A 131,691-nucleotide genomic window follows, 5' to 3' on the forward strand; every position below is an offset into this window, starting at 1 on the left:
ATGTGCATTCATCATTATATAAGATCTTAGCAATGAGTTTGCTGGAGCTCGAGTGTTGAAATAAAACATAAAATTAATGCAATACTTCCTGGTCAGCCAATCTGGGAATTTGTGTGGACCCGTGTAGTTCTGACGGTGTATAGTTCGTGCATACATGGTTTGCATTTCGTTTTACGACACAGAGAAACTGAAAGGAGGGGGGGGGGGGGTATCGGATAACTCTTTGCAGTTTCTCTTTGTGTCGTAAATCAAAATTTTAATAAATAATTCTAAAAGATGTCACAATAGCAGTGTACTATTTGGACGACTCAATTTTAAATGATTCGAAACACACAATATCTAGAAGAAAAAATATATATGGTGATTGAGTATCTAAGAGCCTCAGGCCGCCAAGAGGCATGGTCGACAACAGCATCATTTACTCTTTTTGACTTGTCTGAAAACTTTCAAGATCAAATCAGCATTTGTTTTAATTCATCATCATTCAGCTGCACTCTAAAATAATCTGATAAAAAGAAAAGATTTGAAATACACCCCGATTCTAATTGTATGAACTATTTTGTTTGATCCGACATTCCAAGTCCCACAGTGTACAACTTAACATGGCTAAATGTTTGCACCTTTTTTTTCTTTGGGAATTATTAAATAATAGCGTTTTGCTAATTTAAAAATTATTAACAACGGAAGTTGTTTCCCATGCATCCCGGGGAGGCTCTGGAATACAAAGTACATACTCTATATATAAATATAAGGATTGTGTCAATGAAATACGTAAAAAAATATCTAAGTATGAAGCAGATGTGAAGATTTCTATAGTGGCTGATTTACACAATGTAGTCTGAATTGAAATATTTCAAGTGATAATCAGTAATAAACATGATTTTGATTTTGATTCAAACTATGCACGAAATGAGAAAGTAATTAAAATATAAAGTTGGCAGTGATTGAAAAGCTATAAATTTGACATAGACAGAATTGCACACACTATCATTACCAGGAGCGTATCTTGCTATACACTTCCGATATATTTGGAAATATGACAGCTGTTCTTTTTTTCCTCACTGTATTCGAGAGAAAAAAATCCTTATATACTTTACCTGATCAGGATATAGGGCTCACGGCGGGTGTGACCGGTCAACAGGGGGTGCTTTCTCCTCCTAGGCACCTGATCCCACCTCTGGTCTTTCCAGGGGTCCGTGTTTGCCCAACTATCTATTTTGTATTGCTTGTAGGAGTTATGAGATTGATCACTCTTCGTTATCTTCACCTTACATGGTACAAAGTGAAGATAATGGACACTCATCAATCTCATCAATCTCTTAACTCCTACAAGGAGTACAAAAAATGTTGGGCAAACATGGACCCCTGAATATGCCAAAGTTGGGGTCAGGTACCTACGCATGATACGTATCCCTGTTGATCGGTCAGATCCGCCATGAGCCCTCTGTCTGGATCAGGCAAACGGAAACGGAGTTATTAGAAATCAGGAGCAGTGTGCCAACAATGGTCTTACAATCGTTATTATTATAACGACCATATAGGTTTCGAAATGCTGACTTTAGGTGATACTGTTGAAACCCCCATAGCACTACAAATGAAAGAATCTAAGATCTTATTCAGAGATTGTGTGACTATTTACCAAAGAAGTGATGCTGCTTTTCTACTCGGTTTTGGTTACCGATATCGTCTTCATTATCTTGGTATCTCCATCCCTCCAGCCACCCTGAGGGACATCCGGACTTTGGCTTGACTAAAGTATATGTTCCCTTTGGCCATTTCACTGGAAACAATGTATAATCATATATTTGTCATTCATGCAAGGTGAAGATAACGAACAGTGATCAATCTCATAACTCTTATGAGCACTACAAAGTAGATAGTTGGGCAAACACGGACCACTGGACACACCAGATGTGGGGTCAGGTGCCTAGGAGGAGTAAGCACCCCCCTATTGACCGGTCACACTCGCCGTGAGCCCTATATCCTGATCAGGTAAACGGAGTTATCCGCAGTCAAAATCAGTGTGCCAAGAACGGCTCAACAATCGCTATGAAACACGTCAGACAGCATTTGACCCATTGAGAGGTTATATTACAAATATTACAAATTGTATCAGAGAAAATGTGATATCACATGCTTACCTAGCTTTAGAAAATATACGATATCACATCAGTTACGCGCCAAACGTTTAACATTTCAAATTGAGAATCATGGGTTATTTGCATATGACCTTAAAACGGAGATTCTGTGTTGGAATTAGGATGGATCAACATGTGATTAACATGAAAAGATCTTCTTCTATCAAATAAGTAATATTGAAAGGATTAGACACATTATTGACGAAACAAACTGCAACACACTAATTCATACTCTGGTGACATCAAGATTCGACTCTGCCAATGGATTGCTACTTTGCTTACCAAACAGGACCACAAACAAACTCCAACGTGTACAGAACACAGCAGCAAGGATAATAACTCGTACTAAAAAAACATGATCATATTACACCTGTACTATATAACCTGCACTGACTCCCGGTTCAGTACCGCATAAAATACAAAGTGCTTGTACACACATACAAAGCAGTCCACAAAATCGGACCAACCTACAATAGTGAGATTACTGCCCCGTATTCCCTCCAAGAAATTGGCGTTCGGGAAATGGGATGCTTCTAAATGTTTCCCAAATACGAACACAGACACATGGAAACAGGTTTTTGACTACTCCGCGCCAAAATTGTGGAATGTCTAACCACTTGGATGACGCCAAGCTAAATCTCTGGATATTTTTTGAGCGACACCTAAAGACTCACTTTTTAAAATATTGCTTTAATATCTAGCAAAAAGATCATTCTGGATCATTTACAATACTGTTTCAAGGAGGACTCTCGGTGCATTACAATCATCTGCATGCACTTTTTTTGTAGAACATTATTGCTTTTACTTTGAATTATATGCATTTTATGTAAAAGCGCTTTCGGGATTTTTCGTTGATTAGGACGCTATATAAGCCTCAGTATTGTTCTTTATTGTTGGGGAGCACTGCTACGACCCCGAGTGCTCGGAATATGTCTAAATTCGTGATACTTCACCTACAACCATTGATGCCTCAATATGAGTGAAATATTATTGACGGGATGTAGAAAACAAACAGCTAATATAGGCGATTAAATAAATCACAAACCCATGTGCATGATTATATCATGCTGTATATACTGTTCATGATTATACCATGCTGTATATATTGTTCATGATTATACCATGTTGTATATACTGTTCATGATTATACCATGCTGTATATACTGTTCATGATTATACCATGCTGTATATACTGTACATGATTATACCATGCGGTATATACTGTTCATGATTATACCATGCTGTATATATTGCACTTAATCATACCATGTTGAATATAATTTACCTGATTATACTATGCTCTATATACTGTTTATGATTATACCGTGTTGTATATACTGTTCATGATTATACCATGCTGTATATACTGTTCATGATTATACCATGCTGTATATACTGTACATGATTACAACATGCTGTATATACTTTACATGATTATACTATGCTCTATATACTGATTATGATTATACCATGTTGTATATAATGTTGATGAGTATACCATGCTGTATATACTGTCCATGATTATACCATGCTGTATATACTGTACATGATTATACCATAATGTATATACGGTTCATGATTATACCATGCTGTATATGCTGTTTATGATTCTACAATGCTGTATAAAATGTTCATGATTATACCATACTGTATATAATGTTAATGAGTATATCATGCTGTATATACTGTCCATGATTATACGATGCTGTATATACTGTACATGATTATATCATGATGCATATACTGTCCATGAGTATACCATGCTGTATATACTGTACATGATTATACCATTATGTATATACTGTTCATGATTATACCATGTTGTATATACTGTAGATGGTTATACCATGCTGTATATACTGTTCATGATTATGCCATGCTGTATATATTGTAGATGATTATACCATGCTGTAAATACTGTTCATTATTATATCATGCTGTATATTCTGTACATGATTATACCATGCTGTATATAATGTTCATGATTATACCATGCTGTATATATTGTTCATGATTATACCATGCTGTATATACTGCACATGATTATATCATGCTATATATACTGTACATGATTATACCATTCTGTATATACTGTAGATGATTGTAATGCTGTATATACTGTCCATGATTATACCATGCTGTATATACTGCACATGATTATACCATACTGTATATACTGCACATTATTATACCATGTTGTATATACTGTTCATGATTATACCATGCTGTATATAATGTTGATGAGTATATCATGCTGTATATACTGTCCATGATTATACGATGCTGTATATACTGTACATGATTATATCATGATGCATATACTGTCCATGAGTATACCATGCTGTATATACTGTACATGATTATACCATTATGTATATACTGTTCATGATTATACCATGTTGTATATACTGTAGATGATTATACCATGCTGTATATACTGTTCATGATTATGCCATGCTGTATATATTGTAGATGATTATACCATGCTGTAAATACTGTTCATTATTATATCATGCTGTATATTCTGTACATGATTATACCATGCTGTATATAATGGTCATGATTATACCATGCTGTATATATTGTTCATGATTATACCATGCTGTATATACTGCACATGATTATATCATGCTATATATACTGTACATGATTATACCATTCTGTATATACTGTAGATGATTGTAATGCTGTATATACTGTCCATGATTATACCATGCTGTATATACTGCACATGATTATACCATACTGTATATACTGCACATGATTATACCATGTTGTATATACTGTTCATGATTATACCATGCTGTATATAATGTTGATGAGTATACCATGATGCATATACTGTCCATGATTGTACCAAGATGTATATACTGCACATGATTATACCATGTTGTATATACTGTTCATGATTATACCATGCTGTATATACTCTTCATGATTCTACCATGCTGTATATAATGTTCATGATTGTACCATTCTGTATATACTTTACATGATTATACCATGATGTATATACTGTTCATGGTTATAAGATGTTGTGTATAATGTTCATGACTATACCATGATGTACATACTGTAAATGGTTATACCATATTGAATATACTCTACATGATTATTCCATGCTGTATATAATGTTCATGATTATACCATGCTGTGTATACTGTAGATGATTATACCATGCTGTATATACTGTTCATGATTATACCATGCTGTATATACTGTTCATGATTATACCATGTTGCATATACTGTTCATGATTATACCATACTGTATATACTGTTCATGATTATACCATGCTGTATATACTGTACATGATTATACCATGCTGTATATAATGTTCATGATTATACCATGCTGTATATATTGTTCATGATTATACCATGCTGTATATAATGTTCATGATTATATCATGCTGTATATACTGTACATGATTATACCATGCTGTATATAATGTTCATGATTATACCATGCTGTATATATTGTTCATGATTATACCATGCTGTATATACTGCACATGATTATATCATGCTATATATACTGTACATGATTATACCATTCTGTATATACTGCACATGGTTATATCATGCTATATATACTGTACATGATTATACCATTCTGTATATACTGTAGATGATTGTAATGCTGTATATACTGTCCATGATTATACCATGCTGTATATACTGCACATGATTATACCATGCTGTATATACTGCACATGATTATACCATGTTGTATATACTGTTCATGATTATACCATGCTGTATATAATGTTGATGAGTATACCATGCTGTATATACTGTCCATGATTGTACCAAGATGTATATACTGCACATGATTATACCATGTTGTATATACTGTTCATGATTATACCATGCTGTATATAATGTTGATGAGTATACCATGCTGTATATACTGTCCATGATTGTACCAAGATGTATATACTGCACATGATTATACCATGTTGTATATACTGTTCATGATTATACCATGCTGTATATACTCTTCATGATTCTACCATGCTGTATATAATGTTCATGATTGTACCATTCTGTATATACTTTACATGATTATACCATGATGTATATACTGTTCATGGTTATAAGATGTTGTATATAATGTTCATGCCTACACCATGATGTACATACTGTAGATGGTTATACCATATTGAATATACTCTACATGATTATTCCATGCTGTATATAATGTTCATGATTATACCATGCTGTGTATACTGTAGATGGTTATACCATGCTGTATATACTGTTCATGATTATACCATGCTGTATATACTGTTCATGATTATACCATGTTGCATATACTGTTCATGATTGTACCATGCTGTATATACTGTCCATGATTATATCATGTTGTATATACTGTACATGATTATACCATGCTGTATATACTGTTCATGATTATATCATGCTGTATATACTGTACATGATTATAGAATGCTGTATATACTGTTCATGATTATACCATACTGTATATACTATACATGATTATAGATCAATCTGAAAGCATGAGTTATCTTTCCTTGATCCGAAACATAGTGCGCTTGCGTAACAGTAGGTAAAGACTTCCGGGTAGTATATTCGAGAAGCGTCATTATCAACAGTGCAGAAGGCCACAAATATATTGCTGTATAATTTTGCAGTAATCACGTCAACAAATATGGTAACGTTAATAAAAAATCTCAATGCATAGGTTTACTTCATACACGTGAAAATAACTAAATTTGCATGTAAAAATAATAAAAAATTAATGTTGTAACTAGAGGAGGACACCCCCCCCCCCTTCCGCCTCCCCGGTAGGATGTTTTATCGTTAAAATGATGTAATTCCCTAAGATAGGCCTGTCCCAAGACGCAGTTAGATTATTTTAACTAACCTCCACCCCCCCCCCCCCATTTCTCAGAATTTCATGTGGTTTATAACTAAAATTAGTATATATCATGTATTGGACACATTTCCTCAGGATCTTTAGCCCGTGTTTTAATACAGTTAGATTTATAATTAAATATCAGAAGTTCAATATCAATGTAGTACATTCAGCGATGAAAGTTCCGCCACGATGTACGTCTAGGGATTCTGGAAATGTCCATCTCCTTCGATAGGTGAGTAAAATTCAACCCAGCCTGTAGGCCTACTTGTAAATGAAACAGAGGCCACAGACAGATTTCCAGCTGTCTGCCCACACATTTTATACAGTTTAAATACAAGTATAACTATAAAGGAATTTGTCGTTACAAACCATCTTTAAACTGACATTTAGACATGCAATGCTTTGAAAATAAGATAACGTATAACTGAACGCCCTGAATTTATAGTCGGCAAGAGTATGTACCTGCAAATACAGCCATTTTGAGTAAAATATTCGGAGTTTTACTCAAATTATTTTGTAAATTTGTGGCAAGAGGGGGTGTCTAAAACTGTCATTGCAATTTCTGTTATATATAATCAAGTAGATTTCAAGGGGGCCAAAACGAATGAAAAAAGGGGAAATAAAGAGACGTCAAAAGCATTACATTGGGGGGTGGATTTGCCTTTCCCCCAGAGAGTACATTTGATTTGAGAATATACCCCCTCCCCCAGGGGATCACACAGGTCTACGAAAAAATAATTTGTATCAGTCTAGCAATATTGAACAAAATTAATAAAAAAAAAAGTATTATTTAGTTACCTATTTTACTGCATTTTAAATACATCAGTTGATATTGACAATATTAGCTTCATGATGCAGTGTATAAAATGATTTGCACGTCCAGGTACTTGGGAGAAAGTTACCCAATGATTGCAATCTGGTTTATTTTTGAAAGAGCCGATTGGTGGTGGTGGAATCATTTTAGCCCTGATAAAATAATGAAAGCGTTGATTTCCTAATTTAATTGATTTTTTTTTTAAAAGAGGGGGGGGGGCATGTTATGCAAGATCTTTGCACCACAGGCACTCGAAGTTTTTAATATCTATAATAAAGAAAATTGCCTACAAAATAATTATATCAGTCGTTATTGGAAATATATGTAAACAATTAAATGAATGTCTGGGTGATTTTCAATTTAATTTTTAAAATTCCCTGAAAATCACACCCGACTCGATCAAGAAATTCCTGTTTGTTTCCATTAACATTTTCTTACTCTCTCGTACAAATGATTTCAACTGTTCTCGATTTTGAACAGCGCCCATACTAATATAACTTTACATAATATATGCGCAGTCTGACTGTGTTACTACCTGTAAGTTGTCATATTCACACTAAATGTAAGAATACAAAGAGAGATAACTCACGTTTTCGGAAAGGCCTATACCATGCTGTATATATTGTACATGATTATACTATGCTGTAGATACTGTTCATGATTGTAGCCAGGTGTTAGATCTTGGATCCACCCACTTGTTGTTCGGGTTGTTTTATGTCCTTTGTGTTAGAAAGAATATATGGGAGAGAGAGAGAGAGAGAGAGAGAGAGAGAGAGAGAGAGAGAGAGAGAGAGAGAGAGTGTGTGTGTGTGTGTGTGTGTGTGTGAGTTGTGTTCACATGTCTACTAAAAAACATTTTTACCTGTCCACCGTCAAGGTTGCAGCACGTGACTTATGAAGCAATAATAATGTGTAGGGTTATGCAGACGGGAAAGATTTATCTATTATATATTAATAGTTCAGAGTTTAATGTATACATTATAAAAAAGAAATCTTTCCAAGCATAAAGTTAATTTGGTGATATCTAGAGTTAGTGAACTGCATGAAAAGTATGAATGTTAAGTATTTTGTACGAATGTTGTAGATTTTTTCCATAGAATATAATATTTGAAAACCCAAGAATATTGTTCTGATCTATCGACGGGCTACAATGGCGCCCACGTTTCTCCAAACTTTATTTGCGTTCAGGATATTGGCAAGTTGCCGTAGGTGAAGAAGACAAACCGAAAACAGCATTTTCTGTTAGAAATTGGGGATGTAGTTCTTGTAAGAACAGTTTGTTTTAAAGAAAAACATAAGCTTGCAGACAAGTGGGAAATTTTCCTTTGCCTTTTAATTGTATTACAACTAATCTTAATTCTTATTTAGTTTCCAAACAGGTCAAACCAACAAAAAAAAAAAAAAACCAAAAAAAAAAAAACAACACAAAAACCCAGAATCCAGCTACTATTTCTTCAGATGATTCATCCCAAAGTTCTTCGGAATCTTCAGATGAGAGTGACAGAGGAGTGTACATAATTCCTCAGCGTCGTCCTCTATCCTCTCTACATCAATATTCTCCACATCATTCTACCATACCGTCTTCTTTCTCAAGATCTTCGATTTCAGTGATTTCACCCAGATGTAGTACTCCGCCACTCAGAAAAACCACTAGAGTTTGTAGACCTCCAGAGCGATATGGAGAGTGGCAGTACGTACAGGATGTGAACCAGAAATATGTTTACTTACAGACACTGGTATAAGTGCATCAGAGATGCATGAGTTAAGACACCTGTTTACTTTGTTCTGTGTCAGTGTGTTTGTGCATATAGATTTTTTTTAAAGAACTGTTGTATTTTTATTGTCCATATACATCTGTATGTTATTAATACAAGTACATGTATATATATTAGGATGACAACTAGGAGTTTGTTCATCATCAGTGTCACCACTGATGCATGAGGGTATTTTTCTTGTCACTTGACCCATACCCTGATATCCCTCTCAAGTAAGATGATGTCAGGAGCCATTTTCTCCTGGCAAGGGGAATATTTAGCCAGGTGTTGGATCTTGGATCCACCTACTTGTTGTTCGGGTTGTTTATGTCCTTTGCGTTAGAGTGTATGAGAGAGAGAGAGAGAGAGAGAGAGAGAGAGAGAGAGAGAGAGAGAGAGAGTTGTGTTCACATGCCTACTAAAAACATTTTTACCTGTCCACCCCATACCTACGCACACCGTCAAGGTTGAAGCACGTAATCTAGGAAGCAATCATATTGTATAGGGTTATGCAGACTGGTAATATTTATCTATTATTATATTAATAGTTCAGGGTTTAATGCTATACATTTTATATAAGAAATCATTCCAAGCATGAAGTTAATTTGGTGATATTTAGAGTTAGTGAACTGCATGTAAAGTATGGATGTTAAATATTTTGTACGAATGTTGTAGGTTTTTTCCATAGAATATAATATTTGAAAACCCAAGAATATTGTCCTAATATATCAACAGGTTACATGATTATACCATGCTGTATATACTGTTCATGATTATATCATGCTGTATATACTGTACATGATTATAACATGATGTATATACTGTTCATGATTATATCATTCTGTATATACTGTTCATGATTATACCATGCTGTATATACTGTACATGATTATACCATGCTGTATATACTGTACATGATTATACCATGCTGTATATACTGTTCATGATTATATCATGCTGTATATACTGTTCATGATTATACCATGCTGTATATACTGTACATGATTATACCATGCTGTATATATTGTACATGATTATAACATGCTGTATATACTGTTCATGATTATACCATGCTGTATATACTGTTCATGATTATACCATGCTGTATATACTGTACATGATAATACCATGCTGTATATACTGTTCATGATTACATCATGCTGTATATACTGTACATGATTATACAATGCTGTATATACTGTTCGAGGGGAACCTAAGTGTTGAATTCTGTCCTCTTTCTCTCAAGATAATGTGCCCTTCTCTACATGTTACCTCTGGCAGCATCAATCATTCTAGAAATGGAACACCCTGCTACCTATTTACATCACTTGTTTACATCATTAAAATGATTTTTATAATGCATACAGCATGTGGAGTAGTAAACACGGTCACTTGTGTCATTAGACGTGGGCTAAGGTAGGGAGAGTATGATGCTACACCCGTTATCAGCCCCATATCTTAATCAGGTAAATGGAGTAAAATGTAGTCAAAATAGAAATGTAAAGGATGATCAAACGATAACAAATGCAGTGTGAAAAACATAGAAACAACATGTTTTATTTGCGAATAAGATCGTTGTAATGACCATATAATTTGCGGAACGCTTACCTAATTAAAAAAAGAATTAACATTCACAAAAGCTGCTACTGAGAATTATTCTTTAGCAATTCCGAGAAGATGAATGGTAAGTTAACAAGTCATTTACGTAATTCATAGATTCATTATCACATCGTCAGAGAGAAATGATGAAAAAGTGAAGATAACGAACAGTGGTCAATCTCATGACTCCAATAAGGAATCACATAATAAAAAATCCCCAATAATGAAATATTTGTTAAAGTCAATAATTTCCGGTTTTTGACAAAAATAAAAATAGCATACCTGCATAGATGACAGAAACAAAGCTGAGGATGGAAATCGTGTTTCTAACCGTGAAGCCGCCCATCTTCTGATAATGACCAACCTTGATCATGAAAATACTAGAATTTTCTGTGCGAATTCCTTTAAGTCAACAAATTCCCTACCTACGGATACAAATATATATAATACACAATATACTTAATTTGAAGTACAGGTTTATATATACACCATATGTCAATTTTTGGCATGCTTTAAGATTCATAACTATAACTGCTAAAGCTGTTGTATACATTTCAACGAGATTTGTACATTGCATTTCGATTGAAGTAAAGGACCAAAACGTATTTTTACGAGAATTTAGTGTTCATCAGATATTTATTGTTCGGAGCATTTGGATTTTTTTGGGTTGGTATTTCGTTCTTTGAAGATAACAGATATGAACAGTGATCAATGTTCTTGTTTCTATAAAGAATAAAAACATCAGAGAAGGGCAAACACGAAGTCCTTGACACACTGCATGTATTGTTTCTCATTAGAAAAATAAAAATATTGAAAATCTATAGACGAAAGGTGAACATACATGAAGACAGGGTACTATATTATCTACCAAGTGAATAATTAGTTTTAGAATTGTTCAAAAATAAATTACTATTAAAACTCCAATGCGATATCATATCGCATTATATGATACATGGCATTTTAGTTTATTTACCTGCTGGATATACGATTGCTATGAACGTACCTACACATCTCAAGCGCATGCATGTGTAGGTACGTTCATAGCAATCGTATATCCAGCAGGTAAATAATCTTATGTTGTAAAGTTTAGCAGTATGTATCCATGACCTCAATAACATCCTATATACAGCATCCGTGAGGGGTATGTGTACATTCATTTCAAAATTAAGGATTATCTCCCTTATGCATAGCTCTTATCCTTGGACGAATTTGGCTCCACTTGTTTGGCACGCTGGTTTTGGCTATATTTAGATCTAAAACTTCATAGTTATTTCGGATTTCAAACATTTCGGTTGAGCATCGCTGAAGAGACATTATTTGTCGAAATGCGCATCTGGTGCATCAAAATTGGTACCGTATAAGTTTTACATGTAATTGAATTGCATGCAATCAAATATAAGTGCACTTGTGTGAGCATGTGGGAAAGTACATTTTAGAAAACCAATGAGTAGAGAATCTCAGAATCTATCTGTGACGAATTTAGACGTCAAAAACGCAATTGACGCGCATTCATGTACACGGGAATTCAATTCAGGAATTATTGTTGACACAAATCAATAGTCATTCAGAACATAAACTTAGAGCAACAATTTCAATTCATTTGCGTCTTTGATTGGAATGTTATGACCATTTTAGTACCCGAGAAATGGAAGAAAAGAAAAAACATTGGCATTCACGCACACAGGGTAACAGCTTACCATCATTTATAAGCACACGTTTAGCACACATGTATGCACGTTCTGGTTGGTATTGTCTTTACACGTGTGATTGGGAATATCAAAATAAACTTATAACAACATGCAGGATTCAAAACAATGTGACGGAAAAAAAGTTATGGTCATTCAAAGAAAGACAGTACACGTGCGTGCACAGGCACATTTGCATTCTTCTTATATTGTTCTAAAGATACATGTGTATTAATGATGTGGATATAGTTTAGTCCCCTTACCTCCTTGAGAGTAATATACATTTTTTTTATCATCCAATGAATTTGTAGCTCACGTACATGTACATGTGTATTGTGCAAAATTGTGATTTTGACCATGCTAACCACTTCATGGTCTTAGGTAGTTCCTACGATATAAATAGCAAACACTCTCATTGAAAAATTCAGAAAGTTAGAATCCGAAGTTATTACACCGAAAATCCAATAAACGGCGGTTGAGACCGGTCGCCAGGAGATGCTTACTCGTCCTGGGTACCTGCTCCCACCCCTGGTATATCCAGGGGCCCGTGTTTGCCCAACTCTCTATTTTGTATTGTTTATAGGAGTTGTGAGATTGATCACTGTTCTTTATTGTCACTCTCCATGCATTTCTAGACAAAATGACATTCGCTTTAAACATCTACGTATGAATGCAGTCATCCATATTGATCCCTTAAAGAGGTTCGCCCCTTACATTTGGAGTAATGCCATTTTTTGGAACTGTATTTTCATTTTCTACTTTGAAGGAGAATAAGAAACTGAGAAGAAAAACTGGGGTCGCAATGCTTGTTGTTGAGCTACAGTGTCCTATACATGACCTTTTTGCACTTAAAATTTGTTCAATTAAACTTGATTTGTCTGTTGGTGTTAACGAAATATAAGCAACAGAAATCAATCATTGCATAAAATAGATACATATTCGTGTCTTCTAACAATACAGATAAAAAGTTTAATACAAGTAATGGAAATAAATAATGACCTTTTTGCACTTGAGATACGACCAACGAGATGATATTAAATTTGAGAGTTTAAAAAAGATATATTTGGAGTAATGTCAATTTCTAAAATTTCACATACTTTTCAAGGTTTTGTCTTAAAATTAAAAACGAAACTAAATAAAGTAGGGGTTGGAAACCTAATTTTCTAGTTATTAACGAAAATATTGAATTTTTATACCAAATGTCGCGTAAATTATTTTAACTTTTATTTAAGAATCAGTATTGTATTTCGAAAAATATATCAGCCAAATTAATAATTTACAACATTTGATCTAGTTCCAAGTCTCGACTACTTGTATCATAAATAATAAAACTGAAACACACCTATAGGATTATAAAAAATAGAAGATAATTATACTAGATGAACCAGGAACTGTAATATCATGTAGATTTAGAACTTTTTGATTAATCTATCATTCCACCATAAAATGTAGTCCCTGTCAAACCTTTTCAAAATTTGAATTAACACATTTTTTTTAACTGGATAGGGTTCAGTAATAGATGTGTAATATGTTTGCACCAATAGGATCAGTATTGAACCAGTAAATGCTTAGTTGTAGCATCCTGCGCATTTGTGATCAAAAGTCCAGGATCTAATTACTTCCTTAAACAGTTTCTGAGAACACTTGGGGACAAAAAAATCACAAAAAGAAAGAAAAATAAATAATGATAACTAGGCACGATCTCATTGCAAGCAACAAATGGGTCTACCGTTCGATTATGAAATGTTTTGCACATCATTCCTTATGAATCATTAGTTACGTAGCGGACATCAGCGGCTGCAGACCGATGAAACACTTTTGCGCCGGTAATGCTTTTAAATTATTTCCAGTGTTTAGATGATGAAATGAATTGTCATCTCCTGGCTCCGAACTGATCCCTTAAAACTTTGCAAATGGATTTTCACATTTCGCAGAATTCAGCATTGCAAAACATTAAACAACTTTGCTTCAGTAAAGTTTTACAAATTAGTTCGTTTTTTTTTTTTTTTTTAGATATCTAGAAAATATGTTTGATTCATCTAAGTCACTTATTCAAGGAACGTTTTGCTTCCTTTTTAAGGGGCTGTCCTCTAAAACTTGATATCGCCGTATATTCCTAATTATTTACAACATTTGTTGTTATCTTCGTGGTCTTTGGTGATCAGGTCTTCCAACAGTCTGTTGGAATTCCCATGGACACGAATGGTGTTCATTTGTTAGATGACCTGCTAATATATTCATACGAAGCAGAATTTATTCAGAGACTTCTACGTGGGAAGAAAAGGGTATCTAGCAGTGGCTTTCATTTCGACATTTCGATACATCGACGATGTATTATCTATTAACAGTAATGGCTTTCATTCATATGTCTATTCGATATATCCCAGTGAACTCTAAATGAAAGACAACATTGAGTCGTCTACTGCTACTTCATGCTTAGATATTTTATTGAAAGTAGATATTAAGGGCCAATTAAAAACCCAGCTTTATGACAAACGGGATGATTTCAGCTTTTCCATCGTCAACGTTCCTTATTTACGTAACAATATCCCATTATCACCTGCATATGACGTATATATCTCTCAACTATTTATATTATATATATATATATATATATATATATATATATATATATATATATGATATTCAAAATCGGAATATCTCCTGAATTCCTGAAAGCGAAAAGTTAGACAAAATTTGATGATGATGTATTGTTTCGAGTTACATTCTGTCTAATTTATTTTATATAACTTTTTACAAACTATTTCTGTTTCACAGATAGAAAGAATCATTTGATATATTATTTCCTAAATAAACCCCTCATCACGTACTTTCTGAAAATTGTGCTGATGCAAAAATGTGAAATTGCATAATCCTTGAACATATGACAAAAATCGATCAATGCATATCCTAATCGCGCGAAAACAATGTAAGAAAAAATATATTAAAAGGTAGTAGAAGAATCGTTGAATGATACTTCTAAAATGCCCATTGTATGTTGTTGAATCTTTTTTTAAACGAGCGATTATTTTTTTTAAATTATTTTACCAATAGGTGATTTTAATTTAAATATCAATTTATATACCAGTAGAAAAGCGGTAAATATATACAAAAATATTTTGCAACACGCTGCTTGAAAAAACAAACAGATTTGTAATACCACCAGCAATCCAGACAACAATCCAGACATTGAAATAAGACAAATACTGTATTTATGCACAAAAGGGTCTGTACTACAATATTCAGTCTTGATTTATTTCTTCAGAAAAAGATATTTTGCATTTCCTTTATTAAGCCGAAAGATCAAACTCCATGTTTAGCACGCACATATCTATAACTGTAATAATGTAGCCTTCTCCGATTTTTTTTATCTTAACTTTTTTTCCAGAGATGTCTGCAAAAGAATACATTTTTCAAAATGTAGCTCGAGTTATTTCCCTCTGAATACAGGAGGCGCACCACACGATGAACTCCAATGATTGCGTCGTTAAAAGGAATAGATAAAGAATTTACTATTCCTGATTGTAATTAAGTGCTGGTTAAGGCTTTTTTGTTGAAATTAAATATCAATACTGATAAATGATATGACTTTTATTATATTCATTTGCTCCGTATGTGATTTTTCACAGTCCTCGGCATCTTTAGATCAGCCTAAAGGGGCATGGACACGATTTGAGCTGAAGATTTTCAAATTTTATTTATTTATTTTTTTCATTTTTATTATCTGCAATACTTAACTAAAGTATGTCTAATGGTCAACCAAAATTTGAATACCAGTTGTTGAGCTAGGAGGGATATACAGCACTCGCAATTCTTTGTTAGGCAAACAAGACTCGAGCCATTTTTTTTTTACATACATGTATGTATTGCTTAATAGAAAAGAGCATGTATCAACAAGAGGCCCATGGGTTAAATTGCTTACCTTAGTCACCTTGACTCATATTTAAAGATTTTCCATATATATTCGCATGTAAAACTTTGATCCCTATTGTGGCACCAACCTACTCCCGGGGGGGGGGGGGGGGGGCATGATTTTTATAAACTTGAATCTGCACAATGTCAGGAAGCTTTTCATGTAAATATAAACTTTTCTTGCCCAGTGATTTTTCAAAAGAAAAATTGATCCCCTACTGTCGCCTCATCTTAACCCCGGGTATCATGATTTTTACAAACCTGAATCTGCATTATGTCAGGAAGCTTCCGTGCAAATGTAAACTTCGTTGGCCCATTGGTTCTTAGAGAGAGATTTTAAAGATTTTTTTTTTCTATTTATTAGTTATGTAAAACATTCATCCCCTATTATGACCCCATCCTAGCCCCAGGGGTCATGAGTTTAACAAAATGAATCCGTTTTATGTCAGGAAGCTTTTATGTAAATCTTAGCTTTTCTGGCAAAGTGGTTCTTGAGAAGAAGATTTTTAAATGACCCCACCCTATTTCTGCATTTTTAAGATTATATCCCCTTTAAAGGAGCCCTGATCCTTCATTTGAGCAAACTTGAAAGCCCTTTACTAAAGGACGCTTATGGCCAAGTTTTTTCAAGATTCCACCCATATATTTGTATGTAAAATTTCACCCCCTATTGTCGCTTCATCTTACTGGCAGGGGCAAAGATTTTATCAAACTTGAATGTGTTCTATGTCAGGAAGCGTTCATGTAAATTTCAACTTCCCTGACCCAGTAGTTTTTGAGAGGAAGATTTTAAAAGATTATCCTTATATATTTATATGTAAAACATTGATCTCCTATTGTAGTCCGATCCTACCCTTGGGGACCATGCTTTTAACAAACTTGAATCTGCACTATGTCAGGAAGCTTCCAAGAAGATTTCAGATTTTCTGGCTTAGTGGTTCTTGAGAGAAGATTTAAAAAAAAAAGATTTTCCCTTTATATTTGTATGTAAAACTTTGATCTCCTATTGTGGCCCCATCCTACCCCTGGGGGGCCATGATTTTAACGACTTTAATCTGAACTATCTCGGGAAGCTTTCATGTAAATGTATTTTTTTCTGGCCAAGTGATATTTCAAAAGAAGATTTTTAATGAGTTTCCCTATATATTTGCATGCAAAACTTCCATCCCATAATATGGCCCCATCGTAACCCGGGGAACCTTGATTTTTACAAACTTGAATTTGCACTATTCCTGAAAGCTTTCATATAAATTTTAGCCCAGTGGTTCTTGAGAAAAAGATTTTTAAATGACCCAAGCCATTTTTGCATTTTTACGATTCTATCCCCTTTAAAAGAGCCGTGATCCTTCATTTGAACAAACTTGAAAGTCCTTTACTAAAGGACGCTTATGGTCAAGTTTGGTTATTATTGACCCAGTGTTTCTGGATAATAAGTCGAAAATGTACAAAGTTTACAGACAGAAAGACAGTCGGACAGGCGGACAGACGAACGAACAGACGACGGACAACAGGCGATCAGAAAAGCCCACCTGAGCTTTCAGTTCAGGCGAGCTAAAAAAAATGAGATGTGCCAAACATGAGAAACTATTTAATTGTATTCAGAATTACCTTGCAAATTGAAAGAAAATGCTTTAAATAAAACGTTTCCTAATGAAATTTGAAGATAACGAACAGTAATCAATCGCATAACTCCTATAAGCAATACAAAATGGAGAGTTGAAAAAGCACGGATCCTTAGATACACCAGAGGCGGGATCAGATTCCTAGGAGGAGTGTTGAGTTCCTATATGTCCGCCTGCACAATATGTCCGCCCAATGTTTGAACAAACTGTCCTTATATGTCTGCCTGCACTAAATGACCGCCCAATTTTTTGTCCAAACTGTCACTATATGTCCGCCTGCACAATATGTCCGCCTACATTTGTAACGAACGTTCACTATATGTCCGCCCATATTTTTCTTCATAAAACAAACGTTCAAACGAGTGAAATCTTTATCAATTTGTATTTTACATTTAAATGTTCTTTCTGTATATATGAATAAGCAATACTGCAAAAATGTAATAACAATTTTAAGATGAATAACGGAAGTTGGGAGGTCAAATATCAAAGTAAACTAAAAGAAACCGTCTTTTGTTCTGCTTGAGGTGTCACGGACAGGTGCCAGGTATGGTGTGTAGACTACCCAGTGCAGGTATACCGGAAACATGTCAAAAGATGTACTACTTTGAGGATGCCGCTCCGTACTCTTCTGTAATCTCACATCCTCCCTGTTATGTATTGATTGATTGATGTTTTCCTTCACACTCAACAATTTTACAGTTATCTGGTGGCGCCCAGTTTTTATTGGTGGAAGAGACAACCCAGATACAATGTACCTGGGAAGAGACCACCGACCTTCCGAAATTAAACCGGGAAACTTGTTATGTAATTTAATCATAAATCGGCATTTGCAGCATTTCGACAAATGGACATCAACTGGGAAAATTCATATTTAGAAAATGCAGTTATGCACATGTATTCATTTTATGAATAGAAATTTGTTTTCTGTCCTTTGTACTTGTACTGACGCCATGAGGCCCCCAAAAGGGATACCTACATGATTTGTTAAAAATTATTTCGGAAAACCAACATTTATGTAAATATGATGCCTCACTGAAACTTGATATATTTTCAAAACAAAACATTTATTAGGGAATATGCATTCGTACGTGCAGTTAGAATAAACATTAATACTTGAGATAGAATTGCCTGGTGGAGGTGGGGTTTCGCGATGGTGTATGTTGTTGAATGGGGGAAGGGGCTGTTATATACATTGACTTACCGAACAGGATCATATCTGTGTGATATTATGTGGACAAATGTGTACGTCCTGGGAAGTATGTTTTGTTTTTGAATTTCTCTCGTGGTTCAAATAATGTGTTGTCAAAACTTCTGATTTTTTTAAAGATTAATTTTTACACCACGAATTGCCATTAATTGTACGCGATACAATAATCTCTATCAAAGTTACGTACTTAATGAATATCCATAACCTTGAGATCACCTGATATCAAGAGCATGAATAAAGTTGTTAGAATTTCTCCATATGCCATGCAGATTGTCTACAGTTCCTTTATCTTTTAACCGTCTCCAAAACGAGAACGAGTGTCGTGTTTCTTGGTGTTTTAATTCAGCTATGACATGTTTCTCTGTCAATGTCAACTGTTTCCGTTTTGGAGGCAATCTCAATTATGAACTATGAATAGCATAACATACGACTTGAAATTCCCGCTAACCAAGATCGATGAACCCGTTCGTCATTACTTTCGTTTTGTGATAAAATCGGGATTTTCTTTATCATATCCATCATATTATGCCCAGTTTCAGTACCTCGATGTATGGTTAGGACCTTCATTGATTATCTGAAACAGACCAATCTAATCAATATCATTGCATACAGATTTTCATTATAGCATGACACTTTATGGGCAGAATAATATTTAGACCTATATAGACTTCAGGAAAGTACGAATGTGTCGGTTAAATCCTAGAATCAGAAACGTAATCACTGAAGAATAATTATATCATAAATTATTTCTGCTAAAACGAATACTATAATTCCGTATAGAAATTAAATAAATCTGTAGAGTTTCACGGAAATTGGAATATGATGCGGAAAATTGTATAATGGTACTTCTAGAAAACTGACATTGCATGAACTATATTAGTATCAAAATGTTATTTTAGTATATCTCAACTTGAAATGGGTATAAATCATAACCTCAAGTATATGAGAAGATAGATCATTTCGTGTAGACGCCATCAACAGGCTGCAATACTATTAATTATATTATATCCCCGTGTCAAATGTTTCCTTTCTATTTTTGATATGGATAAATTCTTTTCATCTTCGGTGTTTATACATAGTACTTGTATAATGGGTCGTTATTGTACAAAATCGAAATCAAATTAGTTATTATGCCCTATGCAATTTACATCAGAGATATTATCAATATATTCGGGTTTTGTGTGAAGCATGATCACAGGATGTTGCATGTATGATATTTATTCATGTAAATATTTTTGACAAGAAGCCTTACAAATAATTTCATGAATGTCTATGTATACATAATGGTGTAGATTAAGGAAATAGCTCCTGGGTCTCTAAACACAATTCCGCAGGATGCTACAACTAAGTATGAATTTACTGGTTCACTACTGATTCCACTGGTGCAAACATAGTATACATATATCATTTAATTTTACATGTTGCACGCTTTTTCATTGGTTGACAGATTATTGGAATATCGTATCCAACAAAAAAAAATAAATGACGGAAACTACTTTCTCTTGGAATGTTGGAGATTCCTCTGGATGCTTTGTATCTATATACCGGGTATATCTATGTATATGGTGTCGGTGGCCTAGTGGTTAGGCCGTCAGACTCTCGACCGAAAGGTCGTGGGTTCGAGTCCTGGCCGCGGCAGGGCTGACGTTGTGTCCTTGGGAAAGGCACTTAACATGAATTTCCTCACTCCAACTAAGTGTAAAAGGGGTACCTGGCTATAGACCGTGAAAGATATTGTTAGAATGTTAGTGCTCTAGCGCTTGTAATGGCAGCTTGCACTATATGCTTCCTAGGAGGCTGAGAAAGTTCTAGATTGATATAAAGTCTGCCGGGGTAATAATGTACAATGATTATTGTATAGTGCTTTGAGCAGAATACGCTGGAAAAGGCGCTATATAAAACCAATCATTATTATTATAGATTAGGGGATCCTGAAAAGAAAAACTTAAATATTCTAACGATCTATATAAATGTATTAAACAAAAAACAAAACAAAAAAAACAACCAAATATCAAATATAAATAATGATTAATTATGCAAATTGAAATAAACATGGTTATTTGAGGACACCCCCAGTATAACAACACATGTCTCCTTCTGTAATTCCGGGTTGAGAGTTAAATGTATTCAAACGGGGATGACAATAGTTCAGTTTGCACCTTGCGACAACTTTCTTCATGTCACGAACCCAAATACCAGATACAGCGCACACTGCCTCAGTGATACTGCAATATCGCAGCCCTTATCGACTATGGTTTCGAACTCCGACATGATATGTTTATGAGTGGGCCCCAACACGAGGCTTCCGTACGATGTTACAACATATGTGACACCTTATAAATTCACTGATAAAACTCGTAAAAACCCTAAGTAACACTCAATTGTCCACCTGGAAGCCGTGACAACCTTAAGAGAATCATACCTGGCACCTCACATCATTATTATGCACGTGTCCCAGGGTTTCCGTTAGTACCGATATCGAACTTTGCACTTAATTCCAGTTCCCCTCAACAACATGTCAGCAATTTTCTCTCAACAGGACATATCTCTAACTCATCCTTTCAACACTACATTCTTCAGTCCTAAAGAAACCCGTTTGCTCAACAGTAAACAACAGTTCGTGGAAGTCGCCATTACGCTTAGTGAATTTGGTTGTTGTTGGTTTTTTGTTGTGAAGTTGTGTATTCACAAAGACTACGCCCATCTCGAAATGACATAGAAGGCTTAAAATACGTTCACCTTTGAAAATATGTAAAATAGACACCGTTAGAATAATTTGTATGAATGCAACATTTGCAACTCTATAAGTCTATACCAATCTGTATAACAAACCTGATATATATGTCCTAATGAATGCTGGTGCTTGAAGTTTGGCTGTTAAATGCACTATGTGACCCAAAGGTACCGGTGGTTTTAATTGTAAGTTAAACAAATACAACGTATCTGAAATAGTTAAAACTTTCAGCCGCTGCTTTATATGTTTGCCATGAATTTTCTGTCATTGAAGCTGTCAAGATCCTTTTCGTCCCAAATGAAACGTGAAGATAAAGAAAAGGGATCAATCTCATAACTCTTATAAGCAATGCCAAATAGATAGTTTGGCAAACACGGACTCTTGGACACACCAGAGGTGGGATCAGGTGCCTAAGAGGAGTAAACATCCCTTGTGGACCGGTCATGCGCCAAAGTGCGATGATCTGACACGCCAATTCAAAGTGCAATGGTGTGACACGCCGAAATACATTGGTTTGTAAACGACACAGTGATTTGGTACAGACCATCGCACTTTGGCGTGACCATCGAACTTTGGAGCGACCATTACACTTTAGAGTCTTACATATATATAATATTGATATATATCCGACCATACAAGGAAAGTTGATTAAAAATCGTTGTATAGGGAAATGATTGTTGAATTATGCATGAGTGTTATGAGATTAATTTCTATATCAATGAACATGTGACCCATGATCAAATTGTTTAAATATAGAAGGCAAAACTAATCAGAGCTGTAACTCAGAGGTATAACTCAATGCAATGACATGGGTATCTGGATCGCGGTGTTTGTTTGTACACTATTACCATTGACTGTGGCAGACAAATCAACCTGGTAAGTCCTATCTCTCTTGTTTTCTTTATCTCCTGAATTTTACATTACTTGAAATAGTTTTTTTTTTATCTCCTTGATAGTTCGAAAGACAACTGCAAGGTATGGGATACAAGAATGGTGAAATGCGTAGGTAAGTCTAACAATACTGCTTATATAATTCCGATTGCATTATTTTGCTATTCTTGGACAATGCAAGGACATTTGACTTTGTATTAAATTTATATGAAGAAGTTTACATGAAAACAATATTTATGTTATCAAATATATCGATCTCTTCTACTTAGAGTGCGATGAAGGTTTTCAAGGTGAATGCTGCCAGCGTCCGTGTAGATACCCTAACTATGGAGATCGATGTCAATCGTGGTGTAACTGTGAAATAACAAGCTGTAGTTCTGTGACTGGGTGTGACGGTATGTAACTAATAGTTTTAGATGTAATCGAGCGTTTATTTACTATTGCAAATTGATAACTTATTTCAAGCACATCGATATTAACATATCTGGAATTGATAGTTGTTTTAAAGTCATTTATGTTCCTCCAGATATGTATCTATTTCTTTTAGATGGGTCCCCAACGGTTTCCGCAGGTTTTCCAAACGCTCCAAAGATTCCGTTGTCTGCGTTTGCAATCTATACGACTTCAACAGGTACATAAATTGCAATATTGTATGCTAGAAATGTTAGTGGATTATGGATATTGTAAAAATGCTAAATATGTCTAATGATCATAGTCTACATTATAATATCAATATTTGGGAGCTTGTCCACCTGGGTACATTGGGTCTGACTGTAGATTACCTTGTCGGTATCCCAGTCATGGTGTCAACTGCATGCTACAGTGTGGTTGTAGGGAAGACTACAAAATTAAGTGGGAAATTTTAGGAAAAACATCATCATACTCAAACATTTCAAAAAAGTGCAACCTTTGTATTCTAGAGAAATTCTTTATAATATGTCATCCCGAAAAATCTTCATTGAATAAACGTTCAGAACTTGTCAGCACTTGCCGTCATTCCCATAAATTTCTATTTACTCAGTCCTGTGTGTAATCATGCTTAGCAACTATCCAGTATGTTTCTGTGTAACATATTCTCAGCCACGCGGATGTGTTTCGTTAGATGTCATTTTTCTCCCGACGAGTGAGGGGAAACCATCCCCTTACGAAACAGCCTGTAGAGAAATAAATGTTCTGTGATTGAACTCCATCTGATCATCAATTTATGTAGCTCCGTGAGACCACGTCGAGCACTCTTGAAGATTATATCGGAGATTTATCCCACTATATATATATATCAATATATATATATATATATTTATTTTTTTTCAAGGTAATATATATTTCAAGGTCAGACAAATTAAAGCCGCATTCTAGAAATTCTGATATCGCAACATAAAGAGCTATGCGAATCCGAACTTATGTTGATTTATAATAATGTTTTACCATAGTTTAGAGGTCTTAAGATGATATATTAATAAAATACTAGTCTTCAAGGTCAATACATGTCTTTTCCTTATTATCACCCCCCTTTTTTATTTTAATAAAAGCCGCAAGGTCGAGACTAGAATATGAAAGGGAGAGAGAGAGAAAGAGCTATATAAATTCATAATTATAATGATTTCTTATGATGTTCTAACATAATTGGGAAGTATTGAAGGTCAAACAATAATCGCAATTTTGGGAATCCTCGTTATGGCTAAATAAAGGAACTCAAGGTTAAATAAAGGAACTCAAGGTCAGAGCCTTGAAACCGGGGAAACGAATTGTATTTATATTAATCATACAAAATAAGATATCTTACCGGGTGAATTTTGGCGATAAGGCTATGGAAACTGATTTTAACTAAGGATTTATCCTGGATTCATGCGCGTGAAATCATTCAAATTATTCATTCCACCTGGACGGAATGATTGCAAACGGTGCATCTAGGATTTTTCTGTGCTCTTTCTCTCTGCATCGGTCCATATTGGGTTATGATCAATAACAACCACTTGCATGTCTTGCCAAATGTGACCTTCTTTGTTGAAATGTTCCCCTACGGGTTCGGTCACGCGTTTGGTTGATCGGTTGTTGTTGGTCCTAAGTCTGATGTTTGTAGTTTCCCCAACATATTGTTGTCCACATTGTTTACAATTGATGAGGTATATGCAGTTGTTGGTTTTACAGGAGAGTTGACCCAATATTTTATACGTTTTGCCTGTAGTGAAGCCTTGGAACGTTTCTGAATTATGGCTAAATTTGCATATATATACATGTAACGTCGCTATGTTACTAGATGTAAAGCTTCTGAAGATTTGAAATGAAAGCGCTAAAGCTTTACTAAACGTCTTCGTGTTTCATTTTTATTATATATATATATATATATATATATATATATATATATGCTTTTTTCAAAGCTGGATCGCCAAGACTAACAACAATTGTTCTAAATACAACTTCTACACACATTATGTCGTCGATCAACCGAACCACCAAAGGTAATGTTTACGAATTGAAACCCTTGCTGAATATATGATACACTGTCTTGAAAACACAATAATAATTCACCAACATCTGATTTTATATAGAATGCTCACTAGGATACACAGGGAACAACTGTGAGATTCGATGTCGATATCCGAGTTATGGAGTCAGTTGTCAATTGGAATGTAATTGTACGGAAGGGAATTGCCATTTCCAAACTGGATGCATTGGTATTCAATGACATTTAATGATTTTATTATGTAGTATTATCTTATCTTTATACCATAGGAGTTTATATAATTTGAATTGATTCGACAATGCTAGCGAATTATCTCTTATTAACTTGTAAAACTTCAACATTTATTGCGGCATGCTTTTCACTCGCTTTCCTGCTAGAATATACTCGTAATTAGATTATATGAAATCTTTCAAAACACATGGGCATTATCATCATAAAACTGGATATACTTACCATTATCACAAATGTCATCGATGAAAGGTTAATAAATATAATGTATATTTGGAACATGTTTTAAAATAAGTTTTATTTAAGCTTATTCATGAATGGATAATTTCAACACTGAACGAATTTTGCTGTTCGTTATCTTCATCTTTCACATTCATTACCGAAATGCAGAAATAAAAATGTTTTTGGAAATTCAGAAGGGGGCGAAGTGTAATGTCATTATATCGAAACAACAATGACGCTAATCTAAAATATATTTCCAAACAGTAATCACTTTACACGTTACATGTATACCAATAGAAACATCTGAACACCCGATCTAAGAATTATTCCTGTTAGAGAAATATGTTCGCGAGTAACTACCGGAGTTGAACATTTTGTTAGTAAGTAGAAAGAACCCGATAGAAGCTAGTTGATTGGTACTGGCTACTAAATTCGCTGTGTAAACAAACGGAATCATTTAATGGTTTGGGTTTTGGTTCGCATGGGACTTCGGTTAGTGTTGGAATGTATGTTTGGGTGAAGTTTAATGGGCAAATATGTTACGAAATTTTTATTTAAAGTTTTGTGGCAAAGGTGCAAGAATGCAGGGATATAAGGTCTTAACTGTTGCCATATGTTTTGCATAGTAACCTGAGGATTTTTTATAAGGGGATCTGTAGATATGTGATCTGTTTGCCCTCTGTTCGGTTTCAATATTTTCCTATGGCGTTACAGATGTAAATCTGCAGCCAGACGCAAGCTGCAAAATTGGTTTCTCAACAAAGAAAGGTTGATTTAGATTTTTTTTTTCAAAGTGACATGCTTACCGGCATGGGTTTTCAATGTTATAATTATATATCAATATATTATACTTACATTAAGTAACCCTTCCAGTCAATAGCAAATGTGCAACTTTGTGTGCTACAATGTATGGTCATTGGACCTGAGAAAACGCATATGCATGTCAAAACAAATTACCGAAAATGTTTTTTTTTCTTTGTACACAGTAAACTGAATCAAAATCAACGTAGTTTAAACAATACCAGGATAGTTGTTACATAAAATGAGACATTGTTATCATAATTTACTGGTTCTACTTTACCCAGATACCAAGACTGCTCAGGATGAAGAGAAACCATTATGTAAGTATACACAAAGTGGAAGAACCATGAGAAGGGAGTCACTTGAATATGGTGTTGCTGTTCTTGGTTCCCTGGCTGTAATCCAGTTTTCAGCTTATTTCTATTTACGTTGTTTATACAGACCTGTTTTTTATGAAATCAACCACCTGTGATAATGTATTTTCTAACTTCATCACCAGACTGCAATGTTGCTTAGCAGTGTAATCTATTTGTACTGTGTTTCTTCGTCTGATTTGTTACGTATGTGTTAGTTTAATCTAGACATGTTGGCAATATGCACAATTAAACTCTTTTAAGAAACAGTTACTGTTCAAGGTCGTAACGGTAAAGCATAAATCAGCATCGATTTGAAGACCTTTCTTTTTAGAATTTCCCAAATTGTCACGACACCGTTAACAAACCCTGAATATAATCGCTTACTTAAGGTCGGCAATGGGCTGTCATTACACGTTATTGAAGGGAATTGTATTTCTCCTAAAGCCAATATGAATATACCCGAAATTGGAGAAATTCATGAATTTTGATTTAACTAAAATTCCCTCACCAGATATGTATTTCATGACCCGCCAAAATAAGATCGAATGTCCCAATCTTCTAATCAACGAACAAAGCATCATGTTCTATAATTATAACAGTTTCATTACAACAATGCTAAATTTTCCAACAACATTTTGACATAATTAGAAAAAAAAACCTTTGAGAGACAGTTCTATGTCACATACAGAATGCATAAAATTCAAATCAGCAGAAACAAAAGGAAATTTTGTTTTAGAGAATTTGTTTTCACTTTAACATACCTCTGCAAACATATCACAATTCTATTGTTACATGTATATTCATTTAGTTTGCCAATACAACCTATCAAGTGATATCTGATATGTTCATACCGTTCATTAGGCCGTTCTGGGCGCACTGGCTGGTCATAACTACGGATAACTGTTTATTAATATAAGCCTGTCTGAATATAAAATGTTAAACTTGAAATAATTGATAACACTGAAGTAACACATAGATCGATCGTAGGTTTTAGAAGTTTGTTGTAACATGTATTATTTTAGGCTTAATGTTCAAACCCAGATTCATACTCTCTAACAGTCTCTCTCACCATTCGTTCACATCAAAATCCTGCTCAAAATTTTGAATCACACTCACTTTCTTCATCCATTCTCGCATCTACTCTTTTATTATCCCACATATTATCATATAATACCTCTCTCTCTCTCTCTCTCTCTCTCTCTCTCTCTCTCTCTCTCTCTCTCAGTTTCAGTTCAGTTTCAATCTCAATCTGATCTGTATCGTATTTTAGCATAGAAACGCTCTACTGCCTATATGCGATGCAATCTTAAATTGTCGCGGTCCGTTACCCCTGAGTATTGGAAATTAGTTCAGCCAGTGACAGAATTCTCAGCATTCCTACACTCACCTACCGCATGATTCAGGCACCGGGTACATGTCAGTTTTAATCATCAAAATACAACCAGTCTCTCCCGTCTTTGCAATACTTTAATTTTCTCTTTCTGCTATTTTCATATCTAGTCTTATTAATTTCCGCATCACCTTTCAAAACTTTTTGAGGCTTGGCCTAGTTTTGCCCCTGATGTAAATTCAGTCGGTCATAATATCATACTTTCGTTTTTTGTTATACACGGTGTAGCTTGCCTGGTTCCCTGTTCCTACTATAATGATCCGCGTTGCCTTTGTCAGTGAGCCAAGGAACCAGGCTAATGGTAAAGTTTTATTAGGAAATTCTCGAGTGGCTTCCACATCGCACTATATTGTATAAAACACTGTGTAGTGAAATCACCCGAAAATTACCGATGTATATCGTCAGAAACGACAACTCTGCATACGGACTGTTTAAGCGGTGATATTGCAATTTTATTTCTTTTTTTTAAATTTGTTTGTTTATAAACCAGTATGCGGGCGATAACAAGATTGGTTATACGGTTCGTTTTTTAACCAATTTGTTTTGGCCAAGGCCTAATCAAGCCGCTTTTGCGGTTTTGTAGAGTGAGCCTTCCTCTATAGTGAGACTTCCCGGGAAGCTTGGCTCTAGAGTATCTGCCCAATACTCTATTTTGTATTCCCTGTAGGAGTTATTAGACTGATTACTATTCATTTTTCTTGAATATCTTCACCTTTCTCTTTAATCATGTGTTAATATAAATAGAAGATAGAAATAAACTTTCAAGATGAATTATACTTTTAAAAAAAATATGTTTACATAATTCACGTATGGTACAATAGGACTTAATATGGCGACAGCAGATGAACCTCGTCAATTGCAAGCACAGACTTCCCCGTAGGAAGACCTACTATATCATTAATTGTAGAGTCAGCCTCTCCCCTCCTATAGCAGAACCCCCCCCCCCTCATTTATTCCTGGTAAAACTACTATAACTTTATGGAGATTGTTTAGATACCAAGACCTTTTTTCAGCAGGGCATTACATTTTACCTAAGTCAATCATTAAAGTCAGGAGAAGAAAACGGTGAATAAAACACATTGCAATTAATAAGTCATTTTCTTTGACCCATATACCTTAAACTTTGTCCCACGCAATACCTATGCCTTGCCTACTTTTAGAAGTTTGAAAAATGAAATGAGGAAATTTAGAATTTATGTTTCTTCTCATCTGCGTACACATATCAGTTATGCTTTTAAACTTGTACAACTTTTGGTAGGTAAGTAAGTATAGAGGTAGGTAGGTAGGTAGGTAGGGAGGTAAGTAGATATAGGTAGGCAGATATGTATAATATTTTAGCATAGAAACACTCTACTGCCTATATACGATGGAATCTTAAATTGTTGCGGTCCGTTCCCCCTGATTATTCGAAATTAGTTCAGCCAGTAACAAAGTTCTCAGCATTCCTACACTCACCTACCCCAAGGTTAAGGCACAGGTTACATGTTAGTTTTTGCCATCAAAATGCAACCAGTCTCCCTCGTATTTCCAATATCTAAATTATCTTTTTCTGCTATTTTCATATCTAGTCTTATTATTTTCCGCATCACTTTTCAAAACTTTTTGAGGCTTGGCCTGTTTTTGCCCCTGATGTAAATTCAATCGGTCATAATGCCATACTTTCGTTTTGTGTTATACACGGTGTAGTTTGCCTGGTTCCCTGTCCGTACTATAATAATCCGCGTTGCCTTTGTCAGTGAGCCAGGGAACCAGACAAATTGTAAAGTTTTACTTGGAGATCCTCGAGAGGCTTCCACATCGCACTATATTGTATAAAACACTGTGTAGTGAAGTCACCCGAAAATTACAGATGTATATCGTCAGAAACAACTCTGCATGCAGACTGTTTATGCGGTGACACTGCCATTTTGTTTTGTTTTTTAATTTGTTTTCTTTATAAACCAATATAAGGACGATAACAAGATTGGTTATGCGATTCGTTCTTTAACCAATTTGTTTTAGTCAAGGCACAGTTAAGCTGGTCTTGTGGTTTTGTAGAGTTAGCGTTCCCCAATAATGAGACTTCCCCCGGAAGCCTGGCTCTAGAGTGAGCCTTCCCCCGAAAGCCTGACTCTAGAGTGAGCCTTCCCCCTGGGGGAAGGCTCATTATAGAGCAGAAGAACCCCCGGGGAAGTCTCACTCTAGAGTCAGACTTCCCCGTAGGAAGACTAACTCTATCACTAGTTGTAGAGTCAGCCTTCCGCCCCATAGCAGGACTTCCCCCTTCATTTATTCCTGGTAAACTACTATAACTTTATGGAGTTTGTTTAGATACCAAGACCTTTTTTTCAGCAGGGCATTACATCTTGCTTAAGTCGTTCATTAAAGTCAAGAGAAGAAAAGGTGAAACAAAAACCACATTGGAATTAATAAGTCATTTTGTTTGACCCATATACCTTGAACTTTCTCCCACACAATACTTATACCTTGGTTAGTTTTATAAGTTTGAAAAATGAAATGAGGAAATTTCGAATTTGTGTTTATTCTCATCTGCGTACAAATATCGGTTATGCTTTTAAACTTGTACAACTTTAGGTACGTAAATATGTAGAGAGGTAGGTATGTATGTAGATAGGTAGGTAGGTGATTCCCCGTCCGATAAACTAAAATTGATTTCATAGTTTGTGCAGGGAGGGATGAAAGCGTGGGTGTCCCTCCAGTGCGAGACTTCAAGAGGGTTTGATGGCTCTGGAGTGAGTCTTCCCCTGGGGGTAAGGTTTATGCTAGAGTGAGTCTGCTGGCAGAAGGCTTACTCTAGGGCGAGACTACCGAGGGAAAAGGCTTGTTCTAGGGGGAAGTCTGGCTCTATAACACCGGCATGACCGGCAGTTTTCCACAGATCTGATTATCTAATATTTCCTTTGTGATAACGACTATATTGACGACGTGTAAATAATTCTCACTACGTTTTTGTTATCGATAAGAGTATTAACAATCTTGGATACTTCCTTATACACTTCAAAACTTTTCAACAATCCAATTATGAATCTAACTTCCTATTCCTCAAAAAATAAACAAATTCATTTCCTAATAAACTATGTAAATAATGTAAAGAAAAGGAAAGAATCGCACCATCACACGCACCTACTAAGCACCTTACATTTGATTTCAACATTATATTGCATAAGCTTGATATTGTGATAAATCATTCCGTTTACTGAATTTACAATGTATATGGTTTAAGGAGAATTTCACCGGTGAACAGGTTTTTTTTTTACTAGTCTTACGTATCCGATCCAACCTTTGATGTGTTAGTTTTGTATTCTTTATATGATCTGTGACGGTAATCACTTTTCGTTATCTTCAGATTTTCTTTTCATTTAAACGACCCATGATAATCGATGCATTGAATGGTTCAAAGGAAAACTACAAGTAGACCTACATGATCGGGAAAAATGGCTCTCTCTCTCTCTCTCTCTCTCTCTCTCTCTCTCTCTCTCTCTCTCTCTGTTGACATTGAATTGTATATCTATTGATTTTCAAGTTACATATTAAATTGGCCGACAGTAGAGAAATCAATTTTACAGAAATTATGTATTTAAACGTGTAATATGTAAACGTTATACGGATTATTTGATGCCAACTAGGTCCACACCACTTTGAGTCAAGTGACAGCATAAAGGAGCTTATAAAATCAACTCCCAATAATAAAGCAAAGTATCTACATGTAATGTTCAATATTTTAGTTAAAAGGGTAAAACTTCATACTAGCGCATTCCACTTTCAATATGATCTAAAGAATGGAAATATACAATTATGTGTTTAGAAAATTAAAATCAGAAGCGTCAATTAATTTCTGTCAGTTTTTAAATCGAGGCGAGCTACTGACAAACAAGTTGATGGTACACGGGTTTCAACAGTCTCGATTGAAGTCAGCATTTCGCATATTCTATGGTCATTATAACGATCTTATTCGTCAATACAACCTATCATTGGATCAAATGCTCTGTGACGTATTTCATACCGATAGTTAGGCCGCTCTCGGCCCATTGATTTTGACTACAAATAACGTCGTTTACCTGATCAGGACATAGGGCTCACGGCGGGTGTGATACAACCCCCCCCCTCTCTCTCTCTCTCTCTCTCTCTCTCTCTCTCTCTCTTTTCTCTTTAAGTGCATACTATATGGACTTTGCTTGTTATAATTAATTTCTGTGTAAGTCCTTCCTTTTATTTTTCATTACTGCATTTGAAGAGAGATACTATTTAATTTTGAAATTTGCTGGTTCTTGAAGTGCTATCATTTCGCAAAAATGAAACAGATTGAAACAGAGTATTTCAATGTATTATATGCTTCTTTTATAGAAGCTCAAACTCATGATCATGCACACGTTTAAGACAAAGAGCAAGCGAGGAAGTAATACGCTCCATACATTACATTGTTTCATGGGAAGTGTAACAGGAAATGAAAGGAGTAGTTAAATGAAAAAATACAACGTATAATTACATGGAAAAATATATTTTAAAAAAACAAAACATTACTCCTCAGGGAACTATAGCCGTAAAGAAGAAACTTCACACGTATTCTGCCAAAACATATTCGAGGAAGTTGGGTTTACAAATAACATGTGCTTTCTCAAAAAATCAACAACAAAAAAAAAAAAAAAAAAAAAATTAGTATACATGAAATCGCAAAACCTTTCCCAAACCGATAGCTTAAAACGTCCGACTTGTTAACACATTGCACGACAATTACTTATGAAAATTTGCTTTCTTGCGTGTTTCTTTACAATTATTAGGCCGCTCGTTACTCACTGGTTTTGACTTCGAATTACTCTGTTTACCTTGTCGAGTTATAGGGCTCAAGGCGGGTGTGACCGGTCGACAGGGGATGCTTATTCTTCCTAAGCACTTAACTCCACCTCTGATATATCCAAGGGTTCGTATTTGCCTCATTCGACATTCTTTAAAGGATTATGAAATTGATAAGTCTCACACCTTTGATCGTTATCTTCATCTTTTTATTGATATACTCTATATTTGGAACAATTCCTCCACTTTTATTTAGTCCATTTCACACGAATCATAAATGATGAATGGACAATCCTAAAACTGAGCGAAATTGATAGTCTATACCTAAAGGCAGAAATAAACATGTTTGGGAACTTAGAAGGAGACGACGTCGTATTGTCAATGTACCCAAACGATAATGACCCGATTCTAACATATCCTGATTTAGTCATCTTTCACACATTACATGTTTACCAGTGAAATACTAGCATTGGAGGAACCTGCTAGTTCTGATTAATATATTTTACTTCAAGAGAAAAGGAACCCGAAACGCTATTATTTGTCGTAAAAGCTGAAAAATTGGGTTATCAACAACATGTTTTTGTTTTAGAAGTTTTATTTGGCAAGAGGCAAACTAACAGTCAATAGATTCCAATGCTTTTGAATTGTGTACGGTTTTGTGTTAAGTAACTAACGAAGCAATTCCCCCTTTTACCTGCCAGTGTATGCATTATAATAATCATGGAATATGAAGAAACACGTGTGTATGTGAAAAGCTATTTATATACATTATAAAATCAAACAAAATGTTTTCTTGTTTTCTTTTGTAAACAATGTATTTTTTTCAGTTACCGATAGTCAAATTTGACGTACATGTAATGTTATTTACCCACCCACCCCCCCACCCCCCCCCCCCCCCCCCGAGTGAATATAAAAGCGATTAAAACGATACCATGATGGATGCAAGAGCAAATCAGAAAATTTTTGTGTTTAATTATAGACACCACATAATCCTGCTTTTGTTTATTCTTTATGTTAGAAGTAAGTTCTGAAGAAGCGAACATTTATGATTATAGGGTTGACGTCGGGTTTTACCGATCAACAGGGGATGCTTATTCCTCCTAGGCACCTGATCCCTCCTCTGGTGTGTTCAGGGGTCCATGTTTGCCCAACTATCTATTTTGTATTGCTTGTAGATGTTATGAGATTGATCACTGTTCATTGTCTTCACCTTTCATTATACACAACGTGTTACAACAATCAGAAAGGAATACCTGATACACATTAGTGGTGTTCTAGTTTACGTTGCTGTCATCCAGTTTTCAGCTTGTATCTAATAATCCATGAGAGTTTAGTAACTACCGTATAAGTGAAATTTTAGCGAGACAAATATGATTTTTCCGTAAGATTGTTATATACATTTAACGAGAGCTAATATTAGCGGCATTATAATTCCAGGAAAGGTACCTATTACATCCGATATGGATTAAATTATCAGTAATATTTAATTTTAGCGACCCCATCGCTTTCACTGATAATGCCAAAATTAAATCATCGCTAAAAAGTTATACGGTATTCTGATTAACTTAGATATTTTCTATGAAAGGTGAGTATAACGAACAATGATTAATCTCGTAATTCGTATTAGCAATACAAAATAGATGGTTGCGCAAATAAGGACTCCTGGACACACTATATGTGGGATAAGGTATTAAATATAGCGACATGGAAACGGTCAAAAGTTTAAATGTTGTAATATATTTACAATCTTATTACAATGGTCAAATGGCATTATGTCACACATAATCCCCCATTATTATGAATTGCAAGCTGACTCCTGTCAATGCTGCTGAGTTTGTTTCTTTTCGAACTTGAGCCCTTTATTTTGATTTATTACTTCAATATGATGATGGAGTCATATGTTTTTAATCGCCATTCGGAAGTAACGTCACTAAGACCAAACTCTTTCTTTATAATGATTGTTACTCAATCAGAATTGGCTGTTTCTATATGTCAATGCAAGAAAACAATTCTTTGTATGCATTTGTTATAAACATTTTGTGCTTTAAATTTGTATGCTGCTATTGCATATGTGATACAGTTATTCCTCTCTCCCATTGTCCAAAATGAGTCGAAAATGAAAAGAAAAGGCGACCAGTTGCCCTTTTTCAACTTGTGCAATCCACTTTACAGCAAATTGACGGATAAAGTATCATGTCATTCTAAAGCATTGTCTTCCTGCCAGCTTCCATGCTTAGTTTTACAAAACATTTTCTTTACGCTAAAGTTGTCCCCAAGTATCGTAATTTTACAATATCCAAGCCGTACCGTTTTGTTAGTTTCGGGTAAAGTTGGTTGGTTGTTTGTATATTGGTTAACATCCAGCTCGAGCATTGTTCACACATGCATGTATATTGATGTCACCATTGACGGCGAAGAACTATAAATTCTTACGGTTTTTGAGCAATGATGGATCTTGATCGTGCCACACCTGCTTCGACACGGGGTTTCTATTTAATCGCTTCTTACGATGAGATGATGGCCTACTCTAAGTTAAGTAGTGTTAATATACCGGATATATAAAAACCACTTACTCCTCATGGACAACTACTCCGCAAGACTTCTAAAGGCGAAATGTAAACTTGCTATTAACTTTACACATTGTAAATGTCAGCAATTTGTTTGCCTAAATTTTTGTTTTGTCATTTTGTTTAATGTTAGAATAATTATATTTACTACATGTATTAGCGCGCAGTAGAATTGTACATTCCGGAACTGTTCATTTTTATCGGTTCCGTGTTTAGTGTTTATTTACGCATTGTCAAGCATGTGCATTGAAATAACGTACAGATAACGTAACACACAACGTGCGATATCCACTTTTGGGTTCTTTATTTGTTTACATTAGTCATAGCTTCCTAGCAGTTTGGTCATAGAGAGAACAAGATAATTTGATGTCTTATTATATAAGTTTATTGTTAATGTATGATTTTCTGCACCAGATTAGATATTAGGCCTACATGTTCTGTAGTATCGTGTGTTTTACACATGGCGCGCATTGTGTGACGTGTATGTTTAATCGTCCATGAGATTTGCTGTACTTAATTATGTAGCTTTGTTTATCTATTTTACAAACGTTTTACTATGATCTAACTAATTAATGAACATATTATAATACACAAATACTGAAGTATTGAGCATCAAGACTATGCAGAGAATTTTGATTGTTTACAAATTAGAGTTATCTCCCTTTGTCCAGTTTATACATGATTTGAAGTGTAAATGTACTTGAAGAATTTAGTATGAAAATATGCAGTTTTCTGTAAGTCATGTCAATTAATTGAATGTGAATGTAATTTTTCTAGTCAATATTATTTCAAGTGTTTATAACTCTACTAGTCAAGTGTCTCATAACGATGTGTATACATTATGCATCAGTTGTATGTTTCAGTTCTTACGTTGATGAATAAACGACAACGCTTCATCATCAGTCTTTAAACTTCATTGATAAACTGACCAGGGCTGCTTCACACATGTTTCTGTGTTTGTATGTAATTGGAAGAACGAATCAAGAAGAAATTTGATTTAATAGTAGGAAAATGTCGACACAATTCAAGATCTTTGTTAATCAACACAATTACACCATAGTATTGAGTATGATTTCTGTATACATCTGAATCATATAACAGGAGTCTGGAGACTTTTGTACACGCGATGTGTAAATAGGTCATGTCTATTAAATGTGGATTATGTTCAATCTACTGGGAAAAATGTAGCTATTCCAGATGTTTTTACAGAAAATACATTAGTTTTGCTAATTATATATATATAGATAATAATTGCAATGGAAACGGTAGAAACAACAAAGATATAGTTTGATGATTATTAGAATTTTTACCACACCGGAAATCATTGTATTCTTCTTGATATGATAATGAATTGAAGTGGTCACTTACGGATTTACGATGATCACAGTTAAGAATATATACACCAAAATATATTATCTCAATGAGCCTAAATGTTGACGTTTTGCTCTAGCATATGTATATTCTACAATGTGAAATATATTTTACAAAGAAATAATTTTAAGTGAGTTGAACAATTTTTTTTTATAAATTGAATGTGCAATCGTAACGGTCAAATTGTATGATATGTTCTTATAGACAATCACAACGAACAGCGATCAGTCTTATAACTCCTATAAGCATAGAGAGTTAGACAAACACGGACCCCTGAATATATCAGAAGTGTAATCAGGTGACTACGAGGAGTAAGCATCCCCTGTTGACCGGTCACAACCACCGTGAATCCTTTATCTTGATCAGGTAAACGGAGCTATCTGTAGTCAAAATCAATGTGCCAATTTCATTATTTCTAAATGAGATGTTCGACATTGGGTTTATGAGTTTTATTCCAAAAACTTCTGCAGGTCAACTATCTATTAGAATTTAGAAACAGATGCAGTCTATTATAGTAAAACATTTCTGCATTTTCAAAACAAAATTCGTTACCTGTTTAGTATTACCTTAAATACAATTTACAGCAGGTAGCAAAGTAGGGTCTTCCTGACCAACCATGCCTCTTGATATGAACATGATGGAACTTATATGTATTCCATTGGACGTAAACTTGGTAAACGAAACCAAAACGTACTAAGATACATTACTCTCATAAAGGAATACAATCAGTACACAAAACGTACTCATGAGATTGTAAAACATATCTTTATTTACACAACGAGCCTATTCAAAAATATTGTGGGCATGGATGCCTGAATTATAAATAGACCATTGAAGTGCCTGGTGTACACATATTTCGTGGTTAACCTCCAAACCATACCGTTCTTGCAATATGATATAGTTTTACTGTTCACACGATTGTCGTTCCATGCCTGCATCCTCATTTAACGAAGAATGAATCTGACTGTATTCCTCATTGACATTTGATATAACTGTAACAGTATTCAACGATGAGTTATTTGCTTCATCGTCGTTTGCAATAGACACCCTATCGTAGAGTGAGGAGACAATGCTACTGTAAATGTGATCCTCACCTGGTACGTCTATTACATGTAGATCATAATAATCGTCCCCAGGTGTTTGAGCTCCTGTACCAACAGAGTGTGTAATATGTGACTTTCGTTTTCTTCTACATATCAGTCTATGGGCTCCCCATAGGATCATTACAATAACAAGCGTTGATAGGATAGAAATGATCATCAATAAAGGCTTGGGTAATCCAGCATCTATAAATGCAACATTTTGTATTATCTTGTCATTCATACTCATCACGTGGTTTTCAAAACAATCTGTCGTAACACAGAATTCATTTTGGACTAAAGTTAAATAACTTATTTTTCTCATGATTTCTTGAACTGTAACCTTAGACAGTTCATACGCTACATATACAGTTTGTTTTTTTCAGTTACAGCAGGAATGTTGCTTTTCCTCAGTTAATCTTGCTAAATTTGAATAGAAGCAATGCTTGCTGCTTTTAATGCTAAGACTATTTATCCTATTATTTTCAATGCTAGTAATGATGGATTGAATGCTGGTATGGTTTATCTTAATTTTTTTCTATTTCAACACAGGTTTTTTCTGCCTCAAATCTTGGTCAAAGGTAGTAATGTTAGCGACATATAATTTTTGCATGTTTGATATAATCAACGTTGTTATTTTGATGGAAGATGTAGATGTCCTTATTTCACTTTCCTTTTCTTAATGATAGAGAGCGGAACTAATCTAAATCGTATAACGTTTTTGCCAACTCTAGATCGTAAGATGTCATTTTGTATGAAATTGGCTGAATGAATAATTGAAATAAATAATTCGAAAAATTGTGCGAAAAAAAGGAAATTAAAAAAACCAAAAATAACTACATCAATAGTCATTTAAAACATATGCAGCTAAAAGTTAACAGTTAATTGAAATTGGAGTTTTTGTATGCATATAAGATAAATCTGCGAGATGATTCTATAAAATGAGAGAATAAAAACACATGTTAATAGTAGAAATATCCTTTCTGTAGTGTGAGTATACTAACTTAAATTGTGGTAGTATAAAACACGTATTGCTATATTTTATGACGCCATGATTGAAAGTAAAGAAAGCACCACTGAGTAAAAAAACGATATCAATAATAATCTTGATGGAGGAATATTCACTAGATAATCAATACCAAAACTGTTATGAGAAAAGAATATCTACCCCCCCCCCCCCCCCCCCATCTTTTGCTACTTCAAATTAAATGTATCAAAATAATTGATATATTTCAAGTGTACTATTAGAAAAAATGCAAAACATATTTTCGGTAGATGCATGGTGTTGTATGTTCGCATTGGTCACTCTATACATAAATCTAAGGTATTTCTAAGTTTGGAACACCTGGATTTGTTTACCTGCTTGTTACAAAAAGGAATAGAACGATGATGCCGAATATATTTCCCATGAACTCGAAAACGTTAGTCGATTGTTAATCAAGGTATATCATCATTACGATGTCCTAATTAACAATCGTATATACTGCTAAAAACTCTACTTATATTGCGATAATTGTACACTATTTTGACATAAGGAATCAAATGGCCGGTAATGTCGTTTTAAATGCTTGATACCTTATCATATATCGCAAATTATCCTCGCATAATTGCATATATATCCAATTGAATTATTTATGACCATACGAGATGACGGATACGTGAACCTTATTTTGAAGATAAATTGCATTCAATCCAACCTCCAGTAAGGACATCATACTGCCTCTACCAAAACTTACCAAGACATTTGGAATAAACGTTCCAGAGTGAAAGATAAAAGTATCGGATATTTCAATACAAATATTTACCAGAACAAAGTGGCCCCTTCCAGGTATCCTGACATCCATCAGGGCAGATTCCCGTGATGTCGTTACAGTGAGTTCCGAATTTACAATGGCCACATCGCTTCTTACAATTTCGTCCATAAAATCCGCTTTTACAATCTATAGAATGAAACGATTCATCAAAAGCCCCTCATTTTAAATTTGGCGAGTTCATATTACCATGAACTAATGAATACATTTAAAATATGATTCTGTTTTAAAAGACAGCATGACGCCATGATAATAGAAACAAAACGTTAGATATGGAAAGATACCATTCAAATGCCATTGAGTCAACACGTGTTATGAATATATATTATCATGGATTTCATCTACAGTTTCTTTCCTATAAATCTTAATCGTCCTCGGGTTAATATTTTTTTCGTGCGGAACATTTGATTCTGTGATCTGACACAGCAATGAAAATCATACAAAGTGGTATTTCACGAAAACAATCAATGAAACTGCACAACGGAAGGTCATCCGCGGGGCAATTCTAATGATTAATGTAATTGTACCGTATATGTGCGAAATCACTCATTCTTACAAAAGTTGAAATGTGTTTCCTAAGAAGGTCAGAATGAATTTTCACTTGAAAATGAGAATGTTGAACTTTTAAAAAATATGAATATTTCTCAATTAGATATTTCATAATAGATCTTTCTCTACACAGGCAATCTCGAAAGATGTTAACCTAAAGTAGAGTAAAAACAATTTAACAATGATATATTTAAGTTTTTCTTTGGGAACGATACCACAAAGCAATCCTTTCACAATATAATGCTATAATCAGTATACAATACAGTCTTACTAGAACAGTCTGGAGCTTCCATGAGAGAATTTCCACATCCATATATACATGACCCATTAAATGCATCACACTGTCTGTTCAGGCACTTTTTATCACAAAGTGAACAATTTTCTCCATAATGTTGTGATTGACAACCTGGCAGAGAAAGAAAGATGACAAAGTGTTATCTTTGAAATGGAAAATATACTTATCATTATAGATGCAATACAACATTTCCGGGTTAGAATAGAACCTCAGTGCCCCTTCCTTGTCGTAAGAGGCGGTAAAAAGGGGTTGTCCTTCAGATGAGACCCCACATTTAGGTTCCATGGCACAGCAGGTGTGGCACGATAAAGATCCCTCCCTGCTCAAAGGTCATAAGCGCTGAACATAGGCCTAAATTTTGCAGCCTTTCACCGGCAATGGTGACGTCTCCATACCAGTGAAAAAAATATTGAGAGGGATGTTAAACTATATACAGATCAGTTACGATCCTTTTTAATTTACTTTAGAGTATGCATACTTACTATCTGTAATATAATCAATTATATCTTACCCATAACCATCACTTCACAAATTTCTATAGTTGTTATTAATGGGTCATATCCCGCACAGCTTGCTTGCAGCAGGTTATTTCTTGAGTTATATAAAGCTATTCCACGAGTCACTTTATTCACAGTGATATTCATTCCTTGTTGAAGACATGTCGAGCCATCATGGGTAAATATATGATATCCTGGTGGATAGGGTGGAACAAAAGACGAATCATTGAATAGAAATACGGAAAACCCCATGTGACGATTTATAGCTGAAATATATGCAAAGATATAAACACATTAGGAAAAAATGTTTTATGAATACCACTGTGTTTGAATTATTAAAACATCAAACATATTTCTATAGAACACAATTGCCTCTCAAAAGAAATTGTATTACATGGAAGATGAAGATAACGAACAGTTATCAATCTTATAACTCCTATAAGCAATACAAAATGAGAGTTGGGCAGACAAGGACCCCTGGATATACCACAGAAGATATATCATTTTCCCATTACGTATTATTCATGTATTTCATAAATGGTATGCCTCGAAAATATTAGCAGATTATGTATCTAATAGACGCTTAAGGTTTTAATCAAATTTCCCTTTAAATACAGTATATTCATATTCCCATTTACATTGAATTAATATTGCAAGTACCTAGAATTCTCATTAAATCTATGTTTGTGTGTATGCAGCTAACTAGCTAGATAGATAGAAATAAAGAAAGAAAGAAAGATAGATAGATAGATAGATAGATATATATAGAATGCAACTGATACCTAAAACTATGGAATAAACTATGTGGGTGCAAACTCAAATACATAAACTATAATATAATACACTGGAATGACCAAAGGCACGAACAATTTGTCAAATTTTCGGGAAGACCTGTCCCTCCCTCGGGAATAACTGTAAACTTTTATATCAGTAAAATATGTACATTTTACAAGAGAATGACTAGCATTAAATACACACATGTACATACACTGCATGTTACATTATGTTTAGCTGCTTGTTGCTGATTTATTGCTAGACGTTTTTGTAGATATTTTACTGATGTAAAAACTTTTCCGTTTGAAAGTATAATTGTTCACGTCGTTGGTCATGTCATATATGTATAATTAAATGAGGAAAGGGCAGGTGAAGTCAATGGCAAGTCAACATGCAAAACCTTACTAACACACCAACAGTGTACTACATTATTATTATATATTTTGAATCAAAATATAGAAAGTCATTCATGACTTCTGGAATGACATATATACTGTATAGCAGGATATTAACGTGCAGAGTTAATTTTCGCTATATTCACTGAAACAATATTTCCGCGATTTGATAAGAAATAAATTGACTGATATCAAGATTTGGTTTTCCACAAATCAAACCGACCACGATGTTTGTCTAAATAAACAACAATCGCGAATTTTTCCGACCGCGATAGTACCTGCTATACGGTATATACTCTTTTAAGCAACACTGTTTCATGATTAATATTGTTACAGGATCCACATAATGATATTTCTTAATAATTATTGTTGACTAGTTATTTACTAAGCTGGATAATGGATCACTCTTACCCTTAGGTTTTAAATCTTATTCTCTAGAATAATTTGCCTTCCCAGTGACATATATTATATAAGATTAAATAATGTAGCTTAATCTCATTTTACTTGAACTTCGGAAAAAGATTTGCAAAAATGCCACATTTGACATAAGCTTCAGTGGCAATTTCCACCACGCTGTTATATATTTGATCCCAGCCACTGTGAAGCTACAGGTATCAACACCGCCATCCTCCTCAAAGTATCCGTCTACCGCATTTTCTGCATTATACCGCGACTTTCTGTAGGATATGCTTTGAGAGGCTTGGCCTTTATATTCTGGATTTTCAGCAAGGTTTTCTAACAAAACATGAGAATAAATATTACGTTGACAAGAAATATGTAGTGTCCTTTAAAGCATATAAAGTAGATATAGTAAAATATTGTTGGCGATTATCCAATTGGGAACAGTAACTTTAATAAAAAAAAAATCAAAAGTGTGGATCACTTCATTTACCCAATATATGGGTCACTTCAGGTGTAACCAGTCGACAGCGGATACTTACTCCTCCTAAGCACCTGATACCATCCCCTACAGTCCCTGAAACGTTCCACTTTCCCCACTTGAACGGTGAACGCATGGTGAGCGATCGGTGAACGCAATTTGGTGAACGATGAGCACACGGTGAACCCAAAGTGAACGGTGAGCGCACGGTGAACGCAAAATGGTCTATTCATTCGGTATATTTCGGATTTTCCACTTGGATTGTATTTACTTTATAATCAGGTAGAGAATATGTATATGAATACATCTGTTCGTTCATTTTTGTGCAAGTATTAGACGTGTATTTCTCATGAAAATGATTGTAAATTTCACATCAATGCACAGACAAAAACAAATTTCATATGCACATTGTTTGCAGTATTACATATACATATACATGTATACATAAACAATAGAAACATATATTTTATGATATTTAGAATTGTTGACGTTTTCATAGATCATTAATATCGTTGCGTCATCTCTGTATACTACATGTAATTTTATTTTTTAAAGATGCAAGGTATTTAATTCCCTAATACAAGAGTATAAACGATGCATGTGAAATAAAAATAATCCTGTAATTTGCGCCAAGGATTTACAGGAGTACATGTATGACATCAAAATTTACGAGAGCGGTCGTTTGGATTACACGCAATTAAAAAAACATCCCCGAAAGGAGTCAAGATAAATGCATTAAACAACCAACAAGGGTAGAACAGGCCTAGATTTCGAGAAAAAGTTCAAATCTTCAACTCAGTTTCAACTTAAGTCTGAGTTTTTATCTTAGTTGAGATTTTGCTTAAATTGCATTTCTCAAAACGATCTTAGTTATATCTCAGATGAGTTAATCTTATTGCTCAGGTGAGTTTATTCCTCACGACACTAAGCGGCCCGTCTGTCAAAAAGCGTAACTTCCGCACTGCTGTATATTTCGTAAACAAATCGTCTGCTTGTCTTTTGCCGCGTATAACGTTAAGATGGAGCTGTACTCCGACTTTCCCAAAGCCCATAAACCAAACTGGACGGAGAGAGAGCGTCTGGCACTGGTGGAGGCAGTCCGATGCAGAGAATGAAGGGGGCAGGGATGGGAGTGAAGAGCTCTCGTGTGAAGGAATCGGCGTGGGAGGAAGTCACCCAGATTGTCAATACCTAAGTACTGTATAATAGGTTTTCCCTATCAACAAAATCTGTGATTTGATAATCCATAAATGCTCACGTTTCCTTTTATGGAAAAGAAGTCCATCCCCTGAGTATTGCACAAACACATTGTGTTTTAGATAGATAATTTCATCGGATGAAATTAATCTTAAATAAAATCTAAAATTTTGTAACTATTTTTGACATCCATATATTTATTATTAAAGCCGAGTGTTTGTTGATACATGTTATTGAGACGAATTGTGTTGGTACCGATCTGCTCATTTTGTTTACCGGAAGCGGGACCATCGTATCATAAGAGTTTAGAATTACCCCGAAAAGACGAATCTACAACTTGCTTCGATTGCAACAGGAATATATGTTCATTGCTCCTATATAAATTCGATTTCTATTTATAAGAAATACATTATCATCTCACTCTTATTAAGATGAACGTGTTCTACATATACACTTTATTACTTGTTACATGACACCTGAACGCTTCTAAATAGTATTTATAAAAGGTTTATTCCCACATAGATTTTGCGTAGTTCACTTTACCGCAAATACATGTATAGTATATTGACCTGAGGAAATAATCCCAAAATTAATGTACGTACGTACAAAATAAATAGCGTTACCATGAATTTACATTTAGATTGTCCAATATTTGTATATTTTAATGCGGATAAAATTGTTTATTATACTGAACTATACGTATATTATATGTGGGGCAGAAATGTACGAGAACAATTTCATTTTTATATTAGATACAAACGATTCTAAAGTTTCAAATTTGGGGAATGAAGTAAATACATTTCTTGACAACGTCTGTCATAAATATAGGCGTAAAATAATCAGAAATACTTGTCAAACCAATTTGACATTTGGGCATTGAAGTGTGCAGTGTAGTATCGTTTATCTCATACGTATGGTGTATATTGAAAGTGAGATAAAGCATTAGCTTTATCAGACGCCCGTTTGATAAAGCACTTCCGGTCCGCACTACTTTTGACACTGTCCCCGCTTGGATGATATGTTTTCTGTGTTTATGCAAATCTACGCATGAAATAACGCGTGTAACTTGTTATTCTGTATTTATTTAGAATTTCTGTTATAGCAAAATTAAACGATATTGCCCCCGCTGACATATAGTGCAAGTTACCGGCCATAAAAATGTCAACCCGATCAATAACTACTCAAAAATTACTACCAGAAAACAAAGAGATGTCCACACTATGATCATCGACAAGGAATCAATCGCCTACTGGACAATACTAATCGAAAGTATCTCGACATGCTGCGGTACCAAGTATTCACTAGCACAGTCTCTTTTCTCTGGAGCCATATTATATTGAATGTGATAAAGCTCAACAGCTTTACTTACTAGGCCTAAAGTGTCTCCGGATTTCCTCTCGCTTTCAGATCCAAAGAAACTACGTGAATAGAATCCAAAGGCACAAACACGTCTACTTTTCATTGTAAACTGTTGGACATTCTAATAACGCTGCAGTAAGAAATTACTTTCATTGATTGTTGTTAGATCTACACATGTTTATTTAAAAAAGACGCCGACATCAAACTTGATCAGAAGGTCAGGCCTACGTCAAAAAATAAATACTCGTTCAATAGTAACTGTTGTTATTTTGTTGGAATGGCAAAACCATTATTAATTATAAACTATAATCCCTTCTAAAACAATTTTCATATATGGTTTCTTTTATGAAATGCCCTTTTGTACTGTATATGAATGATTATAAGCGCACTACTTTTTCCTGCGTATTAAAGAATGCTGATAGTCATGTCGTCCGAGCCACGGAGTCAAAACAAATTCAATCAGCTGTTTCTACGACACCGGGGATCATCTCAAAATTAAGCGAAAAGAAAACGTACGTGATAAATAGAACATCTATAATTGGTTTATCCAACTCGTTGATAGGGGGTATTTATTCGCTCGGCAAGCCTCGCGAATAAATACACCATATTTTCTCGTTGGATAAACCAAATATCAAAACACGCAATATAGATATCCTCTATTTGTTTAAGTATTAGATGGGGGGAAGGGGGGGGGGGGGGGCTTAAGAAAAATAATAAACTTATATAGAATTATTGTCAAGTGAGACAAAATAAACTATAATAAATTATGCTTTTGCCCAAATTTCAAAATGATAAAATGATAATTCGGGTGGGGCGAGGTGTTTATTAACTGAGACTGCCCCATTTTTGTACAAGTACAGCGCTTGTTGCTCGTTCTGCGCTACATGTACATGTATAAGGGTTAATTTAATAACTGAAGAATCTTGTATTTTTCTCTCATTCAGAACTTCTCCCAATTTTTAACCAAACAATACTTGTATTTTGTAATGACAATAACAATGATTTATTCTATTCTTTGAAATTGATTAGCGATCTGCAGTTTTCCTTGAATTTTTGCATTTAATAATCCTGATATTTGTACTTTATCAATCAAATTTCTGATTTAATAAGAAAGTTTACTTTCACTCTTAGACACACGTTCCTTTTTCATTTTTGTCTTGCTATGCAAATCGATCCTTTGACTCTGGTGTTCCGAATGACAGCAAACGGTGAACGCACGGTGAACGCTTTGTGAACGGTGAACGCACGGTGAGGGCAAAACTGTAAACGGAGAGCGCATGGTGAGCAAACAGTGAACGCACGGAGAGCGAACGATGAACGCACGGTGAGCTCACGGTGAACGCACGGTGAACACACGGTGAACTAACGGGAAAATGTTAAAGTAGAACGCTTCAGGGACTGTATATGCCCAATGGTCTGTATCAGCCCAGCTCTTGTATTTCTTATAGGACTAATGAGATTGTTCAGTATTCGATCACCTTTTCATATATCGTAAAACATTCAGTACACCAACATATGTCTAGTAAGTAGGGAATTGCACAAAATCTTCAAACGAATATCAATGGCATTCAGTTTTCTTCATTTAAACAGCTTTTCACCTATATTTTTTTTTTTACAAACAATTAGAAACAGGGTCAACTTTCAAAACATCGAGCTTCAAATATCAAAGCATCACACTTGTTCTTATTTATCTGATTCATATCGTATGAATATTGTAGGTTTCATTTATCATTTTTCTTACTTTTTTTCTCTTAATTTACAGACCATTCAAATATTAATATTTTAATGGAATGTTCATTGATCCTAAAGTGTTGCGTATTGATGTAAAACGTATACGGTACCAATTTTGATTCACCAGATTCGCATGTCAACAAATAATGTCTCTTCAGTGATGCTCAAGCCGAAACATTGGAAATCCAAAGATAATATTGTATTTCTATATCTTTGATATATTTAAAAATCCATATTTTAAGAAATCTTTATACACTGTACAATGACAATTTTCAGAAAGGATGACGACTAATTATATGCTAAATAAGAGATTTTAGTTGTTTTAAATACATATTAAACGTCTTCGATGTTAAGGCATCAAATATAGTGGATCGTTATAGCTGACATTATTTTGGTAAAATATACATTTATAAAATCAATGGTTATCCATCTCATAAATCCTTCATTAAATGAAAGACGAGGATAACGAACAGCGATCAATCTCATAACTCCTATAAGCAATGCAAACTTTAGAGTGGGGCAAGTATGGACCTCTGGAAACAAAAGTTATTGGATTAAGTGACTAAGAGGCTTAAGCATATTCTGTTGACCGAAACATCCTACTTGATCTCTACATCTTGATCTGGTAAACGGAGTAATCTGTACTCAAAATTAACACCCGAAGATCAATCTTAAGAATTGGAATGAAACACATCAGAAAACATCCGACCTGTAATATGTTGAATTGAAGGAAGGACCATTATAATGACGAGTTGCAAAAAAAAAAAAAAAAAAAAAAAAAAGACTTTGACGATATTGCTCAAATCCCTAACATTAGTTGTTTCCCCTTATTTGTCAGTAGCATGTCCCTGTTTTAAAAATTGCTCTCGTGTATCGAATCATTTGAGAGACATAATCACCACATGCAGGTGATAATGAAAAATAATAGGAAGTTGAAGATGGAGAATCTGTTCGTTGCAATGTTTAATAAAACATAAAAATATTAATCACATGTGGAAGACTCAGTGGTGTCTTTTGTTTCGAGTTCATGGGGATACATATACATGGAAGTGAATGTTATTGATGGATGAAACGTCCTCGATGTGTCTAAATGACGAGCTGAAAGCCGCCACGAAAGGTGTCTGCTCATTTAGATGTATTTTGTATGCTTAGAATGATCGAACTTGCAGTTGTACCAAAGTGATTTATATATTTTGTTATTGAGTTATATAATACATCATTGCAACCACTACCTGTAGCGGGTGAAGATCTTTGCTTTGCAAACGTGAATTAAGAATTCGATTCCAGCGATTTGTTAATACTAGGTAGTGACTGCTCCTCTGACAAATGCTAAATATTTAGAAGTGGGGTATTTCGGATGATACCTTCAAACTTAAGTTTCCCAGTCATGACAGCCGTTTTTCAATAAAGAACTTGCATTCCCACGACATTAAGTACAATATATATATTATAATCCATAGTACTTCATCTACAGCTAGTTTCGTTTGTACATGTATGTAGTGGATATATTTTCTGATAAGACGCAAAACAACAAACAAGAAAAACGTTACATTTACCCCTGTACTAAGCACTTATTAGAACTGATGCAGAAATAATTCAGGAAGTTCATATGTGCATAAGAATGCGGGTATCATAATTATGGTGAAAATACTATGGTTAATCAATGTATGCACAGCTTTTATGGATGTGGTATCCCGCATGTCCAAGAAGCTATCCAATTATTATAACTAAGGTATAACTTTTCTTCAATTTATCCCAAGGTTTATATTTACCAGTTTTATAAAGCATGAAGAAACCTGTATATCAGGAGAAGTTCTTGTAATCATTGAAATATCTTTATTTTTCTACATTTGGAAGGGAATAATAACTTGGTGACATATCTTTGAATCGAAAACTGTTAACCGCATACTTCGGTCACACACATTGACCAAAAAGGACATAGTCGTAATTTTTCACTAATGTTGCTGGGTGGTGGTCTAGAATAAATCGCCTGACTGCACTTTGATACATTTAATGCTATTGCTTACAAATATCTATTCTATAGAATTTGAGGGCAATAAAAAGTGTTTTCATACAATTCTAAAACAGGTCTCTGTAACACCAAATTGAGTTCCTCATGCACTTGTTTCAGGCACCAATTGTGTTTCAAATACACGATATCTCGGTGATCGATTCTGTTGTCTTGAAAAGTACGCTTTTAAAGAAATACCGCGATCATTAGTGGTTGTGATATTTTAACAATTAACCCAGCGCTCACAACATATATGTGTTATCAATCAATCAATTATTAAGTATTTATCATGCCTTGAATGGATATGAATATGAACTTGTACTATGTGTTTCCTATCAGATCAGTATGTTTAAAGGCTTAAAGATTTCATATTTTTAATGGTTCAGGTTCGTGTACCATGCTTAGTTTAGATGGAACGAAAATTAACTTCTGTAAAAATTTAAAGCACAGCAATAATTTTCAAAGTGGATTTTGCAATAAGAAAAAATATCCCACATGTAGAAAATCAAGTGATTTTCCTTCGAAGCGGCTTGCAGTGAACGGCGAATTTTTTAGCTAAGCAGTGTTCCATTCGAAAGTAAAGTATTCTAAAACTTAATGAAGAAAGTCTTATCATATATTAAATGTTCTTTATAGCTTACGAAAGCATCCTGCTACAACAATCCAAATGACGCCAATCAATATCACGGGTAGTATATCCATATGCAAGCAGAGTTTTCAAAATAATACTCATATATCTGTATAACGATTTCATACAAAATCTCTAAACTAGAACTAGTTCTGTATATTCCACAATATAATTACAAAGTACTTAATATTTCCGTTTTGACAATTGAAATTTAACAATTAACAGTGTAATGTGCTGAAATGTACAAGGAAATATTCAATATTTCCAATATTTCTATCGATAACAAAAACGTGGACATAGATATTTTTAATTTCATTGCCAAAAGTTCAAAATACTTATGTCCACGTTTTTGTTATCGATATAAATATTGGAAATATTGAATATGTCCTTGTACATTTCAGCACATTACATTACACTGTTGTTCATTTCAATGACTAACAATCGATTCTGAAGCAAATTTCACATTCCTCAAAAATAGATGTATTCATTTCTTTGAACTGAACGATGTACATAAACTAGGTAAACAACAAGAAAGAAGCACACTGTCGCAAGCATATATTACTGACACATTCATGTTGATTTTGAAAAGTATACTTGTATACACGTACATGTAATATTAAGATAAAATCCGCTTACCTGGTCTAAATATATGGCTTACGGTGTATATGAACGGTCAACAGAATATTTGTTCCTCCTAGGCACCTGATCCCACCCCTGGTATGTCCAGGGACCTGTGTTTGTCCCTCCATAGCTTTAAATTCTTTATAGGATTTATGAAATTGATTACTATTCGTTATCTTTACTTTTTTTCTTTTCATGTCAACGACTCATAATAATTGATGCGTTGGATGCTTCATCAAAAGAAATAATTCTACACAAATGTATATCAAACTTATAAGTTTGGAAATAGCCATCGAGATGGCAAAATATTTATCCTGCATCTCTCAAGTCTTGAAATTTGTATTTATGTAGGAAGGACTTTGTTTGATATCATTAATGTCCGTGTGTTCTTCCTTTGAATTATCATTGTTACTATTAAAAAGGGTCGGGTTTCACAAAACTATCTTAAAATCTGTCATAAGATAGATCGTTAGAGTGTCTTAAGATCTGACTTATGACAATCATAAGATACGACAGTTCCATTTCACAAAACTATCTTAACTTCAAGAAATCTTAAGATAGATCGTATGGCGTTCTTATACTCGTTACATTGTAAAATACCGTGTTTCTGTTAACTGCATGGATGAATTTAAATGTTACATGTATATGAAAGATCAAAGTATATAAAACTAGAAATACGAAATTGAAATATTAAGATTTTAGGCATTTGTACTTATCTAATATATTCATAAAATTTAATACATTGTACTTCTTTTTTAAATCATTTGGACTTACACTTTATTTTGTATTTCAGAAGTTACACTTTGTGTAGTATTTGATTTCAGAATTTGTATACAAAAATGAAAACATTGAATGATATATCTATAGAAACACTATATCAAAGTCTGACGTAAAACATGTGCGAGAAGTCGCGTTTACAAATCAAATGTGGATTCTCATTAAAACCAAAAGAAGTTTTAGTGAATTTAAATCATAAAAGTTTTCCAAATCAACAGATTCAAAACGTACGAATTTTGGTTTTACACTTTTTCACTACTATTCCTCGCAATAAACCAATGAACAAGCTTTGTGGCTTCACAGATTACTTATTCGTCAATCTAAACAAATTGGAATACGGAAACATCTATATCTTGTTTTCATTCATCAAAACGTACGTTGGTAAACACCACTCCGATTCTACTCACAGATACTCTGAAGTTGGTATTTAAAATTGACGTTGGGGTTCGTCATTGACAATGTACATGTATATGCAGGTTTTTTAATTAGTATGTGGGATTACTTATTGGCACACATTACGCACTATTATTAGTTGACCTATATTTGTATTCTTATGATACGTCATGACGGCATACGTGTCAATGTTGCTGCAGCAACTAAGTATGTGTGTGAATAGATCAATTCTATTGAAAGTCATAAAGCATACAGAATGGATAGTGTGATGGAATTGTAATTCCGGAATTTTCTTATTTGCTCGTTTTGCAGTTGTTAGTTTTTTTTATTTAGAATCACTGCTTTCCCCGCAAACACGTTGTGTGAAGTTTTTTTTAGTTTTTCGAGCTATCAAGAGCCAAAGAGTAAGTGTTTATCAAGTGCATAATGTTAATCACATTCTTCGTAATGTATATTGATGCTTTCATGCAATTTTTGAGTGAGATTTTGTGCATTTATACTTATTACTCATTACACATGTTGATCATTGGCTCAGGCTAGGTATAAAACATGGACCAGTCCAATGTATTTTGTATATCAAATCTTTGATTAATATTGCTGTTACTTACCGTCTTGCATGTTTGTGTGTGTGTACATTGATGTTTTGGTAGGTAAGTTTGTAGAGTTTAAAATTAAGAATCGCTTCTGTGTAGAACTTCCATTTTCGTTTATTTTCCAATTTTGGCATTGTATAAAATTCGGATTGGTCACTAGGATTGGAAATGGTTCGTAATTGTCATATAGTCAGTTATGTTATATGTGAATTCTTACTTATATACCTTTGTTGTTATGTTTCAGTATTTCACCCTCTCAGGAGGAGACAGAATAAATTTGGAACATTAAAACCAGATCTTATTATTGCACAGATAGTTAATGTTCCTACATCGATGACACCCCGTAAGTATTTAAGATTCGGCCATACATGGTTGAGCCTGCTGCTGTGTCAAATTTAGGATAAATTCCGTCAGTAAGCATTTATATTACAGTGATATTGACGGACTCGGATGGATATCCAGGTCACAGAAAGGGTGGAACGTGTTGGTAGATATCTTATCATAGAATGACACATGTTCGCAAACATGTTGTGTTCCCTTGTAGATCATAATGTTTTTGAAAGCATTCAAGGTTTGTACATTTAGATGTAGCGTGCATTATTAAGCCAATCTAATCAAAATCCATTTTTCTTTTAACCTTTACACAGGAGAAGGTAGAAAAGATCTGGTTTTAATCATATTGATGCATTAACTTACAACGCGTCTTGGGGAAAGAGCTGGTTTGTCGATATCGATTTAATTTATGATTTTTAAAAGGGGAGGGGGTACAGGCTTTTAAAATTATTGACATCAACCTGAAAATCGATCGACTTCTTAAATCGTATAGTGTTTGTTTAAGAGGGGGGTGAGAGAGAAGGGGATTGTCATTTATCACTTGGGACCAATAGTCATAACATCTACCTTATAATCGACCAACTCACTACTATAAAAGAATAGTGGGGGGGGGGGGGGGACACTGACAGTCAATTATTTTTACTATTTTGGCACTCAACATCATATTAAATAAAGCCGCCGTATTTTAAACTTCTTGTCTCATTAACTAAATCCTTGGCTTATTAACTAGGATTTTTCCAACTCCTTTTTAAAGCGACTCTCGTCCAACCAATGGACATTCAACCAGAAGGCTATGGTCCAACGTTTCTGAGGTCGACGTAATTGTATATGTGTTGTTATATGTTGTATGTATTAATTACATTGCTTTAACGAACATATACTTTTCGAAATACTGTCATTAATACGATATGATACAAATATAATTTGTAATTAAGTTGAATGTTGTCTGGTATATTTCATACTAACAGTGAGGTCTTTCAGTATGTTTATTTTGACTACAGATTACTCCGTTTTTCTGATCAATATATAGGACTCATGGTGGGGATGACCGGTAGACATGGAATGCTTACACTCCCTATACATCTGATCCCATTTCGTTTGTGTCCAAGAGTCCACCTTTGCTCAACTCTTAATTTTGTACTCTTTTATGGGAACTGTGTGATCGTAGTCTACATATATTCGTTAACTTTACTTTTTCATGAATATGTCATGTAATGATGTCAAAAAGCCATTATTCAGTGTGGCGTGAGGAATGACCGTGTAAAGTGTTGAACAGATTTGATGTTGTTGATTTGAGAATAGGTTTTGATTTCGAAGTGAGTACGATGGTCGCACGGGCGATTCTCAGCCGACAGAGTGGACATTTGAATTTGAAACCGAATTCAGATTGTAAACTTTGTTAATAATTTGATTTTTAATGAAAATCAATGCAAGAATTGGTCTATTGATTTTTTTCAGCATTGCACACTATTTTCCTTTACGTTATGGCATCACATTTTGCTTTCCACGGCTGTTCCGTTAATCGCTACTTACCCGAATAATTAGGCGGGAAATTTGAGATATACATGACAAATGCAAACATTAAAAAATGGTTTTAAAATGTAAATATAAGCAATGGGTTATTGCTTTTTGAAAGATGTAGTTTCATAATTGCAACGGTGTGTACAAACAGATTTTCATAACACGCTAAGGCGTGTTGTTCAATTTGTATGCACACACCACTGCAGTCATGTGACTACATCTTTCAAAACACAATAATTCATTGCTTAAATATAAAATATTCATCAGCTCATCAAGACTAATAATACGCTTTATGGAGCACAGAAATCTACTCCTCCATGTTCGCAATATATGACTGCTTGACATATTTCATATCGATTTTTAGGCCTTTTATGGCACACTGCCTTGGCTACGGATTACTCCGTTTACCTGGTGAAGATAAGGCTCACAGGAGTCGAGAAGGGATACGCACTTCTTCTAAGCACCTGATCCCACGTCTGGTATATATAACATCCATATTTGTCTAACTCTCTATTTTATATTCCTTATAGGAGTTATGAGATTGCTTACTGTTCGTTATTTTCCATTTCATGACAAGATAAGACATTATGTACAATTTGAAGGACATTCAATATAGTTACTCTTCTTGTTTAGTCATGTGTTTGCCAAGAGGAAGTATGCACATCTGATACAATCATAACGACAGCAAAGACATTGGTATGGTACGAATGACTGATGCAATTCAAAAACAAGTCTCGCTAAGATTGCTAAAGTTTTATTTGAGTTATTGTTCTTTACATTCAATTCGTTTTCGGATGTTTTCCTATAGCTTGAAACATTGATAAAACAACTGTATATTAAGGCTTCCTTTGTTAATACTTGAGACATCCAGATTGTGCTTTATTTTTAGATTACTTTAAACAGTGGTATCAATATTTACAGATTAAGTTTTTATCACTGATCGTTATCATCATCTTTGTCATTTTATAAATGCATAAAAGTGTTGCTTTTTGTCATTGTTGAGACATGGTAATCAGCATCACCATAAAATCATTTTTGTAAAATTTTGCACGTTTACTAAAATTCAAAGATTATGTGTCATCGCCAAAGTGAACGTAAACAAATAAGGCTGATTCTTTGTGAGATTTTGTAATGTTTGATGCCTCTCCACGCATAAAAAATGTGCACGCAATCTTGAACGTTTTAAAGAGTGGCTTAAGACTCACTTCGAGTATTAAATAATGATGAAATTGAAGTAGATCGAATTCACATAGCTGGCAAATCATTGGAAGCTGGCCTTTTTACACTTGAGCTTTTAAAATAAAAATAAATCTCTAAAATAAGTGCGGTACAGGTTTAATTTTACTTCATATAGTCCCCGAGGGTCTCTACAGCCCAGTAGCTAAGCACTTTGTTACTACATTGAAAATACGGATGTATATTTAATTGCTGTTATAAAATTTAGAAATTCATTTCAAAATTAAGGATTATCTCCTTCACGCATAGCTCTTATCCTTAGAGGAATTTGACTCCACTTTTTTGGCACTCTGTTTTTGGCTATAATACCTCTAAAATGTCATTGCTATTTCGGATTTCAAACATTTCAGTTGAGCATCACTGACGAGACATTATTTGTCGAAATGCGCATCTGGTGCATCAAAATTGGTACCGTTTAAGTTTTACATGTAACTGTTTGTTATCTTCACCTTTCATGTAATTTTTTACCAACGCGTGTGACTTAAGGTCATGTTTAAGAATTATTCAGAAAAATGATACTTTATATCCTATTGTTTTGGGTGTAGGTCATTTATTAATATTAAAAAACTAAAGACACTTTTCAAGTACCACAACATATATACGCCTCCTGTACTTTCACTTCGTATGTTTACTTAAGATGTCAAGGGTCATATGACGTCATTTGACCAGATTATACAAGACGCAAATAGATGATCATAAATCGACACGGCGCACAGCCAGCTGTACATAAATCAATAAAAACATGGCATGATAGAAAAGAATAAGTTTCACAGAATCGAGTATTCACTGTCCAAATTGGATCATCCGCTTGCAAATAAGTTAAAAATGGCCCGCTAGATGAAAAGCTACCCCTGCACTTTGTTTATTTGTGTTTTTTCTCGAGTTCAGTGTATTGTTCAAGAATATTTCAAGATTTGGACAGTGATTTCTAGATAAAGCCTTGTTCAAAGCTTTCAAATAATCTCATGGTATCACAATACATTTATTTTCCTCTTACCGCCGTCCAGTTTTATCTTCGATATGCATGTAAACACGCTATCTAATTAATATTCAAACGCAGCACTGATGTAGAATATTGATCCAAAATTAGAGACTGGAAAGGGAAGTAACACGGTGGGAAAATTACAATTTATTATGTATTGTAAATATATACATGATACATGTACGCAGGACAACCAATGTATTTTAACCAAGAAACATTTACTTTAGTTTTAATCTTTTAACTCTCTCTCTCTATATATATATTGTTTATTCGCCAATCATGGTTCCTTGGGAAGGGGGGGGGGGGGGGGGGGCATGTACAGTAATGAAAATAAGAAAACAATCATTCAGAATTACTGATACTATCAGAGTTCACACTTCTGCACTGCACATATTATAACTATATATGAAATACTGATTGCAGACAATCTTAGACCTCATGAATGAATGAGTCTGATTACCCCCCCCCCTTTTTTTTCCCCCTATCGTCGTCAGGGACCATTAGAAGGGAGCTGGTTTTAATCAGACTACACATATAAATATACATGCACTATCTACCCTCGATCTAGGCCTAAAACGAAATAATCCCGTCAATGTGAATGTGTTAAACAAACAAGTGTGTAATATATGTATTACATATATTCAAAAAATATTTCTTCGCTTTGGTATGAATACAACACACCAGTATCTATATATTTTTTTGAAAATTTAATCTGATGCAAAGAAGTATGCATTTAATTTCACAGAGATCGGTGCGGTGTTGAATTATCTGCATTACCTCGAACACATCATACGTGATGGCCATTAGTACAGCAAGTTCTTATATTTCTGAGCTTAATAACAGATCGAACTCAGTGCGTAATTTGTAACTGACGATTCGCGGTGAAAATCATGCACTGATCCAGGAATATAGTCTCGGGTGTCAATCCCTGCATTGTGGGGTGGGGTCTAAACAATGTTACAAACATGCAGTATCTACTAAATAGATGTAGAATATATACAAAAATATGATACACTACATGTATGTTTTCATGAAACACTGTTGAAGGGTGGTTGTCTATATCTGGACCCATGCTGCTCTTGCAATGAAACACAGTTTAGGGAAGGGGATAACTTAATTTGATAGTTTTAAAAACGATTAAAATGTCATGGAGTTATTACTTTTCAAATTGAGTGGGTTTGGGTAGGAGTCTGGACCCATGCAGCATCTGCTCTTGCATTGAAACATACACAATGCGGTGGGGGGGGGGGGGGGTATATGTATCTTGTTCTGCAATGAATATTTGTATTATATCACTGTGTATATAAAAAAAAATCCGTGGGAATACTTAATGACTCGAGTTGGATTTCTTTTAGAAATAGTTTAAGGTGACAACTTGAAAATTAAAATTGCTTTCAACAAAATATGTATCTAGAATACAGCCATCATACAAGCTACTGAAAAACCAGAAGTGACACATACTCCTCCACTACTTGGGGAGAGGGTATATTTTCCCAGTTTTAAGAAATATTCTTAATTCATTATTGAAAATAAAGATAAGTGGCTGCAGTGTGTAAAATATCTAGTTCACCAAATGAGTGTCAATCTTTTTACTTCATATGACACCCCCCCCCCCCTTCACTCTCAAATGCTTTTTATCACTTGACCCTGAAAATGTAGAAAGATTAAAATTTGAAGTACTCAGTCAATGTAAAGTAATTCAAAGTGAATTTCAATCAAGTTTCAATAAAACTATTTCTCATTTTGTTTTGTGTTTAATTGAAAACATTCATAGAACACAAGATTAGATGCTTTTTCAGCAGTCATTTTCTTCATATTAAAACTTGACAGTTTACTAAAGTTCATAAGCACAAATCTAGATGACAATTCACATCACTGAATGCAATCAGTGGATATCCTGGTTTGACCACTATGTACAGCGTAGTGACCAGCTGATGGAGATGAATATTATCTACTGGAGTCAATACGGCTGTCATCTGTGGGTACTAAATGGAAAAAAGATGAAAGTTGCCAGTCAAAAATATTTAAAACACAATACTGTAGGTCCAAGTGTTCAAGTTTACATGTGCATTATAACATGAAAACATTCAAATTTCATACCATACAGCAATATCAAAACATGCTTCATATGAATTTTCTCTTATTTATCATTTTAAAGAAATTAATATTGATTAGATGTAAATAATGCCTATATTTATGTATATACAGTGCCTGATTGGATTATTTAAAGTTTGTAAAAATTACCTTGTATGTACATTTGTGGTCACTGGTCTAGAGATGTGGAAAATTGGAAATATCATGCTCTTTGAAAAGTTCACATTCTTGTTGGTATCATGCACATCTTTAAATAGCATTATCTCATTTTATAAATACGTATGCCGCAAACATTCAATGTATTAAAGAAGGGTCTCAAATACACATAAAAAATGTGGGCAATCAGTATGCATTCAGGGTCTTTTATTTTTCTTCCATTTATTCAAACTGTAATGTAAGTGAAAATATCCCAAGTTTATTTTTTTTCTAGTATGTCACTTGATAAAATTAAATGTGACTGTAAACCTAGAGCATCAAAATTAATGTAGTTACACGTGCATTTGTACAAGATATTACCACAGATACCTGATACACTGATAATAGCGCCCCCAACCCCCATTTTTGAAAAATATTTTTTGCAGCGATAAATCTGAAATGTGTTGATTACCGGTCTAACTCATTTCTTTTTCGATTTTTACAGTACTGTAATCGTTTCACACTTTTTGTAAGCTTTAGAGATTGGCCTTGTCCGGGAATAAAAAAATGAGCACAAATTTTGTAATAAATTATTGGTTGCTAATGTTATACATGCAATACTAAATTATATAAACAGTTTGACGTCATATGTACATGCCAAATATATATAAACGTCTTTACAAATATGCATATGAACTGTTAGTATTTAGTTTGTCATCATTATACATATCTCATCATTGTGTAACATAATTGTATGCCAACATGTTTGTGGATCAATAAATAAATTAAATCATACCAGTAGAAGCTTACAAAAAGCGTGAAAGGATTACTTGAATCGAAAGAAGGATGAGATAGACAGGGAATTTACTTATTTCAGAGAAATTATAGCAAGAAAAAAAAATCAAAAGAAAGAGGGGGGGGGGGGGATAAGTACATGTAATATCCATACTTTAGGTGCCTGTGGATTTTACTGCCTAGATACCCGCCTGTACCCATGTAAATCATGTTTATATAAACAAACAACAACTGGTACCATTTGAGCATCAGTTCTCTAACATATAGGCCTGTTTTGCGTGTGTGCACCTAATATGCTACACATCGGCTACGTGTGCAGTATGTAAACAAAGAATATCAAACTATGTATATACTACCTCTAAAGTATTGAGTCAATGTATAAAACACAGTAAATGTTGTCTACTTTCATTGTTGACAACTTTGGTTTCAGGTATTCATACATCATTATTTCAATTACAAGAATTTAACTTGATTTTTCCGATTTCAAAGTTGTACAGCTGACATCTTCTGAACGTCGCGTCGTCTTTGCCATGTGCCTAGTAAGCGCATTTTAGACGCTGATTCCAACCATACGACAAACTTCACCGGGGCATTTCTCATCATAATGCCTTGTGATATGTTGTCAAATCAGGGAAATTTGACTTATTTTAAGCGTAGAATAAAGGCAATATTCCGATATATTTTTATATGATCCTAAAATTAGAGTTTGTGTATGTGTATCCAAATATGGATTGATCAAGGCGGAGCAACTGTCATGACGTATCAGCTCATTATGATCTCATTATCATACCGAGTTCATTCGTTACCTTAAGTGTCCTGCGAATATATTTAAATGTCAATGTAATATGTTTTAAAATAGTTTAACGAAATATGCTCTTCCCATAGACTTCAATGTAAGTTTGTCATGTATGGTTGGTCACGAAAACATTGCACTGGGTATAAATCTTAAAACTATTGAAAACGGTATTGGAGTGTGGACAAAATTGTGTAAAACTGTTCAGAGTACCTGTTAATGTTCGAAAATTTCCAGTATAGGTAGAAATTCCCGAATTGATAGGAGATATAAGATAAATATCACTGAAGCGAATGCTCAGGATTGCAACATGGCGAGCATGGCAGACATTGTGAGCACTGAGCAGAACAGTTAGCACTTGTACAAATATGAGTACACAAAATGAAAATACAGATGTAAATGTGAACGACAGGAAAAGGAGTATATATCATACAAGAGATGAGGACGAGGAGATGGGTGAGCATTTGAAAAAACATAAGGCTGGCGCCGTAATTGAACCAAATGAAATACCCGAATAAAGAAGCATATCATTGAAAACCTTAAATGGATGAGTGTTCGAAAGAATTGATAAACTGGAAAGTAATTTTTGAAAATGTGGTACAAAACATAACAAAAATGATTAACATGTCTATGTTTATGTGTCCCGTATGCGATTTTTCGCAGTCCTTGGCATATTCAGATCAGGTTAAGGATGCCTTTACTACGTCAGCAATTCTTCACTATTACTTTTTTATCAATGTTTTGACGACCAAATAACACAATGAGCATGCCCGAAATTGCATGTACAATCAACGTATGCAAGTATTAACTTGTAATACTTACACACTGTGGAACATGTTAATTATATCGAATCCGTATCATGTGATTTAAGGAAGTTGGCTTCTGAACTTTGAGCACAGCTGCACAGGATGCTACAACTAAGTATTTAATGGTTCAATACTGATTCCACATATATTTCTTAACCCTTTTCAGTTGAATTTTTGTTTTGTGTCAATTCAAATTGTTAAAGGGTTTGGCAAGGACTATAAGTTTTATGAATTATGATACAAGTAGTTCTGAGTTGGAACTAGTTCAAATGTTGTGATTTATTAAATGTGATTAAAATATTTGTTTTTCAAACAGAACACCGATTCTTTCAAAAAGTCTAAATACATTTACCTGAAATTGTGTATAAAATTTCAGTATTTTCACCAATAATTCTAAAATTTGACCTCTACGCCCCATATTTTTATTCTATTTTAAATTTTAACACAATACCTTGAAAATTGTGAAGAATTTTAGAAATTGGTATTACTCCTACTATGTCTTTTTAAACTCTACTATGTCTTTTTAAACTCTCGAATTTGATATCATGAATTTTTTTCGCATATCCAGTGCAAAAAGGTCACTAATTATTTCCATTACTTGTATTAAACCTGTTTTTAATCTATGTTGTTAGAAGACATGATTATGTATCTATCTTATGTAATCATTGATTTGTGTTGTTTATGTTGTGTTGACACCGACAGGCAAATCCAGTTTAATTGAATAAATCTTGAGTGAATTTTAAGTGCAAAAGGGTCATGTATAGAACGTTATAGCTCAATAGCAAGCATTGCGTCCCCAGTTTTTTTTTGTAATGTCCTAATTCCCCTTCAAAGTAGAAATCAAAAATACACTTCCTAAAGGATTGACACTCTTCCAAATATCAGGTGCGAACCTTTTAAATAACAATTCATGGTTTTTTTTTAAAGATTCAATCTTTTAAAAAATCATTTTTTGTGTAAATCAACTTAACCAAAGGTAAACAATTCAAAACATCATCAAGAACAGAGAGAGAGAGAGAGAGAGAGAGAGAGAGAGAGAGAGAGAGAGAGAGAGCAGTAAAACGTGTAAAGTGAGGACAAATTTCAACATATGGAAAAAAGTTGTGAGGACAGATTTGCACTGAGGACCAAAAAAATGTCCTCACAATTACGTCCTCATAAATGTGACCAACAGCATGTGAAAGATGTGGATATAAACTATTTGATAAGTGAAAACAAGTGGTGTGAGGACATGTGGTGAATAATATTCTTTCTCAAAAACTGTTTCTCATATTTCGAAAGATTGTATTAGATAAACTTTTTAGAGGCCCTATAGCTATACCTAACACATTACTTTTTTGCCTTTTGAATAATATATGGATGTATTATCTTCTACACATTGTGAGGACGTCCTCATTTAGTAGAGAGAGAGAGAGAGAGAGAGAGAGAGAGAGAGATAGAGAGAGAGAGAGAGAGAGAGAGAGAGAGAGAGAATGTTATTTTTTCCGAACATATACTTTTTTTGTTATCATTACATGCCAAGTTGGATATTTTAACGAACATAGTTTAATATATAGGTTACCCTCTTTTTATATAGTATTATTGTATTATAGTGGAATATGATAAAATTTCAGGAACCGGTGAATTGAATTTCAGGACCAACTTCTTATTATCTCGCAAACGCCCCCCCACCCACCCCCACGGTTTAGGATTTGGAGCTTTTGGGTTTTGCAGACAATTGTGACGTCAACTTCACTTTACCCTCCCCTTTTTTGAAACCAATGTTATGCATACCCAAATAATATTCATATCATCATACAATTTCATCGTGATTTTGTTTCCCGATGTCTGATATTTGTCTTAAAAGTTTGAATCTATTCGATGCCGTGTGGTGCCCGCTGTCTTGGAGGATGCAAAAATCACTATAAACGTCTAATGAAGAAGGAACACTCTTCAAACGCTTCAAAACACATTCAAATTGTCACACCATATGTGACTGCTGTATCTTATTTTGAATGTATTTTTTTTCCAGTTACATGATCTATTTGATGCTGCGTGGTGGCCGCTGTCTCAGAGGAGGAAAAAACTGACTATAAACGTCTGATGGGAATATCTGAAGGTACCCTCTAAAAACATCACTGTCAAAAACACTTCAAAAACAATATTATCACGTCGTGTGTGACTTTTCTGTATTTCAATTAAAATGGTTTATTCAGATTGCTATTTTCTTAGCTTGAAAAAATGATTGTCCCAAGTATTCCAAACGACATATTGCCTAATAACGGAATATATATATATATATATATATATATATATATATATATATATATATATATATTTTCCATTTGAAACACATCTTATGTATATGACGTTTTAGATGCACAAATATTGATGTACCTCAACAGCTGAACACGCAGTTTACTGTTAATGTGTAAACCTCGCTAGAGAGAACTGCACATATACTTACGCCGTCCGATGAACAGTCTATCGTGCTATCGTGCTCAAAACAACTGTCTTGTCATTACGCATTTGAATTTCTCATAAAACGCCATACATATAACCGTTTCTATTAGACAAAAGATCTCCTCTAACTCACATTAAAAAGAACATTTCACCTTTTCGGGACATGTGTGGACGGAACAGCAAAACAATAGAATCACTACTTTATTGATGAAGACTATAAGATCAGTGTTAATGGTTAAAATATCGTTTCAAGGCCCTAACATGGTTTGTCGGACCGTATACAGATTCCATCTGCCTGCCCACATAAAACGTCTGACTGGATTCAAGTAAATTTATCAATCGTTCTTAACGGCAATAATTTTAATACTTTATTTAGTTCGGTTTTTTATGCATGTTACACAAATAGTTGAATAAAATTACTATATAGTTTACATTTAGGACATTGTTCTTTTTCAAACCTGGTAAGAACTGTAAATATAGTCGTCCTTGACAAAACGTCCATGTGGTGGGACTGGAATACTTGTGTTTCTCAGAGTTTTTTCATCTGTTTTCATTTTAGGGCAACGAATTCCGGTCTAGGATTTGTTAAGGAGACGTCTGCTGGTGACGAAAAGCTCATTACATTGTGTCGACATTTAACTGTCGGTTTTTGTGCTGCAGAAGACTGCCTCAGATTGCGGCTAGAGGTTGTATAACAATGTGTCTGATATCATTTAAAATTGGTTTGCGCAGTGGACGTATAATTCATAAGACAAAAATGCATGTACCGTCATGTAAGATCGTTTGTAAAAGACTCAGTCGAAGATGTACCGTGCCTCGCTCTAATCGAGGAATCAATCGTCGCCGGTATAGTTATTGTCACTGAACTATAATTGCTGCTTACTATTTAGCTTTAAATTCGTCTATTCATATTTGTATTGAAAGTTAGTTCTACACATATACTGGATGATAAATGATTGCGTAATTGTGAACTTAATCTGAAATTATAAAATTGATGATGTAATTTTCTCCGCGAATTTACTAGTGTTCAGATTGTTGGACATTGATATGTTTACCTTTTCTGGAAAATTATTCTTTTTCCCAACCATTTAAGATCAAATATTTGTATTTCAAATGAATGCATGACAGCAATTGTTTTCATGGCACGCATTATTCTCAGCATGATATTTGACGTCATATGACGATACAATTTCTTTACATTGGAGATAAAGGCTGTGTATACACTTACATATAGCCCACTCTTCAGTCTATGCAATACTTCTGTTTCAAAGGGGTTAATTATATCGTATTTGCAATCCTGTTTCCTGCTATCAAAGTGTTTTCAAATTCAATACAAATAAGTGCTTTGTTCTAATATATGTACATTAATTTTTATCCAGATTCCCCCTTCGTGTCCTCTGTCCTTGGTAGTTTCGAGACCCACTTCAACACAGGAAATGTACACTTGACTGCGAACTATTATTTTTCTTTCAATGATCTACGTTTCAATTTATATTCACCAGATTATAAAAATGATCAGAATATTTTTTTTTTTCAATTATACATAATTGTGAGGGAGCGCGCGGTTTTACGGTACAACGTCGATTGAGCCACAGTTTCAAAACAATAGTTTTATGACACTATTTACATTTCCGATGTTTTTGCCTTTGGAATCTTTACAAATTGCATTGATCTCCAACCCCGTATAAATACACTGCAATTGCAAATACTTCGCATATAAGGTAGGTACATTTTCATAATTATAGCATGTCTATTTGTACTGCCGGGAATTCCGACATATATTTAATGAAAGTAGAATATAAAAAATAAAGATTCAATTTTGGGAAATACATATGTGGATGGATGGAATATTTTTCTTGAATGTTGATAGTTATAGTATATGTGGCTCTAGTGAAACATGATACATACATTTTAATGCACTAAATTAAAGTTATAAAGATTTTAATGTATACTTGTATCGTTGTAAACTGAGCATTTTCAATCAAAGTTTCCACTATCATAAATCTAATTTTCATTTGTTGATGCATTTACACTGTGAAGTAGGTGATTTATAAGTTAATATCGCATTCTAACAGAACAATGTACAATGTAAAATAAATTCATCTGGAGATACATGTACAAAAGTCATCAATGAGAATAGAAAAGAGTAAAATGGCTCACTACACCCTGAAATAATTTATTAAATCAGCACGAAATAAAAGGATCAAGACCGAAAGAATAATATGTGATGAATGCATTTGTCAAAAAGACAAAAAATATACAATGTGTATTTCAATAAATGCAAGAAAAAAGGCTCTGGCGGAAATGAACTCAGGATCTGTAAATTAGTAACCCGATACATGTGAAACAATAATTGACATTAAATATCATGGCATAGTCTGTAAAAATTAAAAAATCTGATAATACCACAATCAAACACGCAACAATATGCATTAATACTTAGTATGAAACGGTTCCTAATCCATGTTTGCATAATATCACTTTTTAGAGAATTTAAAATTCAGAAAATTAGGTATTTTGATAAAAATTAAGGATATAAAAAGTTAAAGATCCAACGTCATCTATTTATACGTAAGAGTTATGCATTTTGCATTGAGGAACCTGTATCTATGATGAAACCATTTTTTTATGCGCAGGTTGACTGTTTCAGTGAGTGTATGCTAATCTATGGTTGGTAGTGGATCCCGTATGTATCAGACACGCAGTAAGATTATAGCAATATGACCATAAGCTGTTCCGAATCCTGCTCTCATATTACTTGCATATATTAAGTGATAGTATGGTAATGGTGAAATTTTCATATTTTTTCGTTTATTAGGAATCCTTATCTTTCTTTGTCTTGAGGTTAACGAAACTAGTTTCTAGCCAATGTTTTCTAAAAGATATGCTATTTATTTTTAATTAATATCTTTTGGGTTACAAACACATAAGTTACTGTTTTTAAACATTGACGATTTTTATGACATTCAAATATAGTGGCAGATAACTTATAACACTTTTAAGCATCGATATACATATGTAAGTAAATCTGATTTCCTGCACATAATTGAGAAATCAGAAACATGTCTTCTGACGTACACATATTTCACATGCTGAACATATTTAAAGCCCACCCCTACCACGTACCTGTTGCTTTGTTGCCGGGACTAGGTTTTCTGACGCAACATATATCAACAAAAAATAACAATATAATGTTCCTTTTATATCAAAACTGTTTTGGTGTTGTGGGTTTTTGCAGTCCTGGTTACATTCTGTGCCACACATTTTCAGTCATGAGAACCGGGCTTTGAGCTGGTCATTCAATGCCATGCATTTGGGTTTGTTCAAAATATCTTTTCACAATCCCAGCTCGATGAACGGGTTATCATTATTTCGTTATAACATGTTGAAAATAGCAAATAATTATTAGCCATACAAAAGTGCCAACTATTTCAATATATTTGCGACAACAACATCACCATTTTCACAGTTAATGTACCAACACCATCATATCTAATACTACCCCTGACCAACAAACGCATACATGACTCTCGACCAGGATTCAATCAGTTTGGTGTTCATCCTTCTCCGGGTCGTCTCCAGGTTAGAAAATTATTTACATCACTTTTTGTTTACTTTACAGTCATCACTAAAGACGATTATTTTTTTTTATACAATAATCAGTTGCATCTTTGTGTGTTTTTGTTTTTAATTTACTCCACACAAGCTTTTTTTTTAACATTCTTGGTATTAATCATAATGACCTTTTTACAACATATGAGATAAACTACCTCGTATATTTTTCTGTGGGCAGTTCGTTTGATCACAATTCTAGCCTGAATCTCATTAAACGTTGAAGACAATTCTTAAAGTGACCGTGTCCTATTTCATTTCATGACACTTCCAAGTCTTCATGAGTTACAATCAGTGCGCAGCTATGGTCGCCCGCTTCCATCATATGGCGAAATTCTTACCATTTCGCTAATTTGCATGCCGCCATCTTGGAATTTGATTTATCATTCATTACGTAAAGAAATTAATTGAAAAAACGTCTAAAATCACAATCGTAAGCGAACCCCTGCATAAACACACGTTTCCAGCATCAAACAAAAGGTGAAGATAACGAACAGTGATCAATCTCATAACTCCTATAAGCAATACAAAATAGATAGTTGGGCAAACATGGACCCCTGGACACGCCAGAGGTGGGATCAGGGGCCTAGGAGGAGTAAGCATCCCCTGTTGACCGGTCACATCCGCCGTGAGCCCTTTATCTTGATCAGGTAAACGGAGTTATCCGCAGTCAAAATCAGTGTGCCATGAACGGCTTAACAATCGGTATGAAACACGACAGACAGCATTTGACCCAATGCGAGGTTGTATTGACGAACTAGATTGTTATAACGACTATAGAATTTGCAAAATGCTGATTTCAATGGACTTCAATGGAGACTGTTGAAACCCCTGTACCATCACATTGTTTGTCAGTAGCTTACCTCGATTTAAAAACTGACTATACACAGAACAAGCTCTTGAATATCGAATCAGTTGATATATATAAACACCATATGTAGGTGATAATGGAATATTGCACATAAATATGGGAAGTTGACGATGGAGAAGCTGAATTCATCCCGTTTGTAATACAGTTGAGTTGTCAGTTTGCCGTTAATGTCTACTTTCAAAGATATCATTTTTCATGTTTGTATCTTTTCAATCAAACAACTTTCAATATAGCTCATACAACATTCGGAGTTCCATTTATAGTAAAAGTTTTGAATTGAAGAGCCCCATTCAATCCATTATAAGCATTTCAAGAATCTTTGAAAATCACAAAAAGTCCACTTTCTCTCTTCAAAAAGCAATATATACAAAATAATGATCACTAATTCCAGTATCGGAAACGGCAAATTGATATGTGTTTTTCCGGAATCTGTTCATAAATTTATTGATATATTTTTCAAAAAAGTTCATTTTTTTAATCAAAACCACTGTTTTCGGCATTTGCAGCATTTCGGCAAATGGACATCAACTGGGGATATTCAGATTTAGAAAATGTAGTTATGCACATGTATTCATTTTATGAATAGAAATGTCATGTTTTATGTCCTTGACACTTGCACTGACGTCATGAGGCCCCCCAAAGGGGTACCTACATAATGTTTTAAAAGTGATTTTGGAAAACCAACATTTATATAAATATGATGTCTCACTGAAACTTGATCTATTTTCAAAACAAAGGAAACATTTATTAGGGAATACGTATTGGTACCTGGAGTTAAAATAAACATTAATACTTGAGATAGAATTGCCTGGTGGAGATGGGATCGCCCGATGGTGTATGTTGTTGAATTGGGGAGGGGGCTGTTATATACATTGACTTACCGAACAGGATCCTATCTGTGTAATATTATGTGGAAAAATGTGTACGTGCTGGGAAGTTTGTTTTGTTTTTTAATTTCTCTCGTGGTTCAAATAATGTGTTGTTAAGACTTTTGAATGTTTTAAAGATTAATTTTTATACCACGAATTGCCATTAAATGTACGCGGTGCAATAACTTCTATTAAAGTTACACACTTAATGAATAGACATAACCTTAAGATCATCACATATCAAGCTCATGAATAAAGTGGTTAGAATTCCTTCATATGCCAGTGCGGATTGTCTATAGTTCCTCTATCTTTTAACTGTCTCAAAAACGCCATAATTGGTGGAAAATGAGTGTCGTGTTTCTTGGTGTTTTAATTCAGCTATGGCATGTTTCTCTGTCAATGTCAACTGTTTCCGTTTTGGAGCCAATCTCAAAACAATGAACTATGAATGGCATAGCAAACGACTTGAATTTCTCGCTTAACAAGATCGATGAACCCGTAGGTCATTACTTTCGTTTTGTGATAAAATCGGGCTTTTCTTTGTCATATCCATTCTATTATGCCCCGTTTCAATACTTCGATGTATGGTTAGGACCTTCATTGATTATCTGAAACAGACCAATCTAATCAATCTCATTGCATATATATTTTCATAATAACATGAACCTGTATGGGCGGAAGAATCTATAGACCTATATTGACTTCAGCAAAGTGCGAATGTGTCGGTTAAATCCTTGAATCGGAAACGTAAACACTGAAGAATAATCATAATCATGAGTTATTTCTACCAAAACGAATACTATAATTCCGTATAGAAATTAAATAAATTTGTAGTGTTTCACGGAAATTGGATTATGATGCGGGAAATTGTGTAATGGTACTTCTAGAATACTGACATTTCATGAACTATATTAGTGTCAAAATGTTATTTTAGTATATCTTAACGTGAAATAGGTATAAATCATATCCTCAAGTATATGAGAAGATGGATAAGTTCCTGTAGACGCCATCAACAGGCGGCAATACTATCAATTATATTATGTCTCCGTATCAAATGTTTCCTTTCTATTTTTGATATGGATAAATTCTTTTCATCTCCGGTGTTTATACATTGTACATGTATAATGTGTCGTTATTGTACAAAATCGAAATCAAATTAGTTGTTATGCCCTATGCAATTTACATCAAAGATGTTATCAATATTTTCGGGTTTTGTGTGAAGCATGATCACAGGATGCTGCATGTATGGCATTTGTTCATGTAAAGATTTTTGACAAGAAGCCTTACAAATAATGCCATGATTGCCGATGTATATATAATGGTGTAGATTAAGGAAGATAGCTCCTGGGTCTCTGAACACAATTCCGCAGGTTCCTACAACTAAGAATTCACTGGTTCACTACTGATTCCACTGATGCAAACATAGTATACATTTATCATTTAATTTTACATGTTACACGTTTTTTCATTGGTTGAAAGATTATTGGAATATCGTACCCAACAAAAAATAAATAAATGACGGGAACTACTTTCTATGGGAATGTTGGAGATTCCTCTGGATGCTTCGTATTTATATATAGATTAGGGAATCCTGAAAAGAAAAACTTAAATATTCTAACGATCAATATAAATGTTTTGAACAAAAACAAACAAATATTAAATATAAATAATAATTAATTATGCAAAATGAAATAAATATGGTTATTTGAGCCCCCCCCCCCCCCCCCCCCCCGTATAACAACACATGTCTCCTTCTGTAATTCCGGGCTGAGAGTTAAATGTATTCAAACGGGGATGACAATAGTTCAGTTTGCACCTTGCGACAACTTTCTTCATGTCACGAACCCAAATACGAGATACATGGCACACCGCCTCAGTGATACTGCAATATCGAAGCCCTTATCGACTATGGTTTCGAACTCCGGCATGATATGCTTATGAGTGGGTCCCGAAACAAGGCTTCCGTACAATGTTACAACATCTGTGACACCTTAGAAATTCACTGATAAAAGTCGTAAAACCCTAAATAACACTCAACTGTCCACCTGGAAGCTGTGACAACCTCAAGAGAACCCTACCTGGTATCTCACATCATGATTATGCAACTGTCCCATATTTTCCGTTAGTACCGACATCGAACTTTGTACGTAATTCCAGTTCCCCGCAACAAAATGTCAGCAATTTTCTCTCAACAGGACTTATCTGTAACTCATCCTTTCAACACTGCATTTTTCAGTACAAAAGAAACCGGTTTGCTCAACAGTAAACAACGTGGAAGTCGCCATTAGGCGTAGTGGATTTAGTTGATGTTTTTTTGTGAAGTTGTGTATTCACAAAGACTACGTCCATCTCGAAATGACATAGCATGCCTAAAATACGTTCACCTTTGAAAATATGTAAAATAGTCACCGTTAGAATAATCTTTTAACATTTGCAACTCTGTAAGTCTATACCGAGAAGGAATTACACTAATTCCATGTTCGAGAGCTATCGATTTTTAAACTAAAACAGACTACTGATTGATTGATTGATTGATTGATTGAATGAATGTTGTTTAATGTCCCTGTCGAAAATATTTCACTCATATGGAGATGTACAGACTACTGAAATAGGTACATAGTTTCAACAACCCCCTTTAAAGTCAGCATTTCGTGATTTAAATGGTCGTTAAGACGATTTAAATTGTAAATACAACATGACATCAGCTCAAATGCTGTCTGGTTTGTTTCGTACCGATTTCTGAACAGATATCTACCTATAGGTTTTGAGTTCGGATTACTCCGTTTACCTCATCAAGGTAGAGGGCTTATAACACAACCGTTAAATTGCAGTGGCGATATTCATTTGGTCCAAGATGAGACCCTGATATTCATGGAAGTATGCATAAGGTGTATTGGTAGTATGCTATTTTAGCTATCTTTATAACAATGCTGAATACACAGGAATAATAATTTCAAGGACCATGGAACATAACGATATTTAAATTGATATAATCACTAGTATATGATACATGTATCAGTGTCTTTTAATTTGTTTCAAAGTCTCATTTTATGTATTTTTTTTTTATCTTTATATCACATCCTCTGCCTCGCAATTATGCATAGGCTAAATCTTTTTCACCCATCCCCTAGCATACTACACAGTACAAGTCGTCTTTAATAATTATGAATCAGTCATTTTCTAAGATTACCTCGTAAAATATCTATCTGTACAATCACATAAATTTACCAAGATATGATGACAGTACGAATAGCAAGATACATGCATTGGAATTGTAGTGCGAAATTTGTGTTGATATCCTTTCAAATTGTATTATACAATAACAGTCAGAGAATGTTTTATGTTAACAAAAAACATCTTTTGCGACTACCCTTTAGGCCGATGTTTGGTATTTTGCATGATTTTCTGGCGGATTTACTCTTAAGGCTACAATTTAGACAATGAAGTGACCGGATAAGCTGGACCACCTCTTTTTAATAAACACAAGGTTGATGACTGACCCAAATGATCAGTCTTGGACTGTCCAATGATCATCATTATATGTCTGTGTCATAAGCCTACCGCGTTGTCGATGTCGCTATGACGTAGTAGTGTTGGTTCTTAAGTGATTCGCTTGTCAACTCCCCTACACAAAAAACCCAGAGAATGCTAAGCAAAGGTATCTTTAAAGAAACCAACCTTGTACCTAGAAGCACAAGCCTTGTTTAAAACGTAATTGTGACCCTTGAATCCAGATTCCGAGAACTTCGTTTGGCAACTTAGCGACTATAAATGACATGGTGATTTCACTGAATCTGTATAACAAACCTGATGTATATGTCCTAATGAATTCTAATGCTTGAAGTTTGGCTGTTAAATGCACTATGTGGTCCAAAGGTACCGGTAGTTTTAATTGTAAGCTAAACAGATACGACGTATCTGAAATAGTTAAAACTTCCAGTCGCTGCTTTATATGTTTGCATGCATGTTTTGTCATTGAAGCTGTCAAGATCCTTTTCGTCCCAAATGAAACATGAAGATAACGAAAAGGGATCAATCTCATAACTCTTATAAGCAATGTCATATAGATAGTTTGGCAAACACGGACTCTTGGACACACCAGAGGTGGGATCAGGTGCCTAGGAGGAGTAAGTATCCATTGTGGACCGGTCATGCGCCAAAGTGCGATGGTCTGACACGCCAAAGTGCAATGGTGGGACACGCTGAAATACATTGGTTTGTAAACGACACAGTGATTTGGTACAGACCATCGCACTTTGGAGCCACCATCACACTTTGGAGCAATCATCACACTTTAGAGTCTCACATATATATAATATTGATATATATCCGACCATACAAGGAAAGTTTATTAAAAATCGTTGTATAGGGAAATGATTGTTGAATTATGCATGAGTGTTATGAGATTCATTTCTTTATCAATGAACATGTGACTCATGATCGATTTGTTTAAATATAGAAGGCAAAACTAATCAGAGCTTAACTCAGAGCTATAACTCAATGCCATGAAATGAGTATCTGGATCGCGGTGTTTGCTTGTACACTATTACCATTGACTGTGACAGACAAATCAACCTGGTAAGTCCTATCTCTCTTGTTTTTTTTTTCTTTATCTCCTGAATTTTACATTATTTGAAATACTTTTTTATCCCTTTTATAGTTCGAAAGACAACTGCAAGGTATGGGATACAAGAATGGAGAAATGCTCAGGTAAGTCTAACAAAACTGTTCACATAAATCAGATTTAATTATTTTGCTATTCTTGGACAATGCATGAACATGTGACTTTGTATTAAATCTATATGAAGAAGTTTACATGAATCAGTAATTATGTTATCAAACATATAAATGTCTTCTACTTAGAGTGCGATGTAGGTTTTCAAGGTGAATGTTGTCAGCTTTCGTGTCGATATCCTAACTACGGAGACCGATGTCAATCGTGGTGTAACTGTGAAATAACAAACTGCAGTTTTGTAACTGGGTGTGACGGTATGTAGCTAAAAGATTTAGATGTAATCGATCATCTATTTAGTATTGCAAATTGATAATTGCTTTAAAACACATCGATATTAACATATCTGAAATTGATAGTTGTTTTTAAGCCATTACTTTTCCTCCAGATATATCTATCTCTTTTAGATGGGTCTCCAACGGTTTCTCCAGGTTTCCCAAACGCTTCAACGACTTCATTGTCTGCGTTGTCAATCTATACGACTTCAAGAGGTACATAAATTGCAGTGTTTTATGATATAAAGTTTAGTGGAGTATGGATATTGTAAAATTGCTGAATATGCCTAATTATCACAGTCTACATTATGATATCAATTTTGGGTAGCTTGTCCACCTGGGTACATTGGGTCTGACTGTAAATTACCTTGTCGGTATCCAGGTTACGGCGACAGTTGTCAGTCACAATGTGGTTGTGCAGAGGACCTGTGTCATCACATGAACGGATGTAAACGTGAGAGACATTGAATAATTTACATTAATGTACTATAATGACATGGATGTGTAATCCTCGATTTTCAAAAAAATGTATAGTATAGTATTGTTGAAAGAACATTTGATTTTTCAAACAACTTTACGGCATTAAAAATAAACGAATCAACATTGAAGATCGCGTTTGGATTCAAAGAAGTTGATTTCTAAATGAGATGCATTTACAACGCTTCATTGGTATGTACAATGCCAATAACAAAATAAAATCCATTTGATAAAAGGGTGAATACCATTTAAACAGTGAAATTCAAATTACATAACATTTTTTTCAATAGCATACAGATACTGCGGTGCCAGTGAAAGTCACAGAAAAGATGCGCTGTTGTATACTACCATAATCCTAGGTGTGGTTGCAGTCATTCAATTTACAGCTTATATTTATGTTTCGTTTTTCTGCAAAGTTGGTGTTCTAATGGTAATCAATGGTTAGTAAAATATAGTGCCATTGACAATACAAAATTATAAATGTTTTAACGAAATTTAAGAGTTTGGTTTTGTGTTTAACAAATTTGAACCAATTATAAACTTAATTTCTAAAGTTTGTTCTTGATTTATTTTTATTTAATTGCTTTTAGGAATTTGAGGAAAGGAAGTAATTCATATTTGTTCTATAGGATATAAAATGAGTTAGGAAAGGTTATGTTATATACTGTGAAGTGGTTGATGAAATTGTGTAAGCTGCCCTAACTTACTTTTTATCGTATAAAACAAATTAAAATTACTATCATTCATTATAATTTCATTTAGAAAATTGCGTTTGACATTATTTACTTAATATTTCCAAAGAAAATATGAATGTTATATGACGCCGACCAATATTGCCTTAGCACCATAATGGGAACTGAACAGCCAAACATATTGCGACCTCATTCTCTATGAAATCATATAGCATGACTAAAGGACACCTTTGTTTATATATCTCAACTGATTCAATATGCAAGAGGTTCTTTTGCGCATAGTCAGTTTTTAAATCGAGGTAAGCTACTGACAAACAAGTTGATGGTACAGGGGTTTCAACAGTCACGATTGAAGTCAACATTTCGCAAATTCTATGGTCGTTATCACGCTCTAGTTCGTCAATACATTCTCACATTGGGTCAAATGCTGTCTGATGGTTTTATAAATAGAACTCCAGTTGACGAAAAATTCCTATATATAATTAGTTAAATGATATGATATGAATTTTGTATTAACACAAATTACTGATTTAGGAAATTAGTTTACTCAGTATATCAACTTTATTTGTATTTGCAGTGGCATATTGTTGGAAATCCCCATTTATTAATGACAATTGTAGAAGTTGAAATCTTGCAAATGTAGGCTACCATTGGGTCAAATGCTGTCTGGCATGTTCATACCGATTGTAAAGTCATTTTTGACACACTAATTTTGACTATATGTTACTTTGTTTACCTAAGGAAGATATAGGGTCCAAGGCGGCCGGATGTGACCAGTTGACTGGAGCTGTTTCTCATATTAGGCACCTGGTCCCACCTTTGGTATATCCAGGTTCCCCTGTTTGCCTAATTCTATATTTTGTATTTCTTATTGAGAGTTATAGGATCGTTCACTATTCGTTATCTTCACCTTTTATTTACAACCGCCTATAATAGAGAGATTCTCGAATATCAAAAATAAGATTTCGACAACCAAACCAAGAATGATATTGATGTCACAATTATTTTCGGGTTTAATTTGTTTTGAAGTATGAGTCCGTGTTGACCCTCATTTCCATTTTTATGTGAGGTGTTTCAAGTTTATGGTCACGTGGTCATGGTTGAGTTTTAAAAGACTAGTTGCTATATGAAGGAATGCTCCGTCTTACTTGGGGAGCGCACGTTTGTCCTCTGTCCGCCGTTGTTCCGTAGTAGTGATATGAAGACTGAATCTCCAGTCTGACCTGGCGGAACAGGTGGTATATATTTGGAGCCGAGTGGTCGACACGTGCTACTTGTATGAACAAGGGTGGTGATCACATGGTACACTGCAGTTGACATTGGTAATCCTTTTCATTGATTGAGATTGTTCCTTTTATATTCTGTATATGTACAGTTGATTTCATTTAGAATTATTTATTGTATTTTGTATTGCTTATAGGAGTTATGAGACTGATCACTTCTCACTGGTCAAACTAGAGGGTGTCGTGACATCAGCATCTACCTATTGTTTTAATCTCATCAAATGCAAATGTTATGAAATAAAAGAATAAAGTGGAACCTTTTACCACATCATCACACAGCTATAATAGATATGAAGACAATCAATATAAAATGTTCGGTAACAGGAAATGACACACAATAAATCTAAATGTAAAGAAGCAATATTGGGGTGTTGGAGGGGAAAGTTATAATCACTTAAAAAACAAAAACAATATCACGTGACATGTAATTATTATATCATTGATTGCTGGTTATATTGGAGAGAAAAATTAGTCTGAAAGTATTGGACATGACCACATAAAGCAATTTTAACAAATAATTTTTCATTATGCTCTCCTTTTTATAACAATGTAAAACTTATACGGTACCAATTTTGATGCACCAGATGCGCATTTCGACAAATAATATCTCTCCAGTGATGCTCAACCGAAATGTTTGAAATCCGAAATAAATACAAAACACTGTTTTAATAAACCAATTTACTCACTACTGCAGTTTTGTTATTGATCTTAGCAGTGATTAACAACAGAATGAATATTTATGGTTGAAGATTGGTATTTGTTAATGATGCTTGTAGAAGTTTAAAACTTATTTACAACCATTATAAATAGGGGAATTCTCGAGTATCGAAACACTTTGCTATAAAGATCATCGAATATAAACAAAACCAATTCAGACAACCTAATGACATTGGAATATCCCTAATATGTTTATTTTATACGTCTTGTCAAATAGAAACATCAGAAAATAGAAAATTAAGAGCGTTCCAACAGTTACATTATTAATTAATTAGAATCAATGAGAATGAAAATTACATAGCTTGAATGAAATATTTTTTCAAGTCAAACGTTCAACGTTATTTAAGTGTGTTTAGATCGTTCTGCAATGCACTACATTTAAATAGATTTGAATGAAGTGGTTTTAGATGTGCATGCTTGAATTCGGAAATACGATAAATTGATTAGATGTCATGGTGGTGTTCCTCAATGACTAATTCACGGTAATGGGCTCTACTACAATGTCCCCTTGCATGGTATAATCATTATGGTAGTACCTCAAATCACAAAAAGCAATAATGGTACTCCATCTATAACAATTTGGAAATGCAGTGATGATTCTAAATATCAATAAATAACAATACTTAACAACATAGGAGATACAACCTGTTTCTGATGGAGCTCACTTTGGTATGTGATGCTGAAATAGCATTGTAGATGTCATTCTAAAATGTAAACACAACGATGAAGATATATTTTTCAAATAGCAAGCTTTGCATAGCAAAAATTATATAGGATCATATCATTATCTTTGCCTTTCATTGATATCATTTAATTTCAGTCTTCAATGTTTTGAGGATTGTCCTGTGATATATACCGTACAGGAGACAATTTGGGACATTATATAATTTAAAAGTAACAAAACCTTGAAATGCCTAGATGTACGTTTTCCTACAAAATGTTCACCTTTTCTTAGTGAAATATGAGTTATGGTGGTAATGTTATGAAAAGTTTGACAAATGAGAACATTCGTACAATATTCCCCATACATTTTGAATAATGGAATAATTGATATAAATGCACCATTTATAAGTCTACACATCTATACTGAGAGAGAATTGCACTGATCCCATGCTCAAGAATGATCAGCATTTAAACTGAAGCAGACTACTGACAACCCTAGTACGATGAAGTCATAGGGTTTCAACAATCCACTTTGAAATCTACTTTTCCCAAATGAAACGGGCGTTAGAATGATATAATTTTATAAATACGACTGGACATCACATGGAATGCCTTCTGGCGTGTTTCATACCAGTTTCTGAGACGCTATCACCATTAATATTTTGATTATCGATTATCCTGATTATCTCACTACGATAGATAGCTCATGGCGGTTACAGAACTGTGCAACTGCAGTGGAGATTGGTACAGAAATATTCAATTGGCCCAAGTGGAGATTCTTGATATCCCAGGAAGGGTGTAGATTGTATATTACTAGAATGTTATTTTAACAATCAGATTAATACTAGATACGCAGAAATAAGAATTACAGGGATAGGAGAACATGAACATATTTCGTAGTAACCATTAATGATACAATATTCACTCATGGTATAAAGTTGCAGTAGTGGTCAGGATCCTGGCCACTAATGATATGATTCTACCATTAGCGAACTACTCTATCGTTCACTGACGGCATACTTCAGAATGCATATAAAGCTAGCAAAACGCGTCGCTGTTCATGCCGTCGTGAATTTTCAAAACTGAAGTATATTTCTTTTAATTTACATGTTCCAGTAGACATCAACCAATCAGTATCGTCCTGGGCGTTCCTTCAAAATGGAAAAAGTAGTGCGCGAAAGGAATGATTCAAAGTTAATATTGAGATAGTGTATTCAAATATATAATTCCCTGAAGTAGTAATTGTTATTTCACGTAGTCACGTAAACTGAAGTCATGGTTTGGAATTGTTTTTATGCTTTGATGTATTTCAGCAATTAATACCCCGTCTGTTGTAAACATACACATGCACACGATAAATGTATCTGTGTTAACTTAAAGTTCATAACTGTTTAAAAAGTCGAGCGTTTGGATTTTACACTAAAGAATCTTTGGGGTTAATACATTGAGTTTATTCCAATTGTTTCTATGAAACAACAAAATCAGAGCGAAATTAATCAACCAGTCTAGAAAATGACACACTGCGTATCTCACATATTGTTTATTTAGAAAACGAAACGAAAATGAAGATAAATGATAAAAAAAACAATCCACAACCAGATATTCATTGCTAAAGTACATTTCAAAGCATAAAAAGATTTAATATATGAATTCAAAGTCAAATGATCGACATAGTCAGAACCAATGGATTTTCCCTCCAGTTCTCCACATTTTGTTGTAACATACGGAGAATAAAGAAAAACCGTGTGTTCCAACGAGGAGCGGCTGACTGCATCTGCTTTATCTTAGTCCCCTCTAAACGTCTGCAAAACGAGTCTCTTTATTTTTACTTTAGATAGAAACCAAAATAGCAGTTTCATTTAATATTCAATTCTTGGAAACATTATACTCATTTGCTTTTTCTTTGTGTCATCAAAGCACCCAGGGTATCATGATATACACAGGATTACATTGATGTCGATCAAATGTGATTATCTCTTTTATATGGTGGCAATTTTGCCATCATTTTTCAGTCGAGTTCTAAGATAATTATGTCGACTTGTCAGAAGACTTCGACCACCTGTTGAATGATAAAAATGTAACCGTAGAAATGTCCAAGATATTTGATCCATTTAGCAACATAATGATCTAACAAGTCGACATAATGATCTGACTAATGCTTTGCATAAGGGTTTGTCTGATGTTTGTGTCGACTTGTCAGGTGATTACGTCGACTTGTCAACTAATTATGTCGACATTTCAAATCATTATGCTAAGCTGTCAAATACGATGTCCCCAAATCACATTAGCATAATCCAATTAAAAGATAATTAGTATGGCGACATATATCTACAATTAAGAGACTTTGATTGAAGGTCGCATATATTTTTACACCAGCCCATCAGAAATACTGAAAATAGGTAAGATCTAATTCTGTCGAGTACAGCTTTTGAGCGATCAAACGTGAACTTAGAAGTGTAAAAATAATAATTTGTACTTGTTGGTTTTAAATATCAAATAAATAATGAATTTAAAGATGAAAATGTAGAATTTTTATGTCTTTTTTTCATATTTTTTTTAAATTCTGTTTTGAAATATTTAAGTTTAAACGAAACATCAAATCAATCTGTTCTTGGGTCGGACAGTAAAGTTTTGCTAATTGATACATTTTAGTTGAGCATCACTAAAGAAACATTATTTGTCGAAATACATAGTTGGTGCATCAAAACTGGTACCGCAATAGTTTTACATTATGGTCGATTACTCTGCTGGTGGACTGTTAGTCCCCGAGGGTCTCTACAGCCCAGTAGCTAAGTACTCCGTTACTAGCTTGAAAATACGGATGTATGTTTAATTGCCGTTATAAAAATTAGAAATTTATTTCAAAATTAAGGATTATCACCCTCATGTAGAGCTCTTATCCTTAGACGAATTTGACTCCACGTTTTAGCATTCTGTTTTCCCCTAAAATAGCTCTAGCAAGTTTATCGTTATTTTGGATTTCAAAAATTTTGGTTGAGCATCACTGAAGATACAGTATATGTCGAAAGGTGCATCTGGTGCATCAAAATTGGTATGGTAATAGTTTTAAATACAACATTGAACGATGTTTAGATTAATGTCAACATAAAAAAATCACATGGAAATTTGTTTGGAGAATATAAGATATAAATATGTGATATTGAAAATTACTTGTATATTCCAAAAAAGCCCACTTTTTAATTCATTTTTTTTTTTAGAGTTTACTAAAATTGTTCCAACATAAGACAGCAACGATTATGGTTAAATGAATGTTTATATACAAGATCTCTCTAATATTTAACTTTGAATTATTTTTACATACAAAGTTAGAATAATCGTTCGGTCCACTCCTTTGCTGTCTTTAATTAACCTCGTCTTGAAGTGCAGGATCAACTTCATACCTGCATCGTCCACACGATTTAGTATTTAGGTTGGATATATGGATTGAAGAGTTTTCTGAACTCTGTAATATCACTATATCAAACCTCAAAGTCCTCGATTTAATATATCAATATAGGTAATTAAGTAGCATTGCTTCTTCAAAGTGTGTATGTTTCTGATTGTGGGCATGTGGTGTGGCGCAACTAACTTCAAATGTCGAAGATTCTTGACAATCAAATGTGAAGAAAAAAAGCAAAAACAATGAAGCTAACAAATGGGTTTATATTGCCCAAACTTTAAAATCCTAGATTTTAAGGAGGGGGTCCTCCTTCACAACAAAGGCTCAATACATCAGTTCAGTCTAATATTCGTATCATTCCACACTGCTATTAAAACAGTGGATTGAAGGTAGTCACCCAATATATCTTACTTTGCATGTGAGGATATAAACTGATGTTATATGTAAAAAATGGTGTTTTAAAATAAAAAAAAATTCTACCAATTAGTATAATCGTAAAGATAATACTCTTTTTAAAAATTACACCAGCTTTTTGACCCATACGTTTGCCTCGTGTAGTTTTTATACCACTAGTATCCCGTGTCGTACAAAGATCCCGAAAATGTAAAAAATCACAAAAATAAGCCCATCTGGTCGAAAAAACGACACAGCCTTTTTTTTTGTTAAAGTCAATTTTTAAAAGATAAATTCTTACTGAACATACAACTATACAACCTGTCTTAAATCGTTACATGTCAAAATGTCGCAAACCTTACCTTAAAACTATTTTTATATGCAGTGAAAGCGGGGAATATATGCTTTACAAAAATATAAACAATATTGCATTAAACAGGATTTTTTTTTCTTTCGTTTTTTTGTTTAATGGCTTCACTTGCTTAATTGATTTTTACACAGTTAATAAATAGAAAAAAAAAAGATATATAGATCATATATCTTATGGCCATAGCTTCACAGATTTAGAGGAATTCCTTTTGCGTAGTCCTGTTTTTACGCATCACCGGTCGGTACGGTAGAGAAAGCGCCAACGAGTTGAAAAGTCGTACGTTTTAATGTTGTTGATTTGGGAAAGAAAGTGTAATAAAAATTTGCAAAATATATCTTTAATTTAAATTCTAATGTAGGAGAGTTTGATTCCCGACACTAAACTTACCCAATTAAAATATTTTGAAATTTTAAACTGATCATCATAGGTACTGCTATCAAATATAGAAGTACTTATAATGTTGAATGTATTTGCAAAAATAAATATTTTACATTGCATTGTCATGGATTCTGAGCGTATTTCCAAAGCAACGCATTACATATACGTCACTGCAGGACACCAACATTTGATGCAACGCATGTAAATTAACCATACGATAGTCTTACAAATGTTAGTCAGGAAGTTAAAGGTTTCAAATCTGCACCTCAAATTATGTAAGTAAGTTTCGGAAAAGGAATTTATATCACAGATTTTGAAAAACGTTCCAAAGGTTACACGTGAGTACAGGTACACTGTATATCGAAACAAAATGCATAAGAAATTACTTGCCATAATGACATTCCTATGAATATTTTTACCACATCCCTATCATCGAATACATGCGTGTGTTACACTTTTGGTGCTTAATGACAAATAATAGAATCTCCATTTGCCTCATTATAAATCATGTGAAGTATATGTGGCAGAAAAATAAAACGAAAGACAGTGTAAGCTACACCATATTCCTCCTTGTTTCACAGGCTTGGGATAAAAAAGATAACAATGTATTGAATTTAAAAATTACGGATTATCTCCCTCATGTATAGCTCTGATTCTCAGACGAATTTGGCTCTAGTCTTTGGCGCTCTGTTTTTCCTTTTCGTTATTACAAGTTTATTGTTATTTCGGATTTTCAAAATTTCGGCTTCAGCATGACTGAAGAGACATTATTTGTCGAAATGCACATCTGGTGCATAAAAAAATGGCACCGTGTAAGTTTGACATGTAAAAGAAACTGAATTTAGATCCAGGAATATTTAAGTCAAAATAATTATCTCTCCACTTAATTGAATCTTTAGAATAACTGATAATTTATAAAATCGTGTTTGACTTCCTACCTGATTCTAATATAGAACTATTACCGGCATGAGGCAGTGCTTTATTACAATGACCAGTAATAACAGCAATGGAGCTTGTAATTCGCTTGTCCAGGAACAGGTCCGAATGGATGTGTAAAGTGCACTTCGTTTATATTGGCGTAGTTCTGATCATCTGTATACACGATTTCTTCTCTCACGTGCATTCCCTTAATCCTTTGGCAGTGGTTAGTGTATCTCAACAGATAAAATGGCTTAGATGTTGGAAGTCGGATAAGTGTTGAGTATCGATCATCAAGTCTAAAATACAAAGTATGGTGCTCATGAAAAACCAAATTTAATCATTTGTTTGATTTTTAACGCCTGCTTCATTTTAAGGTCTACATGGTATAATACTATAGAAATGTACACACCGATCGATAAGTTGGCGTATGGCATTGTACGTCCTGTTGTAGCTAAAGGAAATTAAGCATTGGAACTCCAAAACAATAAACACTATATACTAATGGCGTTTAGGCTGGCTGGCTGGTTGTATATTGTTTGATATCACGTTCGAGAAATTTTCACTCATATGGAGACGTCACGAATATCGGTGAAGGGATGCCAAGTTTAGGTACATGTATATGATCTGCGCTTACAGATTTTCATCAGGGGGGAGGGTGTCTATATCGTGTTTATGTATTTGTATGAACCCTGCCGTAATCTTGCTTACATGTTCAATTTCTACATTAATTATGCAGATTGATGATAACTTTTTTTTTTAAATGTACCTGCAACAGTAGTCAATCTTTGTATCTCTGTTGAATTGTCCACTTTGGTAATTCCCCACCTGCTTTGTTTATATTGTACGAATCTTCGTCATCCCATAAAACATATCCGCTCTGGAAAGCTTGAATTTACATCATATATTTCAGTTATAGCAAATTAGGAATCCAAATGATATTCATTTGATATCGGAAAAGAAATGAATGAGGAAACCAGTTACCTGTATCAGTGAGAAGAAATAAAAATACCCTCATTCTACAGAAGCAGTGCCTGATATCTACCGAATACGTGCAATGTTTTTTTTTTTTTAATTGTAAGGAAAATGACATGTTCACTTACCTACATGAGGACATGTACTCCCATGCTTCAGAATAAAGTAGTTCCCACGTGGCCAATCACCTTCACGATTAACATCTTTTGGACCCTTGGTGCAATAAGATAAATTCATATTTCTTGGATGGGTTCCATTGATGCCTGGACAATATATATATATATATATATATATATATATATATATATATATATATATATATATATATATATGTGTATATATATATATATATATATATATATATATATATATATATATAAAGCACTAAATAATCACAACTAGGTACTGAAAACACTATTGCTAGGCGGTGGGTGCCGTACGTCGCTGCTTCGACCCCGGGCTGGGGCGGACATTTTCAGTACCTAGTTGTGATTATTTAGTGCTTTATATATTAATTAATACATTTTCACATGTATCGTTTAGATCCTAGGGGTAAACGTAAGGTTGGGGTTATAGTTCTGACGGTGTATAGTTCGGCTACGTTTTATTGATGACATTGAGATGAAGTGGGTTAACGGTCGTGAAAGCCTGGACGATTTTATCGAGATGGCAAACTCTTTCCATAATTCCATAATTCCATCAAGTTTACTGTGGAAATTTCCACCTCAAATAACACGTTTCTGGATACCACAACCACATTTAGAAACGGGGAAATTGAGTTTAATCTCCACACCAAAACCCACTGACCCTTACTTATACCTTATGCCATCTAGTTGTCATCTACCCCACACTTTCAAAGGTGTACCTAAGGGTTTGGCTACGCGAATCCGCCGCATCTGCTCCACTCCTACTATTTTCCAAGAACAAGGAGCAATCCTCAAAACTCATCTCACTAACAGAGGATATGATCCTTGCAAGGTACAATCCGCAATTGATGATATATCACTACAGGACCGACAGTCCCTCCTCCAGTATAAAGAAAAACCTCAGAATGACAGGGTTCCATTGGTCACTACGTATCATCCCGCCCTCAAGAACATCAACGGTATTCTGAAGAAACACCTGCCCATTCTGCATGCCAACAAACGAATGATTGGTGTTTTTAAGGAACCACCGATGGCATCCTTCAGGCGTCCCAGAAACCTGAAGGACATGATGGTAAGGACCAAACTGGATAACCCTTTACCCAATGGAGGTTTCAAAATATGCTCAGACCTCAGATGTCAATTGTGCAAATATAGCTCAGACACTGAGGGCTTTAGCAGTCCTGTCACGAGTCGCAGTTATAAAATATTGGGAAACTTTTCCTGCAAAACCAATAACTGCATCTATCTCATCAGTTGCGATGTCTGCCAGAAGCAGTACATAGGAGAAACAACAGACTTTCGCAGACGGGTCAACAGCCACCGGTCCTCCATCAGAACCAAAAAAGATTTGCCAGTAGCAACACATTTCAATGGCAATAACCACCGATGGGAGGACATGGCAGTAGTGGTTATTGAGCATGACCCTAGTTGGTCAGATACCGAAAGAAAGCAGAAGGAAAAATTCTGGATGCACAGGTTGAAGTCATTTGAACCGCATGGTATCAACAAACCTACTGACTTCACCAGGATGAATACGGGCTAAACCCTTACTAGATTTTAAGCTTCATCTAGACCTACTCGTCTGATCATGTCCCTAACAGTGGTAATATGACCATTTTTGAACACATTTTTTTTCTTTTCAATTCTGTTTACAATCAGTCCATCTTTTTTAAAAAAAAATTTGAACTTCATAACCGATTGCTTACATGTAAAACCCATTTATCAGTTTTCGTGATTCTATGTTTTGCTTACATATCTACCCTAGACATGATCAGTACGGGGATGTCTGATGTTGATTCAATTTCCCGGGCTGCCTATTTTTTGTTTTTGTTTGGAGTTGGTCCATTTTCTTAACTTATTCAAACTTGTTGTTTACATTATCTTCTCGCAAACTTTGTTCATCTCTTACTTCGTTTACATAGCCTATTTTTATTTATTTATTTATTATTTATTTATTTTTTTGTATTTGTTACTTACTATTATCTTTTATAAATTATACATGGTTAAAATAGAATCTCCCAGGGTATGAGTTAGCTTTACTATTTGTCAACGTAATTGGGTTAGCTCGTTCCATTTGAGATTAATTAAGTTTATTGTTTTCCTTTTCGGACATTTTGGATCAGCTTTTTGGACGAATAAGGCATGTCCTAATTCGCTCCACTTTTAACATTGATTGGCAAGCCTGAAGACCAAAAACATGTAGTCTGCGTTGTAAATACCTTTGTAGATTAGTGTAGTTGTAGTGCTAGATGTATTTATATGTAGTTTTTGTTATTATGCTCTGTTGATATTGACCACATTATGTAATTGTTTTCGTTTGTCCTGAAGAAGGGACGGGTCGTCCCGAAAATTTGACAATCTCGTTGTTCGTGTCTTTGGTCATTTTAGTGCTTTGTATAATTTTTTTGTATTTGACCTTGTATCCATGTTGTGGATCCGACACTTTGAGGTATCGGGTGTTGTTGGAACTTTAGTGCTTATATATATATATACATATATATATATATATATATATATATATATATATATATATATATATATATATATGTTTGCATATGGAACGCTTTAACTGCCTTTTGATGTTCTTTGGTTATTTGGTGATGTGTATAGATCATTATGCCATGTGCACTAATCATTATGCCATGTGTACTAAGCATTATGTCATGTGCATTTATCGTTATGGCATGCGCTTCTCTCATTATCCAATGTGCATTCATCATTATATCAGATCTTAGCAATGCGTTTGCTGGAGCTCGAGTGTTGAAATAAAGCATAAAACTTATGTAATACTTCCTGGTCAGCCAAACTGGGAATTTGTGTGGATCCGTGTTCTTCTGACGGTGTATATTTCGTGTATAAATGGTTTACATTTCGTTTTACGACACAGAAAAATTGAAGGGAGGGGGGCATATCGGATAACTCTTCGCAGTTTCTCTTTGTGTCGTAAATCAAAATTTTAATAAATAATTCTAAAAGATGTCACAATGGCAGTGTACTATTTGGACGACTCAATTTTAAGTGATTCGAAACACACAATATCTAGAAGAAAAAATATATATGGTGATTGAGTATCTAAGATCCTCAGGCCGCCAAGAGGCATGGTCGACAACAGCATCATTTACATATTTTTGACTTGTCTGAAAACTTTCAAGATCAAATCAGCATTTGTTTTAATTCGTCATCATTCAGCTGCACTCTAAAATAATCTGATAAAAAGAAAAGATTCGAAATACACCCCGATTCTAATTGTACGAACTATTTTGTTTGATCCGACATTCCAAGTCCGACAGTGTACAACTTAACATGGCTAAATGTTTGCACCCTTTTTTTTCTTTGGGAATTATTAAATAATAGCGTTTTGCTAATTTACAAATTATTAACAACGGAAGTTGCTTCCTATGCATCCCGGGGAGGCTCTGGAATACAAAGTAGATACTCTATATGGAAATATAAGGATTGTGTCAATGAAATACGTTAAAAATATCTAAGTATGAAGCAGATGTGAAGATTTCTATAGTGGCTGATTACACAATGTAGTCTGAATTGAAATATTGCAAGTGATTATCAGTAATAAACATGATTTTGATGCACGAAATGAGATTTGTTTTCTTTAAGTGGTTAAACAAATTCAGAAAGTCATTAAAATATAAAATTGGCAGTGATTGAAAAGCTATAAATTTGACAATGGACAGAATTGCACACACTATCACTACCAGGAGCGTATCTTGCTATACACTTCCGATATATTTTTTCCCACTGTATTCGAGAAAAAACACCTTATATCCATTCAAGTGTAGCTGGTGCAACGTGAAGATAATGAACACTCATCAATCTCATAACTCCTACAAGGAGTACAAAAATTGTTGGACAAACATGGACCCCTGAATCTGCCAAAGTTGGGGTCAGATACCTACTCATAATACGCATCCCTGTTGATCGGTCAGATCCGCCATGAGCCCTCTGTCTGGATCAGGCAAACGGAGTTATTCGAAATCAGGAGCAGTGTGTCAAGAATGGTCTTACAATCGGTATTATTATAACGACGATATAAGTTTCGAAATGCTGACTTTAGGCGAGACTGTCGAAACCCCCATAACACTACAAATGAAAGCATCTAAGATATTATTCAGAGATCGTGTGACTATTTACCAAAGAAGTCATGCTGCTTTTCTACTCGGTTTTGGTTACCGATATCGTTTTCATTATCTTGGTATCTCCATCACTCCAGCCACCCCGAGGGACATCCGGACTTTGGCTTGATTAAAGTATATGTTCCCTTTGGCCATTTCACTGGATAGAAATGTATAATCATAAATGTGTCATTCATGTGTTACAAATTGTATCAGATAAAAAAGGTGATATCACATGCTTACTTAGCCTTAGAAAATATACGATATCACATTAGTTAAGTGCCAAACACTTAGCATTTCAAATTGAGAATCATGGGTCATTTGCATATGACCTGAAAACGGAGATTCTGTGTTGGAATTAGTATGGATCAACATGTGATTAACATGAATAGATCTTCTTCTATCAAATAAGTAATATTGAAAGGATTAGACACATTATTGACGAAACAAACTGCAAAACACTAATGCATACTTTGGTGACATCAAGACTCGAATATGCCAATGGATTGCTACTTTGCTTACTACACAGGACAACAGACAAAATCCAACGTGTACAGAACACAGCAGCAAGGATAATAACTCGTACTAAAAAACATGATCATATTACACCTGTACTATATAACCTGCACTGACTCCCGGATCAGTACCGCATAAAATACAAAGTGCTTGTACACATATACAAAGCAGTCAACAAAATTGGACCAACCTACCTTAGTGAGATTACTGCCCCGTATTGCCCTTCACGAAATTTACGTTCAGGAAATGGGATGCTTCTAAATGTTTCCCAAATACGAACACAGACACATGGAAACATGACTACTCCTCTCCAAATCTGTGGAATGTTTAACCACTCGGATAACACCAAGCTAAATCTCTGGGTATTTTTAAGCGACACCTAAAGACTCACTTTTTACAATATTGCTTTAATATCTAGCTAAAAGATCAGTCTGGGTCATTTACAATACTGTTTTAAGGAGGACTATCAGTGAATTACAATCATCTGCATGCACTATCATTTTTGTTTATAACATTGTTGCTTTTACTTTGAATTGTATGCATTTTATGTAAAGCACTTTCAGGATTTTTAGTTGATTAGGACGCTATATAAGTCTTAATATTGTTCTTTATTGTTGGGACAATAACGACCTTCCCACTGCTACGACCCTTAGTGCTAAGAATATGTGTAAATCCGTGATACTTCACCTACAACTAGTGATGCCTCAATATGAGTGAAATATTATCGACGGGACGTAGAAAACAAACAGCTAATACAGGCAATTAAATAAATCACAATTCCCTGTACATGATTATACCATGGTGTACATACTGTATATGATTATACCATGCTGTATATACTGTACATGATTATACCATGCTGTATACACTGTTCATGATTATACCATGCTGTATATACCGTACATGATTATGCCATGCTGTATATACTGTTCATGATTATATCATGCTGTATATACTGTTCATGATTATACCATGCTGTATATACTGTTCATGATTATATCATGCTCTATATACTGTTCATGATTATACCACCCTGTATATACTGTTCATGATTATACCATGCTGTATAAACTGTTCACAATTATACCATGCTGTATATATTGTTCATGGTTATACCATGCTGTATATACTGTTCATGATTATATCATACTGTATATACTGTTCATGATTATATGATGCTGTATATACTGTTCATGATTATACCACGCTGTATATACTGTACATGGGTATACCATGGTGTATATACTGTTCATGAGTATACCATGCTGTGTATATTGTTCATGGTTATACCATGCTGTATATACTGTTCATGATTATACCATGTTGTATATACTGTACATGATTATACAATGCTGTATATACTGTTCATGATTACACCATACTGTATATACTGTCCATGATTATACCATGCTGTGTATACTGTTCATGGTTATACCATGCTGTATATACTGTCCATGATTATATCATACTGTATATACTGTTCATGATTATATGATGCTGTATATACTGTTCATGATTATACCACGCTGTATATACTGTACATGGGTATACCATGGTGTATATACTGTTCATGAGTATACCATGCTGTGTATATTGTTCATGGTTATACCATGCTGTATATACTGTTCATGATTATACCATGTTGTATATACTGTACATGATTATACAATGCTGTATATACTGTTCATGATTACACCATACTGTATATACTGTCAATGATTATACCATGCTGTGTATACTGTTCATGGTTATATCATGTTGATTATACTGTCCATGATTATACCATGTTGTATCTACTGTACAGGATTATACCATGCTGTATATAATGTTCTTGATTATACCATGCTGTATATATTGTTTATGGTTATACCATGCTGTATATACTGTTCATGGTTATACCATGCTGTATATACTGTTCATGGTGACACCATTCTGTATATAATGTTCATGGTTACACCATTCTGTATATACTGTTCATGATTATACCATGTTGTGTATATTGTTCATGGTTATACCATGCTGTATATGTTGTTCATGATTATATCATGCTGTATATACTGTTCATGATTATATCATGCTGTATATACTGTTCATGATTATACCATGCGGTGTATACTGTACATGATTATACAATGCTGTATATACTGTTCATGATTACACCATGCTGTATATACTGTTCAAGATTACACCATGCTGTATATACTTTCCATGATTATACCATGCTGTATATGATGTTCATGGTTATATCATGCTGTATATACTGTTCATGATTATGCCATGTTGTATATACTGTTCATGGTTACACCATTCTGTATATACTGTTCATGATTATACCATGTTGTGTATATTGTTCATGGTTATGCCATGCTGTATATATTGTTCATGATTATATCATGCTGTATATATTGTTCATGATTATACCATGCTGTGTATACTGTACATGATTATATTATGCTGTATATACTGTTCATGATTATACCATGCTGTATATACTGTTAATGATTATACCATTCTGTATATACTGTACATGATTATACCATGCTTTATATAATGTTAATGATTATACCATGCTGTATATATTGTTCATGGTTATACCATGCTGTACATACTGTTCATGATTATACCATGCTGTATACACTGTTCATTAGTATACCATGCTGCATATACTGTTCATGATTTTACCATGCTGTATATACTATAGATGAATATATAATGCTGTATATACTGTACATGATCATACCATGCTGTATATACTGTTGATGATTATACCACGCTATATATACTGATCATGATTATACCATGCGGTATATAATGTTCATGATTATACCATGCTGTATATATTATTCATGGTTATACCATGCTGTATATACTGTTTGTAATTATAGCATGCTGTATATACTGTACATGATTATACCATGCTGTATATACTGTTCATGATTATAACATGCTGTATATACTGTACATGGTTATACCATGCTGTATATAATGTTCATGATTATATCATGCTGTATATACTGTTCATGATTATACCATGCTGTATATAACGTTCATGATTATATCACTCTATATATATACTGTACATGATTATACCATGCTGTATATAATGTTCATGATTATGCCATGCTGTATATACTGTTCATGGCTATATCATGCTGTATATACTGTTCATGGTTATATCATGCTGTATATACTGTTCATGGCTATAGTATGCTGTATATACTGTACAGAATTATACAATGTTGTATATAATGTACATGATTATACCATGCTGTATATACTGTACTTTTGATTTTTTTTCCAGGTTAATGTTTACACCACGAATTGCCATTAATTGCACGCGGTACAATAACTTCTATTAAAGTTACGTACTTAATTAATATTCATAACCTTAAGATCACCTCATATCAAGCTCATTAATAAAGTGGTTAGAATTTCTCCATATGCCAGTGCGGATTGTCTAAAGCTCCTTATCTTTTAACCGTCTCAAAAACGCCATAAATAGTGGAGAATGAGTGTCGTGTTTCTTGGTGTTTTAATTCAGCTATGACATGTTTCTCTGTCCATATCAACTGTTTCCGTTTTCGAGCCAATGTCAAAACAATGAACTATGAATAGCATAACAGACGACTTGAAATCCCCACTAACCAAGATCGATGAACCCGTACGTCTTTACTTTCGTTTTTGTGATACAATCGAGATTTTCTTTATCATATCCATTATATTATGCCCCGTTTCAGTACCTCGATGTTTGGTTAGGACCTTCATTGATTATCGGAAACAGACCAATCTAATCAATATCATTGCATACATATTTTTATTATAGCGTGAGCCTGTATGGGCGAAAGAATCTATAGACCTATATACACCTCAGCAAAGCGCGAATGTGTCGGTTAAATCCTACAATCGTAAACGTAAAAACTGAAGAATAATTATATCATCAATTATTTCTGCCAAAACAAAAACTATAATTCCGAATAGAAATTAAATGAAGTTGTATTGTTTCACGGAAATTGGAATATGATGCGGAAAATTGTATAATGGTACTTCTAGAATACTGACATTTCATGATATATATTAGTATCAAAATGTTATTTTAGTATATCAACTTGAAATAGGTATAGATCATAACCTCAAGTGTATGAGAAGATAGATAAGTTCCTGTAGATGCCATCAACAGGCGGCAATACTATCAATTATATTATGTCTCCGCATCAAATGTTTCCTTTCTATTTTTGATATGGATAAATTCTTTTCATCTTCGGTGTTTATACATAGAACATGCATAATGTGTCGTTATTGTACAAAATCGAAATCAAATTAGTTATTATGCCCTATGCAATTTACATCAGAGATATTATCAATATTTTCGGGTTTTGTGTGAAGCATGATCACATGGTGCTGAATATATGACATTTATTCATGTAAATATTTTTGACAAGAAGCCTTACAAATAATGTCATGATTGTCTATGTATATATAATGGTGTAGATTAAGGAAGATAGTTCCTAGGTTTCTGAACACAATTGCGTATGGATTTACTGGTTCACTACTGATTCCACTGGTGGAAACAGAGTATACACCTATCATTTAATTTTACATGTTACACGCCTTTTCATTGGTTGAAAGATTAGTGGAATATCGTATCTAACAAAAAAAAAAAAATGGCCGGAACTACTTTCTATTGGAATGTAGGAGATTCCTCTGGATGCTTCGTATTTATATATAGATTAGGGAATCCTGAAAAGAAAAAAAAAACTTAAATATTCTAACGATCTATATAAATGCATTAAACAAAAAACAAACAAATATCAAATATAAATATTAATTAATTATGCAAATTGAAAAATGCATGGTTATTTGAGTATAACAACACATGTCTCCTTCTGCAATTCCGGGCTGAGAGTTAAATGTATTCAAACGGGGATGACAATAGTTCAGTTTGCACCTTGCGACAACTTTTTTCATGTCACGAACCCAAATACCAGATACACCGCACATTGTCTCAGTGATACTGCAATATCGCAGCCCTTACCGATTATGGTTTCGAACTCTGGCATGATATGTTTATGAGTGGGTCCCGAAACGAGGCTTCCGTACGATGTTACAACATCTGTGACACCTTAGAAATTCACTGATAAAACTCGTAAAACCCTAAGTAACACTCAACTGTCCAGCTGGAAGCCGTGGCAACCTCAGGAGAACCCTACCTGGTATCTCACATCATGATTATGCACGTGTCCCAGGCTTTCCGTTAATACCGACATCGAACTTTGCACTTAATTCCAGTTCCCCTCAACAAAATGTTAGCAATTTTCTCTCAACAGGACTTATCTCTAAGTCATCCTTTCAACATTGCATTCTTCAGTCCAAAAGAAACCCGTTTGCTCAACAGTAAACAACAGTTAGTGGAAGTCGCCATTAGGCTTAACGGATTTAGTTGTTGGTTTTTTTTGTGAAGTTGTGTATTCACAAAGACTACGCCCATCTCAAAATGACATAGAATGCCTAAAATACCTTCACCTTTGAAGATATGTAAAATGGTCACCGTTAGAATAATTTGTATGAATGCAACATTTGTAACTCTGTAAGTCTATACCGAAAAGGAATTACACCAATTCCATGTTCGAGAGCTATTGATTTTTAAACTAAAACAAACTTCTGATTGATTGATTTATTGATTGAATATTGTTTATTTCCCGGTGGAAAATATTTCACTCATTTAATTTGTAAATACAACATGACATCAGCTCAAATGCTGTCTGGCTTGTTTCATACCGATTTCTGAACTGATATCTACCAACTGGTTTTGAGTTCGGATTACTCCGTTTACCTCATCAAGGTAGAGGGCTTATAACAGAACTGCTAAATTGCAGTGGAAATATTCATTTGGTCCAAGTTGAGACCCTAGATATCCATAGAGGTATGCATATGATGTATTGGTAGAATGTTATTTTAGCTATCATCATAACAATGCTGAATACACAGGAATGAGAATTTCAAGGACCATAGAACATAAACATACTTAAATTGATATAATCACTAGTATATGATGCATGTATCAATGTATTTTAATTTGTTTCAAAGTCTCATTTCATGGGTTTTTCTCTTTAGATCACAACTTCTGCCTCGCAAAAATGCATAGGCTAAATCTCTTTCATCCAGCCCCAACATACTGCACAGTACAAGTAGCCTTTAATAAAACAATTGTGAATCAGTCATTTTCTAAGATTATCTCGTAAAATATCTATCTGTACAATCACATCAATTTACCAAGATCTGATGACAGTAAAAATAGCAAGATACATACATTAGAATTGTAGTGCGAAATTAGTGTTGGTATCCTTTCAAATGATATTATACAAAAAAGTCAGAGATAGTTGTATGTTATCAAAACATTCTTTGTCTTGCGACTACCCTTTAGGACGAATTTTGGTATTTTGCACGATTTTCTGGCGGATTTACTCTTAAGGCTACAATTTAGACAATGAAGTGACCGGGTCAGCGGGGCCACCTGTTTTTAATAAACACAAGGTTGATGACTGACCCTAATGATCTTGGACTGTCAAATGGTCATCCTTATATGTCTGTGTCATAAGCCTACCGCGATGTCGATGTCGATATGACGTAGTAGTCTTGGTTCTGAAGTGATTCACTTGTCAACTCCCCTACAAAAAAACCCAAAGAATGCTAAGCAAGGGTCACGTTAAAGAAACCAACCTTGTACCTAGAAGCACAAGCCTTGTTTAAAACGTAATTGTGACCCTTGAATCCAGATTCGGAGAACTTCGTTTGACACCATCTAACAACTTAGCGACTATAAATGACATGGTGACTTCACTGAATCTGTATAACAAACCTAATGTATTTGTCCTAATGGATTATGGTACTTGAAGTTTGGCTGTTAAATGCACTATGTGGTCCAAAGGTGCCGGTGGTTTTAATTGTAAGCTAAACAAATACAACATATCTGAAATAGTTAAAACTTTCAGCCGCTGCTTTATATGTTTGCCATGAACTTTCTGTCATTGAAGCTGTCAAGATCCTTTTCGTCCCAAATGAAACGTGAAAATAACGAAAAGGGGTCGATCTCATAACTCTTATAAGCAATACCAAATAGATAGTCGGGCAAACACGGACTCTTGGACACACCAGAGGTGGGATAAGGTGCCTAGGAGGAGTAAGCATCCCTTGTGGACCGGTCATGCGCCAAAGTGCGATGGTCTGACACGCCAAAGTGCAATGGTGTGACACGCCGAAATACATTGGTTTGTAAACGACATAGTGATTTGGTACAGACCATCGAACTTTGGCGTGACCATCGCACTTTGGAGCGACCATCACACTTTAGAGTCTTATATATATATATAATATTGATATATATCCGACCATACAAGGAAAGTTTATTAAAATTGTTGTATAGGGAAATGATTGTTGAATTGTGCATGAGTGTTATTAGATCAATTTCTTTCTCAATGAACATGTGACCCATGATCAAATTGTTTAAATATAGAAGGCAAAACTAATCAGAGCTATAACTGAGAGGTATAACTCATTGCAATGAAATGAGTATTTGGATCGCGGTGTTTGCTTGTACACTATTACCATTGACTGTGGCAGACAATTCAACATGGTAAGTCCTATCTCTCTTGTTTTCTTTCTTTATCTCCCTAATTTTACATTACTTGAAATATTTTTTTTTATCCCTTTTATAGTTTGAAAGACAGCTGCAAGATATGGGATACAAAAATGGAGAAATGTACAGGTAAGTCTAACAAAACTGTTCACATAAATCAGATTTAATTATTTTGCTATTCATGAACATGTGACTTTGTATTAAATCTAAATGAAGAAGTTTACATTAACCAATAATCATATTATCAAACATATAAATGTCTTCTACTTAGAGTGCAATGTAGGTTTTCAAGGTGAATGTTGTCAGCTTCCATGTCGATATCCTAACTACGGAGATCGGTGTCAATCGTGGTGCAACTGTGAAATAACAAACTGCAGTTCTGTAACTGGGTGTGACGGTATGTAGCTAAAAGATTTAGATGTAATCGAGCGTTCATTTACTATTGCAAATTGATGACTTATCTAAAACACAACGATATTAACATATCTGGAATTGATAGTTGTTTTTAAGCCATTAATGCTCTTCCAAATATGTATATGCAAGGTGAAGATAACGAACAGTGATCAATTTCATAACTCCTACAAGCAACACAAAAGAGACAGCTGGGCAAACACGGATCCCCGGAGAAGCCAGAGGCGGGACGAGGTGCCCAGGAGGAGCAAGCATCCCCCGTCGACCGGCCACACCCGCCGTGAGCCCCACATCCCGATCAGGCAAACGAAGCCATCCGCAGCCAAAACCAGTGTTCCAAGAACGGCTCAACAATCAACACGAAACACGTCAGACAGAATCTGACCCAATGCAAGGCTGTACTGACGAACTAGATCGTTATAACGACCATAGGATTTGCGAAATGCTGACTTCAATCGATACTGTTCAAACTCCTGTACCATCAACTTGTTTATCAGTAGCTTACCTCGATTTAAAAAACTGACTATACGCAGAACAAGCTATTGCATACCGAATCAGTTGAGATATATAAACACCATATGCAGGTGATAATGGAATATTGCTACATAAATGTGGGAAGTTGACGATGGAGAAGCTGAAATCATCCCGTTTGTCATACAGTTGAGTTGTCAGTTTGCCGTCAATGTCTACTTACAATATATATTTCTTTTAGATGGGTCTCCAACAGTTTCTGTAGGTTTTCCAAACACTCCAAAGACTTCGTTGTCTGCGTTTTCAATCTATACGACTTCAACAGGTACATAAATTGCAGTGTTTTATGATAGAAAGTTTGGTGGAGTATGTATATTGTAAAATTGCTGAATATGCCTAATGATCACAGTCTACATTATAATATGAATTTTGGGTAGCTTGTCCACATCGGTACATTGGGTCTGACTGTAGATTCCCTTGTCGGTATTCAGGCCATGACGTCCACTATCAGCTAGAGTGTGGTTGTGCAAAGGACCTTTGTCATCACGTGCACGGATGCAAAAGTGAGAGACATTGAATGATTTACATTGATGTAATATAATGGCATGGATGTGTAAACCTCGACTTTCAAAAAATTGTATGGTATAGTATTGTCGAAAGAGCATTTCATTTTAAAAACAACTTTACGTCATTAACAAAACGAAACAACATTGATCTAGTTCGTCAGTACAACCTCGTATTGGGTCAAATGCTGTCTGACGTGTTTCATACCGATTGTTAAGCCGTTCTTGGCACACTGATTTTGACTGCGGATAACACTGTTTACCTGATCAGGATATAGGGCTCACGGCGGGTGTGACCGGTCAACAGGGGATGTTAATCCTCCTAGGCACCTGATCCTACCTCTGGTGTATCCAGGGGTCCGTGTTTGCCTCACTATCTATTTTGTATTGCTTATAGGAGTTATGCGATTGATCACTGTTCGTTATATTCACCTTGCATTGAAGATAGCGTTTCGATTCACATAAGTTGATTTATATACGTGATGCATTTACAAAACTTCCGTGGTATGTAAAATGCCAAAAACAGAATAGTACGAGTTTATTGAAAGGGTGAAAACCAATTAAGCAGTGAAATTCAAATTACATAACATTTTTTTTCAATAGCATACAGATACTGCAGTGTCAGTGAACATCACAGAAAAGAGGCGCTGTTGTACACTACCATAACCCTAGGTGTGGTTGCAGTCATTCAATTTACAGCTTATATTTATGTTTCGTTTTTCTACAAAGTTGATGTTCTAATGGTAACGAATGGTTAGTAAAATATAGTGTTATTGGCAATGTTTTGTTTTAATGAAATTTAAGAGTTTGGTTTTGTATTTAACAAATGTTACCTAATTATAAACTTAATTTCTAAAGTTTGTTCCTGATTGAATTTGTTTTGGAATTTAAGGAAAAGAAATAATTCTTATTTGTTTTATAGGATATAAAGTAAGTTAGGGAAGTTTACGCATTATATACTGCGAAGCGGTTGGTGAAATTGCGTAAGGTGCCCTAACTTACATTACATCGTATAAAAAAAATGAAAATTACTATCATTCATTATGATTTCATTTAGGAAATCACCTTTGACATTATTTACTTAATATTTCTACAGAAAATATTAATGTTATATGACGCGGACCGATATTGCCGTAGCACCATAATGCAAACTGAACAGCCAAACGTATTGTGACGTCATTCTTTATGAAATCATATAGCAGGACTAAATGACACATTTGTTTATACGATATCAAGAATGTTGATAGTCAAATGAACCAATCACATTGCGCGTAAAAAGTAAAATTAAATCATTTGAATTCACATCTTATTATGTCAGCATTTTGTCAATCTAATCGACCCTGTAGCTTTAACTATCAGCATCTATATACACTATATTCAGACGTTCCTGGTTTTTTTTAAAACAATATATTAAATATCATGATTTGAGTTTCATCCAGTTGTATATGTATACATTATCCTGGATTTAGTTTCTCTATCGTCAAATATCTGGGAATAACAATTGATAAGTTTTTAAAATGTCATCTCATAGTGTATGATATTTTTTCCATGGTCAAATCCAGACTTCAGTTTCATTATAGAAATGGAAAGTGGTTGAATAAAGGGTCAAGGTTAACATTACGTTCTGCACTTATTCTGTGCTACTTTGACCATTGCTCTTCTGCATGGTTTGAACGCTTATCTAAATCATTGAAGAATAAGCTACAAGTTCTTTAAAACAAAACAATAATATTCATTTTAAATCTGAACCCCAGAACTAGTATAAATTGTGATAATTTAGACTCAATAAACACACTCTATGCAGCAGATCGTATTAAACAATTAAGACTCGACCATGTCTTTGAAATCAACCATGGTCTTGCACCAAATTATTTACATGAGAAATTTGACAGAAATGATAATGCTACTAGGGGAGCCTCTAATTTTAATTATCATGTTTTTAGGGTTAGGACCTACAATCGTTCATTTTTTTTATTATCATGCCATTTTAACCTGGAATTTTTCTTCCTTTAGGAGTAAAAAATATAGCTAACAGAGCTAGTTTTAAATCTGCTGTCAAGTTGCATCTTGCAGAAGAAGCTCGTAAAAGGGAAGAAAGCATTTATATATATTGTTTTTTTATGCTGTATAGTGATTCATTTTTAAAAATATTTTGTATCAATATATAATCAAACAATGCACATAGTGTTACTTAATTTGAGCTAGGAAAATCATCTAATGCTCTATCTAATTTTTGCCTATTCTGTCTTAGTCATACATAATCCATAATTAACTTATAACATCTTAAGACGCCATTGGAAATAAGGAAGATTTATAAATTGCTTTCATGGGTTATTCTAGGCAAATATTTATTTAAAGTATATAATATATATTGTCTGTGATAAGACCTGGTCCTTTGATAAGCATGTATTTTTGACAATGATGTTGTTGGTGGTTATAGCTGTGATAATATCTGGAGTGCTAATGTGTACATATGATAGGAATGTGCCAAAATTAATTTGTGATCCTAATTGACATTATTAATGTATTTTACATCGTATATGATTGAGATTTCTAATTTATCTGATGCTTTACCTGAATAAACTTAATAATACTCAAACGTTACAGAGGTACACTATATGCCAACTCACGACGGTTTCTATATATATATACAAATCAAGTCAATGCGAAGTTTATGGAATCGGTATAATAGTTGCTGTAATCTATGTTCAAGCAGTTGTAACTTAATTTGAAGTCTGAATCAAATATTTACAAATTACTGTTTTCCTTAGAAAAACTGGCAGACATACATCGAATTTTAACATATATAATAATATAATTCATGAGATTGTCCAACATATAAGATCTTTGCAATGTATATTTATGAATATCAATTCTAAGAAATCGTGAAAAAGCACATTGGTGTAAACTTTGAGAGAGTTAATCCTGGCGCTTTTCTTTTTCACTGCTCTTTGGTTTTATAAATAGAACTCCAGTTGACGAACACTTCCTATATCTAATTAGTTAAATGATATGATATGAATTTTGTATTAACACAAATTATTGATTTAGGAAACTAGTTTACTCGGTCTATCAACTTTGTTATTTGTATTGGCAGTGGCATATTGTTGGAAATCCCCATTTATTAATGACAATTGTAGAAGTTGAAATCTTGCAAATGTAGGCTACCATTGGGTCAAATCCTGTCTGGTATGTTCATACCGATTGTAAAGTCATTTTTGACACACCAAATTTGACTATATGTTACTATGTTTACCTAAGCAAGATATAAGGTCCAAGGCGGCCGGATGTGACCGGTTGACTGGCGCTGTTTCTCCTAGGAGGCACCTGGTCCCACCTTTGGTATATCCAGGTTCCCCTGTTTGCCTAATTCTATATTTTGTACTTCTTAGAAGGAGTTATTTTGTATTTATTATTGAGAGTTATAGGATCGTTCACTCTTCGTTATCTTCAACTTTTATTTACAGCCCCCTAGAATAGAGAGATTCTCGAATATCAAAAATAAGATTTCGACAACCAAACCAAGAATGATATTGGTGTCACCATTATTTTCGGGTTTAGTTTGTTTTGAAGTATTTGCTCGTGTTGACCCTCATTTCCATTTTTAAATGAGGTGTTTCAAGTTGATGGTCACGTGGTCATGGTTGATTTGTTTTAAAGACTAGTTGCTATATGAAGGAATGCTCCGTCTTACTTGGGGAGCGCACGTTTTTCCTCTGTCCACCGTTGTTCCGTAGTAGTGATATGAAGACTGAATCTCCAGTCTGACCTGGCGGAACAGGTGGTATATATTTGGAGCCGAGTGGTCGACACGTGGTACTTGTATGGACAAGGATGGTGATCGCATGGTACACTGCAGTTGACATTGGCAATCTCTTTTCATTGATTGATATTGTTCCTTTTATATTCTGTATATGTACAGTTGATTTCATATAGAATTATTTATTCTATTTTGTATTGCTTATAGGAGTTATGAGACTGATCACTTCTCACTGGTCAAGCTAGAGGGCGTCGTGACATTGGCATCTACCTATTGTTTTTAATCTCATCAAATGCAAATGTTATGAAATAAAAGAATAAAGTGGAACCTTTTACCACATCATCACACAGCTATAAGATATATAAAGACAATCAATATAAAATGTTCGGTAACAGGAAATGACACACACTAAATCTAAATGTAAAGAAGTAATATTGGGATGTTGGAAGGGAAACTTATAATCTCTTAGAAAACAAAAACAATATCGCGTGGCATGTAATTATTATATCATTGGTTGCTGGCTATATTGGAGAGGAAAATTAGTCTGAAAGTTTTGAACATGACCACATAAAGCAATTTCAACGAATAATTTTTCATTGTGCCCTCCTTTTTATAACAATACAAAAGATTGTTTTAATACCCCAATTTACTGAATAGCGCAGCTTTGTTATTGATCTTAGCAGTGATTAACAACAGAATGCATATTTCTGATTGAAGATTGGTATTTGTTAATGATGCTTGTAGAAGTTTAAAACTTATTTACAACCACTATAAATAGGGAAATTCTGGAGTATCGAAACACTATACTATAGAGATCATCGAATATAAACAAAACCAATTCAGAAAACCTAATGACATTTGAATATCCCTAATATGTTTACTTTATAAGTCTTGTCAAATAGAAACATCAGAAAATAGAAAAGTAAGAGCGTTCCAACAGTTACATTATTAATTAATTAGAATCAATGAGAATGAAAATTATATTGGTTGAATGAAATATTTTTTCAAGTCAAACGTTCAACGTTATTTAAGTGTGTTTAGATCGTTCTGCGAATGCACTACATCTAAATACATTTGAATGAAGTCGTTTTAGATGTGCATGCCTGAATTCGGAAATACGATAAATTGATTAGATGTCATGGTGGTGTTCCTCAATGACTAATTCACGGTAATGGGCTCTACTACAATGTCCCCTTGCATGGTATAATCATTATGGTAGTACCTCAAATCACAAAAAGCAATAGTGGTACACCATCTATAACAATTTGGAAATGCAGTGATGATTCTAAATAGCAATAAACAATAAATAACAATACTTAACAACATAGGCGATACAACCCGTTTCTGATGGAGCTCACTTTGGTATGTGATGCTGAAATAGCATTATATATGTCATTCTAAAATGTAAACACAGCGATAAAGATATATTTTTCAAATAGCAAGCTTTGCATAGCAAAACTTATATAGGATCATATCATTATCTTTGCCTTTCATTGATATCATTTAATTTCAATCTTCAATGTTTTTGGGATTGTCCTGTGATATATACCGTACAGGTGACAACTTGGGACATTATATAATTTAAAAGTAACAAAACCTTGAAATGCCTAGATGTACGTTTTCCTACAAAATGTTCACCTTTTCTTAGTGAAATATGGGTTATGGTGGTAATATTATGAAAAGTTTGACAAGTTAGAACATTCGTACATTTTGAATAATGGAATAATTGATATAAATGCAACATTTATAAGTCTATACATCTATACTGAGAGAGAATTACACTGATCCCATGCTCAAGAATGATCAGCATTTAAACTGAAGCAGACTACTGACAACACTAGTATGCTAAAGTCATAGGGTTTCAACAATCCACTTTCAAATCAACTTTTCCCAGATGAAACGGGCGTTAGAATGATATAATTTCATACATACGACTGGTCATCACATGGAATGCCTTCTGGCGTGTTTCATACCAGTTTCTGAGGCGCTATCAACATTAATATTTTGACTATCGATTTTCCTAATTATCTCACCACGATAGATAGCTCATGGCGGTTGCAGAACTGTGAAACTGCAGTGGAGATTGGTACAAAAATATTCAATTGGCCCAAGTGGACATTCTTAATATCCCAGGAAGGGTGTAGATTGTATATTACTAGAATGTTATTTTAACTATCAGATTAATACTAGATACGCAGAAATAAGAATTACAGGGATAGAAGAACATGAACATATTTTGTAGTAACCATTAATGATACAATATTCACTCATGGTATAAAGTTGCAGTAGTGGTCAGGATCCTGGCCACTAATGATATGATTATACCATTAGCGAACTACTCTATCGTTCACTGATGGCATACTTCAGAATGCATATAAAGCTAGCAAAACGCGTCGCTGTTCATGCCGTTGTGAATTTTCAAAACTGAAGTATATTTCTTTTAATTTACATGTTTCAGTAGACATCAACCAATCAGTATCGTCCTGGGTGTTCCTTCAAAATGGAAAAAGTAGTGTGCGAGAGGAATGATTCAAAGTTAATATTGAGATAGTGTATTCAAATATATAATTCCCTGAAGTAGTAATAGTTATTTCACGTAGTCACGTAAACTGAAGTCATGGTTTGAAATTGTTTTCATGCTTTGATGTATTTCAGCAATTATATCCCGTCTGTTGTAAACATACACATGCACACCATAAATGTCTCTGTGTTAACTTAAAGTTCATAACTGTTTAAAAAAGTCGAGCGTTTTGATTTTAAAGAATCTTTGGGGTTAATACATTTAGTTTATTCCAATTGTTTCTATGAAACAACAAAATCAGAGCGAAATTAATCAGCCAGTCTAGAAAACGACACATTACGTATCTCACATATTGTTTATTTAGAAAACGAAACGAAAATGAAGATAAATGATAAAACAATAATCCACAACCAGATATTCGTTGCTAAAATACATTTTAAAGCATAAAAAGATATAATATATGAATTCAAAGTCAAATGATCGATAAAATCAAAACCAATGGATTTTCCAGTTCTCCACATTTTGTTGTAAGATACGGATAATAAAGAAAAACCGTGGGTTCCAACGAGGAGCTGCTGACTGCATCTGCTTTATCCTAGTCCCCTCTAAACCTCTGCAAAACGAGTTTCTTTATTTTTACTTTAAATAGAAACCAAAATAGCAGTTTCATTTAATATTCAATTCTTGGAAACATTATACTCATTTGCTTTTTCTTTGTATCATCAAAGCACCCAGGGTATCATTATATACACCTGTTGAATGATAAAAAGTTGAAAAATGTAACCGTAAAAATGTCCAAGATATTTGATCCATTTAGCAACATAATGATCTAACAAGTCGACACAATGATCTGACTAATGCTTTGCATAAGGATTTGTCTGATGTTTGTGTCGACTTGTCAGGTGATTACGTCGACTTGTCAGCTAATTATGTCGACATTTCAAATCATTATGCTAACCTGTCAAATACGATGTCCCCAAATAACATTAGCATAATCGAATTAAAAGATAATTAGTATGACGACATAGATCTACAATTAAGAAACTTTGATTGAAGGTCGCATATATCTTTACACCCGCCCATCAGAAATACTGAAAATAGGTAAGATCTAATTCTGTCGAGTACAGTTTTTGAGCGATCAAACGTGAACTTAGAAAGAAATGTAAAAGTAATAATTTGTACATGTTGGTTTTAAATATCAAATAAATAATGAATTTAAAGATGAAAATGTAGAATATTTATGTCCTTTTTCATATTTTTAAACTCTGTTTTGAAATATTTAAGTTGAAACGAAACATCAAATCAATCTGTTCTTGGGTCGGATAGTAAAGTTTTTGCTAATTGATACATTTTAGTTGAGCATCACTAAAGAAACATTATTTGTCGAAATACACAGTTGGTGCATCAAAATTGATACCGTAATATTTTTACATTATGACCCCTGGGTCGATGCCTCTGCTGGTGGACTGCTAGTTCCCGAGGGTCTCTACAGCCCAGTAGCTAAGTACTTCGTTACTAGCTTGAAAATACGGATGTATGTTTAATTGCCGTTATAAAAATTATAAATTCATTTCAAAATTAAGGATTATATCCCTCATGTAGAACTCTTATCCTTAGCCGAATTTGACTCCACGTTTTAGCATTCTGTTTTCCCCTAAAATAGCTTTAGCAAGTTTATCGTTATTTTGGATTTCAAAAATTTTGGTTGAGCATCACTGAAGATACATTATATGTCGAAAGGCGCATCTGGTGCATCAAAATTGGTATCGTAATAGTTTTAAATACAACATTGAACGATGTTTAGATTAATATCAACATTAAAAAATCACATGGAAATTTGTTTCGAGAATATAAGATACATATGTGATATTGAAAATTACTTGTATATTAAAAAAAAAGCCCACTTTTTAATTCCCCCCCCCCCCTTTTTTTTTAGAGTTTACTAAAATTGTTCCAACATAAGACAGCAACGATTATGGTTAAATGAATGTTTATATACAATATATCTCTAATATCTAACTTTGAATTGTTGTTACATACAAAGTTAGAATAATCGTTCGGTCCACTCCTTTGCTGTCTTTAATTAACCTCGTCTTGAAGTGCAGGATCAACTTCATACCTGCATCGTCCAAACGATTTAGTATTTAGGTTGGATATATGGATTGAAGATTTTTCTGAACTCTGTAATATCACTATGTCAAACCTCAAAGTCCTCGATTTAATGTATCAATATTGGTAAGTAAGTAACATTGTTTTTCCAAAGTGTGTATGTTTCGGATTGTGGGGATGTGTTGGTGCAACTAACTTCAAATGTCGAAGATTTTTGACAACCAAATGTGAAGAAAAAAAGCAAAAACAATGAAGCTAACAAATGGGTTTATATTGCCCAAACTTCAAAATCCTACATTATAGGGAGGGGTTTCTCCTTCACAACAAAGGCTCAATACATCAGTTCAGTTCAGTCATCATTCGTATCATGCTATATTGCTATTAAAACAGTGGATTGAAGGTAGTCACCCAATGTATATTTCTTTGCATGTGAGGATATAAACTGACGTTATATGTAAAAATAACGGAATGTGAACGTTGTCTAAAATTTCCTCTCCCTGAAACCACGTGCCCCTGATCAGAATAAATCTGCATGCAAAAAGGAAAGAGAATGATGTCCGATTCACAATCACTTAAAGTAATTTATACAAGAGCTCCGCAAGGCAGGATTTTCCCTCCAAACTTTTCATTTGAAGTCCCTTTGTAACCTTAACCTTTTAACTCCTTACTAAATAGGGTTCTTCTCATGAAAATAAAGCCACGTGTGAAGTATGAGTTCGAGCAAAAATGGTGGAGTATAGAATATGTGTCTACAAGTTCAATGTTACACACACTCAACGTTAACCCCCGTCTAGGCGACACATACAGGATATCTGATCAGGATGTAGGGCTCAAGGCGGGTGTGAACGGTCAACATGGATGCTTACTCTTCCTAGGCACCTGATCCCACCACCAGTGTGTCCAGGGGTCCGTGTTTGCCCAACTATCTATTTTGTATTGATTATAGGAGTTATGAGATTGATCACTGTTCGTTATCTTCACCTTACACACAAAGCAACACACAAATGTTCCCGTCACTATGCCCCCCTCTTGCAATGAATTGAGAGGGGGTAATTATCACACACATCTGACTTTCACTTTCTTGGAATTTTTTCACGGTGAAAAGTCTTACATGCGATATATTAAGGAGTCTTGGAACATTTATGATTGTCAATAATATAATTAACATTTAGGCAGGTAAAATATTGACTCTTTATCGTATTGAGAAACATAGCATAAGAGGATATGTGTGTCCTTTATTAATGATGAAAATCCTTTTTTCTTATTTCTTTTTTTATCATTAGTGGACGACAATGTACGCATTTTCCAATGACAAATTGTCCGTCCTTTAATAAAAAAAGCAAACGGTTTATCATTAATGGTTACGAATGTGCATCATTAATGATATCATTTCTGCATCAGTGGATTTTATATTATTATTAGTTGCTACATGACCCAACGTTTGGAGGTCCAAGATGGTACCATTACAGCAACAATCTGAGGGTGTAAAATGATAGTCGAGGGAATTCACGCCCTTGGTTGCATACTCCTTTTCAAAATAAGTGTTATTTTCTCTCAGAAATACAAATATCTTATTGATATTTTCTGCAACTTTTGGGACAACTGTCGTACATTTATACATTTACAGTGACAATTAAGATAAATCTAAAGATTTTATAAATTTAGGTTGTACATGTAAAACAGATTTTGCTAAATTTAGATAATATAATCCAAAACTATAATCAAGATATTTCATATCAATTGTTTCAAGGGGCATGATACTGTTCACTTCATGTTGAGCAATCAATTACACTCCGAAATGCGCTGATGAATCCCACCTAGTTTGTTGGGTCTCACCATCATCGACGTCCCTTTCAGCGCTACAAACTTAGATTTCCAATGATACCAGACCATGTATCTGTCACGAAGCAGAGCAGATCCAGCATACTCTCCGTTCAGGTTGGAGTAGTGACAACTTTGGGGCGTGTACCACCATGCGCCGTGCTTCTCTACCGCACAACCTTCAAAATCTCTGTCCTTTGTAGCGAACGTCATTCCGTCGTGCAAGTCCAAACTGTCCCCTACAGATATAGAGCATACATGATAACCTTCAACATTTACATGTAATAACAATCGATCGTATATTTTATATTGCATTATATAATACATACATTATGTACGAGATCACACAATACAATGGATTATAATGATCCTGAGATTAGTATTTATAATATATCACATAGTAGCATAGGTTAAAATGTTTTGTGTCTAGTATTCATAATATATCCCATTGTGACAACGTATATCATAGTATTGTTGAAACTGATATTTATTATAGGATTAAACATTCCCTTTTGAAAAATTTATCGATGTGGAAAATCTAGACATTTTACTCACAAACTGAATAAAAGTGCGATGCATCGATACAATCTTCTAAAACAATGTTGGATTCTTATAATTCCAATTCCGTTATTGTATTTATAATCTTTAAAAAAAATATTAGTTTTCCAGCTGAATCTCCATACATTGCTTTATTTCTTTTCAGGTGCGTGTGAATAAATTCGCGTTTTAGGGATTATTGATGTACACACTCTCATTCAGATTTATTTATTTCCAATCAGAACGATTGTAGACTGTTGTTGAGACTGACATCTATTAAGATATTGTTAAGTTACGATGTCTGAAGTGTTTAATATCGATTGTTACGCTGTTCCAAGCAGACTTATTTGATTAAGGATTACTCCGTTTACCTAATCAAGACATAGGTCTTACAGCGGGTGTGGCCGGTGAATAGGGAATGTTTACTCTTCCTAGGCACCTGGTACCACCTTTGTTGTGCCCAGGGGTCGGTGTTTACCCAACTCTTTATCCGTATAAGATTTACATTATGACACCTGGGTCGAGGCCTCTGCTGATGGACTGTTAGTCCCCGAGGGTCTCTACAGCCCAGTATCTTAGTACTTCGTTACTAGTTTGAAAATACGGATGTATATTTAATTGCTGTTATAAAATTAAAAATTCATTTCAAAATTAAGGATTATCTCCCTCGTGTATAGCTCTTATCCTTGGACGAATTTAGCTCCACTTTTTTGGCACGCTCTTTTTGGCTATATTTAGCTCTAAAACTTCAAAGTTAGTTCGGATTTCAAACATTTCTGTTGAGCATCACTAAAGAGACATTATTTGTCGAAATGCGCATCTGGTGCATCAAAATTGGTACCGTATAAGATTTACATTTGTATTCCTTGTAAAAGTTATGAGATTGATCGTTATATTCGCATTTGCTTGTAATGATTAATATTGGAATTATCATAGATTAATATCATTAATTATAATGTTGTATATCAAACAAATCACTCCGATATGTTTCCGTAGAGTATGATTTGTACGTAATTATGTTATGATTTTGTTCAATTTTCATTATCTAGTCCAGAAACGCAATGCCTATTTTCTTACAACAATTATGGTATATTTTCGACATTTTCAGTGCCACCCCTCTCTTGATCCGCACATGGTATTGTCTGTTGATGCCAGTTTGCAGAATAATTCTTGAAAATTCAATATCAACTTCACTGCTCTAGTACCACACTATTTACTTTCTTTGAAATGGGAGAAATTAGTTGCCATTGCTTCCCACTAATACTGACCCCCCCCCCCCCCCACCGAAAAAAAAACTATAACCGATCTATGCATGTAGTCTAAATTCGGAAGACCTATTACTTTCGCTTATACTGCCGAGTATTTACCGAAGAATCAGTCATTAGTCATTACCGTTCTTAAATGTCTTAGGTTTGTCAGAAGTATCAGTATGCGTATGTCAGTATATTCGCCAGAAATACTATTTAAAAAAATCAAAACCCCACATTGTTAGCACCATTTCAATTTTTCAGACAATGCCTACAAAAGTATGTGGCATTCTAGAAATTGACATTACTCCCAATATGTCCTTTTAAAAATCGTAAATTTAATTTCATAATTTCTCTCAGTGCAAAAGGTCATCACTAGGGCTGGGACGATTCAGGGTTAGCTCGATTCGGTTCGGTTTCGATTCAGAACAGCACGGTTCGGTTATTTTCGATTCGGTTCATGTTAGGTCCAATTTATCTAATGACACCACAAAAATTAACAATTTTAATGAGTAGCATATTCCATTTTATTTTATTCAAGTTATATAACTATATGTCGTCATTTGTAAACATCATATCTATTCATAATGACATTCTATGACTTTCATAGAAAAAAGAAAACACTGACAGTCTATCAAATTGTTTTATATCAATGTGCTACATAAGTTTTGGATTATTAAACAAATCTATAGTGAATCTAAAATGTATATGATATTGTTTTCATTGATATGCAAAAATTCAATAATTCTATCAATTGAGAGTCTTTGAAAATCTCTCCTTTATTGATTTACTTCTCTCATATTAAATGTCAAATCTGTTTCATTACCTACGATGTTGATTTCATTCCACCACTGACAGAAATGCTATATGTCATGTAAAGATAAACTGCAATGATCTTACGGACCATATTCTGTTGGTATATGAGTGGTGAAAATGCTAACTCTAAACACAGTAGTGATTTAAATCTCTGTTGCATGAAAATCCACATGTTTTCAACATCACTCGGACGCCATATTTGTTGTTTTGGTGTAAGTAAAATCTAAACCGAATGGAACTGAAATCCGGAATTTGTAATCGGTGCATCGAATCGAATGGTATGAATCGCGGTGCACCGAAATTTTCGGTGCACCGCACAGCCCTAGTCATCACTTATTTCAATTACTAGTATTAAATTTTTTATATGTATTCTTAGAAGACATAATCATAATATATGTATCTATTTTATGAAATGATTGATTTGTGTTGCTTATGTTGTGTTGACACCAACAGACAAATGAAGTTTAATTGAATAAATCTTAAGTCAATTTTAAATCCATAAGGTCATGTTTAGAACAATGTAGTTCATTAACAAGCATTGCTACCCTATATTTTTCTTTTCATTCTTTTAATTCTCCTTGGATGTAGAAATCAAAAATACACTTGCCAAAAATCGATGTTACTCTAAATCTCAGTTGCGAGCCTCTTTAAACATTGTGCAAAAGCCAATACAGTAAAATATATCTATCTCGAAGTCCGAGGGACCTCGAAAAAACTTCAAAATATTCGAGGGTTCGAGATATCCAGAATCAATCTTGGATATTTTTTTGAAGGAGGATACTTGATGCATAGTATGGGATTTGCATTATAAACAAAAACCCCGTTGCCGTTTCTTATAGTTTAATACAAGTTGATAAATTAATATTGTGGAATTTCATTGACAAACATTTCGTTTTTTAAATATTTATAAACATTCAATTGCATTCACAATGTGTTTCAAAATTAAGTTTACTGATGTTCAGGCTCGACTGGGATGTAGCCATTGCGTTGTAATGAAAGAACTTATCACGTAAGAAACAAAAAAAAAAAAAAAGACGGAGTTTTAAAAAAAACTAAACTTTTAAATGTTTATTAAAGAAATTTTCGTGTTTTCTCTGTACTAGTTTTAATGATGACGCGTGTATTATTAAATGCATTATCGTTATTAAGAGCATTACCTTCAAGCGTGCTTCGACGATTTTGTGCGTTTATCTAACCCACTTGTTAATGATAGAGCGTGTGTCTTTCAAAACATCATCCCTGGAATCGGGTGTGTTAGTTCATAATTGGTGGTGAATTTTAGCCGTAATGTTGAAAGGCTTCACTAATCACCCAAGCTGTTGAACCATTTATTGCGACCTGAGTGTACTCGGAAAAGGCGAGCGTGGATTAACGGTCTTTAATTATAATTGATGTAGCCGCGGGTGTGAAAGTGTGACTTAACGACGCCAGGTATGATAAGCAGAGCGAAAAATTGACTGCACTTCGAGATAAACCAGGTGAATTTAGGGTATGGGACCTTGAAAATACTTCGACATAAGGGGAGTATTTGAGATTACTGTGTTCGAAATATCAGAAGTTTGTTTTTTTAATCATTTATATAGGGAAAACGACGGTCAACTTCGACTCAAGCGGGGTATTCGAGATAAACCATATTCGAGATACAGATATTTTACTGTATTTATTTCAGGTTCATTCATATTCCATAAGCATTTTAGTATGTCAATAACTTTCAAATTTGCATTAATTCTATTTGTTTTACATTATTCTTAACTCATTTAGCATCTAGATTCCATCACGATTGTATGCATGTGATAAAATTAATAAAAGGGAGAATTCCGGGAATTCTCTATAATGATTATTTATCGGTCATTAATGGGCAGTCTGTTTGTCTTATTTCCTTAGATTCTTTTTCAGGATGACTTCATCTTCCTTCTTGTTTATTATTTTCTGATTGAAATCATTCGTTTTTTTTTTATAAGTAGACTTGTAAAACACAGAAACCGCGTGTAGTGGTAAATGTGTTTAATATATTTAATTGTGCCAATGTAAGCATTTGATATATCAGAAGTTTAAAGTAAGGCCTTTCTCCCAAACAACAAGGCTGTTTATACATGTAATCCTCTTATAGAAAAATATAATGTTATGTTTCATTCATACTTATGTTGTGACGTCATCACCTGTAAGAGGAGAGCAACAAACTATGATCCATGCATGACGCTTACGATCGAAACAATGAGGATTCGTTATATTACTAATGGCAATCTTATCAATAGAGCTCTGTTGTTGAGTTTTAAATAATAATAAAATAACAAACCAAGGTGATGTCGACATAAACAAATTGTAACAAGGGGAAAGCGATAGGAAATATAGATATGAAAAATGTTTTCGGTTCTTGAAATTAAATGAGATGTCTTTCCTTGAACCCCTTCACACTGGTATACTATAGGAAGATTCAGGTATATCTTATGTGAGAGTTAAGAATTAGCAAAAGTAATCAACCATTTGCCTTGTAAATATGTGACTAAAAACGTCAGACACAGTTGGTCCGCCACCGAATGCATGTACGAGATATGCCTACCTGCTGTCCCATTGTAACCCGAAACAGTGAGCTTGTACTCACTGTCCTCATCCCCGACATGAAAGTTTGAATACACAGCATGCGCCTCTTCTCCATCAAAACTTAGAAGTTGAACCCGAAGCACCTGCTCCTTCTTCTCCGTCAAAATATGAATTGCGTCATTTCCTGTTAGACGCAATAATGCAAAAAAAAAACAAAAACAAACAAAAACAACAACAACAATTATGGTGATGAAACATGAAGATAACGAACAGAAATGAAACTCATGATTCGCATAAGGAATACAATATAGAAACTTGTACAAACAAGGATCCCTGGATATACCAGTGGTGGGAACAGGTGCCTAGGAAAATTAAGCATCTCCTGTAGACCGGTCACACTTCTCATGAGTCATATGCCTTGTTCAGGTAAACGGAGTTATCATTAGTCTCAGAATCAGTGTGCCACGAACGGCCTAACAATCGATATAAAACGCGTTAGACAGTATTTGACCCAATGATAGGTTGCATTGGCAAACTAGACCACTGTTTAAACGTAAATATATATAGACGCATGTGTAAAGGATATTGCACTATAACCTAAATGTAAACAATTGAGGGAATGCGAATTATGAATCGATATTTTTCTCCGATCTATGGTGCCTCTTTTTACATTTTTTTAAGTTTCAAGAAGTTTAACTGCATGTGTCATAACCACAAAATACTAATCTATCCACGTTTAAAAAAAACATTGTTATCCCATTGATTGAAGGTGTAAAGGGAATCAAGGAAAGACATCTCATTTCATTTCAAGAACTAATTGATATATATATTATGAATCAATGGTATAAGACATTTTTGTTTCGTTTCATAGAAAAAGATATTCAATAAAAAGGAAACCACCCAAATCCAATGCAGATGTAATCTGCAATATAATACGTTTTGTAGATTTAGTGTAGATTTAGTTCTATCTTTCTGGAAATGTAAATTTTTCATCGTGTTAATTATGTAGACATTTGCGTTTGTCAGGAGGAAGAAACAATTTGACAATCTAATTGTTTACGTAAGATATACTTTGTTGTGCTTTATATAAATTGTGTACGCGACGCTTTGAGGTACTTGATGTTGTTGGAATATAGTGCCCTATGTATGTATATACATGTATGAATAAAAATCTTACCAATCCAGTAGTTAGTGTTAGGATTTCCAAATCCTTTTTTATATTCGCTCCAGGTTTTATAAAAATCTGTACACCCATTGATTCTTTTTTGGATGACCTAAATTGCAAAATAGAAATCATTTATATCTGTATAGTTTGAATATTTCAATTAACAATATTGATAATGCCTCATATTACTGAGCCTAAGTAATTCAAACATTGATAAAACGTGTAATTGCCAACAATGTTTTGAAGTTCAGGATGCCGTAATTGGATGATATAGAGATTTTTGTACTATCTGAACGGTTTTTAACGTCGCTTAAAATAAGCACGCCCTACATCTCCATTTAAATAAAACAATTTCGTAGTTGTTATAAATGCAATGACACATCAAATAGCAAAGTATATGAAAAGGGGAATTTTAGTTTAATATCACGATTGGTGGGATGAACTGAAGAAGATGGTTTGGATTGTTCAGATTATAAAGTTGTATAGGAACTTACAGTCCAACCGCCTTCATCCGTAGTCATGTCACAGAACACCTCCTTTTTTTCATCGCCCACATGTATCTCAGATACACCGTCTTTTCCTTTTAATTTTGAGTTCTTTAACAGCATATCTTTGCAACTTTCATACTGAGAACTCAAATCTGCAATATGTTTACAATAGATATTTGGCATTCCATGTATTGACTGATTTTGCAAGAAATACAAAGAATATAATTATTTTGATCAAAACCCTTCTGTCATCTTTTGATAGTTTTATCAAATTATTTTATCGTTTTACCGCTGATTGGAAGTAAAATCCATAACAATTTCAAATACAAGTAATTGCATCTGAGGTTGGAAAATTATCATTTATAGGTAATATCCAAGGCTCTGTTTTAAAAAAAAAATGTTACCTTTAACACATTTATTAGGTTTAAGACGTTATTAGGTCTTAGTCAATTGATTAGCTAACGCAAAGGTTCAATTCAGTTGACCAAAAGGAAGTATCTAATATTACTTTAACTGAGTTGACCATTGTTGATCACTTGATTATCAACAATTCACTTTCACTTCCTGTGCAAACAATGAAAAAATGCAAAGAATTTAGGTCTAAATTGACAATCTCCATTGCTTAGAAGTATCAATGAAGAATTCAATTGATTTTAGGTAAGTTTTTTTAACAAATAGAATGCTCATATCTTATTGAATAAAATATCTTTTCACGGCGGGTGTGACCAGTCGACACGAGATGCTTGCTCCTTTTGGGCACCTGATCTCACCTCTGACGTGTCCGGGGTACGTATTTGCCTATCTCTCTGTTATTACTTATAGGAGTTATGAGATTGATTACTGTTTGTTCTATTCACCTTTCTTTTACCATGCTCAGTTATATCAGTGAGTTCAAATGGAATGAATATATCGCTTCAAAATATAAAGCAGAGATTTTCATACAGATATTTTTTTGTTAATAGATACATTGCAAGAAGAGTTTAATGAAATATTTCTAAATACGCCAGATTTTGTTTGCAGGGGGAAACTGTTGAAATGTTCATATAACCACTCAATCCGCCGTAAGCCGTCTTATTTAGAAGCTTTTGAATAAATCCTGCCTTATAGAAATATAAAATCATATCAGCTAATGAAGAAACACAATTATTGCCGATGGAAATTCTAAATACTGTCAATGGGGAACTCCAACATCGTTTTATCATTAATTTTTGAATAGGAATGCGAAGAATGAAAGTGGTGTTTAGTGAAGTAATGTTTTGGATACCTGGTCATAAGATAGGAATATTCTGACGAATCAATTGCCAACAATATCAGAGAGCCCTGTATTTAGCTTATTGTGAGGAATGGTCATGTAAAGTTTTGAAATCCCATGCATTTTGATGTTGATTTTGAGCACTTTCAAATCTACAAAACATTCTTTAGATTTTTTTTTAGGAACGACTTATGATTTACATCTCTCTCGGCAAGCTGTGACACAATAAGTGGAAGTTTCTCTTTCAGGGCTATTTATAATTAAGTGAAGAGCAAAAATATGGGTTTCGTAGAATATTCACTGCATCCAGTATGTTTCTCTGTAAGAATGTTGATGGGTTTTTTTTTTTAAAAAAAATCCAGAATAAGTACGGAATATATGTAACTCAAAATCAATCAATCAATGAATATAGTATGTGTTTAAAACTGAAGCATGATTTTAAAAAAATCCCATCTGTTGAACGGAAACAAACAAAATTAGTATTTAAATTAATTGAAAATACAGTTGTAATAGTAAGTCTTACAAAGAACAAGAGTGTCGCACGTTTTGCAAGCTGGAACGAAAGCATAGGACAATTTAACTATGCTATTCTAAATGTTATCAAACACTATTTTTCAGATATGTAATATATAGGGACCCGTGTTTGTCCTCTTTTATCATCTATTCTTGATAGGATTGGTGTTGTTGGGTTGTTTTGTTGTTTCTATTCACTGTATAGCAAAATGTACGAAAGGAAACAAGAAAATATTTTCATCTTTTTCCTCCCTCTTCGTCTCTTAAATACTTACCCCTCTTCCCGCTTGATGAACTTCCAATTGCATCAACACCGGTTAGATAAACAAGGAGAACACCGGTTACCAATGAAATCTGTTTGGAAAATGAATAGAAGCTTTATGATTGATCTGATATGAAAACTATGCACACTGAACTTTATACTTCTTTGGATATACGGAAAAAAGTTTTAACGTGATTATAATTATGGATGTCTCATATCACAAAATTGTTTCAAAAATCATAGCTCATTTTTATTTCCATCCAGATTTGATAGTCATCAATAGGCAGAATTCAATATAAATGAATGTATTGTACATTCTGAATTAATCATTGATTACAGTGATTTTGAACTCGTGAGGACACAACTCCGTCAATCAATGGTTATAATGTTATTGATTGATTATTCTGAAATATTCCCTCCGATCTGATATCACCTTACATTAAGAAAGAGTGAATAAGTACACAAATATACCCCCATTCTGCTCACGGTTGTCCTTTTCCGTAACCGAAATGAAGACTCAGACTTGTATCGGCGCAAAAAGTTTATCAAATCGATGCAATTATTCACCGAAAGTGCGTATGTGGATGAGATTAAAATGCTAAACCCAAATCTCTTTGTAAGATTAATTTTCATCACAGATTCGGGTTTTCTATTTTTAATGTCTTATTCACTCTAATTACATAAAAATCTACATAGAAACTGATAGTGATTAAATACCTTTAGTTAGATATATATGATGTCTTAAATGCATCTGAAAACTCTAATTTACATTTGGGTACAGATAGCAACCGCCTTTGATGTCGTCGATCTACAGACGCGGTTACAGCACGTGCCGAGTGATTACGATTGAAATATACCACTGTTTACTTAACGCTATTTGACGTCACAATAAAGAAAGTAAGTCACCAAGTACTGGTATATACTTGCACCACAGGGAAATGTCACAATATTATTTTTCGTTAATTATAGTCGATATCAAGTTATTAGCTGTATACGTGTAAAATTATTTGTCTAATGAGGATATGAATTATTTCCTTTCGATGTTATATTAGTCTCCGATGTTTCTATGTATAGTATGCATAGAGGTGATAAACATATTTTGATATTCAATTCACCCCAGATCTGAAAGTATGAAGCGTTTATCATAATTGATTTAAAACTTATTTCGTAAGGATCCGGGTTATCATAGGTCCCCAGTACCCCTTGATTTGATAGAGGCGACCAAATGGGGCGTTGCTTCGGGTCAGACCTATTAAGCCGAGGCCCCATGTCACAACAGATGCGACGCAATAAGGATCCATCGCTGCTCAAATGACGCAAGCACCGAGCGTAGGCCTAAATTTTGAAGCACTTCACCGGTATTGAGGACGTCTCCATATGAGTGAAAAATTCGCAAGTGGGAAGTTACAAAATATATACCAGCCATAGTTCAATAACTAGCTGCTTAATACAAATATGCTGATGATGATTGATCTGTATTGTAAACTAAATGTGGTTCATTTCTTTTAAAAAGTCTAATTCAGTCTGATCGCTTTAATGGATACTGTGATACATCGTAAAATCACAAGTGCCTGTTCCGTTCTGCAAAGGCATGTAAATTAAACAGCAGTATGTTTTACTTGCTTAAAGTGCAGAGCGGTCTACAACATGCAACTTGAGACACCAATATATTAAGAACAAAAATGCAACATCTCGAGTCCAGTAGGATTCGAACAAGCTTTTGGTTAAATTTTGACAGAGCAGTTGAATAGTAGAATTGGGACCATAATCAAACATGTTTATATTATTTTATTGTGTTCTTCTTGGAACAGTGCTCAATAAATGGTGGTAACCTCCAAATATAATTGAGTGATATATCGTGTCACATACAAAATACTCAATGTGATGTTCAAAGAAAGTAGAAAAAGGACTGACATGTAGACTTAAAATTTCAGTTAATTGCAAAAAATTAAATGACTAACTACAATAGTGGAATTAGGTCTTCATTATGAAAAGTAAAGATAACTAACAGTGACTAATCTCATGATTCCTATAATCAATACAAAATAACAAGTTGGACAAACACGGACCTTGGATATACCAGGGGTGGGAACATGTGCCTATGAAGAGTAAACATCCCCTGTTGATCGGTCACACCCGCAGTGAGCCCTATATATTGGTCAGGTAAACAGAGTTATCCGTAATCAAAATAAGTATGTCAAGTACGGCCTAGCAATTGATATAAAACATGTCAGACAGCATTTCAACAAATGATAGGCTGTATTGACAAACTAGATCGTTATAACGGTCATATAATTTGTGAAATGTTGACTTTAAACGAGATTATTGAAACCTCTGATCATACGCTGAACAAGCTCTTGTGTATCAAAACAGTTGAGAGATATAAACACCAATACAGGTGATAGTGGACTATTGTTACATAGATATGGGCAGTTGAAGATAGAGAACTGAAATCATCCCGTTTGTCATAAAGTTGAGTTATTAAGTTTGCCCTTACTATTTACGTCCAATAAGATATTTAAGTATGAAGTAGAAGTGGACGACTCTGTGGTGTCTTTTATTTCGAGTTCACTGGGATGTATCGAATTGACATGTTTCTTATTTCTTTCTTTGCACATTTTGTTTAAAAAATATTAGTTTACCGATATGAAGGATATATTATTTTTGTAAATTAGCACGTACCACTGCTTAAAATGTTCTACAAATGCATTGAATATCACAAATACAATTATGCTTGATAATGCTTAATTTATGCAGTACATTATTTGTGCATGTACCAACGACTTATAACACAATGTACTTCACAACAAGTATTTATTTCTTAACTCAAATGAGACGGAAAAAAAATGAAATATCTAATTGAATGCATCGCTTACCTCTAAACAGTGCATGTTGATTTCATGCAACAACAAGGAATAACAACCCATATCGTAGGTGCGTCTATTTTCAACATATTATGAACTGTCAATCACAAACCCACACTGATAGTAAACTCCACCCACATTTTCTAGCCACGAAATATCTTGACTATTTCACATTCATTTGGTTAAGTATTAACAAAATTGGTACAGACTAAGCTAAGTATAATATCACGATCTCTACAGTAAATAGATTGATCATAAACAACATTTCATCCCAAACGTTCTGCATCTATCACTATTAATGTGTATAATAAAATTATGTCATATTTTCATACTTTTTAAAAGAAATATGACGAAACAATTCGTTTGAATCTCATGCGTTAAGAATTATTTTTGTAGCCCAAGCATGTGCAATAGCTGTACGTAATGATTTATGTACACATATTGTTAGAGACTTTAATCTGTCAAATATATTAACATAAAAGTTTTATATTCTGTTAATTATTTTGATAATCTATCCGTAACCCAAAAATAAAATACATATTGAGTATTTCTGAATTCTTTTCTGAACCATTTTTTTTCACTACATCTTCTATCATTTCCTGTATGTCTTTGCCATAATAGTGTGGAGTTATTACTAGAGCAATTCTAATGCTGGGATCCAAAGGTCCTTACTACAATCAGATATTTTGTTTTTTTTATCCTGTTACAGAGTGATCAAAATGAAAAGTAAAGATAACGTACAGTGGTCGATCTCTTAACTCCTATTAACAATACAACATAGATAATTAGGCAAACACGGACCCGTGGACATATCAGATGTGGGATCAGATGTCTAGTAGGAGATTGCATCCCCTGTCGACCAGTCACATCTGCAGTTTTCGAGGATGAAGGATCAGTGAAGTACACGTTTAGAGCGTAATGAACGTTGACGATGGAGAAGCTAATCCTCCTGTTTATCATACAGTTGAATTGTTTGTATCTAATTTCAATAAAATATCTAACTATGAAGAAGAAGTGGACGACTCTGTGGTGTCTTTTATTTGGACTTCACTGGGACATATCGAACCGATATATGGATGAAAATTATTATTGTTAATGCATAATGTGCCATCGATATATCTAAATGTCGAGTTAAAGGTCCCGTGTAAAGTCTTGAACAGTCACGCGTTTTAATGTTGTTGATTTGAGAAACGTTCTGCTATTTCAAATCTGTTAAAAGTTCTTTGGATTTTTTCTTTTAATTCACATTTCATTTACACCACTTCTGGCATATGTAGTAGCACAGTACGTTTGAAGTTTGTTGATATTTTCGTGAGGAGCAAAGATATTCGTCATTTTCACCTGTTCATTATTCAGGTCTTGTCCTTTCAATCCTTTCATGTTTGGATTGGTGATAATTGATGAAAGTTATCAATGTTTGCACTTTTTAGTTTTTTCAACAACAGTACTGTTCATTTATGTGTTATTAAACAAAATGTTGCCCCTCCCAGTATTTCGTTTTACCAGAATGGTCGAACAAATTGTTTTATGCGCTTTTGAAGAAATGCATCGGATATGATAAACACTTCCTAAAGATATCTTACTTTCTGTTTTAATTGAATATATGGACATTTTCCGACAATACAAGGAAATTGCAGGCTGATGATTTCCCCAATATATTATAGAGAAAGTTAAATATCAGCCGATGACGACACTAAAGTGAAAGAAATACTAATTATTGATAACAACCAAACTAATAATTTGCCAATTAGTGATAACGACCAAACAAATAAATGATCCATCATCAATCCAAAGCAAACAGATAAATTACCAATCATTGATAACGACCGAATTCATTTCTAATTATTGTTCAGAAACAAACAAATAAATCGCAAATCATTGATGAGGAGCAAAGAAATGAATCACCAATCATTGATGATTACCAAACAAAATTAGAGTATTGAAGTTTCACGAGTAAATTGTAGTGAAAATGCCGATGCAACAAATTGTATTTTTTTTTATTTATTTAATCAAAAGGTAAAAAAATAATAACGACAAGTGATCAATTTCATAACTTCTACAAAACATGCAAAACTATGAATAGGGTAAATACGAATCCCTAGACATGCTAAATATTGACCACGTAAAGGAATGTCAATTTTCTAAGTTTGTTCATATCATTCAAACAGACGCTGTGTTAGGACTTTATTTTTATACTTAAACATGTTGATATCAAATTTCGATCATTTCGCTAAGTGATTACATGGAAAACGACGAACTGAACAGACACTATCTACATTGAAGTCAGAATCTATATTTATTACATTTCATGTATTTTTTAGCTGCATATAGCGTTTGAACGGTATTTAATCATTGAAATCACATCTTTGGACAGTTTGATAATAGAAAACAATTTGCCTAGTGCATTTCAATCAGCATGCACTTAATTTTACGGGAAGTTTATTACAGCAACAAACATCTGTTGTATATCACATAATGCTGAAACCAGCAAACTTATTTTAGGGAGAATTACCGCTATGTCTACAAATTCAATCGATTTTTAAAGAGTAAACAAATATGAACACAAAACAAAGATTAAGTGAATTTTGTATCATTTAATTATCGACAGTTTAATTTAGTGTTTAATAAACTCTATACACATTATTTGAATTTTGAACACAATTTATTTATTTTAAAAGTTTTATTGCAGTCGTTCAATTAAAGTTTTCAGTTAATGTAAATTAGTGATGACCGTTTACACTGTGTTAATTATTGATAAAATAATTATCTTGGGTCCCTTAAATTACAATAAATCATATGTAGCGCTATAGGTATCTATAATTGTGATAATTAGACATTTTGCACGGGAATGAAAATTGATCCAGGAAATTTTCAAATTTTGTAAAAAAAAAAAAAAATACGCAAGGTCATATTCTTTCAGGTATAGTTCATTACCTCATTGTGTGAAATGGGACCAGGGTCATAAAATGGATGCAAAATACGAGTTTATTGCACTGAAATCAGTAATAGATGTACCATGATGTCATTTAAGTCGTATATTTCTATAATGTAATTCCCAAGCTAACTTTGTGAATTAATTGCTATATTGCATTTTTTAAAATACATAAATTCAATTGGAGTTAAATAGTTAGATTGTATTATTTACAACAAGGTTGTTTTTTTAAGAAGCACAAACTATTCTGGATACATAGTATACACTATAACAGTTGACTTTATTACAACCCATTATTATGTGTGTAAATTACTATAAGTCCATTATTACAGATATGAAACCAGTTACAGATGAATAAAAGTAAATCTATACTCTGGGATGCATCAATTATTTTCAATCTACCACATTTAAAATTGTCAGGTTACATGATTAATTCTGTCAAATTTTGCATTTCAAAGTATATTCATAATGTATGCATTTTATAACTCAAATTTCCCAAATTAACAAACTTAAAGCATTAAAGAGAAAGCTGACAAAACAAACGAACAGAGTATTGATAAACCTAAATTTATTGCAACAAAGCATAACAATATGAAATAAAGTAGAACCATGTGTCTAAAACTGTCTGTACTAAGTCTAACTTAGGCACAAAAACAAACAAAAAACAAATTTGTTTATTGTGATCCGTCCATTTCTATATGCCCATCCTAAAGTTTCATTGACCATTGTAACACTGCAAGATCCATAATATATCACACGGAGTTACTTGGGAACAAGCTGCACGTTAAAATTGATAACCAGCATGCTACCCGGAAGATCTTAGAGGAAAGGAGTGCAAGTGACACCATCCAAATATGCACAACATTACAGCAACTTGGCTAACATAATTACCCATACTTCATAACATTACCTCTCTAATAACTTTTTTAATTTAATATTTCCATAATTTCTGATTTGATCAATTCATGATTAAATTTACAGGTACACAGCTTATTTTTACATGTATCACAAACAAAATCAATATACAGATCAAGTACATTTATGTAGTACATCATATGATGAACAAAGGCACAAAGTTTTAAACACAGTGTCAAAAGAAAACAAAGTGTGTGTACGTTATTGATAAAAAAATATATTATAGAAGTTTTTCAAAGCATATCATCTGTTGTCCATTCCAAGAAAATGTCCGGTCTGCGAAAGAAAAAAGCGAGTTTTTAAGATCAATTAATTGTTTCGTTAGAGAGAAAGTGACCGCACGTTACGGGTTGACCATTCTAGTAAGTTGTGACTTCTTACATTACCTTGAAGCAGTCCAAATGACAATATTGTGATATAGTAACCATGTTTAATACGATCTTCAAATAATATACACTAAACTAAAATAGCACTAGTACCTTCCGTTAATGATTCCATGATTGAAGCAATGCTCACTTAATGACTATTCCATATAATAAAGAAACCATGACTGTAAGCAGAAGTATCATATTTCATTGCAGTCCATCAAAAGCTGTAAAAGAATTTAAATACCCAAAGGCATTGGTGATGGACAGAGAAAGTGATATGTCATAGCTCTTTCAGTAACCAGAATGCAATCTTCACCGTGTTATGTCAATCACAAATATATACCGCAGTATTATGTCAAATGCTAAACGAGTGAATGTCAGAATTGCCTTACAGCTTGAAAATTACACGATTTCATAAACATCTTTTATCAATAATTGAAAGATATGCAATAATGTACTGTCGATTTGACAAGCAAAGACCTATAACTCACGATTAGCAAATCACAAAATATGCAAAACGATAAACACGTCCTCATATTGATTGTTTGCTACCGATTAAGATAGTTTGCCCATTGGAGAAAAATGACACTGCACGGACGGACTGGTAATTAGACAGGCATGTAGGCTATTTAAAGGGAAATGCATTAAGCAACGAATTTAAGACTTGAAAATAAATAAGGGTATATGTATTAACTGCGATGACTTGCAATGATATATATGTCGATATGAACAGTTACACTTCATGCCCTAATGTATTTTGAAAAAAAAAATACATTTTGCCTTGATTGATGTTGGAATTCCAAATATTTGAAATATACATCCTATGTTTATATCCCTACACGCGTTTTTATAATTGCTCCACGTTCATGAGGAAATATTATGATTACAATATCAAAGGCAAGAATATCGCAAATGTAAATATTAAACAAATATGTAAGTACCATAAAAATATAACATAGGATGGGCGTATTACATTATTATCTTACATACAGATCATGTATACAAGTTTGATAATAGACCACCTTCACAAGTTATCCCATTCTAGTCAGTCATATATTAATTATTATACATACCTAACCTTTTAAAAGAATGATTTATTTGATTTAAAACACAATGTTACTATAAGAAGTAGTTTAGTGACAGTATACGTATTTAACTTGTCTGTTTCATACAAATTAGAAGTGCTACACAGTAACAGTTAGCCTGTTCCAATTGTATGCGAGAGTTTTCACATTCACGTGCTATGAAGCTTAAAATGCCCCAAGAAGTAATGCGTTTTCTTATCAATGTTGTTACATTAACTTGCTTTGCTATATGACATGGTGTAAAATAGTAGAATGTTTGTACATTGCTGACTGTTCTTTTATGTTATTATGAATTGCACGACAGCTTAGTTCGGTGTTTGTAATGTTACATTTCTACATATTTGATGGAGGATTCCCTATATTACTATATGTATATGTATTTCTAGTGGAAATCCGGAAACGACCATCTGCTTGACAATTAAATATTCTGATGCTAGGCCTAGGCTGGTTGATGACCTCACCCCACCTCGGACAAGTAGTTTGGAGATCCTGAATAGTGATTGGCTCATTATGGTCACGTGAAGACGTGGGATATTCCATCCCACTTCATCGTGGAATATTCGATTCCACGTCACCGTCAAAATTTATACCAGGCTTCCTTACGAGTTATCTTTCTTGTTGCATTTGTCAATAACAATGTCGGCGAAACGGTTTCCAAGTTTGACAGCAGACGAGATCGAAAAAATAAAGAAATTACTGATTAACTCCAACGAAACTATTCAAAGCAATCAGAATGTAGCTAGTTTGTCAAAGGCCAACTTAGGAGATCTCAATCAAAATCACAATTTCGAAGAATTTGATGCCGTTCGTCTTCATGAATGCAAGAAAACAGGATAGATAATTTTACAAGGTCGCAATGTTTGAAACATGAGACATACGATCAACAGGTACTTGGGGGACCCCCCCCCCCATAATAGGGAATTTGACATAATAAAATAAGACGAATTTCGCGATGAAAATATGTCATTCAAGGTTGTCCTGGCTGAACTAAAACGGATAGGGAAAGGGAATATCCAACATTAACCTGTTATTAATGAGAGTGACCGTAAAAACTGCACGAGTCAAAGTATATGAATCCCCAAACACCGTACGGACTTTTGAATAAAGTTCAATTTGATGTAAGGCTATACTCTTGCCGGGGATTTGCAAAGAACATGCATATTATGTCAAAATCAACGTTTGAGGTCATGCAGGGACCAAAATCAGGACTGAAATATGTGGCGAAATGTACAAACTAATTAACTAAAAATCATAGAGGTAACGACAGGGAAACCACCTTCGGTGTGATGCCAGAATCCCTAGGATTTCCAATATGTCCGGTAAGATCTTTGGAAAAGTATATCAGCAAACTCCACCCTGGCAGCTGAAATTGTTGGCAATGACCAAGGGATTCGTTTGACGATGGTGATAAAACTTGGTACTGTAAAGTGCGATTGGTTGAGAAAAAAAAACTAGCATTATTCATGTTAAAACTAAGCCAGTACACAAGTCTTTCACAAATCTATACCAACCATTCAATAAGGGTCACTGTTGCTACAATTTTGACCAAGTGTTTGTTTAGTCCATTACAAATAATAACCGGGCATAAATCAATGCAGTCTCTAACAGTCTACCAACGAACCGATGCAGAGGAAACATTCGCCATGGGACAGGCAATGTGGCAAAGTCTTGCACCTCAGAGTACGAAAACTATCGGTGCTTTACCGAGCACTGGAACACTTGCTATACATCCGCCCGAAGCTGTTGGAGACAGTAGTCTGGTGCGAATACCTCAGTAACATGGTGATCACGAAGCGGTTGTGGAGTTGCAGGGAATCAACATTTCGGATCTCTTTAGTAACTTTAACAGTGTTCATACTCTACAATCTCAAACAGAGACCATTTTTCTGAGCGTTCTGATCAGGCAAATTATGCCAGCTTTCAATGGATGAACAATAGGCACAATCAACTCAAGCATAAACATATTAAAATAATAATTGTGAACATTGAAGTGATTTGTGTCATGCTTTCCCAGTTCTGTGTTCATCACGTTCATATCAATTTGAATAGACTGTGATATCTGTTTAATGATGTTATATCTATAAACATTAGTGTTCTTATTAAATTGTTATCTTTGAATTTTATGTTCTTCCATCAAAAAAGGCTGCGACATGAAACACATAAATGCATTGGCTAGGTTATATGATTTTATTTCATCTCAATAGCCTGGAATCAAACCCAGCTTTCCATGCACCATGTGCAATGCAGGGAAAACCTATGGTATGATTTTTTCTATCCACGAAAATCAAAATCGAACCTGTGTCCCTCTGCATTGCAGTCAAGTGCTATATCATTTACAGAACTACTTACAGCAGGACAGTCACACGGTTATATTTACATTGATGTATATACATAATGGTATGATGTTTACATATAATGGTATGATAAATACGTATAATGGTATGATGTTTACATATAATGGTATGATGTATACATATAATGGTATGATGTATACGTATAATGGTATGATGTATACATATAATGGTATGATGTATACATATAATGGTGTGATGCATACGTATAATGTTATGATATATACATATAATGGTATGCTGTATAATGGTATGATGCATACATATAATGGTATGATATATACATATAATAGTATAATGTATACATATAAGGGTGTGATGCATACGTATAATGATATGATGTTTACATATAATGGTATGCTCTATACATATAATGATATGATGTATACATATAATGATGTGATGTATACGTATAATGGTATGATGTATACATATAATGGTATGATGTATACATATAATGGTATGATGTATACGTATAATGGTATGATGTATACATATAATGGTATGATGTATACATATAATGGTATGATGTATACGTCTAATGGTATGATGTTTACATATAATGGTATGATGTATACGTATAATGGTATGATGTTTACATATAATGGTATGATGTATACATATAATGGTATGATGTATATATATAATGATATGATGTATACGTAGAATATCGTAGAATATGGAAAATCCTGAAATACTGGTACAATGGCAATAAATGTTTTGTATCCTTTGCTGGGATGAATTCGTCATTATACAATGTTTCACAAGGTGTTGGTCAAGGAAGAGTTCTTAGTGCTTTTATGTTCCTTGTATATATAGACGATCTCTTAAATGAAATTTGTAAACTCAACTATGTGTTATTGGTGGGTGATATACATATACCAAGTATACTGTTAGCAGATGATACTGTTTTGCTGAGTAATTCGCCTCGCTCTCTTCAAAGTCTGTTGGTTATTGTTGAGCGTTATGCATACAAATGGATACTTCATTATAATCCATGTAAAAGTGTTTTTATAGGTTTTAATAAGTTTCCTCTTTCATTTGTAAATTATGAAATGAAATTATTTAATGATCATATACCATATTGTGATAGTGTCATATATGCACGTTGTTTGCTTCAAGCAAACATGAAATGTGACAAATTGACAGATCGAGCGTGCAGGGCTGCAAGAACTAAAATACATTCCTTGTATACAATTGGTGTGAACAGTTTTCAGATTCATCCTATAGTTTCAGATAAAATTTGGAACAGGATTGTGTTACCGTCGGCATTCTATTCTTGTGAGCTATGGACAGCATTATAAAAAGAAGATCTGAACAAAATTGAATATATCCAAAGACATTTTTCTAGAATAATACAAGGTTTTTCAAAATATTCTCCATCTCTTTCGTGCATTGCAAATCTAGGTTTATGGACTATGGAAGGTTATATTGATAAATGTCGTTTATTATTATTCGGTAGACTGCATAGAGCAGATCAAAACTCTACTCACAATAAAGTATATAGATTTATATCCAATGTTTGTGTTGCTGAAAAGTTTCTTGTGACAAAAATTATTATTGATACTCTGACAAAATACGAAATGTCTAATGTTTTTTCTGACCATGTTGATATTGTTTTTGATAAACAATCATTTTCGAAATTAGTTTTTAAAAATGCATTTCTAGTAGAAGATAGAAAATGGCATAATGCAATATCACAATGCCAACATATGTCGTTGTTTATGAAAATTCATTGTAAATTAAGACCAAGTCATATCTGGTGTATCCTTAATGAAAATCCTGGTCAACGACGGTCTATTAATTGTCTCTTGCAACTTGCTTCTATGAAAATAGTTTCAAAAGAATGTACTTTGTGTGGTAAAAATGTTTTAAATTATAACATGCATGTAATGCTTAGTTGCTTCAATGTTTTATCAGAAAGAGAACATTTACTAGAGAATATATTGGATCTGTTAGACTTTGAAGAATATGTTAATTTTGAGAGCCAAAGTATTGAAACACAAGATCTTTCTCTTCTAGGATGTATTAATGGTACAAGTTTTGGAAATTTGTCTCGTGATAAATGGAAAAAAGTAATTCAAATTGTTTCAAATTACGTTTTCAAATTGAAAAATCTCTTTATCTTTGATTGTCGTAAAATGTAACTCTGTACATATATAATTATGTTTGTTTGTTCCTGTTCATATCTAATTATATAATGTTATAGTTGTCAATTACTTATAACTCTCCATTACTTTGGAGGAAATAAAGAATATCTTATCTTATCCTATCTTATCATATAATGATATGATGTTTACCTATAATGGTATGCTGTATAATGGAATAATGTATGAATATAATGGTATGATGTATACATATAATGATATGGTGTATACATATAATGGTATGATGTATACATATAATGATATGGTGTATACATATAATGGTATGATGTATACATATAATGATATGGTGTATACATATAATGATATGATGTTTGTCCATGCAAAAGGTCGCAATAGCCTCATACATATTATATAAGATAGCCTCATGCATATTATTATAATATATCATCGGTGGTGTGAATTTATTACCTAGTCATCTAGTGACCTGATACGGAAAAACACCAGGCCACTAAGTTTTATACCGGGCGAGGTGAAGCCAGGTCACTAGGTGACTAGGTAACTGATATTACCACGTAATGATCTGACTTAACACATGGTATATGTATGAAGCCGATCGGTGGACATGTGGTACTAACAAGGATGTGAATAGTGCATTCAAACGGACACTTTCGAATCATGAATTAGAATATTTCTTTTCTTAATTTGTATATGTTTATTTGGTTTTGAATACGATTCTAAATACGTAATCGACGATCTTTCTTTTCACTGGTCAAGCTAGACGGTATCGTGACAATGGGGATATCCTTAATACTTCTTATACATCTTGTCAAATGCAATCATCATCAACTAGAAAATACAGAGTGGCACCTTAAACTTTGGCCACACTGTGAAACAAATATAAAGTAAGAAAAATAATCGATATGAACTGTTAATTAGCAAGAGGGAATGGCACATAATGAATATAAATATAAGGCAGTAATATTATTGTGGTGGAGGGGAAATCTAGTATTGCTCCAAAACGATGTTTCCTTAAACTCAAACAGTCACACGGATAATATCACGTGACATGTGATCAATAATTATTGCTGATGACATAATGTGTAACATAAATGTATGTACTTAGCTTGTGATCAAGAAACATACATGGTTACATAACACACTCTACCTTATTTGATATGTACAGGAACAGACGGTCATGACGAGATAAAAAGTCAAGCGTTAAAAAAATCGCGTAATACATCAAAATAATGTTTTTTTTAAACCACTTTAATCAGTCTCGTAGTTATGTTATTGTTTTTGACAGTGATTAACAACAGAACATATATTGTTGGTTGAAGATTGGCATTGTCAAAGTTGAAAATTTATTTACAATACCTGTAATAGG

At 34.0% G+C, this 131,691-nt stretch overlaps 5 protein-coding genes, 1 long non-coding RNA gene and 2 pseudogenes across 16 annotated transcripts; 3 read left to right on the plus strand and 5 right to left on the minus strand.

The window, feature by feature from the left end:
• The window catches only part of LOC130053486 (uncharacterized), a 9,167-nt pseudogene extending 1,667 nt beyond the window's left edge, over positions 1-7,500 (minus strand).
• A 15,594-nt stretch (positions 7,501-23,094) lies between these two features.
• LOC125677643 (multiple epidermal growth factor-like domains protein 10) lies at positions 23,095-27,576 on the plus strand. Its single transcript, XM_056157766.1, has 7 exons — positions 23,095-23,225; positions 23,306-23,355; positions 23,510-23,635; positions 23,788-23,871; positions 25,619-25,699; positions 25,790-25,915; positions 27,240-27,576. Exons 1-7 carry the CDS (start codon positions 23,158-23,160, stop codon positions 27,425-27,427), a joined length of 723 nt encoding a protein of 240 aa, XP_056013741.1. The 5' UTR covers positions 23,095-23,157; the 3' UTR covers positions 27,428-27,576.
• Positions 27,577-37,919: 10,343 nt separating this feature from the next.
• Positions 37,920-50,734, minus strand: LOC125677630 (uncharacterized). The gene is made up of 6 exons (XM_056157763.1): positions 50,650-50,734; positions 43,335-43,565; positions 41,676-41,927; positions 41,141-41,275; positions 40,315-40,449; positions 37,920-38,716 (listed from the first exon to the last, which is right to left on the minus strand). The coding sequence occupies exons 1-6, from the start codon at positions 50,708-50,710 to the stop codon at positions 38,334-38,336; spliced, it is 1,197 nt and encodes a 398-aa protein (XP_056013738.1). The 5' UTR covers positions 50,711-50,734; the 3' UTR covers positions 37,920-38,333.
• A 1,963-nt stretch (positions 50,735-52,697) lies between these two features.
• Positions 52,698-75,546, plus strand: LOC125677612 (scavenger receptor class F member 1-like). Of its 11 annotated transcripts, none has more exons than XR_008800897.1 (13): positions 52,699-52,831; positions 53,265-53,363; positions 63,727-63,813; positions 64,717-64,843; positions 65,537-65,878; positions 66,794-66,861; positions 73,491-73,636; positions 74,170-74,219; positions 74,373-74,498; positions 74,649-74,732; positions 74,845-74,970; positions 75,126-75,185; positions 75,284-75,546. XR_008800897.1 is itself a non-coding variant. In XM_056157768.1 (13 exons), the coding sequence occupies exons 8-13, from the start codon at positions 74,020-74,022 to the stop codon at positions 75,436-75,438; spliced, it is 609 nt and encodes a 202-aa protein (XP_056013743.1). In that variant the 5' UTR covers positions 52,715-52,831; positions 53,265-53,363; positions 63,727-63,813; positions 64,717-64,843; positions 65,537-65,878; positions 66,794-66,861; positions 73,491-73,636; positions 73,969-74,019; the 3' UTR covers positions 75,439-75,546. The 11 variants fall into 11 exon arrangements, 5 of the variants coding, with proteins under 5 accessions (XP_056013743.1, XP_056013742.1, XP_056013744.1 ...); XM_056157768.1 differs by lacking the exon at positions 75,126-75,185 and adding an exon at positions 73,969-74,087 and having other exon boundaries at positions 52,715-52,831; XR_008800893.1 differs by having other exon boundaries at positions 52,698-52,831; positions 73,491-74,219.
• LOC130052561 (uncharacterized) lies at positions 58,834-60,217 on the minus strand. Its single transcript, XR_008800899.1, has 2 exons — positions 59,337-60,217; positions 58,834-59,077 (listed from the first exon to the last, which is right to left on the minus strand). It is a non-coding gene; the product is annotated as an uncharacterized LOC130052561 (long non-coding RNA).
• Positions 75,547-83,871: 8,325 nt separating the features above from the next.
• LOC125674272 (uncharacterized) lies at positions 83,872-85,019 on the minus strand (annotated as a pseudogene).
• A 7,852-nt stretch (positions 85,020-92,871) lies between these two features.
• On the plus strand, positions 92,872-102,736 carry LOC130052559 (multiple epidermal growth factor-like domains protein 6). Its single transcript, XM_056157770.1, has 6 exons — positions 92,872-97,204; positions 97,287-97,336; positions 97,479-97,604; positions 98,331-98,414; positions 98,527-98,652; positions 99,256-102,736. The coding sequence occupies exons 1-6, from the start codon at positions 97,137-97,139 to the stop codon at positions 99,408-99,410; spliced, it is 609 nt and encodes a 202-aa protein (XP_056013745.1). The 5' UTR covers positions 92,872-97,136; the 3' UTR covers positions 99,411-102,736.
• A 5,951-nt stretch (positions 102,737-108,687) lies between these two features.
• Positions 108,688-115,797, minus strand: LOC125677611 (ficolin-1-like). Its single transcript, XM_048915735.2, has 4 exons — positions 115,664-115,797; positions 115,182-115,278; positions 114,024-114,188; positions 108,688-109,102 (listed from the first exon to the last, which is right to left on the minus strand). The coding sequence occupies exons 1-4, from the start codon at positions 115,775-115,777 to the stop codon at positions 108,825-108,827; spliced, it is 654 nt and encodes a 217-aa protein (XP_048771692.2). The 5' UTR covers positions 115,778-115,797; the 3' UTR covers positions 108,688-108,824.
• Between the last annotated feature and the right edge of the window lie 15,894 nt (positions 115,798-131,691).

The sequence above is a fragment of the Ostrea edulis genome, chromosome 3 (assembly GCF_947568905.1).
Source record: "Ostrea edulis chromosome 3, xbOstEdul1.1, whole genome shotgun sequence".
NCBI classification, from domain to species: domain Eukaryota; kingdom Metazoa; phylum Mollusca; class Bivalvia; order Ostreida; family Ostreidae; genus Ostrea; species Ostrea edulis.

What these genes read in the sequence shown, in the direction of transcription:
- LOC125677611 (XM_048915735.2), bottom strand. Translation starts at nt 115,777, where the DNA reads ATGCTGTTAAAGAACTCAAAATTAAAAGGAAAAGACGGTGTATCTGAG. An exon ending in CGGATGAAGGCGGTTGGACT is followed by an intron (nt 115,279 to 115,663) that starts GTAAGTTCCTAT and finishes TTTGCAATTTAG; the next exon opens with GTCATCCAAAAAAGAATCAA. An exon ending in GGGTTACAATGGGACAGCAG is followed by an intron (nt 109,103 to 114,023) that starts GTAGGCATATCT and finishes CTATATCTGTAG; the next exon opens with GGGACAGTTTGGACTTGCAC.
- LOC130052559 (XM_056157770.1), top strand. Translation starts at nt 97,137, where the DNA reads ATGAGTATTTGGATCGCGGTGTTTGCTTGTACACTATTACCATTGACT. An exon ending in TTCTGTAACTGGGTGTGACG is followed by an intron (nt 97,605 to 98,330) that starts GTATGTAGCTAA and finishes TATTTCTTTTAG; the next exon opens with ATGGGTCTCCAACAGTTTCT. An exon ending in TCACGTGCACGGATGCAAAA is followed by an intron (nt 98,653 to 99,255) that starts GTGAGAGACATT and finishes TTTTTTCAATAG; the next exon opens with CATACAGATACTGCAGTGTC.
- LOC125677612 (XM_056157767.1), top strand. Translation starts at nt 74,020, where the DNA reads ATGAGTATCTGGATCGCGGTGTTTGCTTGTACACTATTACCATTGACT. An exon ending in GTGACAGACAAATCAACCTG is followed by an intron (nt 74,088 to 74,169) that starts GTAAGTCCTATC and finishes TCCCTTTTATAG; the next exon opens with TTCGAAAGACAACTGCAAGG. An exon ending in AAGAATGGAGAAATGCTCAG is followed by an intron (nt 74,220 to 74,372) that starts GTAAGTCTAACA and finishes TCTTCTACTTAG; the next exon opens with AGTGCGATGTAGGTTTTCAA.
- LOC125677643 (XM_056157766.1), top strand. Translation starts at nt 23,158, where the DNA reads ATGGGTATCTGGATCGCGGTGTTTGTTTGTACACTATTACCATTGACT. An exon ending in AATCTATACGACTTCAACAG is followed by an intron (nt 23,872 to 25,618) that starts GTACATAAATTG and finishes CTTTTTTCAAAG; the next exon opens with CTGGATCGCCAAGACTAACA. An exon ending in GATCAACCGAACCACCAAAG is followed by an intron (nt 25,700 to 25,789) that starts GTAATGTTTACG and finishes GATTTTATATAG; the next exon opens with AATGCTCACTAGGATACACA.
- LOC125677630 (XM_056157763.1), bottom strand. Translation starts at nt 50,710, where the DNA reads ATGGATATACTACCCGTGATATTGATTGGCGTCATTTGGATTGTTGTA. An exon ending in TGTTGTAGCAGGATGCTTTC is followed by an intron (nt 43,566 to 50,649) that starts GTAAGCTATAAA and finishes ATGTTTTGTTAG; the next exon opens with AAAACCTTGCTGAAAATCCA. An exon ending in GAAGGGGCCACTTTGTTCTG is followed by an intron (nt 38,717 to 40,314) that starts GTAAATATTTGT and finishes TTGCATTTATAG; the next exon opens with ATGCTGGATTACCCAAGCCT.